Genomic DNA, 144,179 nt, shown 5'->3' with positions numbered 1-144,179 from the left:
ACTGAGGGAGGCCATACTGTGACTATAACAGAGACTCTTATATGCAAATTTCAGGAGCATGCTCAGATTGTAACACTGCTTTGAGTATTCTACCCAGAATGCTTTGTTTAAGTAAACTCCTCCACTAGAAGTATCAGGAGATTTCCCTATCTTGTCCCCTGCTGGTAAAGTCATTATGCAAATGAAGGGCACACACTAACTTCCAGCAGGTGGCAGCACTACTGAACAGCAGCTAACACACAGGTTTGGTTGATTTGAAAATAGCTTAGAAGGGTTGATAAGCAACAAGGAATTTTAACTGAGCATGTGCGAGATTTCAGAGCTGCAGTTGGCTGGGAAGATATAGGTAGGAGGAGCCAGTGAAATCCAAGATGGCTGCCTCAGCTAGAACTGCAGGGGAGATAGGGGAGATCTTGCAGAAGGAATAGTGAGCTGATCATTTACATTATACAAACAATTCTAACTGTTTTAAAAATCGGATTTCTTGAAATTTCACATAGTGTATTTAGTTAGTAAATGATTTTGGTCATGATTGGTGCCCTTTAAAGGAAAATGAATGTTAGATGGATTCATATTTCAACTTTTCAGAACTAAATGAGGACCCAAAAGTGTCAGCTCCCTATTTCACCCACTGTATCACTGATAGGTCTCCCACATGCGCTGCATAACCTGGATCTGATTAGCTCTATGATCAAGCTTCCCTGCTATATTCTGGCTGAACAGAGGAGGGCAGCATTTGCTTACGTGAATCCCAGAATTACAGATAAATTAGAAAAACAAAAAGGCTTTGTTATATTATAGTTTCCAGAATTTCTTTGAAACTCATAATGAAAAAAGTGCCAGAATTTAATCTTTGTATTCTTTCCAGCATCATCATTATCATTTCATAAGGGCTTTAGATCAAATAACTCCTGTATTGTTTCAGCCCATGAGGAATGCAGGCTGCCGGGGGTTAATGTGTGACTACTGAGTTATGAATACACTGACCAGTTTTGTAGTTTCCATTCTGATTCCCAGGCTGATATCAAAATAATAACCAGCCAGTAATTCCCAGAAACCCTGCCGCGACTGAGAAGGTAGTTTTGCTTCCCCTTGTCTCGGCGAGTGTGTCACATGCTCCCCGTGAACCCGTGACATTGAGTCTTATTATGAAAGAGCAGAGATCAAAGAGACAGGGGGAAAGGAAATCCCCCCCACCCCAGTAATTGTCTGTTATAATTAATATAGCAGAACATTAAACATTAAGAGAACAGCAAGGCACCATGACTGAGAAATGGATCCACTGAGATGCTGAATGAGATCTCCTACCCTCATTGTGCCACTGAAGTGATCTCCCCGCCCGCAATTATACTTTGTTTTATCTTATTTATTTTTGTTTTTACGTATTTTCTTATATTTTATTGTTCTGCAGCTTGAGATTTTGACTCCTATGTGGTTGGTTAGGTTCAGTTATCCTGGCAATCAAGCTGCAGACAATAAACAATATACTAATAAACTAAATTCTGCCACAGTCAGTCTGATTTTGGGTTGCTTGGATCAGTCACCCTGACAACTAGATTAAATTTTCCCTTTAAGGCAGGAAAAAGACAGAACCGGATCCCAAATAAAATTTAAAAGAACATGACATTTCACAAAGGTAATTTAAAGGAGAACTAAAGCTGAACTAAAGAAGTAGCTAGAAATGTTGTACATTATGTTTTGTGCTTCTGTACCAGCCCAAGGCAACCACAGCCCTTTAGCAGTAAAGATCTGTGTCTCCAAAAGATGCCCCAGTAGCTCCCCATCTTCTTTTCTGCTGATTCACTGCACATGCTCTGTGCTGCTGTCACTTACTGAGCTTAGGGACCCACTCACAATATACAGTACACATAGAATAGAAATGTCACAGTATAAGGCTGATTAGTAATTAATACAGATAATTACTACATGGCAGCACAGAAACCATTGCAACTAGCATCAGAATTGAATTATCAGCCCTGTAACATCAGCTTATATTACAGACCAACCTCATTTTCTGCTTGATAACGAGCCCTAAGCTTAGCTTCTCAACAGCTGCTCAGAGCCCACTGAGCATATGAGTGTCACAGACATTTTCCAAGATGGTGACCCCCTGTCTCCTGGATCATTGCTGCTATTGACAAGATGAAGTTTTAGGCTGGTGCAATAAGTTCAGTATATAAAATATGGCACATTCATTTTTACGGTTTAGTTTTCCTTTAAGGGAGAACTTCCCTTTTAACCAGTCAAAGAAAGCTATAGGGCTGCAACTCAAGGGCTGCAGAGTATTGAGCAGAATTCAGAGATGTTGGGTGGGGCAGAGTCTTGCATTGCTCTGAACATCAGGGTCAGAAGTTGGCTTTTTATCATGAATGGCAGCAGAAGCCAGTGTAGGGATTGGCAGAGTGCTTGGTGTATGAGCCTGTAGCTGAATTTATTATGAACTGGAGTGACAAGCCATAATACCCAAGAGCATGCAATTTAATGGCTGCAGTACTTTGATATATGTATTCCTGGTCAATCACTTTTACAAACACATTAACTTATTCCAGTTGACTTAAATGAATTGGCACTACCCCAGCGCCTGATATAATAAGGCTAAGAAACAACAGATAATAGAACTGGCCCAAGTAGTATTTGTACCCAAGACAATACTGATTGGCCCAGTGATCTGCCTATATGCACCCCACCTGCTCGCATTCCACATCCCCCTGGTGCTAAGTCACAATGGACTGACCCCCCCCCCCCGCAAGTTCAGCGTCCAAGAAGTACAGCATGTGAGGATAAGGGAAGGTTCAGATAGGAAAAAATGAACTCATCCCACATAATCCTGAAATGCATCCAAACCCACACACAGGGGTCATTGTTCCCAGGGAAGTGAAACTTGACAGTCAGTTTCATTGTGACGTCAGCTCCCCGTTAGTCCTCTTGAAAATCTTTCTAGATATAGATATTAAAAACAGTTAAAGGGGTTCAGGAAAGAGATGGAGTTGCCTCTAATGGGAAGGTAACTGTTTACTATGGGGCACCCATTGTGTCTTGGCACTTGTGTACAGTAACCTGCCAGCTGTACAATATTATACTATAATGTGTCACTGTACTAAAGAAATTAAATATATATGTGTTGGGTACTTCTTTGAATTTTGCTCTGCAGTTAAACTATCTGGTTGTTAGGGTCCCACTGTGCCTAGCAACCAGACAGACCGGTGGTTCGAACTCACAGGCAGGGGAAAAAAAAACGTCATTATCTTGGTATCATTCATTTTTATCTGTTTGTCAACACAGAATACTAAATTTCCTGCAAAATCTGTCAACACATTTGACGTCTATTCAGTATGGAACCGTTTATAATACTTTATTATTAACAGTTTGGAAAGAAATTCAGTCACTTATGTGTGTCTCATGTCTTCATTGAACTATTTTAATAGATAAATCCTTTTATGACGACATTTGCACATTTAATCAGAAAAAACATTTTCCTATTGGCCTAATGCACAGTGGGGCTCATTTATCAACACAGGGCAAATTTGCCCATGGGCAGTTACCTATAGCAACTAATCAGTGATTAGCTTTTAGCTGCAAGTAGAACAATGTATGCAGCAATCTGATTGGTTGCCATGGGTTACTGCCCATGGGCAAATTTGCCCAGTGCTGATAAATGACCCCCACAGTGTGTTCCTCCTCTGTTCATCAGATGCAGATTGTGGGACAAGGAAAATGGGGGTCTTATTTCCCCATTTTCTTTTTATTATACTCAGCATGCCATACAGTGTATGTCTAATATTGCTTGATAATGAGGCTTAATGGCATGCATGTACCTTTCTTGGGGACAACAGCAAAACCCCAATCTTACAATAATTTATCAAACAAGGGTTACAGAATAGAAATAGGACCGGGAGGGCCCTGTTCACAAGAACTTACAATCTGAATTTTTTGACTATACAAGGGCTGGAATTCTGATCATTGCTCCTTGTGGCGGCTATCAAATTGCAGCTCTCTTTTGTTGGTCCAATTCCTGTTAAAGTGATGTTTGCTAATTACTATGTGTGCATGATTTTAAGCATATTTTTTTTTACTCCAGACAGAAGAGCAAAAACACAAAGGGCTACAAACCCATCACTTCGTGCTCATTAAAAGAGCACAATAAACGTATGCAATCCAGCCCTGTCCTAACAAACTGCTTTTGGGCATGGAGTATTTATGGGCCCTATTGCAGCCTGTGCCACCACCTTAAGAGAGGAAAACCTCCCATATGAGACGTGAAGAATAAAAGTAGTAAGATCTACAACATAATATGAGTGGTCTGAAAATAGGATCTTCAGATGGTGCTTTACGATGCGTTTATGTGTTAATTCCAACTTGTTTACAGTCAAGACCGCATCATAATCATCCAAATTTAGATTGAACGCTCCAGGGGCAGGGACCTCCTTCTGCTTGCCTCTAGCACTTAATCTTGAATATAACTTTACTTTGTATTTATTTATTGCACTAAACCCTGTTTATTCTGTGAATATATTTTGCACTGTGTGTGCAATAGCAATATAACAATAAAATATACATAGAAAGGTTCAGTAACGAATGCAGAAAGTGCTCCATTCTCTCCTTGGTGACAGAAACCAACTTTCCCTTCTTCTTTCCCGAAACAGCTCATCTTATCATCTCTGTGAGATCATGTAAGGTAGAACCTGTACACCACCATCAGCCTGCCAAATTACAACTCACTCTCATTTAGGCTGAGTCACTACAGGGGAATTCCGTCTGTACTTTAACCTGCACACTTACTCTTTAATAAAGGATCAGATAAAGTAGAACTACATTGCCTGAGATTAACGCTCCATGGGGCATTTTAAAGGCAAATAACCCAATCTCATATATGCAGTTATCTGTAGATAAAAGCACAAAGGACATAGAAACATACATAGTAACATAGGTTGAAAAAAGTCACACTTACATCAAGCTCAGCCTTTTATGTCCATATAAAACCTGCCGAACTGCTAGGTGATCAAGAGGAAGACAAAAACCCGATTAAAGTCTCTCCAATATGCCTAAGGCTGGTGGGACATGGTAAGATTCGGGGGAGATTAGTCGGCCAGCAACAAATCTCCTCTTCTTCGGGCAAGTAATTTCCCCAATTGCCTTACCGCCGGCAAGAATTCAGTGGGATGTCATACATAGCACTTCATTTTCCGAAGTCGTCCGAAGTTGCCTCACGAGAAAACTTCGGGTGACTTTGGAAAACCGAAGCGTTAAGTATGCCATTGTGCCAGAGATTCACATTCTTGCCAGCGGGAAGGCATTTCGGGGAGAAGAGGAGACTTGTCGAGACCCGAAGAAGAGGAGATTTGTCGAGATTTGACTAATCTCCCCCGAATCTTACCTTGTCCCACCAGTCTAAGAGGGGGTAAACACCTTCTTGACTCCAAGATAGATCCAGTCCCTGGATCAACTTGCACTAAAAGCTGCTTTCAGTAATTTGTATGTTCCCTTTATATATTTTTACATTGCTAAAATAGAACTTCTTAAAGGCCATGTAAAGGCACAAAAATAAAATCCCATTTTTACTTTCTTTAATGAAAAAGAAACCTATGTCCAATATACTTTAATTAAAAAAATGTGTACTGTTTTTATAAGAAACCTGACTGTATGCAGTGAAATTCTCCTTTTGTTTACTGCTGTGGATAGGAATTGTCAGACGGTCCCTAACTGCTGAGCAGGGAAACAATCATACTTATGAACAGCAGGGGGAGCCCCCGTCTTACTTCCCGGCCATGCAGAACTCAAGCAGCTTTGTTTATGATGATCCCTAAGCAGCCCAGACCACACTGAGCATGTGCACAGTCTTAGTCTTGCAAAGATGTTTAACAAAGTTACAAGATGGTGACCCCCTGTAGCCAACTTTGAAAGCATAAATTATTTGTTTGATTAGGCTTGATTAGTTCATGTTTATATTTAGTATCCAAAATACAGCATTTCTAGCCTTATTCTATTTTAGACTTTACATGCCCTTTAAGCACCCCTTTTCCAATGTGAACCATCCCAGTCCCAGTCTTTCTTCATAACTCAGCCCTCCTTTATGCTTTACCCATTTAGTGGGCCTTCTTTAGGCTCTCTTTAATTTAATAATAAACCCTTTGAAACTTGGAAACCACAACTCTATGACATATTCCAGATTGGGCCTTACCAGTGCTCTGTAAAGGGGAAGAATGTTCCTCTCCTCCAGCAGATCTATACCCCTATTAATACAGCTCAAGACCTTGTTTTCAGTTGCAGCTGCTGATTGTCATTGCTTACTACAGCCAAGTTTGTTATCTACAAGGACCTCAGGTCCTTCCCCATTATGAATTTGCCTAGTGCAGTCCAATTAAAGGCATGTTATATTGTATAATAAATGGTAAATCTTTTTACCGGCCATGCCGGTAAAATACTGGCCAAGTGGCAACCCTAGATACACTGGATGCCCATTGACTTAATCTGCACAGTCGATCAGCGAAAGGAGAGCACTTCATGACACGACATGTTTCGGGCCATCACAGCCCTTTCTCAAGACACTTGAGAAAGGGCTGTGATGGCCCGAAACATGTCGTGTCTTGCAGTAAATAAATAAAGAAGTTTTAGCAGTAAATCTGCATCTGAAGTGCTCTCCTTTTGCTGAACGATTGTGCAGATTACCTTGGATGATTGGCACATCCACATGAAAGGATTGATGCATTCTACAAATTAAACAATATTGGGCTCAGCGCAGATCTCCACAGCTGTGCACATTGACTTAATGTGGCCCTCCATGGGTTTTTATGTACCTTCAGGCCTGCTTAAAAGAAAAATAGACTTGTATGACATTATCATTTTAATAAAATCTGGCACTCAGTTATGTGGCATGTTACGTAATCTGCCCACAGCAACCAGCATAGCTATTAATGTAAGAAGATACACATACGACTAAGATTGACAGTATGCACATATAGCAAGACCATTTTTCTGACCCCACCTTATAACCTGTTCTGAATCACTTTGCCAGATACTGGCCTATTATTTGATAATTGGACTAATATTATAGTGATGGCTTTGCCCCTATTCATGTTATTTTGGAATTTCCAACTTAACAGAAAAGATCCCCACTGTAAACTACCCAAATTTTTACTCCTTTTCTGCTCTGAGTAAATAATGCCCAAGGACTATGAGAAAACTTTAATGACTGTCCACATTTTTTGTCTTCTCTTTGACTTTATTTTTGGAAGTGCCACAAACCCAGCAGATCAGCCGTATATGAAATTAACGATGTCTGGTTAAGTAGCTTTAGAAGCTTTGAATCCCTACTCAAAGGATTACACTCTACGGGATCTTGGCACTACCGGGGCCATATAAAGCAGACATTACTATTTTTAATAAGTCACCAGGGACCGAAAACATCCTTGTATAGTTTAATAATCTGACCCACTGAATACCAGGCATGTGAAATTAGTATGGCACCTCCCATAGCAAGTTATGAAACCATCCTCTGTAATATCAGCACATCATGTGAGCCATGAAAGGCCTCCTTTAAGACTGAGCCTAGTGCAATAGCTGTCCTGCAGGAAGAGTCGCATTCTACAAGGAGTCGTTTGGGGCACCACAAAAGTTCAAACGGAACCATAAAACAAAAAACAAACCACGACAAACGTGTATAACAAGGTGAACAGTTGCAATGACTGGCAATATTGCTGGTTTAATGGCTGTATAAATAAATGACAGTACCAAGTAGCTACAGATATGGTTTCAGTTTATGTAACTGCGCCTTGTGATTAAGATCAGGTTTCCTTTTTTCATTGGTTATTGTTCTGAGGTTTGGGGCTGGTGGGGGCGTTGATGGCACACAATATTAACAATGAATTAGGGTTAAGGGCTATTCCACACGGGGAGATAGCGACGCGTTTGCGGTCGCGGCGACAAAGCGCCGCGACAGTCGCCGCGACCGGCGCAGGCGACAGTTTTGTATGGGCGCCTATGTAAAAACGCCTGTGCTAACCACACGAGGCGATGCGCTTTTCAACAGTCGCCTGAAAATGCCTCGCCAGGCTTTTTCAGGCGACTGTTGAAAAGCGCATCGCCTCGTGTGGTTAACACAGGCGTTTTTACATAGGCGCCCATACAAAACTGTCGCCTGCGCCGGTCGCGGCGACTGTCGCGGCGCTTTGTCGCCGCGACCGCAAACGCGTCGCTATCTCCCCGTGTGGACTAGCCCTTAGGGGAAGTAACCTATAGCAACCAATCAGAAGTTAGCTTTGATCAGTCTACCGCTGGTAGAATAATAAAAGTAAATCTGTGCAAATTTGCCCAATGTTAGTTAATATGTCCTTTAGTATATTAACGGGGTCGTTCACCTTTGAGATAACTTTTAGTATGATGTAGAGGGTGATATTCTGAGACAATTTGCAGTTGGTTTTAATTTTTTATTATATAAGGTTTTTTTGAATTATTTAGCTTTCTAAGCAGCAGCTGTTCAATTTGCATTTTAAGCAATCTGGTTGCTAGGGTCCTAATTCCCATAGCAGCCATGCACTGATTTGAATAAGAGACTGGAATATGAATAGGAGAGGGTTCAATAAAAAGATGAGTAATAAAAAGTAGCAGTAACAATACTTTTGCCTTACAGAGAATTTGTTATTTTTAGAAGGGGTCAGTGCCACCCATTTAAAAGCTGCAAAGAGTCAGAAGAAAAAAGCAAATAACTATAAAAAAATAAATAATGAAGACCAATAGAAAAGTTGCTTAAAATTGGGCATTCTATAACAAATGAAAAGTTAACTTAAAGGTGAACCATCCCTTTAATACAGGTATGGGACCTGTTTTACAGAATGTTCGGGTCCGGATAATGGATCTTTCTATAATTTGGATCTTCATGCCTGAAGTCTACTAGAAAATTATTTAAACATTAAATAAACCCAATAGGCTGTTTTTAAAGATTAACCTTTTACTTATTGCATTTATTTCTGCATGATGAAAGGCTGTTCCTGATATATGACTGTAAATGTCTCTGCCACCAGTGGTCAGCCTTCCTCCCAGTGTTTAGTTCTATGTGATCGCCTCTTGTCTTTTGCTCTCCTTGGGGCAGACTTACTAAAGTGTCTAATGCTAGTGACAATAACACTAGCTTTACCTCCCGCAGGGACATCATGATTTACTAACAGGCACAGTCGCCAATTCGCTAGCGAAAGAGACTGTCGCTAGAGGTCATTCGCAGTCTATTGCCAGGCGACTTTTCTTTCTAATGAACGGACGTTACTCCGCAATTCACTAAAATTCAGATTTTACTGAACGTTACCTCTTTCGCCAGAGTTGCCTTCGCCACCTCAGACCAGGCAATTTGCATTAAAGTAGCTAGAACTTCCTTAATCTTCTGCCACTTACATCATATCCTGTGTGCCGAAAATGCAACTATGTTCAAAAAACGCTGGTGACTTTTCGTTTTTTGAAGTGGGATTGCCTGCAAAAGTCCTAACAAACTTTTTTTGGGTAAATGGTTTCTCCAGACATATTCAAACATATTGAATATTAATTTTACAGTGGGCACAGGTTTAGGGCATTATATTAATTCTCGTCTTTATTAAGGTTCCCTGGACATGTGTTTTTGAAAGTGGAATTTGTAAGTATTTCCACCAACATTTAACATAAAGACGTCCATACAACTTTAAATTTCCCGCCGTATACAAATTGACCTAAGTGTAAGACCACTAGCGAATTTTCACTAGGCACAAATGAACGCTAGCGCATCTTAGCTATGAAATGCTCGCACCACCGAAGTACCGCTAGCGAAAAGTCACCAGGACAAAACCCTGCATATTAGTGAATTGGCGTAGTTTGAGCGCATTTGCGCCTGACGAAGTGTTGCGATGGGTTCGAAACGAACGCTGGCGAAAATTCACGCTTAATAAATCTGCCCCCTTATGTTTTCTTTCCACAAAGGGAAGGGAAAGACAAGAGTTATATGGCGATCTCTAACTTCACTCTTTGATAAATATACCCCTATAAAGATACCCCTATAGTCTTTACTGCAGGGCTTGGCGATAAATGGTGATTGGTGTAGCAGCCCCCAACTGAAGATGTTATGGCTTTGTAGCTGTTTAAATATAGGGTGAAAACAGTGACCATGAAATCCTGGGGCATAAAGTGGCCTTAAGGTGGCCATACACGGGCCGATAAAAGCTGCCGGCAGACCGCGTCGGCAGTTTATTGGCCCGTGCATGGGGCCCCCCGACGGGCTTCACCGATCGAGACGGATGGGATGAAAAATCCCATCGGATCGCGGCCGCATCTATTCGTTGATGCGGTCCCGCAATCTGACCGCCCATTAGGATCCAATCGTTGGGACCTAGGGCTCACGATCGGATCAGCCCGATATTGCCCACCTCAAGGTGGGCATATCGGGGAGAGATCCGCTCGTTTGGCAACATCGCCAAACGAGCGGATCTCTCAGTGTATGGCCACCTTTACATGCCCATAGTAACATAGTAAGTTAGGTTGAGAAAAGACGCATGTCCATCAAGTTCAACCTTTTAAGTCTATTTAACCTGCCTAACTGCCAGTTGATCCAGATGAAGGCAAAACAAAACCCATTTGAAGTCTCTCCAATTTGCCTCAGAGGGGCAAAGAAATTACTTCCTGACTCCAAAATGACAATCGGACCAGTCCCTGGATCATTTTGTTCTAAATCCAAACTTATCCAAACTGATAATATGCTAAATGCCCCTTCTCAGCAGGAGGATGAAGTGAGGAAGGGTTAATGGAGGGCTTACATGTATATGACATGCTTTAATCTCTGCTATAGGAATTGGCAAGGTTCTCTGAACATGAAATATCCAATGACACATAATCATAACTTCCCTTTCGGTCTCGCATTACTACTTACCGGGTGGAGCGACCCAAGCATTCTGGATAACAGGCCCCATACCTGTATGGAGGATGAAGTGTTCCAGTGTGACATGAGCCTCAGTTCTTCCTTTATTATACTCAGACCCCTTCTTTGGGCCTGAATGTAGAGAAGAATACTATTTGGCCACCTGAATGGATGGTCCAATTCAGTTGTACTATAGCCCGTTGTACAGAATGAGAGCCTATGGGTTGGAAGAATGTCTGAATATGGTCACCTTTATTCTTGGAAAGGCCACAGTGCCTAAACAATACCCAAGATAAGAAATACAAACACATGCTGCTTTCTTACTGATACAATGGATAACATATCCTTTACAGTAAGTTATAATGATAATAGAAAATGGAATACTTGTGCCCCTGAAGTGACGGTGCATAAAAGCAGGGGTATTTCCAGGCATAGCACAATGTTTGTTGGTTTGGGGTTTAATCTATACAATGATGTATGGGCTGATACAACTGGCTGATTTACTACTAAACCCCCTTTTGGTCTCTCATTTACTACTTACCGGGTGGAGTGATCAAAACTGTCCTCCACCATATTGTTTGGTTGGAAATGCTGCTTGGATATTTTAGTACAGGTATGGGATCAGTTATCTAGAAACCCATTATCCAGAAAGCTCCAAATTACAAAAAAGAGACTCCATTTTATCCAAATAATCTAAATTTTGAAAAATGATTTCCCTTTTCACTGTAATAATAAAACAGTAACTTGTACTTGATCATAATTAATAAATAATTAATCCTTATTGGCAGCAAAAGCAGCCATTAAGGTATGAAGGTCCAAATTATAGAAAGATCCAGAAGAAAGGTTCCAAGCATTCTGGATAACAGGCCCCATACCTGTAAATCCACACGACTCATGAAGGTTATCAGTGTGTTTAACAGCTTGTAGACATCAGGGCTCCATTTCCCAGACTTTTAGGTGACGGCTTGATTTGCGCCTACAGGAATTCGCCCTAAGAGTAGAAGGAGCAAAGGAAGAGTTAATGGAAGGCTTACATGTATATGACATGCTTTAATCTCTGCTATAGGAATTGGCAAGGTTCTCTGAACATGAAATATCCAATGACACATAATCATAACTTCCCTTTCGGTCTCGCATTACTACTTACCGGGTGGAGCGACCAGAACTGTCCTCCAGTGTTCTCTGTAAATATTATGTTACCTTTTATTGTCAGCTCCCTCTTCTGTTGTAATCTCAATTTAATAGCAGCACAGTGTTACTCAGGGCTACTCTACATCTTGTTCCATGCATTTGTCCAGGTTCCTTGAATAATTCATATGTATATGTCAGTATGCAGAATTGCACCATTGCTATGTGCCCAGCTTCCCCCCCCCCCAGTGTACAGTTCCTACGTATTACATATGTTAAACTAAAAATCTTTATAAGTGTGTCAGTGATTAATTTGCTCTCCAGTAGGATTGTTTTGCCTCCCATTAGGATTATATTTTAGTTGGGAACACGTACGGTACAATTTGATTTATTTATTTATCATTAACATGTATTTATATAACGCCAAAATATTGCGTAGCGCTGTAAAGTAAATGTGATTATACAACTAAATCACATGAATTCTGTACATAGAACATATGGTGTTACATACATCACAATCAATACCGGTACAAAAGGTGAGGAAGGCCCTATGCAGAAAGAGCTTACACTCCAAAGGGAAGGGAGTAATACACAAGGTGTGGGAGTGGGCAAGATCGAATTAAGTGGGTGAGAAATGTGGTACTGTATGTGGTGTTGCGTTTGGTAGTTAAGCAGAGTGAGGGTAGGCTTCTCGAAAGAAGTGCGTTTTAAGAGATTTCTTGAAAGCAGAAAAGTTGGGAGAAAGTCGGACAGACCGTGGGAGAGAGTTCCAGAGGAGGGGTGCAGCCCTTGCAAAGTCTTGAATGTGAGCATGTGAGGAGGTAATGAGAGAAGAGTTGAGTAGCAGGTCAGTAGAGGAGCGTAGTAAGCGGTTGGGTGAGAATATAGAGATGAGCTCAGAGATGTAGTAAAAATGCTACTGTTTCATTACTACAGAGAAAATGGAAAAAAAAAATTTAAAATGTGAATTATTTAAGTAACATGGAGTCTGTGGGAAACAGCCTTCCCATAATTCAGAGCTTTCTGGATAATAGGTTTCCAGATAATGGATCCCATACCTGTATTGTGTTCCTGTCAGAGGGCCTTGAAGTAAGAAGAGCAGGTCTTCCATTCCTAAACACTTTTATTGTACCCCTTAAAGGAAAAGTAAAGCTTAACAAATAAATAGGCTAGAAATGTTGCACATTGTATTTTGGGCTTCTGTACCAGCCCAAGGCAACCACAGCCCTTTAGCAGTAAAGATCTGTGTCTCCAAAGATGCCCCAGTAGCTCCCCATCTTCTTTTCTGCTGATTCACTGCACATGCTCTGGGCTTAGGGACAAACTAAAATATACTTTATACATAGAATATAAAAATCATGATACACGGCTCATTGGTAAATTCATTTAATTCAGATTCCCATTACAAGGCAGCTCAGAAACCAGTGCAATTAGCATCAGAATCTAATAATCAGTCCTGCAGCATCAGCTTCCATGATGATTTGTGATGACCCCTAAGATGAGTTTCTCTAGATCTACCCAGAGCGCACTGAGCATGTGCAGCGTCACTGACACTCCTAACAGAATCCAAGATGGTGACTCCCTGTGACAACTTTGAAGGCCTGAATCAATACTATCATCGAGATAATGAATCTTTAGGCTTGTGTGATGATTTCAGGATATAAAATACAGCATTTCTACCCATATTTGGTTTTTTTTGTGTTTGTGAATAATCTGTTGAATTATAAATAAAATAGCATTACAGGCGTTATAAGGTACATAGTGTATCTTGGTTAGGGCACGCAGTGTGTTTTTGCACATGTTCTGCGTGTTCACTATAAACTGATTACTTGTTTATCTTGTGGGTTCAGGAGGTTGTTTATGTATGCTTTTGTAATGTAGAAATAAACTTGATCAGTGTGACAGTGCTTAATTCCCTCTCCAGTACGATTGTTTTGCCTCTAATAAGGATTCATTATATCTTAGTTGGGATCACGTACAAGGTTCTGTTTAATTACAAAAGTGAAAATGAAAATAATTTTTTAAAAATGTGAATAATTTGCAACATGGAGTCTATGGGAGACGGCCTTCCCATAATTCAGAGCTTTCTGGATAATGGGTTTCCAGATAATGGATGCCATACCTGTATTGAAGTAAGAAGAGCAGGTCTTCCATTCCTAAACACTTTTATTGTACCCCTTAAAGGAAAACTAAAGCTTAACAAATACAGTAAATAGGCTAGAAATGTTGCACATTGTATTTTGGGCTTCTGTACCAGCCCAAGGCACCCACAACCCTTAAGCAGTAAAGATCTGTGTCTCCAAAGATGCCCCAGTAGCTCCCCATCTTCTTTTCTGCTGATACACTGCACATGCTCTGGGCTTAGGGAAAAACTAACATATACTTTATACATAGAATATAAAAATCATGATACACGGCTCATTGGTAAATTCATATAATTCAAATTCCCATTACATGGCCGCTCAAAAACCAGTGCAATTAGCATCAGAAGTTAAAGGGGTTGTTCACCATTGAGATAACATTAAGGGGCCGATTCACAAAGGGTCGAATATCGAGGGTTAATTAACCCTCGATATTCGACTGGGAATTAAAATCCTTCGACTTCGAATATCGAAGTGGAAGGATTTTAGTGCAAATAGTGCGATCGAATGATCGAAGGATTATTCCTTCGATCGAATCATAATAATTGTTCGATTCGAAGGATTTTAATCCAACGATCAAAGGAATATCCTTCGATCAAAATTTAGGAAAGCCTATGGGGACCTTCCCCATAGGCTAACATTGAGTTTGGTAGCTTTTAGATGGCGAACTAGGGGGTCGAAGTTTTTTCTTAAAGAGATAGTACTTCGACTATCGAATGGTCGAATAGTCGAACGATTTTTAGTTCGAATAGTTCGATTCGTAGTCGTAGTCGTAGGTCGTAGTAGCCCATTCGATGGTCGAAGTAGCCCAAAAAACACTTCGAAATTCGAAGTTTTTTTTACTTCGAATCCTTCACTCGAAGTTAGTGAATCGGCCCCTTAGTATGATGTAGACTGTGATATTCTGAGACAATGTGCAAATGGTTTTTGTTTTTTATTATTTGTGGTTTTGGAGTTATTTATCTTTTTATTTAGCAGTTCTCCAGTTTGCAATTTCAGCAATCTGGTTGCTAGGGTCCACACTACCCTAGCAACCATGCATTGATGTGAATAAGTGACTGGAATATGAATAGGCGTGGACCTGAATAGAAAGACAAGTAATAAAAAGTAACAATAACAATACATTTGTAGCCTTACAGAGAATTTGTTTTTAGATGGTGTCAGCGACCCCCCATTTGAAAGCTGGAAAGAGTCAGAAGAAGAAGAAGGCAAATAATTTAGAAACTATAAAAAATAAATAATGAAGACCAATTGAAAACCTGCTTAGAATTGGCCATTCTATAACATACTAAATGTTATGTGAACCACCCCTGAAGCATCAGCTTCCATGATGATTTGTGATGACCCCTAAGCTGAGTTTCTCAAGATCTGCCCAGAGCACACTGAGCATGTGCAGCGTCACTGACACTCCTAACAGAATCCAAGATGGCGACTCCCTGTGACAACTTTGAAGGCCTGAATCAATACTATCATCGAGATAATGAACCTTTTGGCTTGTGTGATGATTTCAGTATATAAAATACAGCATTTCTACCCATACTTATTTGTTTAGTGTTTGTGACTAGTCTGTTGAATGATTTATAATTATAAAATTGCATTATAGGCGTTATAAGGCACATCGTGTATCTTGGTCAGGGCATGCAGTGTGATTTTGCACATGTTCTGCGGGTTTACTATAAACCGACTATTTGTATTTCTTGTGGGTTCAGGAGGTTGTTTAGGTATGCTTTTGTAATGTAGAAATTGGTGTCTAATAAATGATAGAATGCACTAATTGGTTTAAGGCGTGTGCAACAAGAAGGCCTAGCCATCCCACAATTCATGCATGTTGATGCACCACTTGCACAAAACACTAGCGTTGGCCTGGGTATCCATTATTCCTCGTTGTTATGCTTTGCTTGTAACATGGAGTTCAAGTTGCAGGATGCCAGCGCACAGCTTCTCAAGCGCCAGAATGTTTTGTTGGGAATACAACAATAAATACACACATTCTTTTAGTATGATGTAGAGAGTGATATTCTGAGACAATTTGCAATTGGATTTCATTCTTAATTGTTTCGGGTTATTTGAAGTTATTTGCTTTTTATTCAGCAGCTCTCCAGTTTGCAATTTCTGTAATCTGGTTTCTACGGTCCAAATAACCCTAGCAACCATGCACTGATTTGAATAAGAGACTGGACTGGATAGAAAGCTGAGTAATAAAAAGTAGCAATAACAATAAGGGGCCGATTCACTAACTTCGAGTGAAGGATTCGAAGTAAAAAAACGTCAAATTTCGAGTTGTTTTTTGTGCTCCTCGACTATCGAATTGGCGTAAATTCGCCTGAATAGAATGATTTGAATAGATCGAGCGCAAAAACGCTGCGACTATTCGCCATTCGATAGTCGAAGTACTGGATCGAGCGCAAAAACGCTGCGACTATTGGCCCATTCGATAGTCGAAGTACTGTCCCTTTTAAAAATACTTCGACTGCCTACTTCGCCACCTAAAACCTACCGAATTGCTTTAAAAGCCTATAGGCTTGTTTTCCAAGTTTTTGATCGAATAAAAAGGCATTCAATCGAATGAAAATCCTTCGAGTGAATATTAGACCAAGCGTCTATTCGCCTGGCGAATATTCGCCAATTCGACTATTCACCAGTGCGTAAATTCGCCCGAATTGCCTATTCGATTCTATTCAATTCTATTCCCCAGTCGAATTTCGAGGGATTTAACCCCTCGAAATTCGACCCTTGATGAATTTGCCCCTAAATGTGTAGCCTTACAGAGCATTTGATTTTAGATGGGGTCAGCGGAAAAGAATCATGAGAAGGCAAATAATTCAAAAACTATAAAAAAAATAATGAAGACCAATTGAAAAGTTGCTTAGAATTGTCCGTTCTATGACATACTATGGGGCTGATTCACTAAGGGTCGAATATCGAGGGTTAATTAACCCTCGATATTCGACTAGGAATTAAAATCCTTCGACTTCGAATATCGAAGTCGAAGGATTTAGCGCAAATACTGCGATCGTACGATCGAAGGATTATTCCTTCGATCGAACGATTAAATCCTTCGAATCGAACGATTCGAAGGATTTTAATCCAACAATCGAAGGAATATCCTTTGATCAAAAAAACTTAGGAAAGCCTATGGGGACCTTCCCCATAGGCTAACATTGACTTCGGTAGCTTTTAGCTGCTGAACTAGGGGGTCGAAGTTTTTTTTAAAGAGACAGTACTTTGACTATCGAATGGACGAATAGTCGAACGATTTTTAGTTCGAATCCTTCGATTCGAAGTCGTAGTCGAAGGTCGAAGTAGCCCATTCGATGGTCGAAGTAGCCCAAAAAATACTTCGAAATTCGAAGTTTTTTACTTAGAATTCTTCACTCGAATTTAGTGAATCGGCCCCTATAAGTTAACTTAAAGGTGAACCAACCTTTTAAGGTAACACATATATACTTTGCTATTTCAGCTCTAGTTCCATGAGTAAAAAACGTTAATTTTACAATAATAAACCACATTGTTCCAGGAGTAAGTAGGAGAGAAAATAGGTATTAACCCCAAATATCACCTTAACTGGCCTTTAGGCGGGGCCCTCCACCTGACCCTCCACTTGATCTTCTGATCTTCTGTCATGTTTCCCCAGATACAGCTCCATTATATACCTAGACTGGATTTCATGTTGGCACAGAACGCACTCACAGGCAAACATAAAACAATAGTGAGGGCGTTGAGGTAATACAAGTATAAAAAAAACTGAATTCTACTTTTTCTTAAAATACATACAGTACGTACAGGTAACATTATCTACATAGAACTTGAGATAAGTGATTGTTTTTGAGTATTTAGAGACATTAGTTTCCGCAGGCATGTATATATATTCATCTCTGTAGTCATGCCCAAAACACTTTTATAGGATTTATATAAAGATATATGACCTCATTTACAATGAGTGCATACGGCGATATGTTTCCAAAGCACCCCAATGGAAACTCATAGATTATGGGGAAAATTTACTAAAGGGCGAAGTGACTAATACTGGCTAAAATCCGCCAGCGTGACGTCATTTCGGGACTTCACCGATTTAACGGGTTCAACTTTGCTAGCAAAGGTCATAGACTCTAGTGTTACTTCGCACTTAAACGCCAGGCGAATTTTCACTAAGATGTGCATTTTACTGAATGTTATCTCTTGCGCCAGACTTACCTCCACCAAGCGAAGTGCAATAGAGTAGATAGGACTTCCTCAAAATTTAGTTGAAAAATGCTGGCGTATTTTCCTTTTTTCAGGATGATAGGCTGCAAAAGTCTGTAAAAAATGTTTTGGGTACCCGGGCTCCCCCCCCCCCCCCCCCCGTTTTCCTACCTTCCAAACACTTTTTTCAGTTCAGTTGTTTTCAGATTGTTCCCCAGAAAGAAAGACTTTTTTCAATTACTTTCCATTATTTATTTTTTAAATCTAAGTTTAAAGTTTAATATTCGTGTCTCTGGTGTTTGAGTCTGACAGCTCAGTAATTCAGGTGCAGACTCTGAACTGTTACAATTTTGCTGCATTAGTTGATCCATTTCTCTGCAGCATCTCTGGAGTATTAGCAACTATTGTATCAATTCTAACAGCTGCCTTTAATGAAACCCATGGATTCTGCTCAGCAGGGACAAAGATAAGAAATATATCAACTAAATCTATCAATTTAGAACAGTTTACGGGGTCGGCGACCCCCCTCCCAGAGCTGCTTTAGAAGGTGAAAAATGACACTTTATAACAGTGACTCATAGAAAATAGCAAGTAACTGGAAAAAGTCATTATTTCTGGTGATCTTTCTGAAAACAACTAGTTGTTTGAAGGTGAACTACCCTTTCAAGCTTCCCTGGGGTGTGTAATATAATGTATTTGATGCAACATATACGTCCAATAAACTTCCCGCTGTATGCAAATCAGCCAACGCTAGCGCAACTTCAGTCTGCTTGCCGAATTAACACTAGCGCAACTTCGCCAGCGTTCAGTGCCCTGTACGCAACTTCGCATGTTAGTGAATTAGCGTTGTCTGAGCAAATTTTCGTCTGCCGAAGTGTTGCGCTGCCTGCGAAGCCGTCGCTGGTGAATTTTCGGCGCTTAGTAAATTTCCTCCAAAGCCTAGGTTACCTTCCAGACACCACTCACACTGGACCCGGCCATTAGTTGGTGGAGTTGTCTTACTCTTGTATGTTTCATCATCTACAGTTGTAACGTACTCATCAATCAGGAACCACAACAGAAGTCAGCTTGGGCACTGTTAAAATGGAGGAAGGCCTTTTTAAAGGAGAATTGGAGCCCAACATTCGTATCTTGCGTTGAAAAATGACGTAAGGACGCTCTGCGAATGAACCGAGCCCAGCGTCCGGAAAACGTGACGTTGCCTGAAGCACATGCCTGCGCCCCAGAAGCTGGGGGAGAGATGTGCCGGGAGGTAAGAGAACCGAGAAAGCTCCCGGCACGTCTTAAAACAGTGTTCTTGGGCGCCAGATATTCTTAAACATACTATTATGCTCTCTTGTGGTGATACTGCCCTCACACTGGACAATTAGGTCTTCTAAAGGACCAAACAGAACTCCTGTCCGAGTTTTTTCCTCACTGGGGCCTCGTGCGTCAGCTTCTAGGTCTATATTATCTCCTCTTCACCCTTTACTGAGGGAGTTACCTTGTCAATCCTGTGGATCCACGTCAGTCATTGTCCTACCCTTTCAGTTTAAGGCATGTTTTTGCTATTCCAGCTATATAGGTCCATGTAGATTTAGGCAGCAAATATCACCATTGGGGTTACCCTAAGCTCATCCACTAAAGGAAGCGCCTGACCTGTCGGTAGGTATCTTCCACTGCTTACTCTCTAATGCAGGAGTCCCCAACCTTTTTTTCTAGTATTTGCCTTCTTCAAAGGATTGCCCATCCTGTAGTCTAATCAAATGTAAAATAAGATAGGTCCATCTAGAATGAGTTGATTCCTAACTAATATGCTATCAGGTGGGTGGTCTGACAACAACATACCTCAAGAAACCACCTGGAGAGGAGCTTTTCCTTTTTAAAGAGGAACTGTTTGTACAGTTGTTATTGGTAAAAAGAACATCAAAAGAAATTAGCCACTTTTAACGGAAACAATAAGATTAAGATACCTGTTTAATTTGTCATCAGCCAATCAGAACCATTCCCCATTTTGGTCAGTGGGATAGTAGTATAACAATGGAGCTGGTTTTGCTGATTTTTGAAAGACAGAAAGGGAAAAGAAGAAAAGGAAGGGAGTATACAGGAAACTGGAGAGTCTTCAACAGTGAAAAAATTTTTTTTATTGACGCACTACATGTTTCGGACCCCTTAGGTCTTTCCTCTGGTGCAAGTTGCTTTTCTGCTTTTGCTAAAAAGAAATGTGTGGGTAACATGATCTTCACTGAACTTGAGATAAGTGATGGTGCAGCATGTGCTGTTGTGGGACACAATTTCCTTCTCTTCCCATCACTTGTCAGTGATTTGATGTATGATGTGTTTAATAGCAGAAAAAAATGATAATATATGTAGTGTGCAAAGTGCAACAAGGGTTGTCTCTAAGGCTCGTAAGTCATTTAGCACTTGGGCCCCATTGGAAAAGTAAATCTGCCCAGTTATCTGCACTGACTCATATCAATATATTAAAGTACATTAAAGGAGAAGGGAGGTATAATCACTGGGAAAAGTAAGGTGCTCCTTTTCTTTATCCCAAGGTACTATTCAGGGTGCTATTCACTAAGGGGCAGATTCACTAAGGGTCGAATTTCGAAGTTAAAAATACTTCGAAATTCGACCCTCGAATTGAAATCCTTCGACTTCGAATATCGAAGTCGAAGGATTTAGCGCTAATCCTGCGATCGATCGATCGAAGGATTTTTCGTTCGATCGAACGATTAAATCGTTCGAATCGAACGATTCGAACGATTTTAATTCAACGATCGAAGGAAAATCCTTCGATCAAAAAAAGATTAGCAAACCTATGGGGACCTTCCCCATAGGCTAACATTGACTTCGGTAGGTTTTACCTGCCGAAGTAGGGGGTCGAAGTTTTTTTTAAAGGGCAAGTACTTCGACTATCGAATGGTCGAATAGTCCAACGATTTTTCGTTCGATTCGTTCGATTTCGTTCGAATTCGAACGAATTTAACCAATTCGATGGTCGAAGTACCAAAAAAATACTTCGAAATTCGAAGTATTTTTCATTCGAATCCTTCACTCGAGCTTAGTGAATCGGCCCCCAAGTGTCACATGCACTGGACAGACATTTCATAAATATTTTTGCACCAGGGGTGCTTCGCCAATGAGGCGAGTTGAGGCTGTCGCCTCAGGCGGCAGCGCCCCACTAGGTACCAGGGGCAGCAAAAATGCTGCTCCTGGTATTTTAAGAGCGAATTTCCAGGGGAGGGGGGGCAGCAGCAACTGCTGCTGCCTCAGGTGGCGGAGGGGCCAGGATCGCCCCTGTTTTGCACTGCACATGTGCGCAACTATATTGATGGGGGACACCTGGAAGACAGAACAATATGGTGGCACTGCTCAGAGAGCACAGAACAGATTGTCAAAATCCTCTGAAGAAGTCAGCACATTCCCTATGCACCACACTATGTACCTACTGTATGTACCACACTATGTGGGACATTCACTAAGATTCGTAGTTGCACCAGGCGTAACTTCGCCGCACTTCACCAGTCGTAGTTTTCGCAAATTCACTAAAATCCGAAGTTGCACTCAGGGGTAGCGTAAGGTTGCGAAGTTGCGCTAGCGTTGATTCGCTAAGCGAAGCAAAGTTACGCTAGTTAATTTGCATACGGCACCAAATTCAAATTTCAATGGAGGAATACGTAGCAGCACTACAAATGCCTGGGAAACCTTCAAAACATCAAATAAAATTTTTATTTTGCCCTACACATGTGCCCCCTGTATAGTTAAGTTGCCATGAGTCAGGAAATGTAGGGGGGAAGGAGGGGAGCCCCAAAATTTTTTTCGATCTTTTTCAGCCTATCACCCATAATATAAAAAAAACGCCAGCGTTTTTTGGGACTTAGAATTTTTTTTTACTTTTTTTAAAGCAATCCCTATCTGCTCTATTGCGCTTCGCCTGGTCTGAGGTGGCGAAAGAAGTCTAGCGTAAAAGGTAGCGTTCAGAACAATGCACGCGTTAGTGAATTTGCGTAGTTACGTCCGTTGCGCAAATTCGCCAGGTGTAAGGGTGCAAAGTTACACTAGCAAAGTTACGCCAGCGTCCGTTAGTGAATTTGCGAAGTAGTGAAAATGCCCAACGCTAGCGAATTGACACTAGCGTAAGGCGCTTCAGCGCATAGTGATTTTGCCCCCATGTACCTACTGTATGTACCACACTATGGGGCCGATCCACTAAAGGTCGAAAAAGTGAGTGTTATTTATAGCATGCCTTAAAAATTATTATATCACTTCTTATATTTTTAGAATTAGCGATCGATTCGCTAAAAGTTCACTTGTCTCACTTAATCCATCTGATGTTGTTTAGTAACGCCTACTCCTGGGAGATGTTAAATGTCACAGTAATTATCACACTATTTTATGCTTTTATTGCTTAAGGGCCCTTACACACGGGCATTTTACCTGCGTTCCTCTGCGTATCGCTTTCTTCCATTCAGCCGCAGCGAGCGCAGGAGTAGACTCACTCAATTATTTTGAAGGTGGCTGTACTCACACAGACGCATGTAAGCGCAAAATGCAGGTTGGGACAAAGCATGTTGCATTTCACCTGCGTTCGGCACATATATGCTTCTGTGTGAGTACAGCTGTGTGAGTAAAAGCATTTACCACCTTCTCCCTTGTGTTATTTGGGCTTCTTTTTAAATTGTCCATTCTGTGTCTCCCAAGTTACCTCTCCCAAGATTTGATATACGGTATCTAAGATTGAGCAGTTGCTCAGGAAAGGGGTGGTTCACCTTTAAGTTAACGTTTGTTATAAAATGGCCAATTCTAGCAAATTTTCAGTTGGTCTTTATTATTTGTTTGTTATAGTTTTTGAATGATTTGCTTTCTTCTGATTCTTTTCAGCTTTTAAATGGGGGTCACTGACCCCATCTAAAAAGAGTCAAGAGTTGCAGGGCCTCACACCGTGAGTAAATGTATAACTCTGGTTAGTTTCTGGTATATCCACCATTGAAAAGAAGTCCTTGAATAAATAAGGGATTATTCAATATAGGAGCTGTTGGAGTATGGGGACGAATCTAAGGTATAAGCAGCTGCATTGGCATCCCAGAGTATCTTACACTAGTGCTACAGATATTCAGTCTGAACATACAGAATTCTTATTTTCTTATAAATCTTATAAATCTCTCTGCAGGCCAGGGGTAGGTATGTTGTTAATGCAGGTGATATGAACTCAGAATGACTCTTGGATCTGGTACATCCTAAACTAAGAGAGAAGGGAGTGCCAGGAAGGTGGTATAATCCTTAGCACAGGTATCTGCTGTCTGACTAAGGATGACAAGTCCTAACCCAAGGTTTCTAATACAATTAGTGCTCTTTATAAGGGGGATATAAAATAATGCCACTGAGTCTCCTATATTGGCTTTTGTCCATTCTGTAGCAAAATATATTCATGCAATGGGATTAGCAGGTACTAGGACTCATTTACAAAAATGCAGGTAACGTGCAAAGTGCAAAAAACAAGTGCAAAGAGCTGTGCCTTTCTCTGAAGACAGTACTGCTTGTATTTGGCCATGCTCTATTCAAAGAGAGAGGGCAGCATATGGTTTTGAGCTCAGATGGACACAAGGCTGTGTGAGTACTGATACTACTTACATATAGGGGCAGATTCACTAAGGGTCGAATTTCGAAGTTAAAAATACTTCGAAATTCGACCCTCGAATTGAAATCCTTCGACTTCGAATATCGAAGTTGAAGGATTTAGCGCTAATCCTGCGATCGATCGATCGAAGGATTTTTCGTTCGATCGAACGATTAAATCCTTCGAATTGAACGATTCGAACGATTTTAATCCAACGATCGAAGGAAAATCCTTCGATCAAAAAAAGGTTAGCAAACCTATGGGGACCTTCCCCATAGGCTAACATTGACTTCGGTAGGTTTTATCTGCCGAAGTAGGGGGTCGAAGTTTTTTTTAAAGGGAAAGTACTTTGACTATCGAATGGTCGAATAGTCGAACGATTTTTACTTCGATTCGTTCGATTTAGTTCGAATTCGAACGAATTTAACCAATTCGATGGTCGAAGTACCCAAAAAATACTTCGAAATTCGAATTTTTTTCATTCGAATCCTTCACTCGAAGTTAGTGAATCTGCCCCATAGTGATGGGTGAATTTGCCCCGCTTCGCTTCGACGAAAAATTCACGAATTTCCTGCAAAATTCACAAAACCGTGAAAAACTTGAGAAACACATTGAAGTCAATGGGCGTCAAAATTGTTTTGACATGCGTCAATTTTGATGCCTGCGACAATTGTTATACGCGCACATATTTTGGCCAAATGCATTAAAGTCAATGGGGTATATTTATCAAAGAGTGAAGTTAATAGTGAAATTCCGCCACTCTCCATTCATTTCTATGGGATTTTTATAGGCGTATTTATCAAAGGGTGAACTTTCACTTTCACCCATTGATAAATACGCCTTTCAAAATCCCATAGAAATGAATGGAGAGCTGCAGAATTTCACTCTAGTGGCGGAACTTCACTCTTTGATAAATTTACCCCAATCGGCTTCTGAATAATGTTTATGCGCACGACTATTTTGACGCATGGCCAAATATTTTTGCCACTGCAGATTTTTCACCGGCATATATTTTTGCCACAGTCTTGCATATTTATTTACTGAAATGTGCCGAGAATTTGAGCCTGGCGAATTTATTCGCCAATCATTACTTACTTATTCAAGCTATTCGAATCCAAACCCTCCTTACACTTCTGCACCTATTTGTTATGAAAATCGTGCACACATGCGCCTATTGACACAAGGGAACCCTTGAGCTACTACTTGACATTGTAGTAAATTTTGCGCACACCTCAGGGTAGGGTAGAAGGGCCAATCCACGCACCTTATCCTGGATTACCTGCGGAATATTCACCTAATCATGGAACCAAAACTCTATCAATTTGCGGGTACCTGACCCGATGCAGGTCTTTAAAAGGCATGTAAAGGCAAAAAAATAGTTTGCGGCAGTGGCTTGTCTTTTTGTCATCTGGCGCATCTCCATAACTAGGCCCACCAGTAGTTTTCCTGGTTTCCCAGTAAACCAGTCACACTCTGAATATAAGAAAAAAAGGGTTATATTTGGATATAGCCAAAAGTTTCTCCAATAAAGAACAAAAGGCCACAATGGTCAGGGCAAGAAACTGTTACAGAATTGTCACGTTATTGGTTTGGGAAGAATGCTGAAGTAGACCCTACGTGAGCCGAAAAAAGGGTTGCTGCCGTATTAACAGGGTAATATATATGTAATATATATCCAGTGTCCACCTGAGTACTTGTGGTTAGTTAAATACGTGCGTTGGTGGGACACTTCTACGGCACAACTGCTTTTTCTTGGAGCCAAACTGTATGTAACACTCATGCCTCCTGCACATATTGTACTTGTTCCAATGGCAACGCGGCGTACTTTCATTGATCACAAAACCACAGGGTGAAGAAATTTGAATTCACAGAAACAAATCCTATTGAAGGTTAATGTTTAATCCAAACAGCTGAAGTGCTAATGTTACAGTAACGCTGAGGAGGGTGGCGGTGACCAGTGAGTCAATTGAAGTGGTCGAATGCAGAAAGTATTATTTGCACAAGAACTTGATACCTAAATATTTTTTTGTAGTTAAAGCTGACACCGTCCTTAATAACAGTGTGCCTTTAGCTATAGCACGTCTCCAATTGAAGATGATGCCCTTTGTCCTTTGAAAGCCTTGGGCATTCAGAACAGGGCTGTATTTACCAACTTTTACCCAAGGGCCTGTCCCTAGGATGACAGTTTAAAGGGCAACTAAAGTCTAAAATAGAATAATGTTAGAAATGCTGTATTATGTATACTAAATATAAACATGAATTTACTGCACCACGAGCCTAATAAGACAAATGATTTATGCTTTCAAAGTTGGCGCAGGGGGCTGTCATCTTGTAACTTTGTTAGACATTTCTGCAATATCAAGACTCGCACATGCTCAGTGTGGTCTGGGCTTCAGTTGGGAGATTAAGCTTAGGGATCGTCATAAATTATCAAAACAGCACAAGTCAAATAATATCTGCCATAGAAGCCAATACAGCAAGACTGATTAATAATCATAATATAGAGACTGCACTGCGTCTCTGGATACAAATCTCTACAGGGAATCCAACATTGCTGCTCGAGTTCTGAGAAGTAAGGTGGGGGGGCTCCCCCTGCCATTTGAAAGTATGATCGTTTACCTGCACAGCAGTTAGGGACCGTCTGACAATTCCTATCCACAGCAGTAAAAGAAGGGGGAATTGCACTGCATACAGTCAGGTTTATGATAAAAACTGTAGACATCTTTTAATTAAAGTATATTGGAGATAGATTTCTTTTTCATTAAAGAAAGTAAAAATGGGATTTTATATTTTTGCCTTTACATGCCCTTTAAGGGTCAGGGCACACAGACAGATTGAGGGAGATTAGTCGCTCAGCGACAAATCTCCTCTTCTTCGGGGCGACTAATCTCCCCGAAATGCCTCCCCTGCCATCCCGCCGGCTAAAAAGTAAATTGCCGGCGGGATGGCACTCGGTGCGTTTCTCGGTGAGGTGAGGTTGTTAGAAGTAACCTGACGAGGAAACTTCGGGCTACTTTGGAAAACGAATCGCTCCGAGTGCCATCCTGCCGGCGATTTACATTCTAGCCAGCGGAAGGCAGTTCGGGCAGATTAGTCGCCCCACCCGCTGGGCGACTAATCTCCCCAAATCTGCCTGTGTGCCCTGACCCTTAGGGGAAGCAGCCTATATGGGGCAAAAATGTTTTTTATGGGGAAAATGCTAAAAACTTTTTGTCCCAGCCACATGCTGGATTCTTGTGTCTAAATCCGTTCCCCTCTCTTTCCCAATCTTTGTTGAGGTTTTACAGTGCAGGCTGGCTGCTGGTGTCGTCAGGCTGTGATTATGCAAGGCATCATGGCAATGTCTTGTCTGGAGTTGTGCTGGTACTGCCACATTGTATCAGCTGTGAATACAGGTATAACATCCATTATCTTGAAATCCAAATTACGGGATGGCCATCTTCCATAGACTCCATTGTAATGAAATAATTTTAGAATATTATTTCTTCTTCTCTGTAATAATAAACCAGTACCTTGTGCTTGATCCTAACTATGATATAATGAATTCTTATTTGAGGCAACAATCCTATTGAGTTTAATTAATATTACAGTAATTACAGTAAGACCCCGTTATCCGGAAAACCCTAGGTCCCGAGCACTCTGGATAACAGGTCCTATACATATACTGTCAAAACAGAAACCCAGAGGCTAGAAAAGGGCAGAGATTTTGCTTTCAATAGCAATTATTATTACAGATATGGGATTCGTTATCCGGAAAACGTTATCCAGTGACTTTTTGTTATGCCACTGCTAATTAATATTATTGGACAGGCCAGCTAATTAGAGGTATGTTAGAACAGAACATTTTGTACAACGGTATATATATATATATATATATATATATATATATATATATATATATATATAGTACTAATTCCAATCTAATCTATATTTCGTTGAAGCTGGATGCAGTCCTTTACTTACCTGCTTTACATCCAGGCTGCTTCTTCTCATTCTAAAATCAATGGGGCTGCAATGTGGAGGCAAGACTTCAGTGTCTGCGGCTATTAATGTGCTCCTGCTACATCAGGCTACTTTCAATGGCAACGCATCATCTCCATCGGTCAAGACAGGGTGTCATTATCGCGAAATTTACTGCACAATACAACTGCAAAATTGCAAAGTTGAATGGTTTAGTATTACATATTATTGAGCTTGGCATAATGATGTCATAGTAATGAGTACATTTATTTATATCCCATACAAAGAACATTTCTTACATAAAATGAAATAGTGTTCTGAATATTTCTATTTCACGTAGCGTTTTCTTTCCTTTCTTTTTTTTATTTTTTTTTTTTTACAAGGGGTTGAGTAGTAACATGGGAAATGTTTACCTTTGCCTTTTAAACCACAGCGACTGATATGATGATGAAACATTGTATTGGCTGTTACTGTATAGTTTTCAAATATTGACATTTTCAGCATTTGAAGATACAAAGGGGCCGATTCACTAAGGGTCGAATATCGAGGGTTAATTAACCCTCGATATTCGACTAGGAATTAAAATCCTTCAACTTCGAATATCGAAGTCGAAGGATTTAGCGCAGATAGTTCGATCGAACGATCAAAGGAATTATCCTTTGATCGTTCGATCGAACTATATTCGCTAAATCCTTCGACTTCGATATTCGAAGTCGAAGGATTTTAATTCCTAGTCGAATATCGATTCGAAGGATTTTAATCCAACGATCGAAGGAATATCCTTCGATCAAAAAAAGTTAGGCAAGCCTATGGGGACCTTCCCCATAGGCTAACATTGACTTTGGTAGCTTTTAGATGGCGAACTAGCGAGGTCAAAGTTTTTTCTTAAAGAGACAGTACTTCGACTATCGAATGGTCGAATAGTCGAACGATTTTTACTATGAATCCTTCGATTCGAAATCGTAGTCGTAGGTCGAAGTAGCCCATTCGATGGTCGAAGTAGCCCATAAAAAAACCTTCGAAATTCGAAGTTTTTTTACTTCGAATCCTTCACTCGAAGTTAGTGAATCGGCCCCTAAATGTATTCCTTTGCAGAACCCTATTACAGGTATAGGACCTGTTATCCAGAATGCTGAGTATCCAGGGTTTTCCGGATAATGGATCTTTCTGTAATTTGGATCTTCATACCTTAAGTCTACTAGAAAATCATGAAAACATTAAATAAACCCAATAGGCTGGTTTTGCTTCCAATAAGGATTAATTATATCTTAGTTGGGATCAAGCACAAGCTACTGTTTTATTATTACAGATAAAAAGGAAATCATTTTTAAAAATGTGGATTACTTGGTTAAAATGGAGTCTATGGGAGACAGCCTTTCCGTAATTCAGAGCTTTCTGGTTAATGGGTTTGCGGATAACAGATCCCACTTTGTACTGGAAAATAAATACTTCATGGCCAAAAGTATCCAGACATACCAAACTCATTCCCAAATCAAGGGGTAGTTATATTTACTTTTAGCAAGTTATAGAATGCAGGAGCTCACAAGAGAAGTTGTTTGAGGGCCCCACTCCAGGCCCCTGCCTCAACTCTAATTTACCCCGCCTACCCCCACCCCCCCGTCACACCGTGCTTGCGTGCATGTGCATATTGTGTTTTTACCGTTTATGTCGGCGGCAGGAAGATGTCTAGCGCAGGAAGCTGACTGAGGCGGCTCAATCAGACTACGATAAAATGGTCTTTGGGCTGGTCTTTTCATTTTTGTACAGTTTTTTCTGCCTCTTTCCAGCTAGGGTCACTGATGCCAACAGCCAAAAAAATTGCTCTTTGAGAATACACCTTTTTTAGTTATACAAATATGGGATCCGTTATCCAGAAACCCGGTATCCATAAAGCTCCAAATTACGGAATGTCTTTTTCCCATAGACTCCATTTTATCCAAATAATCCAAATTTTTTAAACTGATTTCCTTTTTCTCCGCAGTAATAAACAGTACCGTGTACTTGATCCAAACTAAGATATAATTAATCTTCATTGGAAGCAAAACCAACTATTGGGTTTATTTAATGCTTACATGATTTTTTCGTAGATTTAAAGCATGACGATCCAAATTACGGAAATATTAGTTATCCAGAAATCCCCAGGTCCCAAGCATTCTGGACAACAGGTCCTATACCTGTAGTTACTTTTTATTACTTATCTTTCTATTTAGTCCATCTCCCATTGATATTCCATTCTCCCATTCAAACCAGGCCAGGTTACTAGGCAAAAATGGACCCAGCAACCAGATAGTGGCTGAAATTCAAACTGGAGAGCTGCTGGACAACAAGCTATATCATTTGAAATCCATAATAAAATTAAGGCAGTTACAAATTGTATTTAAATATCACTTTGGGCATCATGCTAAACATTAATTTACAGGTGAACTACCCCTTTAACATAAAATTAGTCCTCCTCCCTATATAGGGTTAGCACCTGGCCAGTAACAATGATGCTTGTTATAAATAAGGGGAAAGATTAAATATAGGAAGGACTGTATTTATTCCATAAAAGGTGTAAACCCTATCCCTAGGTTATTTGCCTCTGCTCACAAAATAAAAACCCCACGCTCCCTAAATATAGTTCTTATGCTGATACACATGTAACATCTAAAGATAGAAGGGCTAACTGCCAGGATTGTGCTTTTATGGCAATGATGACTTAACTAAACTCCCAGAATTCTGTGGGTGAGTGAGCCAACACATGGCGTACCTCCCATAGAACACACAACTCACCAATCAAAACACTGCAAGTTTATATTTAGAATATTTTCGTATCAGTTCTTTGTTTTGAAAGAATACTTTTATTCTGGGGCAAGTACTCAGTGACCTGTGGTTCCCCAATTAGCAGATTACTTGTGGTGAGCTCCTGTATGTTTTGTTGCAGTAAGACAGTGTCATGGAATGTGGTTAATTCCAAGTCATACATTTCACAGTCACTTATGGTAAATATCAGAGCTGAGCAGAGTGGGCACTCGCACGCTATTGTGTAAGGATGAGGTGCAGTCGCCCCACTGGTTTTGCTTGATTGACTCCGTTGACGTAAATTGGATATCTGCCCAAGGAGCTAGAACTAAGCGTGACAAAGGAATTTTATACAAATAAGGTTCTTATCAGAGACCATATCATTTTGACTATTTACTTGATTAACGGAGCACTAAAGGTGGATATATACAGGCCGATAAAAGATTTCAAAACTTGACGGCAGCTTAAAATCAGCGAGATACCGACCGGGCTGGTTTGATTTTGCTGTCGGATCAAGGGGCGCATCTGTGCGTTGATGTCTAGTTACAATTGTGATCTGATCATTAGCCCAAGGCCCAAATGATCGGATCAAGCTGATATAGCCCACCTCAAGATGTATGGCTGCATTAAATCTTTGGTAAGATGATTTTGCCACCAATATCAGCCAATGATCAGATCATAATTGGAGCCTACGGAAACCCAGCAGTAGCATCAATGCGCCAATGCCGTCCTCATCCAAAGGAATTTTGAAAATGATGTGATTGATATCTGGCCAATTATCAAGCACATATAAAAATGGCCAGGGGCTCTGTACATAGACCATTAAGCTGATGGCTTGGTCTAGAGAATCCGAGCTTTGATTGGTTTTGCTTTATGTTGCTGAGTCTGCCATCTCTGTTTAGATTCTTTAAGTTCTGCTACACTCTGCACTGCATCACCACAGGGAACTAGATCTTACATTTCTAAGCTTAGGAGGTGTCCTTCTCACTTCTAAACTCACATGCCCCTTGTCCCTTGCTTGATACTGTTCCCGCTCCCTCTGCTGAATCTTTTAGCTGTTGGTTTGAGCAGTAAAGCGCCATGCCGGCCGGGCACCCTAGGGAACCCAGCCAGCCACCTTGCAGCTCCCACTCGTCCACATCCATGCACTCGTTTGAGTGCGCGCACACAAACTGATGACTCTACAGGGCGCAGGGACTAACTGTCACGTAGAGTACAAGGCCTGGACCAGGGGTAGGTGACAGAAAAGTTATGTGCCCGGCACCCCCCACCGCTACGCCCTAAGCACATGCCTCTTCTGCCTACCCCTAGTTCCAGCTCTGGGTGTGAGCACTGTATTAGCATCCCAGAGCAATTCCATTAAAGTAGGTGCACCTGAGTAACATAGCAGTGACCAGATTTGCCTGAGCATGCTGGGACAGATGCAATAGTTTACAAAAGGGGTGCAGATATTTGAATAGACCTGGGTCCTTCTAATAATGCCCCTACCTCTTCTGCCTACTCTTAGATCCCACCCCCTGACCTATACAATCCTGAAAACTGGATCACATGAGTCACAGAAGTCTACTCATCACTGCTTGTGTATACAATATTATAGGAAAATGTAATTACTGCAGGAGATGACAGCATCCCTTTTCCCCAGCATACATAGGGGTGTAGCAATAAACTTGATAAGATTGTTGACTTGATCATGATCCATTTTCTGCTATACAGACAGCTAGAATCATACGACCATAAGAAATCAGAAGGAAAGCTATTTCCTTCTTCAACTAGAAAAATTGCCTACATTTTTTAAAATGTATTTAAAGGGGTTGTTCGCCTTTACCTTAACTTTTATTATGATGTAGAGATTAATATTGTAAGAATTTGCAATTGGTTTTCCTTTTTTTTAGTTATCTAGCTTTTTATTCAGCAGCTCTCCAGTTTCCAACGTCTCCAAACTACCCTACCAACCATATATTTGAATAAGAGACTGGAATATGAATAGGAGAGAGACTGAACAGAAAGATGAGTAATAGAAAGTAGCAATAACAATCAATGTGTAGCCTTACAGAGCATTTGTTTTTTAGATGGGGTCAGTGACCCCCCATTTGAAAGCTGGAAAGAAGAAGGCAAGTAATTAAAAAACTATTAAAAAAATAAATAATTAATGAAGACCAGTTGAAAATTTGCTTATATCTGGATATTCTATAGCATATAGTTAACTTAAAGGTGAACCATTGTTATAAAATGAATTTTTTTAATGAGGTTGAACTATTTCATCTTTGATCAACGCCCCCAATTTGTAGTTTTTGGTAACAACATCATTCAGTCTTTAACATCCGCAATGCTCTGGCAACAAGTCAACACCCTAAATTGCCACCCACATATGGAAGACATTAGCGTCTTTGGCAACTACTACAGTATATGTCATTTTGGTTTCATGACTCACCCCTTGCTTTTCCCTTCCTGGACCTGTGGCAAATCAGCAAAGTGCCCTCTTTCATCTTTTGATCCCCATAAACAAGATTACTTGGCATGAAACCAGTCTTTATTGTCTGTGGGGAACCTCTACAGGTGCCAAGCCCATGACATGAAGCTCACATGATGATGAACTTGGGAATCATTAAAAAATGTACTAAGTCACAATTAGAGAATGCTTTCCAAAACACTAACAAGGATGTACCAAGGCACAAATACAAAATTCTCCTAAATAAAAAATTCCCCCAAGTGTGTACCCAATACTCCCTAATTCTGCCAAGCATGTACCAAGGCACAAATACAGAATTCTTAATACGGGTAGTGGGACTGGATAGGCAGGTGAAAGTCCTATGAAACGATTGATGACTCTAACTAACTAATGATGTCACTAACTCTAAACAGTGAAGTAAAGGGAAATTATATATGGGGAAGGGGAATATTTACTAAAGTGTGAGCTTTCTCCTCTGCAAAAATTCTCATCAATATGTCGACATTGACATTGCATATCTACTTAATATCCTACTTACGCCGCTGCAAGCTCAATTTGCCAGACTCTTGCTGGAATAAATTATCTGCATACGTTTACTGGTGTATTTTGCCCTTACTATTGTAGTTGGGAATATTAGCTAGAAAATTTACGAAATAAAGATATGTTGTGTGGGAAATGAGTATGGAGGATATGACGTAGATAATTAAATGCCAAAAGTAGCCTCTCCATCTTATTTTGGTGGTTTGCCAGTCTGGACCTAGTGAAAATACTATTGTCAAAAATATGCTTTCGCCTGGGGAAAATATGACAAAACGGCAAATTTTAATTTTTGCCAAAAATACTCCAACTGTTAACGTTTGTTTTTAATGAAATATGCCTGGACATCTATTAAGTAATTGTACTAAAAACTAAGAACCAATGGTATGCTAATATTGTCTGCTAGGAATGTTTTGTGCACATCAACATTTGGAGGCCCTCGGGTTTTTTGAACTTGGCGTTTTGCCTCATTTTAAGCAAACGTTATTAAAGGAGACGTATTGTGAGAAAACAAGAATGTGCCAGTGCATTATATTCATTCTGTGAGAGGGCACAGATTCAGTTAAAAACAAGAGGACAGAATGCCCAGTAGGGGCGAAGGGCCAATCACAGTATTAGTGAGCTCAGAGTTGCAGTACTAACGGGGAACTTTCAAGGAGAAGAAAAGTCTTTGTGCACTTGGGAATGCCTAAAATTTTAGGCACCCCAAGTGATTGTATTGACTTACCTGAAACCTGGGCCAGTGCTCCTATCAGCAGAAAACTGCACCGGCCCGGGGTTATACCAGTGAGCACCACAGAGCGATCCTCTTCCGACTTCATCTTTATTTGCGCGGCTGTGCATGTGCAGTAGAACGAAAAGCTGAACTTTTATGGGATACTGTCATGGGAAAAAAATATTTTTTTCAAAATGAATCAGTTAATAGTGCTGCTCCAGCAGAATTCTGCACTGAAATCCATTTCTCAAAAGAGCAAACAGAATTTTTTATATTCAATTTTGAAATTTGACATGGGGCTAGACATTTTGTAAATTTCCCAGCTGCCCCAAGTCATGTGACTTGTGCTCTGATAAACTTCAATCACTCTTTAATGCTGTACTGCAAGTTGGAGTGATATCACCCCCCTCCCTCCCGACAGCCAAACAAAAGAACAATGGGAAGGTAACCAGATAGCAGCTCCCTAACACAAGATAACAGCTGCCTGGTAGATCTAAGAATAGCACTTAATAGTAAAAACCCATGTCCCACTGAGACACATTCAGTTACATTGAGAAGTAAAAACAACAGCCTGCCAGAAAGCATTTCTCTCCTAAAGTGCAAGCACAAGTCACATGACCAGGGGCAGCTGGGAAATTGACAAAATGTCTAGCCCCATGTCAGATTTCAAAATTGAATATAAAAAAATCTGTTTGCTCTTTCGAGAAATGGATTTCAGTGCAGAATTCTGCTGGAGTAGCACTATTAACTGATTCATTTTGAAAAAATTTTTTTTTACCATAACAGTATCCCTTTAACTAAAAAGTTGACTATTTCGTTCAACTGCGCATGCGTTCAGAACTTCAGAAAAACAAAGATGCGTAGGTTTTGCCACAGGCAATTTCAATTATTGTAGGTGGAGGACCATTTTTATTGCCCACAGTAGCACCAATTTATCGCAGGCAATAAATCCCCCTGAGGGCCATTACTCTAATACAACCTTCCCCGTATATCGAAGTCGAAGGATTTACCGCAAATACTTCGATCAAACAATCAAAGGAAAAATCGTTCAATTGAACGATTAAATCCTTCGAATCGAACGATTCGAAGGATTTTAATCGATCAAACGATTTTCCTTCCATCAAAAAAAGCTTAGAAACCTTGTAATTGTAGGAGAAAAAAACTGAAAAAACAGGAAGAGAAACAACACTGAACAACAAAAGAGTATAGGGCTGCAAGTCCAAATATAAAATTCAGCATAATGAAATCAAATACAATTGTCAGCAACATTCCAATATGCATTCATTTCAAATATTCAATGGTTTTAACTATTTGTAAAAGTAATTGTTTTTAAAAGCAGCATCTCTCTGTACTTTGCAATTCTCTTCATTGCTGGTTTTGACTATATGTATCACTGAAGCAATCGTCAGCCCTCCTCAGTCAATTCCCACAATGCTTTGTATGATTTCTAAAGTAGAATAATAAAAAAAAATGTAAAATGACTTAAAGAGGATGGTGGCTTTTGGTGAGCTTATTATATCATTTTAACTATTAAACCACAGAAAAAAACAATAAGGATCTCTTGCTCTTCCCCACCAAAAATATGAGGAAGCCTGTGAATTCTTGCACATGTACAAACATGGATCACATTATTTCGCAGTTTGCACATTTTTCAGCACAACGGGACAGATTTGCTCATCACTAAGGGGCCGATTCACTAAGGGTCGAATATCGAGGGTTAATTAACCCTCGATATTCGACTGGGAATTAAAATCTTTCGACTTCGAATATCGAAGTCGAAGGATTTAGCGCAAATAGTACGATCGAAGGATTATTCCTTCGATGGAATGATTAAATCCTTCGAATCGAAGGATTTTAATCCAGCGATCGAAGGAATATCCTTCGATCAAAAAAACTTAGGAAAGCCTATGGGGACCTTCCCCATAGGCTATCATTGAGTTCAGTAGGTTTTAGATGGCGAACTAGGTGGTCGAAGTTTTTTTTAAAGAGACAGTACTTCGATTATCGAATGGTTGAATAGTCGAACGATTTTTAGTTTGAATCCTTCGATTCAAAGTCGAAGTCGTAGTCGAAGGTCGAAGTAGCCCATTCGATGGTCGAAGTAGCCCAAAAAACACTTCGAAATTCGAAGATAGTGAATCGGCCCCTATTAGTCATAATGCTGGTGCACAGTTAGGTGACTTGAACCTAACTGTGCACCAGCCCTATGCCTCCTGAGAAGTAAAAAGTAAAAGTATTTTAAAGAATTGGAAGATGTTATAAAAAGGAAAGGGTAATACAGGTTACAACAGGGAGAGTAATTTGGCACAGAGATGGAGGGAGGAGCTTTATGTTTGGGGTCTTTTGGGGAAATGTAATAAAAGTCAGTAATGGAAAAAATATTCGCAATGTGAAAAGTTATGACTTTGTGCGAACAAATTTTGCTTTGCGCGAATTTAATATAGCTTTTGCGAACCCGGAAACTGCTTAGCGACCACTTCCGACAGTTTGCGAATTTTATAGTTTGTGCCTGTGCGCAGTGAATGTAATAAAACTTCTTACTGAAAAGGTTGTTATGTTTGCTCCAAAAGATTACACTCCTTCCAGCCCCATTTAAAAGTGCGCAATTAAAATTCACAACTCAATAAAAGTTTTACGAAGAATATTACATTGCAAAATTTGAATTTTTATTCTTATTGGTGCGAATTGTTTTTCTCTTTGCGACTCTTATTCCATGCCCCCTTTGTCTCTTAAAATGTTCATGATTTTCAGAGGATAAAGGGAGGCAGAATTTTCCCATAATACAACTGATGTGCAGCAGAATGTCTAAACATAGAAATGAGTCTAAAAATAATATCTGTGACATATATTCTGGAAGTGCTGTGTATATATATAGACATTGGTTCTCATATGACAAAGAAAATAAATACTGATGACCTCCTGGATCTGCTAATTCTTGGCCATTCTTGTTCTGTTTTTCTGAATGACGTTAGAACCCGTGCAAATTACCAGGGGAAGAAACCTCAGGGGATCCATTTCATAGTGCTCTTATGGAATGCAACAGATTAATAATTTTTCCTTTATTGTGCCCTAATGGAAAGATGGGCAAGGTCCAGCTAATTAAGTAGATGGTAAGGTAAGGGGCAGCAACATATTTCCTCTTTTATCTGCATATAAAGATATTCACCTGCGTAAGAGAGTGGGTGAAACAAGTCAGAATGAAGTAAAAAGGACATAGTTAAAGGAACAGTAACACCAAAAAATGAAAGCGTATTAATGGAATGACAATTTAATGTATGACAATAAGGGGCAAATTTATCAAGGGTCGAATTTCAAAGTAATGGTAGTTTTTTTGAACTCCCATAACTTCGAAATTCGAATAAAAAAAGACCAACTGAAATTTATTAAAAAAAATAGGGTGAATAGGCTCTATTCGAATTTTTGAAAGTCCACCAATTGACTCCAAATAGGTTCTAGGAGGTCTCCCGTAGGCTACAACAGCAATTCGGCAGGTTTTAGATGGCGAATGGTTGAAATCAAAGTTTTAAAGTGTACATGATAAATTTCTATACTCGAATTTTCGATTTTTTTTTCGAATTTGGACTATTGCTTAATTGAATTACTTTGAATTTTTACTTCGACCCTTGATAAATCTGCCCCTAAATGTTGCCCTGCGCTGGTAAAATAGGTGTGTTTACTTCAGTAAGACTACTATAGTTTATATAAACAAGCTACTGTGTAGCCATGGGGGCAGCCATTTAAGCACAAGATACACAGTAGATAACAGCAGGACTGGACTGGGAGTCAAAATAGGCCCTGCCATTCCAAGTACACAGAGGCCCAAACAGCCCATTTACCAGCCCAAATAGCCCCCTACCAGCCCACTATATGGTAACTTTCTATGGAACCATACAGCAGCCCCTCATGCATTTGCCAGAACACACAGATTGCAAGTTCGGGCCTGGATAACGGATACATTCTGAAGAATCCCAGTGTATACAAACAAGCTTTTCTTTTATCTGCTGCATATCCTGTGCCTTTTCTCCTTTTTCAGCTTTTTACGGCTGCCCCCATGGCTACACATCAGTTTTAAGAGTGCAGGGCAACAGTACATTATATTGTCATTACTCCAAAACACTTCCATTTTTTGGTATTCATGTTCCTTTAAATAATATCACTAGTTTTCTTTTTAACAAAAACATATTTTCTGTAGATTTATAGGCTCCTTGTGACAGTGCGAATGTACTGTTCCAGGTTCAGTAAAGTGGTGTTTAATACAAGAAAGAATATTCTGGGTATTGATAGGATCAGAGAGTGCTGGTATCAGTCAATGCTTACGGGCTCATTACCTTCTAGAACTGATCAGGCAAATGTACTTTGATGTAATTGGGCTTCGGTACACAGGGAAATAATTTCGAGTCAGTACAATGAAGAATCTGACATTAGTCATTCCTACTACATCAAACCATTATTTTAGCTTGTTTTTTTTGGAAGCCAGGTCTATTTTGTGATATCTACAAACTCAACCTAAGGGGTATGTCCTACAAGTTCATGCAGCATTACAAATAGCAAGAGAAACCCGCAAGTTAAAGGTGGTTCCCCCAGGGTTGGAGAAAACTGGGCCCCAAATTAAGAGGGGGAATTATAAAAATTGGGTATGATATTGGTCCTCGTCAGTCCAATAAGCTGCCAACTTGGTCTGAAGGGACAGCAGCTTTTATCGGCCCATGTACAGCCCCCTTTAGAAGATAAGGAATAAAGGTCACCTTTGAAAGACTCCTCATTTGTTGAAGTCTATTTATTATTTAGATGAACAGCTAGGGGCAAATTCATCAAGGGTCGAATATCGAGGGTTAATTAACCCTCGATATTTGACTGGGGAATGAAAATCCTTCGACTTCGAATATCGAAGGATTTTGCGCAAATACTTTGATCGAACGAAAGATTTTAATCCAACGATCGAAGGAATATCCTTCGACCAAAAAAAGTTAGGCAAGCCCATGGGGACCTTCCCCATAGGCTAACATTGAGCTTGGTAGCTTTTAGGTGGGGGTCGAAGTTTTTTCTTAAAGAGACAGTACTTCGACTATCGAATGGTCGAATAGTCGAACGATTTTTAGTTAGAATCCTTCGATTCGAAGTCGAAGGTCGAAGTAGCCCATTCGATGGTCGAAGTAGCCAAAAAAAACACTTCGAAATTCGACGTTTTTTTTCTTCTATTCCTTCACTCGAACTTAATGAAAGGGCCCACTAGTGTTTAATTATTGCTGCTATGCTCAGGATCTTCATTTTGGGGATAGCAGTACAAGTTCTTTTATGTTTTCCCTATATCTGTAACCTTGTTATGAGCTAAAGGGGCCCTGACCAATAGTTGGACCTTCAAGCGGGAACTGACCTGAAAAAGTCTGACAGTTGCACTAGGTGGCGACACTGGGCCAAGAGGACTAGATACTCTTCAGTACTGGAGACCTGAGCCAGGAGATGTACGTCACTGTGACAGTAACAACAGCAATGTTGCAGAGCATACTTTCTAGAACAATACTTTTAAGCATACTATAGAACAGGGGTCCCCAACCTTTTTTTACCCGTGAGCCACATTCATATGTAAAAAGAGTTGGAGAGCAACACAAGCATAAAATAGTCCCTTGGAGTGCCAAATAAGGGCTGTGATTGGCTATTTGGTTGCCCCTATGTGGACTGGCAGCCTACTTGGTACTATACTTAGTTTTTATGCAATTAAAACTTGCTTCCAAGCCTGGAATTCAAAAATAAGCATCTGCTCTGAGGACACAGAGAGCAACATCCAAGGGGTTGGAGAGCAACATGTTGCTCGCGAGCTACTGGTTGGGGATCACTGCTATAGAAAGTCCTATTCTTACCAACTTTTTAATTAGCATTCATTTTTAAAATTATATATCGTTCTTTGGATTATTTGCCTTTGTCTTCTGCCTCCTTCCAGCTTTCAAATGGGGGTCATTGACCCTGGCAACAATGGGAGGTTACTATGTTATTGCTCCTGTTTATTCCTTATGTTTCTGTTCAGTTCTTCTCCTATTCATCTTCCAGTCTCTCATTCAAACCACTGCTTGGTTGCTAAGGTACACTGGACCCCAACCTGAGAGCTGCTGAAATTCCAAACTGCAAAGCTGTTAAACAAAAACCTAAACAATTTTAAAAAAGAAAATGAAGTCCAACTGCAAAGTCTCTAAGAATATTACAGTCTACATCATACGTAAAGGAACAGTAACACCAAAAGATTTAAGTGTTTTAAAGTAATGAAAATATCATGTAGTGTTGCCCGGCACTGGTAAAACTGATCTTTTTTCTTCAGAAACACTACTATAGTTCATATAAACAAGCTGCTGTGGAGCAATGCCGGAAATTGAAAAATGGCTATATGGCACAGGTTAACTAATGGATAACAGATAACACCATTAGACAGACAGAGCTTATCTGCTATCTGCTGTGTAACCTGAGCCTTTTCTCCTTTGAATGGCTGCCCCCATTGCTACACAGCAGCTTATTTATATAAACAATAGTAGCCGTTTTACCAGTGCAGGTCAACACTGCATTATATTTTCATTATTTTAAAACACTTTTATTTTTTGATGTTACTGTTCCTTTAAGGTGAACTAGTCCTTTAAAGAGGCCAGGGGTTTTTATTTTAGTTTCTTTTATTTGGTTTGAAATGCCTGCTTTGGTAGGCAGTGATTTTCCTTCATACACTCTGAGAATGACTGCGTATCAGTTAGTCTGTTACAATATACACTTTGCCTCATAAAGAATCTAGAGGGAAGTCTGTCTGGACTTCGGTTTTCTCAGGCAGAGGATGTTGGTAGACCGCAGACGTGTCATGTGCTTTTATTTTTAAAAGCTCTTAGAGAAGACTCAGCATAATGTACTTTCCAGACAGCAGTCTAAATGCAAAATACAAAGCAAGGCAAATAGAATACCAGGTAACTGATCCTTAATGTGGACCTGTCACCCAGACATAAAAAACTGTATAATAAAAATCAAATATTGCCTGCAGCTATGCTATGCCTTAGGCATAGAGGCGGGGCAGGCAATAAATTTCACTTTCCATTCAGCACTTACTAGATGTCACTGCTCTCCCCACATTCCCCCTCTCTCACCAGCACATGGGGATGGACATCAGGTCCCCCATTCTGGTGCACAAACAAGATTCTGAGATGATACAAGGCTTGTCTTAATAACAGTGTCCACAAAATGGCTCCTGCCTGCTTGTTATAATTATGAATTCCCAGACGGAAGGAAACAAGATTCAAATGATTTATACAGTTTAATTAAAATTTATTTTGCTTGAGTAACATTATAAAATAGGATTTGGAATTATTTTTTCAGGGGTGACAGGTCCCCTTTAATGAACATTTTCATTTCTAGGTTTGTTTTTTTCCTGTGAGTGCAGCAGTCTGGTATTTTCTTATTTTGGAAATCACTCAAACCACCTAGCAGTGCTAGATGCACAGTAAAGTGTAAGAGGGAACAAATTGCCTTTGGGTAGTCTTCTATGTAGCTCCTCCATCTGCTCCTCATGAATAGACCACTGTTGAGTGAAAGCTATACTGCATTCATGGAGCATTGCAGTTTTTGAATGCAAAGACTTGCCCCAATCCATGTCCATGTTTTGCACATTGCACCCTGCCCTGCACGTATTAACTCAATCTCTGGGTCTCACGGTAGATAAATGGTCTGAATGAGATTATTTTGAATGAGCTCCATAAATTGAATCATGAGGATGCCCAAGGATAGGCCTGTGGATAACATAAAGCAGCAGACCAATAGATTTTACAGCTTTGTGGCAATCCTAAATAAGTAGAGAATGGTAGAGAATGGTAATGAGTTGGCTGACAAAGGCTTTAGTGAGGGATGGAAAATACACACAGTACGAGTCTCTGAAATGAAAAGGCTTGCTACATGTTGTCATAGAGTGACTAAGGAAATGTTTAAAAAGGTGATTTTTCCATTTAAGTTCTCCATAGAGGGACATGTAAGCTCCAGAAAAAGTGTTGTTAACTGAGAATGGTTTCTCTGTTCAAAGACCTTAGTTGTCAGGTCCTGGAAGCTGGAGTATCCTGGAAGGAACAAGCAGGCCAGTTACTCCACTCCATTCCGTAAATCCAGCTTGCATATTGGAGCTCAATTTCCATATAAAGGCTGTCCTGTGGAAAAGTATCAATTCTAGTGGGACTATTAGGAAGTTCTCTCAGAGCAGAAAGGTTACCTGTCTGTGTAAGGAATTCCCAGGGGGACTGGAGGTGCTGCCTGCAACTGCAAGACCAAGAGGGAGCCCGTGACAGAGTCTGAGTAAGACATTGAGGAAAAGCCAGGAGACTGAGCAATGCTCCAAAGAAGATCGTGAGTACGGTGGTGACCCAAACTTATGTTTTGGCTAGTAGTCTACAGGTGCCCAGTGGGCAGGATTTATTTTTATGTAACATTGCTAACATTTCCTATTAGAAACCAGTGAACATATTCCCTCTTCTCTGAGCCTTTCCAACTGTGGCAGGTTCTGTCACCCCCATCAGATCATTATATTTCTACACACTTATTATAGTAAGTATTATATTGCAAAATAGGACATAGAATAAGCATTTGATGCCAATTAAACTAAAGTGTAGTCGATGGCCCCCAGCACTTGGAAAAGCCCACAGTGCGGTAGAAGTCTAGATTAAGGTTTCTTGAAAAATTTGGCAGTAACACCTTAACAACGTTATTCGGAATCCTGTTGAATTTTTGTAGTTTTGAGCCAATGAGATCCGATGTGACCGAATTGAAAGCTGTATTGTCCAGGAAGTAACTGCGAGTACAGTAGTCCAAGCTTTATTGTACTTCAGTTCTTGATGAACCAAGACATTGACAGTGGAGCAGTTATAATCAGGGACCTTATCCAAAGAGGACATGGTCCTGCCAAACAAACAAGGCCTCTTGAATCTGAGTGATTTGGTGCAGCCGAGAAAGCTACTGCCTGTGCCTTACTATTTCCCTCCTCTTTCTGTCAGGTCTAAGGGCAATGGCATTAACACAGATGGTAAAACATCCAAAGATACAGTTTTATTGATGCCAGTGTGAATTATTAGTGGTAAAACATTAGAATCACTAAAAACGAATAAGGTAGAAATATTGTATTTCATATACTGAGCTTTATGCACCAGCCTAAATGCTCAGTATCTCAATAGCAGTAATGATCCAGGCCTTCAAAGTTGTCACAGGGGGTCACCATCTTGGATTCTGTTATGAGTGCTACTGACACACACATGCTTATTGTGCTCTGAGCAGCTGCTAAGAAGCTACTGGTTATGGCAAATCATCAGGCAGATGATGAGGTTTACCTGTCACATAAGCGGCACTGGCCCGGGATTCTTACACCCCGTGGTTCTCACTGGAAGAAACCTGAGCTGGCGCAGTTTTCACATGTTAGGAGGTAAGTAAATGCGATCACTTGGGGGTGCCTAACTTTTGGCACACCAAGTATAACAGGACTTTCCTTCTCCTTTAACCACCGGAAAATGCATTAAAATGCATTGGGCAGAGCACAGCAAAATTATTATTTAAATTATTATCTATTTCCCATGAATTCTTGCAAGAATTTCACATATTGGGGTTAAAAATAACATTCTGTAAAGTCCAAAGCTATAATAAATTAGGACAGATTTTTAAACTTTTCCAACCCATTTTGTGAAAAACTAAAAGTTTTCAAATTATTTTACATATCTTGGGCACTGTATTTATTGCCAGCTATCACCCAGGTCATTGTATAGAAATCTGTGGGAATATTTTCTAAAAATGAATTTATGTTCCCAGTTTATTAAAAGTATTTTAACCTAATTGAAAATGAATAGTCCCCTGCTTGTGCTTTGTTTCCCAAAAACTTGAATGTTAATAGAGCAGCCCTAAAGCTGGCCATACATACATATATCCGCTCATTTGGCGAGGTCGCCATACAAGTGGATCTCTCTGGATATGCCCAGCTTAAGGTGGCGATATCAGACTGATCCGATCATGACTCCTCAATCCAATGGGATTTTTCACCCTGCCCTATCCACCCCATACACTGCCCAGTAAACTGCTGACTTAATCTGTCGGCAGTTTATATCTGCTCATGTATGGGGGCCTCAAATCTTGCAATCTGTTTCACAAGCAAATAATTAATACAGTAACAATTGTACCCTTGATTCAAATTACTGTAAAAATGCCCACAACTCGTTTGGGCACTTTTTGCCATTTACAGTTTTTTTTTTTTTAGCTTTCAAGGTATTAGCAGATTATGATGAATTTTCAGGCAACTAAACACGGTCCAAAATGTTAGAAAATCCCATTGGGAGGGAGAGTATCAGAGCATTAATGCGGCCCTCTCCTGGCAAATCTAATAATGATGAGTGGGTCAAAAGAACTCGACCCACACCCCAACCCGACCCCGCTCTATATATATAGACCCACCCTGCCTGTGATGTCACAAAAGGGGCAGGGGCAACACGAGGGTATAGAAAAGAATGCCACCGGCAAAAGGGGTGCTGAGGTCATCCCAAACCTGCTCAACACACGGGTATCTGGCCGGCCGGCACATCACTAAAGCCTGCATATGCGCCCATTATGATACGGTGGCTGGCACAGGGCAAATGGTCAGATCAACACAATTTGGCACATATCATAGTTGGCCAAATTAGGTAAAGATCTTCTCATTTGCCAACCAATCTTAACATTCACAGGCAGCTTTAAAGTGATACTGACACTAAAAAACTACTTTTTAAAATATGAAAGTATATAAAAAAGTTACATATAGTTCATGTTCATTGCTTTTTGTGCTTTTTGCTGAGAGGTTTGTTTTCGTAAGTAAGTGTTAGTTGAAGTTCCTAAACCTGACTGTTTTGCCAACCTGACTGTCCCATCTCAACCAGTTATTTTCCAACTGGCTTCTATCAGCTGCCATTATGATCCAACCGTTGGCCCTTGGGCCCAGACTGTAAAGGTGGCCATAGACGCAAAGATCTGCTCGTTTGGCAACATCGCCAAACGAGCGGATCTTTCCCCGATATGCCATTAACAAACATGGTTATATCGGGGGTAATCTGATTGTTCGGCCGTATGGCCAAACGATCTGATTACGATGTGCCATGGGCTCGGACGGGATCGGTCGGGTCAAAATCAAACCTGACCGATCGACCGATCTCCGCCGGACGAAAGATGTCGGCACATGCCACACACGATCCGAAAATCGTACGAATCCTCGATTGGTACGATAGGATCTGTGTGTCTATGGCCAGCTTCAATTACCAAATTGGCCAGATTTCCACTCAATTAGCAACCTTGTCAAATAAGAAGATCTTAGGGTCTGTCCCAGGCCCAGACTGTGGGTTCTGGCAAATGCGACGGGCTGCTGTATGGTTCCATAGAAAGATACCATATAGTGGGCAGTTTGGGCATCTATGTACTTGGAATGGCAGGGCCTATTTCGACTCCCAGTCCAGGCCTCTTGCCACACAGGTAGGTTCGGGGATATTAGTCACCGGGCAACGAATCTCTTCCTTGCGGCGACTAATCTCCCCGATCTTCCTCCCGTCGGCTAAAAAGTAAATTACCTGGGGGCAGGCCCGAAGTTTCCTTGTGAGGCAATTAGGCGAGACTTCGGAAAACAAAGCGTCCCGTGTGCCTGCCCCCAGGTTGATTTACATTTCAGCCGACGGAAGGCAGATCGGGGAGATTAGTCGCTGCAAATAAGAGATTTGTTGCCTGGCGACTAATCTCCCCGAATCTGCTCATGTGGCCAGACCCTCATGTGCACGGGCAGCTTTAGGCTAAGAAAACGCCAGCGAAATGCACTCGCAGCGCTTCGATTTCCGAAATCGCCTGAAGTTGCCAAGCATTTCGGAAATCGAAGCGCCGCAAGTGCATTGCGCTGGCGTTTTCTCATTCAAGCAGGTAGAAGGCAGTTCGGGGAGATTGTCGCCCCACAGAAGAGTCGCCAGGCGACTAAATCTCCCCCAATCTGCCCCTACCCTTAATGCAGTCTGCCCCCAGCAGTGGCTGTCACTATGATGGGCCAGTTAGCATTGGTGGCTAATGATCAGACCAGCCCTATTTAGCCAATTATGGGCAGCTGACTAGTCAGATGTAAGGTATGAGAATTACATGTTCTTCTCTAGGTGACAATCCCTCCAATAGTACTCTCAGTTACACAGCGGAGGAATTCCTCTATAATGTCTCATTTCCCTTGGCAGCAGCGGCAGGAGCAACATCACTGACAGCCCCACTGCTGTATAAATAAATGCGCCACTCAATGTGTTTGTATATACCTGTAGGGCCCACACACACACGCCCCAAAGGGAGTCACACACAATAAAGTGTAAGTTGAACTTCCGTCTCGGCTGCTTATTGAGTAACCTGTTCGCTTGTAGTGAGTCAGTCCGCCTATAAATCGCTCGGCAGCCCAGCGCTTGTGGCTCATTCGCGGACTGCAGGAGATACTACTTGCACAAACACGGGGGGGAGAAAAACTATAGTCCCCTGGATATGGACATGCTGCTTCCTGTGCTGCTCTTCACTGCCGGACTCACGCTCCCCCAGTCTGCAGGTAAGACTCGTCCGCTCACCCACCACCTCCTCTGCCTGCTCTCTACTTAGGGACTGTGGGCAAAGCGCAGAATGGCACGGGGGGGTTGCTTTTTTTTAATAAGTCCTAATGAATCCAAAAGAAGGAAAAGAGGGGTTTTTGGGGGTTGGAAAGCACCGACCTAATTTGGATCGCCTGAAAAAAGTTCTAAAAGTAAATTAGAATAGACAGACGTTTATCTGGTGCCAGTGCTGCTGCTGGAATTGGCTCCTGAATGGGAAATTCTAGGAAAGGATCATTGATATCGAATCAATGGAATTAACAGGAACTCTCTGGGCAGAATTCATTTTTTGTGTGTGTTGTGTGTGCTTCTGTAAATAGGCGACAAGTTCCAGTGTTTTAAACTTTTTTTCCCCCGGAGGATTAACTGAAATACAGCAGGGCATCCATTATTCGCAAACCCGTTATCCAGAAAGGAAGGCCGTCTCCAATATAATCCAAACATTCCCTTTTTCTCTGTAATAATAAAACAGTAGCTTGTACTTGATCCCAACTAAGATATAATTAATCATTATTGGAAGCAAAACCATTGGGTTTATTTAATGTTTATGTGATTTTCTAGTAGATTTAGGGCAGGACTCCACGGACGATTCCGCCGTGATCCGACGGGCTGCACAAAATCGCAGGCGGCACATCGGATGCGACGGAAATAAGGTAAGGAATTCTATTGTCATATCGTGTCGCATCGTTGATGCGGCGCAACGTGATTGTCGGATGCAGATGCTGCACGCTTCGTCTGCATCCGACAGCTGTGTCGAGTTGCATCAACAATGCGACACGATCCAACAGTAGCATTACTTACCTTATTTGCGTTTTTGCGCAGCGTCTCGGATCGCAGCGGAATCGTCCGTGGAGTCCTGCCCTAAAGGTATGAAGATCTAAATTCCGTAAAGATCTGTTATTCAGAAAAATCTAAGGTCCCGAGCATCCTGGATATCGTATCAGGGACCTCCTATCCAGTTGAGTTACAGACAGACTTGGGCATCCGTTTACTTAGGGGTGATAGACAGCGGTAATGACCTGGGGCGAAAAAATGGCATAAAAAGCACAAGAGCAGATTTACTAAAGTGTGAACACTTCTGTCATTGCACATTTTCTGGTGCACATATACATTATATGATCCCATCCACTCTACGTAAATTGTCTCATATTTCCAGAACTGTCGCAAAATATAGACAAAATTATCGCCAATTATGATGTGTGAAACAAAGTCAGTGGAGGAGATGTATAAAGTTTTTTTTAACATGACCAGAAAAAATTGCATTGGGGAAGACTGGTACATATAAATGTAGTATTAGTGAATGAATTAAGAATAATTAATTATATGTCAAAATAATTGATTCCTGATATTGCTTCATTGGCCATAAGTAATATTTAATAAAACATTAATAAATTGCTAATAAAAATGTCAATCATATTTTAAAAATAGAGTCTATGGGAGTTGGTCTTCCCGTAATTCTGAGTTTTCTGGTTTCCAGATAACGGATCCCATACCTGTATGAAGATCTCCAAATACTAAAAATAAATACAAATATTTTTTCTATAGAATTACAGAAAAGGTGCAGCAAAAAACCCCTACAGAACTCATGCGGATCTGACCGAAACTCATTTTATTTTTACATGGGAAGTGATGTGTTGCATGTTGACTTTGAAGGAAAGGAAAGACCTAAGGCTTTTAATTTCTTTGCTTTGTAGATGGAATCTAGGGAATTCTGCAGGACCTACACTTTTGCTACATCTTTGGAAAGTTCTTCCTAGTAAACACACTAGGGCTCATTGACTAAGTAGTTCAGAGTGCAAAAAAATGCAAATTTCTCAGCTGTGTTTTTAGACATGGACGGCCCTTGGGGCAGTCATCAATACATCACTTATTTATGCTGTTAAATGGGTCAATGGACACATATGCAAACAGAGCTCATCACAATACAAGTGTTAAATACAGTCATTGCGCCAGATGCACTAACAGAGCAACTGGCAAATGGACAGTAGGAATGATCCTTTACTGTAGCGGTGGTAAATGTGAGCAATAACGGCATTGCACATGAATTGGTGCAAAGTTGCACCATAAGCCCTACTATATGAGGAATGACCATACATAGTGGGCCAAGATATACAAGGACATCCATATTAAGCGTCAGACTGGGGGGCTGCTGTCTCGGGGCCCACCACACCCCCTGCTCCTGACACAAAGGCCCCTCTGGCCCACCTGCCTGAGCTGCGACCCCCTGTACCTAACTTCTTCCTCTTGCAGCTGCGTCGGGTGCAAGGGAGGGAGGTGTGAAGCCACGCCAAAGGCATCACAAAGGGGGTGGATCTGGACTGGCAGTGCCCATGAGAGCTGTTTTTTTTCCTGGTATCCCGCCAGCCCATTCCGACCCTGTCCATACTGTAGCCCCTCATATTGAAGCACAACTCCCAGCATCCCCCATTGTGGCTTAACAACAGCCGGAGGCTACAGATGACTTTCTATAGGTGTTATTGGATCCTAAGTCTGTGTTCTAATTAGAGCTGGAGAAACTGTCCTCTTGAGCTATTTGGCTGATTTCTAAACAGTAACATTCCCATGTACCCCTCCCTTTACCCTTAGGCCTTTGTTTCTGTGCCTTGTATTTAATTGCACAGTAGTCTTCCCGACTCCAAACCTACATGCCATATAATGTCTTCTGTAGATGGAACACATGTGAACAACATGGTAATAGTGACAAAACAAAAAAATTGGGGTCACTGTAAATGTAAAGCGATCCATACAGTTCCACTTAGTCATAATGCAACCCCCCAAAATTATTATCATTACTTACAACATATTTTTTAAGCATCTATTCTGCATATTCGCCTGATCACACTGCGTCTACTTTGGAGCCGTTAATCGCACAGCATTGCTAATCTCCAGTCTTGTACCTGCTTTTCAAGTTTTGTTTCAGATGAAACACAATGTGTATGCCACTTCACATAATTCCTAGGTAAAAGTTGAAAACCGTTTTATCTGGAGTATGTGTCAACACGGTGTCTAAACTAACTGTGAAAAGGTGCAGCTTGTAGGTAGCCTTTAATACCCTTTGCTTAATCTCCTCCGGCACAGGTGAAAAAAAAAATCAGAACATAACTTTGCATTGGTGGAATTGGGAATTGCTTGTGGCAAAACATTAGAATTGTGTAAGTGCTAGAAAAGATGTAGGTGAAGGTGATGTCTGACACTTACATACCAAGTCCCATTGCCTTAATCCAACATATCCATGAATAAAATAGAACCCAGGCATGTTGGTATAGTGACCTGGTAACCACCAAAGAGAGTCTAGTGTCACATGTTGCATTTCTTCCACCTGCGGCAAACAAGATCCATTGCCTCCCGCCCTGTCAGTGCACAAATATGGCGGATTTTGGCTCAGAAATAGGGATGGGTGAATTTTTTTCGCCTAGTTTTGCCGTGGAAACGACGGCCATAGACTCCAATTGGAGAAAAATTTGTTACGCGTCAAAAAAAAAAGTGTCGTCCATAGAAATGGCAAATTTTTGGCAAAGCGAAACAACAGATTCGCCCATCCCTACTCAAAAATACACACTTAAGCACTATCACTATAAGACTAGCCTTTTAACTCTTGAAATAGTAAGAAAACATATAAGGAAGTGAAAATTCCTCATTTATAAACGAAACAACCTTCTTGTGGGTTTGAAAGATGTGTGGGTCCTCATGTGACCTCTTTCAAAGCAGAACTGTCTATCTGTATGTCTGGAGAAATAACAACTCTTCAGCTTATGTATCATGTGCAAAACCGACTCAGGGGCTCCATACGCTTCATTATGTGATGTCATCATTGTGATATAATTCATCTGCAAGTGTGATACGGCAGATACTTGGCCCACTAAACATAGGATTTGAACAGTGTTGCTCTAGATCTCAGTTTCTTACCCGTAGGTCCTGCCTAGACATTGCTCACCACTATTCTTCAACATTAAAGGCAAAATCAAACCCCCTTTTCACATAAGCTCAGTTGGGAATTTGGAAAAAGGTGTATAAGCAGCATCTGAACTTGCAAAAATAAATATAACGTTTGTATTTTTCTTTTATATAGATATACTTTATATAGATATACTCGATTCCACAGATTGAGAGAAAATCATAAAGTCTGCCTGTGCTGCCAGGACAATTTATATGGGGGGCACAATACAACACCTTCATCACCTTTTTCTGTTGTTAAATGATAAATTCTGGGACTTGAAGTCCCTCTGCTTTCCATAGTGGGTGGTGCACAGATTCTCTGGAAAGTAAAGGGACTTCAAGTCCCGGAATTCATCACTTCACAAACAAACAAGGCCATGGAGGGTTTGTATGACTCTGGTCACTTGGGAAATGGTTTGAACTAATATATTTTTATTAGTACAAACCATTTCCCAAGTGACCCTAGGCCCATAACATAACCCAAACTGATCAAGCTAATGTCAAAAAGGGGGTATAGGCATTCTGGGAGATGTAGTCTAACAACATTTTGCTATAAAACAAAAGTCAAGCCTACTTACGCTTCTTTTAAGAGATTTGCTTTGCCACTGGACATAGTATCCAATATGATGCTGTACACGTCATATAATGTAATAAAGTGTGTGTATATATATATATATATTTGTCCAACCAGATCGCACTCCATGTATAAAATATAGCCTTTATTTAGCTTGTTAAAATGTAGCAAAAAAGTGACATTCTTAGTAACAAAAGCAGTAGCGTCATATGTAGCAAGACACTTATCTTTAGGAAGTCCAATATAAACGCTCAGTTTGGCCACACTCACGCGACGTTTCGGGAAGCATCAGTTCCCTTTCTCAAGCGTATTTTTCGTGTAGCAGCGTGTAGGACTCCATTGCACAAATCTTTCGCTTCCTTGTCAGGCGGAGCTTGCGTGGTAAGTAACTGTGATGACGCGTCCTCACAAGGGGGACGGATCTGCACGTCAGTAACCACACAACTCCACCCACCCGTTGCTATCCCAGATCCATAGTTACAACTGAGAAAGAGTATGCTAATATACTGTTAGACAGCAAATTATATGGGCGTTTTTCACTATACTAGATGGTCATAATCTCTTAAGAACATCAGAATATTAATATAAATGAGGAGTTACAGAATTATTCGCCAGGAATTGAAAAAATAGAAAAAAATGAAAAAATTGAAAAAAAATTGAAAAAAAATAATAAAAAAATAGAAAAAATACAAAAACATTCAAAACAATTCAACAAAATATATACAAAAAATATATACAAAAAAATAGAAAAAATCAAGAAAAATATGCAAGCAGATATTAAACAGATTACGAAAAGATCTTGGGGTCCAAGGAAAGAAGGCATGTACAGATGTAGGGGTTGCGCCCAGTGTCGCTATGTACTTGTGGGTCCTGAGTTTGACCATCCCCATAGGGATCAGAAGTATCAGATTAGGGGTTACAACACATGCGATACCAATTTTGCCGTATACATGCTGGTTTGTCCGTGTGGGCTGGTCTATGTTGGGGAAACCACCCAAAAGGTTAAGGATAGGTTTTCCCAGCATAGATCAACTATACATACGGGCAACAGGTCACTGCCAGTTTCCAGACACTGTCTGGAACATGGACATACATCTGATGATTTGAAATTTAGGGTTATCCAACACGTTCCACCTCTGAAGAGAGGAGGGGATTGTGCCTTAGCACTAAAAAGAGCAGAAGTCAAATGGATTGATAGGTTGGGCACACTTAGTCCACAAGGTCTAAATCGTGACTTTGATTTGCATCTTTTTTTGTAATTACCATTTCTATAAGCAGATATGCCTCTTGCAATTGATTTGTGCAAGTATTACTCTGCGTATCTTTTCGTAATCTGTTTAATATCTGCTTGCATATTTTTCTTGATTTTTTCTATTTTTTTGTATATATTTTTTGTATATATTTTGTTGAATTGTTTTGAATGTTTTTGTATTTTTTCTATTTTTTTATTATTTTTTTTTAAATTTTTTCTATTTTTTCTATTTTTTCAATTCCTGGCGAATAATTCTGTAACTCCTCATTTATATTAATATTCTGATGTGTTTAAGAGATTATGACCATCTAGTATAGCGAAAAACGCCCATATAATTTGCTGTCTAACAGTATATTAGCATACTCTTTCTCAGTTGTAACTATGGATCTGGGATAGCAACGGGTGGGTGGAGTTGTGTGGTTACTGACGTGCAGATCCGTCCCCCTTGTGAGGACGCGTCATCACAGTTACTTACCACGCAAGCTCCGCCTGACAAGGAAGCGAACGATTTGTGCAATGGAGTCCTACACGCTGCTACACGAAAAATACGCTTGAGAAAGGGAACTGATGCTTCCCGAAACGTCGCGTGAGTGTGGCCAAACTGAGCGTTTATATTGGACTTCCTAAAGATAAGTGTCTTGCTACATATGACGCTACTGCTTTTGTTACTAAGAATGTCACTTTTTTGCTACATTTTAACAAGCTAAATAAAGGCTATATTTTTTACATGGAGTGCGATCTGGTTGGACAAATATAGTATGAGAAGCGGAATTACTCACCGCCATTGAGATCAGCACCCTATACTCCAGTATTGACAAAGAACCCTGTGATTAGTGCATCACAATTGTTGGAATTGTATGTATATATATATATATATATATATATATATATATATATATATATATATATATATATATATATATATATATATATATACATACACACAAACTTTCAGGCAACCGCACTCTAATCCGGATTTAAAGCGTATTTGTGGGTGCAGGTTCAAAGTAGTTGTACTTAATTTGTCACACAGAACCGCACTCTAAAGTCTTTTTTAGTGAATCAAATCACCTCCTTTATTAGCATGTTTGTCCAACGTTTCGGCCCCCCTTGGGGCCTTTTTCAAGGATGAAAAATAAATAAAAATAAATAAATAAATATATATATATATATATATATATGTATATGTATGTGTATATATATATATATATATATATATATATATATATATATATATATATATATATATATATATATATATATATACACATACACATCTCGTAGGCTCCCTTATATCTAAATATTTAAAAATGATTTCCTTTTTCTCTGTAATAATAAAACAGTATTGATCCAAACTAAGATATAATTAATAAATATTGGAAGCAAAACCAGCCTATTGGGTTTATTAGGGGGCTGATTTATCAAGTGTCGAATTTCGAAGTAATGGGAGTTTTTTTGAACTCCCATAACTTCAAAATTCGAATAAAGAAGACCAATGGAAATTTATTAAAAATTTTAACTTTGGGTGAATAGGCAATCGTTCGAATCGAAGTTTTAGGGCATTCAAATCGAAGGATTTGCCCCAAAAAACTTTGATTTTTCAAAGTCCACCAAATGACCAGATAGGTTCTAGGAGATCTGTTTCTTTCATACATGAGGAAATACAAATATAGTGGGTCTTTTAGAGCCGTAGAAAAAATGTATTGTACTTTCCAAGAATTCCTATACTCTGTCCATGGTTTTTAACTTGTTTGCCTAAATTGACTTACACCTAAAGCAATGCCGGCGCTTTCCGAGTTAATTTTAATTCTTTAATTAGTAAGAAATTTGCTCATTGCCAAAAAATGACCAAAAAGGGAAGTTTTTAAACACTTCACTCTTATCAAATCATGTGTGTGGCAACATCTGGTTTCATGACATGTTCTTCTTAAATGATGATTACACATTGTGATAATGACTCGTATATCCCTCGCTTCTCATATTCAAATGGAGATATTGAACTGTTGTCAGAATACAAGGTGTTTACTCCTGCATGAAAACAATGGGAAATACTGTGTAAACTAGAGTTGTTTTTATTGCCTGGGGGAATCTATTTCCTGGTCTTGATGTGACTAGTTCTATTTATTTATTTATTTTAAAAAACAACAGCAGCTCTATCTTGCTTTATGGCAGGGAAGCAAAATATATTCCCAGGATCAGTGGAGCCACTGTCCCACAAAACAGGATGCATTGCCTTTTATCTGAAAGGCTCATAAACATTTGCTACACTTTCAGTAAATAGCAATTAAAGAACAAGGAAGGGCTATTTTACTGGGTGGTGAGAACCTGTAGTGAAATGGATGGATCCTGGCATTGGCAGACTGAGTATGAGGAGCCAGTCACTTGCAGAATTACTGCAAAAAGTTAATAGTCAAGTGATAAGGGCTTTGCCCGAGACATGTTGTGAAATAAAACTTTTTGCAGTAAATCTGAAAGTGCCTGCCTCTACTTCACTTATACCAATATATTTGCCTTTTATGGACAAAGGCAGGGCAGAAAGCATGTAAAAGGCAACACTTGGAACCAGTTATTTATACAGAGTATGAGGGTTGATCTGGGTTCTCATAGATACCTCATAGATATACTTAATTATAATTTGCCTTCAGAATTGTACTATGCTAATTGCTCTTCTCTCTAATTTCCAGCCTCTTTCAAGTTAACATTTGAACCATATTATGAAGTTGTATTCCCAAAGAAGATTCATACTCAGCACAAGAGGGATGTTCAGGTATGTCCCCTGCCTGCTGCTGATGTTTCCTTATTCTCATACAGCATTTACAGTGTAATAAAAATCACAATGTTTTCAATAGGTCTGGTAATTTCATTTCAGACAGCTGAATAGTTATTGCTACTTGCTGTGGCTTTTCTATCATACGTCTTGATTGTGTATAAGTTGAGAAGACACTTAGGGGCCTATTTATCATGCTGTTCAAAAAGTGGAGTGAAGCATTGCCAGATCTTTGCTTTTGTTTTCTAACTGTTGAAATCTGATTGCTGATTGGTTGCTTTGGGCAACAACAATGGTAATGCTTCACTTCACTTTTTACACAGCATGATAAATAGGCCCCATAGAATTGACTATTTTTCACGTTATTAAAGGAGGTTCACTAAGCTCAGATATAGTCATATTATGTCTAGTATTTACCACACATGTCACGCTTTGTGCCTTTGTTAACATAATAATACATGTGATTTACTATGGAACCATTGTTGTCATGTTTTGTGTTCTCAAAGGAGGTATGTTGAAGTTGTAGTTCTGCAAATTCATTGTTGCAACTATACCTTCCTAAAAGTAATACCAATAGATTTATATCTGATGGAAATATATGTTTATTAAAGTGTTGTTTCCCAAAAAAACAACATAAGTGTTAGTGTATAATTATTGTGTGTTTTTTAAAGCTCATTTGTTGTCCTACGGTGTGCATTAACACCATGCAACATAGAATAACCCATTAGAAATAGCTAATCCACATATTTATTAGTTCTTAGTAGACCTGCTGACTGAGTATGCGCATGGCATTAATCTAGAAGGGAATTTGTTTTCGGTGCTTATAGCAAAGTAAATTATTACATCACTTGGTAAAACAATAAGGGGCACATTTACTATTGGAATATCGAAGTCAAAGGATTTACCGCATTTCCTGCGATCGAACGATCGAAGGAAAAAACGTTCGATCGAACAATTAAATCCTTCGAATCGAACGATTCGAAGGATTTTAATCCATCGATCGAACGATTTTCCTTCGATCCAAAAAAGATAGGAAAGCCTATGGGGACCTTCCCCATAGGCTAACATTGGTGCTCTGTAGGTTTTAGGTGGCGAAGTAGGTGTTCGAAGTTTTTTTTAAAGAGACAGTACTTCGACTATCGAATGATCGAATAGTCGAACGATTTTTAGTTCTAATCATTCGATTCGAAGTCGTAGTCGAAGGTCGAAGTAGCCAATTCGATGGTCGAAGTAGCCAAAAAAATACTTTGAAATTCGAAGTATTTTTTATTCTAATCCTTCACTCGAGCTAAGTAAATGTGCCCCTTAGGGGTATATTTATCAAAGAGTGAAGTTAATAGTGAAGTTCCGCCACTTCCCATTCATTTCTATGGGGTTTTTAAAGGCGTACAGTATTTATCAAAGGGCGAAATTTCACTTTCACCCATTGATAAATACGTCTTTCAAAATCCCATAGAAATGAATGGAGAGCTGCGGAATTTCACTCTAGTGGCGGAACTTCACTCTTTGATAAATTTACCCCATAGTCTTTACCATAAACAATGAGGACCACATAAACTTTAGAAAGTTTTCCTAGGGCCGAGATTGGGTTTAAAGAAGAAGGAAAAGTAGAGTCACTGGGGGTGCCAATATATTAAGGGAATACGGAGCCTCCATTCAATTTATTTTTCCCAAAGGACATTGCCTTGAGCGTCAGTTTACTGGGCAGCTAATGTTGCAAGTGGGAAGAGTTTGGATATTTTGGTAAATTTGGTAAACTTCAAATCAAATCTCATCCTGATGCACTTATGGGCTGTAGCATTCAGCAATCACAGTGTCGCTGCTTGAATGAAAATTTCTTAACAGTGCCAGATCTGGCATTTTTTAGCCAAAATTGTTTACATGTCCCATTAGCCTCAAGTTTGCTCCCCTGAGTTGGACGGGGCTTGTGCGGAATTACATCTTGGGAAACTTGGCACCAATGGCATAGCTTGGCACCAATGTTAGCCTATGGGCTAATTAAATGATAAACATGTCAAACTTACTGCCCACTGCAGATAAGAGAAAACACACCCAAACACGCCGTTCAAAGTCTTCCCTCATATGACTTGTACACAACAGCAAATTGTTGATTATACAGAATAATGCTTTAAATCATATAAAACCAATGGCACGCCATGCTTTTCCTGGGTTCACTCTCTTCAGCTTTTTGCTGTAAATGTACAGACAGGCGCTTTCATTGTGTTTCAGTTCCTCTTGAACCATCTTCAAGAGGAACTGAAACGTGTTAATGTGGGGGAATGGGAAAACTTAAATAAATTCACTTTGTTGGGCCATGCATGGGGCCATATTCATGGCCTACCCAAACAATAAGCAATTGTAGCTCCACCAGATATTATTTGGGCTGGCTAAGGTCATTTGGAGCAAGGGCCACTTTGAATTATGTGTCTCTCTTACTTTTTAAATATTCACTGAAGGGCACAATCAGCCCTGCTAATTTAATCAGGAGCAATAAACTGTTCTACAGTAAGGGGCCGATTCACTAAGGGTCGAATATCGAGGGTTAATTAACCCTCGATATTCGACTAGGAATTAAAATCCTTCGACTTCGAATATCGAAGTCGAAGGATTTAGCGCAGATAGTTCGATGGAACGATCGAAGGATAATTCCTTCGGTCGAACAATAAAATCCTTCGAATCGAACGATTCGAAGGATTTTAATCCAACGATCGAAGGAATATCCTTCAATCAAAAAAAGTTAGGCAAGCCTATGGGAACCTTCCCCATAGGCTAACATTGACTTCGGTACCTTTTAGATGGCGAACTAGGGGGGTCAAAGTTTTTTTTAAAGAGACAGTACTTCGACTATTGAATGGTTGAATAGTCAAACGATTTTTACTACGAATCCTTTGATTCGAAGTCATAGTCGAAGTAGCCCATTCGATGGTCGAAGTAGCCCAAAAAAACTTCGAAATTCAAAGTTTTTTTTACCTTCGAATCCTTCACTCGAAGTTAGTGAATCGGCCCCTATATCTTTGGTTTTATTTATTTTTTTACTTTTATTTAGGGAACAGTTGACTTCATGAACTATTGTTTTATGTTATCCCAGGGCAAGTATCCTGATGTGGTGCAGTATGGTCTACACATAGGAGGGAAGCATCTGGTCTTACACCTGGAGAAGAATGAGTAATATGTTTGTGTTTGTCTCGTACAGTTCTTATCATTCAATGTACTTCCGTTTCATTTGCTATTCCGGTGCAAAGGTATTGTAATACTCCTTAAAATACAACATTCTTTTATCAGGAGTTGATTCTACTGCATTGAAAACTATTGCTAGGTAAAATGAGGGCATGTTACAGCACTGGCTATGGCTGTAGAAAAAAAAACAGGTTTTTCCAATATACTGTAGCTCCTAATTCGACAAAGCCGTAGTGTTTCATTTAAAAGGGAACACAACCATGGTTTTTAAATATATTTGCAAATGTGATTGCTATTACCTGGCTGTTTATATTCTCTGCACTGCTTGTTCTGATACCAGCTGATTCACAGAGCTGGGGCCATACACAGGGAGATCCGCTCGTTTGGCAATGTTGTCAAACGAGCGGATCTCTTCCCAATTTGCCTACATTGAAGTGGGCGATATCGGATCAGAATGGAGGCCAAACGGGCGGTCGGATCGTGGGACCGCATCACTGAAAAGATGTGGCCTTGATCCGACAGGATTTTTTACCCTGTCCGATCGTCACCTGACCGACTTTCGCCCGGATATCAATCAGGAAAGCCCGTTGGAGGGCTCTACACACGTGACGATGGTCTGTCGGCAGCTTTTATCGGCTGTGTATGGGGGCCTTAAGGGCTTCTCTTATATTGTTTCAAGAGTTAGAACCAGAGACCAGAAAGGGGTAAAAAATATTGCTCTCTATATCAATGCCATTTCCAAATATGTTTAAATAGACATTTTCAGTGGTTTTAATGTACAGTATATCGGAAAGTTGCTTACAATTAGATTTCATTCATTGTGCAAAAAAAATAAAGGTGTGGACAGCTCCTTTAAAGGGGGTTGTTCACCTTCCAAACACTTTTTTTTCAGTTCAACTGTTTTCACCAGAAACATTAGACTTTTTTCATTTACTTTCCATTTTTTATTTTTTACAGTTTTTCCAAATCTAAGTTTAGAGTTTAATGCTTGTGTCTATGGTGTTTGAGTCTGCGAGCTCAATAATTCAGGTGCAGCTTCTGAACTGTTACAATATTACAACATTTAGTTGATACATTTCTCAGCAGCTTCTCTGGAGCTTTAGCGACGTTTGTATCAATTCTAACAGCTGCCTTTAATACCCCCCAAAAAAAACATTTTTTTGGGGTATAACTGGCAGTACATGAAACTTGCAACACTTCCTATCCAGAGAAAGTCAATGCAAAACACCCTACAATGAGTAATAATAATTAAAAATGCTTATACAACACCCCTTGATCCATATCCCTAAGGATTTGCTTTCCACTGCACCAGAGGCTGCCATGTTTCTTGTGTTCATGTTTCAAGATGTCAACCTCTAAACATCTGAACTTGGGTTATTTTTTGCACATTGGGTACTAGAAATGAAATCTGCTGTTGAATGATGAATATTACTGTTGTGTGTGTGTGCGTGAGATATTGTCAGTATAAAGCCTCTAACAAGTTCTATGTAAAAGGATTATTTGACTTTTTGTGATGACCTCATGCCAGTGATAAATAAGCCATCGGCAAACAGCCGGCACATAAAAAGCTGTTTGATCAGGCAGCCCAAAAGGCTAAGCCGTTGTATGCACAGGGCATTTAGTGTTGACTGTCATGGTTGAATGTGGCACAGACAAATTATCCAACGTGAACTTTGCCATGCTTTGTAGAGATACAGTATTAACAAGATGCCCACATCATTAGAGAGGGTGCAATGGTGCAATCTGTGAGTCCCCACTTGCCTCGCAATTTGGCCAGTTGATCATTAGTGTAACTATATCATATACACTGTATTACTTTCCAAAATAGAAAATCATGCCAATCAGACATCTCATCTACTAATGACTTGGCTCATCATCAGTCAGTTGACTGGCCATGGTTCCCCTAATCAATCTACTCGATTAGCTGAGGTCAGGTTAAAGGAACATTAACACCAAAATATGAAAGTGTTTTAAAGTAATGGAAAAATAATGTACTGTTGCCCTGCACTGGTAAGACTGATGTGTTTGCTTCAGAAACACTACTATATAATGAGCAGATTTTCTTTTTGTTGTCGCACGATGCCATACAAGTCTATGGGCATCATTTCTGCGGCGAAACATGGCAAAAAAATGTGCCCATCCCTACTCGGCACAGATTCTTCCAGAGGAGTTCCACGCATCCATCTTCCGGCTCCTCCGTAAGATGACTGAGAGATCGCAATTTCTGTGTAATTCTGCGCATGCGCAGTTGTCGCAAACCAGCAAACTGCTCCAACTGCACATGCCAATCTCCCAGTCAGCTTACAGAGGAGCCAGAAGATGGATGCATGCAACTCCGCTGGAAGAATCTGTGCCGAGTAGGGATGGGCACATTTTTTTGCCATGTTTCGCCGCAGAAATGACGCCCATAGACTTGTATGGCATCGTGCGACAACAAAAAAAAAATGTTTTTTTTTTCCCCACAGGTTGAATTCTCCTTTAAAACACTTTCATTTTTTGATGTTACTGTTCCTTTAAATGCATTGTTGCCAACTTAAGGTGGCCATACACGGTCCGATAAAAGCTGCCGACAGACCGTGTCAGCAGCTTATTGGCCTGTGTATGGGGCCCCCCGACGGGCTTCACAGATCGAGATCCGGACGAAAGTCGGGCAGATCTCGATCGGATGGGACGAAAAATCCCGTCGGATCGCGGCCGCATCTATACGCCCATTACTATTCGTTAGGATCCAATCGTTGGACCCTAGGGCCCAAGATCGGATCAGCCCGATATGTGCATATCGGGGAGAGATCCGCTTGTACTCAGGTTTCTATTCTTGCCCTCTCCTTTTTATATTCCAGTCTCTTATTCAAATCAATGCATGGTTGCTAGGGTAATTTAAACCATGGCAACTAGACTGCTTTAAATACAGACCAGAGAACTGCTGAATAATAAGCTAAATAATCCAAAACCACAAATGAATAAAAAATTAAGACCAATTGCAAATTGTCTCAGACTATTACTACGTCATACTAAAAGTTGAGTTAAAAGTGAACAACCCCTTTAATGGGCACAACTGTGAGTTCAGCAGCTGAAAAACACTGGCAGAGGATACACCCAGTCTGCCATAGACCTTATAGACAGAAAAAGTGTAAAATGTGGTTTTGGAAAGATGGAGGCTGTCCTCTTCTAGGAGACAACAGATTATTTTGCACATGCAATACATCACTCAAAGAAATACTATGTACTGTTACTGTAGTTCATCCATTTATTGGCCATTCTGATTTTCATAAAACCGTAAAACCGCGCTCTACCCAAATTATAAATGAAATAATATACTATGGGAGTTATTTACTAAAACTCGAATTTATTTCATCTTTTTATTAAACAAAGCTCGACCAAACTCCCATCCACGATTTTATCTTATTTATCAATAAAACAACTTCGAAAAGTCTGGTCGTGAAAAGACTCTAGAATTGTACACATTTTTCGGATTTGACGCCTAAATTGCTCGATTTTTTTTCAGGTTGTCGTCTGACAAACCTGAATTTTTCACATTCTCGGATGAAATCGAGAGCAGATTATGAAAAATTGTAAAAGGCACATCTGCCATTGACTTCTACATGACCTTAGCAGGTATGAGATGGCGGATTTTCGGATTCTGAGTTTTAGCAGCTTCGGGGTAAAATAAATCTCAAAAAAATTAAAATTAAAGTTATTGAGTCAGCCTATGATTAAGGGGTGTTCCCGAAATGGGTTAGGCGTCCTATGCACTCCAGCTACTTAATTTTTTAATGTCTAATAAATACAATTTTTTACTCCAAGAGGCGGTGTGCCACTCTATTTTTCTTCTGAATATTAGTAATTAATAAATAACCCCCTAAATGTAATTTAGCCAACTGTGGTAGTCAGCTGAGGATTCTGGGAGTTATAGTCCACACCAGCTGGGAACCTGAATTAAACTGCAGCTGCATATGATTCTATGTAGGATACCTGATGTCCCCCTAATACACAGCTGGTCAGGGAGCCCTGTTTCCCATATGTAGGAAGCTATACAGACACTAAAGGTGGCCATACACGGAAAGATCCGCTCGTTTGGCAATGCCGCCAAACGAGCAGATCTCTCCCCGATATGCCCACCTTGATCGGTCGGATCGCATCAACGTACAGATGCGGCCACGATCCGACAGAATTTTTAGTCCCGTCCGATCGACATCTGGCCGACTCTCTGCCAGATATCGATCGGGGAAGCCCGTCGGAGGGTCCCATACACTCGGTCAGTCGGCAGCTTTTATCGGCCCGTTTGTGGCCACCATTACACTCAGGATCACTGTAGGAGGTACATTGCTGAGGCTACACACTAACAGGGAATAAAGTCCAGCTTTATAGTACATTACAGTGAGACAGTTTGTTTTGTTAGTGCCACTCAGAGCCCTGGCACACACAATACTATTTTCAATGATGGCCCTGCATTAAAACCCATTATCTGCTACTTTGTTTCCGGCATTGGCTCTGGCCTTTGTGGGCTACAATTAGGGCCGAATCCACATATTTACTTCTCTAATTAATGTTTTATTTTACAAAGTCCTAATAAGGATGATATGTTGGATGCTGCTTTCCTGTTGTTCAGATCCCATTTGCTGACAGAGAAAATGTGCCCTGTGACATTCCCTTTAGAGAAACAGTTTGCCTAAAGCCATAAATCTTGGATATATAACAAAATGATGTGTTGGGCAAATGATTTTTGTTTTTTGCTCACTAGAGCTTACAACATTCTTGTTTGTTTCCTGCAGAGACCTGCTGTCTGCAAATTACACTGAGACTTACTACCTGGCGGATGGGACACCAGTAACAACCAGCCCTAAAATCCAGGTAAAGGGTGGGGTAAAGGGGCTACACTGAGTGTAGAGAACCTGCATTTCTTATATACCACTAAAATATACACATGGCAATTAAATATTCTGCACGACATAACTATAGAAGAATCAGACTCTGCGATTGCGGGGGCGCGGGGCACTTACTAATAAGCAGTTTCAATATATGTGCATGTAAATTATTCTATTATTTAAACTATATAATCTATTCCCAAAGTTTAGGGAATAGCAACTTCTAGTTACACCACTGGCACAGGCACCAGCTAAGCCCTCCTTAATGAGCCAGTACTACAAAAATGCCAGTCTCACAGTTTAGAACATAAACATACTGCTGATTATCTGCTGAACAAAGAACTTATTTTTAATCATGATTTTTACCTTTTGCAGTATCACTGCTATTATCAAGGAAATGTGAAGAATGATAATGGGTCGCTGGCGAGTATTAGCACATGCAGTGGGTTAAGGTAAGATGGTGCTAGTTTTGCCTACTGGCTGATTCATTTATTCACTGGAGAGAATTAATTGGGAAATTATATTTTATACAAACAACAAAGTGTCACCCCAGGAATTCTGGGTCCTTGGGTTGACATCGACTTGCAGTCAGAATAAATTTAAATTAAAATAGGATATGTAGGCTATGTATGTGTTTATACAATTTGCTTTACAGCAAACACATTTCTTCATGTATACAAAGTAGGGATGCACCAAATCCAGGATTTGGTTTCGGATTCAGCTTTTTTCAGCAGGATTCAGATTTGGACGAATCCTTGTGCCCGGCCGAACCAAATCCAAATCCTAATTTACATATGCAAATACTCTATGATGGTAGGCCTATGATTGGTTTGTACTAGGGGCCTGTGCTATGCACCATATATATGGACTTATGCCATTCTTTACTTACCAGTCCACAGATTTCCAGGCTGTAGAGACAAAACAGAGAAAGTATAGTGGCAATGCAGGGGGAGGGGTACACAATCTGCAGACACATTGAACTAACTGCCTCCAGCCTTCCAGTAATATCCGGGGTTCCCTTCTCTCTAAAACAGTCATGCCTTCAGTAAGCCCAGCCCAACCCTACCCATACGCCTGGATGTATTTATACTTACTGACATAATCACACCCCCTCAGCCATAAGACAATTTGTACCCCTGATTTTTCCCCAATGTAACCATGTGCTAAACATTTCTGTTCAATGCCTAACACTGTTTATTTCCATACGGGGAGGCAATTTGGAACAAGTTGTGCAGCACAGAAGCGATTAACTTAACGCCTCTCCCCTCTCGTCTAATTATAGATAATTGCCTTAATGGCAGGAGCATTTCCCAGTCCTCACCCGTTGTTTTAATAATATTTAACTGTTGTTTATTGTTCTGCTAACACATTAATGTGCAATTGATCCCTGTGTAAATTCCAGTGTTTACCCTTGCACAACCTAGCTGCTATACTCCGCATGAAGCATGTCTTCTGTCATAGCCTTCAGCTGTATTCTATACCAAAATGATGGAAAGCTTATTGTATGTGCAAGTTAATCAAAGGAGAAACACTGTCCCACAGAATGAAGCTGAGTGTGTTTCATGCAACTAGCTCAGACTTGCTGCAAAAAGAAATGGTTTCCTTAGGGCTTCAATAGTAAATTTAATAACAGGCACAGAATTCTTTCTAGGCTTGATAACCCAGGATAATCAATCCAATTTTGCTTCAACTGGCCAGTTAACGCTAGCTGGTTGCTATGGATTATAGAATTGGATCATACTTTAAGACCTGTCCAACCAAAATCTGGCAGAAAATTTGGACAAATATCAATCACGCATTTTTGATGTTCCCATCTGTGTGAAGACTACATCACCTTATTGATGCAGTCCTCTCCTGACGTCTGCATTTACCTTTGTTATGACTCAATTATTAACTTATGACCTAAAGATTGGATTGGCCTATCACCCAGCTCAAGGTGGCCTTATCGGGGAATGGTCGAGGTGGGCAAACAACTAGATCTTCAGGTTTATTACCTGTTTAAGTCAGAAAAGAGTACTGTGATGTAGTAAGAGATAGAATTAGAGGTGAATTCGAGGGAATTTTCGAAATTCTAAATTCAAAGTAATTTTTTTGGATAATTCGACAATCGAATAGGATACTACGGGGCACATTTACTTAGTTTGAGTGAAAGAATAAGATAAAAAAAACTTTGAATTTCAAATGATTTTTTTTGGCTACTTCGACCATTGAATTGGCTACTTCGACCTTCGGCTACGACTTCGAATCGAACGATTCGAACTAAAAATTGTTCGACTATTCGACCATTCGATAGTCGAAGTACTGTCTCTTTAAAAAAAACTTCGACCCCCTACTGCGGCAAGTAAAACCCACCGAGGTGCAATGTTAGCCTATAGGGAAGGTCCCCATAGGCTTTCTAACAATTTTCTGGTCGAAGAAAAATTGTTCGATCGATGGATTAAAATCCTTCGAATCATTCGATCGAACGAATTGCGGTAAATCCTTCGACTTCGATATTTGAAGTCGAAGGATTTAACTTTGACTGTCGAATATCGAGGGTTAATTAACCCTCAATATTCGACCCTAGGTAAATGTGCCCCTACGACTTCGAATTTATTTCGACTTCGTTTCGAAGTAAAAATCGTTTGACTATTCCACTATTCGATAATCGAAGTACTGTCTCTTTGACTTCAATACTTCGCCAAATTAAACCTGCCGAAGTGCTATGTTAGCCTATGGGGACCTTCTACAGCGTTTTTCTACGGTTTCGAAGTAAAAATCGTTCGATCGTACGATAAAATCGTTCGAATCGTACGATTTGAAGGATTTAATCGTTTGATCGTTGGATTTTACTTCGACAGGAGAATAGCCAAATTCGATGAAAAACAGTTCGAATTTGATATTCAAATTCTAAGTATTTTAATTTGATGGTCGAATTTCGAAGTATTTTTAACTTCGAAATTCAACCCTTGATAAATCTGCCCCTTAATGTATCCTTCCCAAAGTAACTTTTTGGGGACACACCGCAGCAAGGGGTAAATAAAAGCAAGAATTGCAAGAATTGCCCAGGTTATACACATACCTCTCTGCCAGACGAAACAAATACAGTAAGATGTTTCTTCATTTGGCCATCAGTGGGGAATGACGCAAATTTTGCTCTATTCATAGTGGGCTCATCCAAACCGAAGGCCAAATGTATCTAATTGAGCCTCTAAATGAAACAGACAACGAGGCACATGCTGTGTATGAGGCCCAGATGGAGATACCCAAAACTTGTGGAGTGGACAATACAACGTATAAAGAGGAAATTGTGGTAAAGAAATCTCGTTCCAGCACCTCTGCTGAGGTAAGGCATTCATCTAACTTTGATCTTGTGGGGGGGTTATAAGGGGGTACTCTGCTTTGTATTAGTAAGCATTCTATTGATTAATCTAATGGGACACGAGTGATAGAAACAATGACATACATTACAGATTATAAGAGATATAAGGTTCTTTGCAGATGTTCCCGGGTCCTCATATATAAAGCTAAATGCACCCTGTTGGATTGTTTTAGTGCAATGTACTTGGGATGATGGGTTTTTTATGGCAGGAGCATTGATAGTGGCAGATTTATAGATAAGTATTGAATAATTCATATGTACCGCGTCACTACTTTGGAGAAAGCGTCCAGAGAAAACACATATTTATACACATGATATTGTAAGAGCGCAGCACTCCATAAACATTTCTCACTGCCACACACAAGTAACAACTCCCAGTTATGCACTGCCAATGTTAAATGCAAAATACTTTTGACATGGAAAAACATGCAAAAAATTATTCTTATTATTTGCATATTTGACTGTAAAGGGTAAATAACCCAGAGACAATGTCGTATGCGCAATAATCCATGCTGAGTTTGGTTTTCATTGCCCATGTTTCTCTATAACTAAATAAAAATATTGTACGCAACCTAAAATTGTCTGTTTAGTTAATTATATTAATGTTGGGGGAATTTTTTATTTTTTTTGTAAAGATATAGCCACCTAGCTTGTTGCCTGTGGAATTATCCACAATCTCTGGTCCGTATGATAATCACTATTTAAAATCTGGGAAGATATAAATATTAAATCATACAACATATACATTCTATTTGCTCTCTTATCTCTTCCACTATTCTTGTGTTAGGATCACTTTGCATTTCCTCCCATTAGACTAAAAATTAGGCACATGTTGCATTTCTTCCTCTAGCACATGCTCCTTCCCTGCTGCTCTGCTCTCAGTTGTACCTGCACCCAAATACATTGCCTTTAATCGGGTGCAGACAGACTCTGCGGATTTCATTGTGAAATGTAAAATCTTGCGTTTCCGCACTTAAATCTGCCACGTCTGCATGCGCCAGAGTCAAGGTCAATGTATTTGGGCACAGGCTGAATTGAGAGAAGAGCAGCAGTGGAGGAGCAATCGGATTCTTGGCCCTCTTAAATCTGCAGGCCAAGATCTGCATTATCTGGCAAAAGCCTTAGCCTTAAGCTGGCCATAGATGTTGAGATTTTTAAAAGATCAGATCCTCATCGTGAGACCACGATTTTCTGGGAACGATCGTACGAATTGACCATCAACTAAAACGACCAATTTGCCAGGAAAACAAAGGGGAGCTGCCTGCTTGGCCCTGCAAACATAGATAGATTGTACTGGGACCGACACAGGATTAAAACATATTAGAGCTCTGTGCTGACCCATTGGGCGAGGAAAGCATTGGTTGAAGGGCAAACATAGAGAGATTGCACTGGGACCGATAAAGATTTTTTGACCTGGCCGATCAATTTCCTGACAGATGTCGGCCGAAAAATCGTAAGATGTACGATCGTTCGAATCCCACTAACCGCACGATAATTTCGAAGGATTGGTCGGACTTCCGTAAAATTGGTCGTTCGGCAAGAAGAATCGTCGCGTCTATGGGGAGCTTTACAGTGGTGTGTTAAAAGGGAAACAAAGATTTCAAACCACTGGCTCTTTTTTTAGGATAGACTGAAGCTGTACTCCTAGCCATTGATTAGAACAGGGGTCCCAAACTTTTCTAACCATGAGCCACATTTAAATGTAAAAAGTTGGGGAACAACACAAGCATGCCAAATAAGGGCTGTGCTTTGCTTTTAGTAGCCCCTATGTGAACTGGCAGCCTAAAGGAGAATCTGTTTGGCAGTACACCTGGTTTTTATACAACCAAAACTTGCCTCCAAGCCTGGAATTCAAAAATAAGCACCTGCTTTGAGGCCACTGAGAGCAACATCCAATGGGTTAGTTGCTCACAAGCCACTAGTTGGGGATCACAGGATTAAAACATAGAGCTCTGTGCTGACCCATTGGACGAGGAAAGCATTGGTTGAAGGGATTGTAACACCTCCCCAAAATATATCTGGCCAGATAAGCTGCTGACTTGTTCCGAATAGTAGGGACAACATGCATGTACAGTAACTGTCACGTGTGAGTTTCTATTATTACCTGACAGTAAAGGTAATGACCATACAGGTGTGTCGCACAAGGAACTATCCAGTGGCAATTCTGTATTATTATTTTTTTGTATCTTTGCTGGTTTTTCAGGTATATGTAACGATGACAAAATGTGGACAGGTCACGTTGTCAACATTGTTCACGCTTATATCTTAAGGAGCTACAATCTCAGCCATAAAGTGTGACAGAACTGTCCTGCATTTCTCTGTGGATTCATTTTATTTTTTTGGAGATGTTTTCTCATATATCAATTTTTTTTTTCTTTACTTCCAAAGCAACAGCAAATTCTGAAGGCTCAGAAGTACATCCGCTTGTATGTTGTTGCAGATAATTCAATGGTGAGTAAAACTGTACAGATTTGAGCAGATGTTGGCCAGATGTAAAACACAATCCAGCCTGTACCCCCCCACAGAGATTAACTGGGCTGTTGTGAGTTGCTGACATAGCACTTATGCAGATATGTTTTTGGTTTAAGCCCCCTTTTTGTGGTAAATTGATATGTAGGTCATCCAACTACAGTTTTGGTGATGTCAAGAACAACAAATGCCCCAGGTTGCTCCCATACACTTACAGGACAATTAGGGGCCAATCAGCAATCTGTGGAGTCTGGCAAATGCCAGAGAGACTGTTGTAAGATGCCATAGACAGTCACTATTTATTGGGCTGGTGGTGGGGCTGTTTGGGCCCCTGTGTTCTTGAAATTCCAGCGCATATTCTGAGTACCAGGCCTGGGGGACCATAGCCACCATTGAATAAACTCTGCCTTATTATGTAACGTACCTTGTGGTCTGGTAGTATAGATTACGAGGCCAGTTTGGGGGTTTCCAGCCTCCTGATATATCAGAACAGATTTCCCTCCTTTAGGGCAATGGTACATTTATTGTTTGTCTGCCATTTGTTCCAGCTAGAGAAGAAACTCCCAGTACTTTCCATCAACAGGCAGTTTCAGTTCTTGTCAATGACAGGTGGCACAGAATGCTATAATGCATTGTTAATATGCTGGTGGAGAATGCAATGTGTAGTCTTACCCTTGGGGTAAAAGGACGTGACTGTTTTGGGCACTTCTTTCGTTTTTTTCAATAGCTAGGTGCTGGTCTGAGCGGCAGTTACTTGTCTCCTGTTGAAGGCAAACATCTAATTAGTTGCTATGTGTTACTAGACCAACTTAGCAATTGAAGGCCCAAAGCTAACCAGATGTTTGTGAGATGTTTGCTTGAAGCCTGTGTAAATAGTAACTCTTTCCTCTTGATAAGGTGGATGCCAAACAGGCTACTACTTGGACCTTTTTTTTGGTCATTATTCCTTTGCCCAAAAAGGTGCATGGCTTACTAGAAAGTGGGTGGGAGCCGATCTGGATGTAAGTGGCAATTGGCAGGCCTAAAACACCCTGTTTATCAGAATAGAAATGTTGCAAGGTATGGTAGTCATGCCCAATGTTCCATCTGATTCCTACTCGGCTATATGTGCAAAAAAATTCTATTGTGTGCACATTTTAAACTTATTCCCATAGTTTTTATGGTCAGAAGTAATACAAAATCATTTATCATTAATCAAAATCATTTGCTCATGCTTTTCTGCCTCATGTGGTTCAATCTTGTTCTCTTATTCGTTTTAGTTTGTTAAATACAACCGCAGTATCCCTGAAGTGAAGACGAGAATCTTTGAGATAATAAATTATGTCAATGTGGTGAGTGCGCCCCCAGAAATGTCTCATTCTAGCACATTCAAGGTGTTTTATTTTGCTTTTTTGTGCTTTGCCCATGAACAAACCATATACCAGTAATACCTGTGCGGCTCTGCATTCAACCCTTGGTACAGTATATAACATATACATTTATGGGACCTATTATCCAGAATGCTCGGGACCTGGGGCTTTCCGGATAACGGGTCTTTCTTTAATTTGGATCTTCACTCCTTAACACTACTAGAAAATCATGTAAACATTAAATAAATCCAATAGGCTGGTTTTGCTTCCAATAAGGATTGATTATATCTTAGTTTGGATCAAGTACAAGCTACTGTTTTATTATAACAGAGCAAAAGGAAATCATTTTTAAAAATATGGATCATTTGATTATAATGGAGTCTATGGGAGATGGTCTTTCTGTAATTCGGAACTTTCTGGATAATGGGTTTCCGGATAACGGATCCCATACCTGTACGATATTGATGGTTTATATAAATGTAGATAAAAATAAATCGTGACACTCCTGACTTACACTAATATACAATGCGCACACACACACGCACCCTTTGTTAATAGGTGTGGAGTATGGCTTGCTCCACTATATCCGGTACAAAACGCTATATTTATAATGATCACACCAGACATATAACTCTCTTGCCTGGGTGCAACTCATAACTCCCATGACCTACAGCTCCACTGGACAGGGAAGGCATTTTTAAGCGCAATGTAAATATTTGTAAATGTCCTTTAAGTGCACTATTGCTATAAAGTGGACCAACGCTGTAGTTTGTTAGGCTAGATGTGCTAATAGAATTTTGGTGAGCACCATCTTAAAATTAAAATATAAATATACCACAGCTAATTTTACTAAACGTAATTTCTTCCGAGGTCAAATAATGGGCACCATATATGGAGTTTGTGGTTCTTTTGCCCTTGCATCTGTCTGTGAAAGGCCACAATTGATGGTGGTTTAGACACTCCCTTAGATCATAGTCCTCTAGGAGTTGTGTGTGCATCAACCACCATGCAGAATAGTCTTGATTTGGGGGCAGTGCAAATACCCTTGCCAATTAGATGCGGTAGAAGCAACAATGTTGCAGCACTCCTTGCTGCAAAGGAGAAAAGTGGTTTATTTAGGTCACACTTGCAGGTAACATTTTGGGCTTTTTATTGCCCTTTATTAAGGCTCATTATAAGGAGCCTCAGCTTAGTCACACTGTAGGGATAGCCATAATGATTGGTCACATAGCAGACGAGTTATCATGAGTATGTCCTGTAATAAAACTCTCATGAGAGTGTTACACCAGAAGTCTCCCATAGGAATACTGCTAAGTGATGTGATTTTTTTTTTTTTTTTTTTTTACACAGGTGTATAAGGCCATAAATACCTTTGTCGCTCTTATCGGGATAGAGGTTTGGAATGTGACTGATCAGTTTAAAGTGGTGACGTCAGCCGGTCAGAATCTGGGTGGTTTCTCAGAGTGGAGGAAGAACGTCCTTCTGCGCAGGAATCCGAACGACAACGCTCAGTTTCTGACGTGAGTGAAGACGTAGGAATTGCTTGTTTGCTTATGTAACATTATAAAATGGATAACAAATCTCAAACATTGAAATATTAATCACCAAGGAGGCCCATAAGCACACAAGGCAAAAGGGTGCTGTGCGTAGATGTTTTCTGCTGTATTTATAGGTTTGTTACTAACTTCAGTCAGTTGCAGATCCACTGCACAAAACAGATGCCCTTTGTATATAGAAATAAACCTATAAATACAACGCAGAAGCATCTATGCACAGCAGCCTCTTGCCTTGTGTGTCAGGAAAGTGTGCCACTGCATGCAATAAGTGACAGCATTTGCACACACAATGAAAACTCTGCAGCTTGAGTACTAAATATTTACATGGGAGTTAATTTGGGCTTGTATTAGTAGCATTAGCCAGCACTGGGCCCCCAGGGGTCTAATGTGCAGTTATTCTTACCTGCCCCCCCCCTGCACTCTGCTCCATGCCCACCTGTGTCCTCTGCTCCCTGTCCAGGAGCTCCACAAAGTGGCTGGAGGGATTTAATTACTTCTTTAATTTCTCAACTAGAGAGGAAGCAGACCCTGTGGTTCTGTGCCCCCCTTCCTCTATTGTTACGCCAGTGATTATTAAATCACAAGATTAGGCGTTGTACTCATATCAGATATGGCCAACAAGATATAGGGTGCTTAACCCACTTACAGGCTTCTGTACATAGAGTAAGTATCCTAGAGGGGGTCATTTAGGTTGCCCATGGGCCATAATTGCTAGAGCCTTAAGGAGAGCACAAATGCAGCCTTTACTACTCATTTAACAAGCACCTGCTCCTGGGTGAGCCGTGCTCTGCTCCTTATGTCGCATTGAAATCTAGAGAGAGGTGCAGCCGAGACATGTCTTTAAGGAAGGTGCTCCTCCTGCTACTGCCTAAGTTGTGCATGTGAATGACACTCATAGTAGAGGGGGGCACGCTTATATGCAGTGCTGCAAATTTCACTGGAACTGGTTGCATGGAAATACTGCAGCAAACACGGCCGTTTGCTCTGATTGCTTTCACTTTACTCTGCCTGCTCCTGCTGTCTCTAAATCAGCACTACTTTAGTCTTAGTTTTCAACAAAGATTAATCTTGTCACCTGCTTGTTATGAAATCTGTATCACTTCTAGGGGTCGAATTTCGCATTTATGTGAATTTTTATTAGAAACGTTATCTAATTTAAGAAAAAAAACTCAAACGTCTAGAATTCAAATGAATGTTAGGAAGGCTAAAAATAATACAAATAATGGAAGCACCTACCACCTAACTAAGAAACAGAGGTGGTGTGCAGGGTCAATGAAATAATCAGTGAAAAGGAAAAAGATTCATTGACAAAGCTAGGGCATACCGAGGGAAATGTGTGTCAGGTGCAATCTCTTCAATTTTAGATTCACTAGGCAGGGCAGAAATTTGCAAAAATGGGGCAATCAACAGTTGGAAGGGTATCGTGCTGGTAGTGGGAGGACTGTGTAGATAGTGTGTAGATAGATAGTCGTATAGGCTTCAAGGTGTCACTACCATTTATTACCAGGACACAATGGTGCAATTAGTGGTTTTGCATATGCAGCACCAAAGTGCATAGCAACCGACAAGGCAAGCTGCTAACCATATACCCCAAAGCGAGTTCACTCAACGACACTACCTGTGTTAGTTTTAAAAATACTCTGGACATACTCATTTTAGAGTGACAATAAAAGCTACGTTTTAATGGTTCCATAGAGGAACACGTGCAATTTGGGTGGGTGGTGCAGACATTATGGGTTATTTTTTTCCTTTTCAGGAAGGCTATTAACATCTTCAAATGGGTCAATGGACCTCTGCCATCGACTTGTAAATGAATTTGGCCGGTTTCAGGTGGCGAATATTCGAATTAGAACTGTTTTCATGGTCAAGATGTGATAAATCTCACATTCAAATTTACATTCGAGTTGGTGCTTTTAAATTCGAATTTGTGAGTTTTGACACACAAAAAAAATTGAGAATTTGCCATTCGAACCTTAAAAAATCTGCCCCCTAAAGTCCGCCATCATTAGGCTGATGCCACACTGTTTAGACGCATAAATAACAGACGCTGCTCGCCTGCAACTCCCACTCATATGCACTGCTGGTCATTTGCAAAGAAGGGTAACCATACCTAGTTGCATTTTTTCTAGAAATAACTTTTATTATGTTTGCTCTACTGAAAGACAAGTTTTTTTTCCCAGAAATACAGATTTTGATGGCCCTACAGTTGGACTTGCATTTGTGGGCACCATGTGCAGTGATACCTATTCTATTGGAGTCATTCAGGTAAGGTTCTTTGGTCCTATGCTGGGAAGGCTAAAGGTACGTGGCCAGATCTCCAGTCGATTAGACTTTTTCGAAGATTAACCGGACACTTAAAACCACAGAACCATTTGTATGGCTATGGAACAAATTGCAGATTGCTGCTACCAGGCTGATCTAGACGTTCACCTAGATTCACCTGCCCAGTGAAAAAACAGCTGATTTCTCTGGTTTTGATTCTATAGCTGTCCAAAAAAACTAATTCTTATTTAATGTCAGTGTTTTCCCTTATTGTTAAGTGGTAAGTTTATAGCAATGGTACTGTTCCTTTAAGGTACAAGTATTGTCAAATATTATTTAGGAGGGTGTGAAGCCCAAGTCAACGGACATTTCTGAAATCCATATATTGTCTCATAGCTCACCCCCTGCATCTCCTTGTCCACCAGCCCCTTCCTTTCATCATTTGTTCAAGTAAACAGTGTACAGGTATAGGATCTGTTATCCGGAAACCTGTTATCTGCAAAGCTCCGAATTATGGGCAGGCCATCTCCCATAGACTTCATTATAATCAAATAATTCACATTTTTGAATATGATTTCCCTTTTCTCTGTAATAATAAAACAGTAGCTTGTGCTTGATCCCAGCTAATAATTGATCCTTATTGGAGGCAAAACAGTTCTATTGGGTTTAAATAATATGTAAATTACTTTTAACTAGACTTAAGGTACGGAGATACAAATTACGGAAAGATCCGTTATCTGGGAAACCCCAGGTCCCGCTCATTCTGGATAACAGGTCCCATACCTGTATTTCTCTGATCTCAGACAATGAAAACATACACTGAAGCACATACTTCTATATATATTTATACACACATTTCACATACCGCCCCATTTTTTCAGCCTCACCTTTTGTGCTACCTCCTGTGTGTCAACCCCCTACAAGTTTCATTCATGCTCTGCCTTCTCTTCAAAGGATCACGGCAAAGCTTCCATTTCCGTCGGTGCCACAGTTGCTCATGAGATGGGACACAACTTGGGAATGAACCATGATACCAGCTCTTGTATTTGCAATGGCAGTTCCTGCATTATGGCTCCAGCCCTCAGGTGCGTCCCATTCATATTCACAGCATTGGACTTATATATAGTCCAATTATATATAGACCATAATAGAGTTTAGATATATAGATATATAATAGAGTTATGCCTTCCATTGACATGATCTTACTATACCTCTCCCCTTGTATTTCTCACACCTTCTCTAATATCCGCTCTTTCCTTGTCTCCGTACAGTTATAACACCCCTCGCTTGTTCAGTAGCTGCAGTTTACAAAACTACCAGGATTTTCTCCTTAGCAAAATGCCACAGTGTATTCTGGTTGTGGCGCGGAAAGAAGATATTGTAGCACCGGCGGTGTGCGGGAATAAGTTCACGGAGATTGGGGAGGATTGCGACTGCGGCACGGTGGAGGTAATGGCCCTCGATAATCATCTATGTTACTTAATAGAGGTCAATGCTTCCCACCACACAGCTTGCTTTAGCCAAGTTCAAACCCTTAAGCCTCCTTTTATAGTAACAGTAGCCACTATGATACTGTTAAGCCAACGTATAAGAATTATAGCCCACCTGGGGGGGGGGTCACTTTTACAAACCAATTTTTACATTTATCCCACAAGATCCTTTTCCTCTAAACTGCTTAATTCATTTTTCCTTTTTTGGGGGGATACATTGCAAATAAATGACTCCTTTGCTGAACATTCTACTGTTTAACTACCTTACAGGAATGCACCAATCTGTGCTGTGACGCCGCCACTTGCAAACTCAAGCCAACTGCAAAGTGCGCCGAGGGTGAATGCTGTGACAACTGTCAGGTGAGCATGTGGAACTTTCTGCAATCGGCTCTGAGCCCTTAAAGGATAACTAAAGTCTAATTCAAAGAAGTAGCTAGAAATGTTGTACATTATTAACCACAGCCCTTTAGCAGTAAAGATCTGTGTCTCCAAAGATGCCCCAGTAGCTCCATATCTTCTTTTCTGCTGATTCACTGCACATGCTCTGTGCTGCTGTCACTTACTGAGCTTAGGGACCCACACACAATATACAGTACACATAGAATACAAATGCCACAATATAAGGCTGATTAGTAATTAATACAGATAATTACTACATGGCAGCACAGAAACCAGTGCAACTAACATCACAATTTAATAATCAGCCCTGTAGCATCAGCTTATATTACAGACCAACCTCAATTTCTGGTTGATAATTAGCGACGAGCCCTAAGCTTAGCTTCTCAACAGCTGCTCAGAGCCCACTGAGCATGTGAGTGTCACAGACAATTTCCAAGATGGTGACCCCCTGTGACAAGTTTGAAGTCCTGGATCATTGCTGCTATTGACAAGCTGAAACTTTAGGCTGGTGCAATAAGTGAAGAATATAAAATATGACATTTTTAGCCATATTCATTTTAGGGTTTAGTTCTCCTTTATTGCACTGTGTAGCTTTCAACCATCAGACCACAGTACTATGGCAAAGATAATACCAATGAGGCAGGCATTCTACATGTACCTTTCTTATATAGTGCAGAACTGAGTTACTGCGGTAGAAATACAATGAGCCTACAAATCTCTTAAAGGGGTGGTTCACCTTTGCAATAACTTTAATATGTTATAAAAATTACTAATTCTAAGCAATTTCTCAATTGCTTGTTTTTTTTTTTTTTTATAGTTTTTGATTGATTGGCCTTTTTTCTTCTGACTCTTTCCAGCTTTCAAATGGGGGTCACTGACCCCATCTAAAACAAATTCTCTTTAAGGTCACAAATGAATTGTTATTGCTACTTTTTATTATTCCTCTTCTGTTCAGTCCCTCACCTATCCATACTACAGTCTTATTCAAATCAATGCATGGTTGCTGGAGTATACTTAAATAATTTTTCAAAGCATGCTTGTAAGTAAAAAACGTTTAGTTTATTACATCAATATTAAAAAACATTAAAGAAACCCCTTATAGCGCCTAACGCGTTTCATGCTTACCTAGCACTTAGTCATAGGCAATGTCTATGGCGCTATAAGGGGTTTCTTTAATGTTTTTTAATATCGATGTAATAAACTAAACTTTTTTACGTACAAGCATGCTTTGGAAAATGATTTAAGTATATATGGTTGTACCTCTGTTTGGCCACTGGAGGACTCCAGCATGCTACCATAGTGTTTACTAGACTCTACTCCCAAGTTGATTTATATGGTTGCTAGAGTAACTTGAACAAAGTCCCCCCCTCCCTATTAGATAAAGAAACCTGGAGATGTGTGCAGAGCCGCCAAGGATGACTGTGACCTGGCAGATTTGTGTGACGGGATGTCCCCTGTGTGTCCCTCCGACCGATTCCGTGTCAATGGCTTCCCCTGCAAGAATGGGCAGGGCTACTGCTTTAATGGGATGTGTCCAACCCACCAGAGCCAGTGCACAACACTGTGGGGTGCAAGTAAGTGGCAAGAACCCTCATTTATAAATATATATTTATAACTATTTTTTTTTTATCTGCTCAGTAAATTGTGAATCTGTGGCATTTAAAATACCCTCTCTCTTCACTCTTCATTCATAAATATGATTGCAACTTCCTATATAGGTCTTAAAGGAGAACTTAACCCCATTAAAAATCCCTACCCTCCAGAGTCCACCCTCCCTGCTCCCCCCCGCAGAGGTGTTCACAAAAGTAAATGCCTCTAAGCTGGTAATTACCCCTCCTGTAAGGTAATTAGGTGGGGACGGGCAGCCAGCCCACCGTGCCAATTTTTTTTGAGGGTGCTGCCGACTACAGCCGGCTGCGCCGGAAGATGGTGGCCGTGAGCTCCACTGCGCTAACTCTGCAATTAGCGGCTTAGGGGCATTTACTTGTGTGAACACATGTGCGGGGGAAGCAGGGGGGGGACTATGAAAGGTATGGGGTAGGGGTTTAGCAGGGGGGTTTAGTTCTCCTTTAAATGGAGAAAAAAAGCTTGTATGTATGTATGCCTTTACATATAATATTTAGAATGTAAAACTAGTGGGTTTGCTTCTTGAAATCTAATAATCAGCATATTTTAGTCCCATTGTAAAATATAAGGCTATAGAAGGCACCAAGGAGTCTCACAGCCACATAAAAGTAGGGATGCACCAAATCCAGAGTTCGGTTTGGGATTCAGCCAGAATTCGGCCTTTATCACCAGGATTCGGATTCGGCAGAATCCTTCTGCCCGGCCGAACGGAAGCCAAATCCTAATTTGCATAAGCAAATTAGGGGGAGGGAAATTGAGTAACTTTTTGTCACAAAACAAGGTAGTAAGAGATGTTTTCCTCTTCCCACCGCTAATTTGCATATGCAAATTAGGATTTAGATGCGGTTCGGTATTAGGCCGAATCTTTGACGAAGGATTCGGGGGTTCGGCTGAATCCAAAATAGTGGATTTGGTGCATCCCTTCATAAAAGTTTAAGCCTAAATGGTAAGGGTTTTTAAACAGGTCATGGAACTCTCAGGTGACTTTTGATATCCTCATATTTCCAATAGATGGATCATCTCATAATACTTAATGAGTTGTGTAGCATCTTATAAGGATGTATATTATTATATTATAAATCAATAAGCCTACAACATTGGGGGGCAAACATTGGAATCGGAATTGTCCGGCCTACTTTCAGTGTCGAACTGGCCAACCAGAGACTGTCTACTAGACCCAGATGCTTTACTGCCTGATATCACCTAAACGTATATAGTGAATAAAGTACACCCTCTTGTGAATTATAAGGATATTATAAGTTACCGAGGCCGAAGGCCAAGTGCTTTTATACAGGTCATGGAACTCTGAGATAACTTCTAATATCCTCATATTTTGCAACTGGGGGTACTTTATTTATTATAATACACAAGTTTCAGTGAGTCATGTGACAGAAATGACATCACAACTCACCGTTTATAACTGATGACATCAGAACTCACCGTTTATAAGGATATCATTTACAAGATATTCATGGCTTTTGTGTATTATATATATTTGCATTTTTGCTGTTAGAAATGGTGGTTCATTTAGGGAATATGTCTTCATGAATAAATTCCAGGCTTTAAGGTACTTGAGATCGGAGTGAAATAAAGACATTGGCATTGACCTCTCTCTCCCATGTCCAGCCAGACATTGTAGAAATTCTTATTTTGGGAAGTTTTACAGCTCACTGTAATTTATTAATGAATGTATTAGAAGGCTTTTTTGAGCAAGTAGGTAAAGAGAATGAAAGTACATGATTTACAGAACAGGTACTGGACAACTAACAAAAAAACCCATTAACTCTGTCTGATTCACAATACCTTGGGCATGTAGTGGCTTACTGCTGGTTGTGGCAAACCCTAAAGCATTCTCGCTGGCACCATCACTACACTCACTGCTACAGGCTGAAGCCCGTGCTGATATGCTGGGCTTTTCCAGTCTCCATGTAGCGTCAACAACGTAGGCCAATTTCGAAGACTTTCATTTAAAGGGAAAATCATTTTTCTAAACACAGGGCCCCTGTATTCTATAACCAACTCCCAAGAACAACCCTGCTATCCTGAACCTGAGCCCAAAATGCAGAGGGGTTCCTGACCCTGGCTGTCAGGCAGCAATTGCCCATCAGAAACATGTCTGCTTTCTGTGCTCATACTTCTGTTCAGTGATTGGACCTATGGACTGGAAGTGAAGTTAACAAATATGGTCGTTGCAAAACATTCCGCACAGCTCTGCCTCTTGGGATTAGGTAGGGGGCAAAGGGGAGTCTGGATTGCCGGAAAGGGGGCTGGTCTGGACTGGGATTGAAAATTGGCCCTGGCATTCCAAGTACACAGAGGCCCAATAAATAGTGAGTGTCTATGGCATCTCACAGCAGCCCCTCTGGCATTTGCCAAATCCACAGATTGCCAGTCCTGGGCCTAGGAAAGAGTCCTGTGCAGGAGCCCTGTCTATATAAGTAACTTTAATTCTTTGAGCATCATGAGAAGATCTCTCCTCTTCCTCTGTCATAAAGAGCAACACACAGATACCGTATGTGCCTTGAGATATTTGATATTTTGATTGCAAAACGACAGTGATCATTAAAATGACTGTTTGCTTTCACTTCCTAAATGTTTGTTCTCCAAAATCACACTGTTTTAATTATCCACTGTTCCTTTTAGGTTCTGTGGTGAGTGAAGACTCCTGCTTCAACGTGAACACAAGAGGAATTAACTACGGATATTGTACCAAGGCTGGGGCTACCTATATTCCCTGCAAAGCCAAGTATGTTCCCACTCACACCATTAAATGCATTGACACTAAGGGGTTTATTTATCAAATCCAAATTTTTCTGATTATTTTATTAAAAAAAGGCCGACCAAACTAGAATCCACGATTTTACTTTATTATTTATTAACAAAGCACTATTTAATCGAATCAGGGAAAAACTCCATAAAATCGAGTGAAAATCTGAAAATCGTACGATTTATTTTCCAGAATCACTTGCTTTTTCCCAAAAAGTCCAAAATATTTGGAATTTTGAGCTTATTTCAGCACAGGCCACAGAAACTTCTAAATAGGATAGGGACCTCTCCCATTGACTTATACACAACCTTGGCAGGTCTGAGATTGCTGATTTTCGGATTTGGACATCTTGCAGCCTCGGGTATAATAAATCTCGAAAAATTCGAAATGTTATTATGTTTTCAGCATTTGGACTTTATTAAATAACCCCCTAAATGTACCACTTGTTTTTGGTATGACACAGGAGGGCTCAGTTACTATCAGGCTAATGTGCTAGAACCAATATTTATCAAAGTCCGAATTTATCTCAATATTTTCTGAAAAAAACTCTGACCAAATCCGCACAGGCTTTTTGGGCTTATTTATTAATACACTTTCCCGAAAATTTTGTTTGCTGGAAAAAAATCAGAAAATATCTTGAAAAACCGATTTTCACAATTTTCAGGGTATTGCCAAAACCCAGCGCACATCAAAAAATCATTGGGACTTCTCCCATTGACCAATATGCAACCTCGAGAGGTCTGAGATGCCGGATTTTCTGATTCGGAATTTTCCCATCCTCGGGGTTTAATTAATTCTGAAAAATTTTGCGTGATTTTTGCATTCAGAGTTTAGTAAATAACCTCCTAAATGTACATTTTCAGTGGTTTTAATGCTATTTGTAGACATAAATGTTTTTGAAAGCAATATGCCTGGTTGTTTCTGCATTTCTGGCTCTGGGGAAAAACCATGTATTAGATTTTGCTGCAAACAGCTCAACCATGTTGTTTGGGAAGTGACCATTACAAGTAGAAACTCTGGGTGGAATTTATTCCGTTGTGTTGATTGCAGCATGTGTAATATTTACTTCAGAACTCATAGTAACCAATCAGATCAGAATGCGATTAACTGCAACTGACCAATCAGCATTAACTGCTGAATGGTTGCTGCAGGTTAGTAGTACGGGGTTAAATCACACTGTTTGGGGGACTTCCCTAGAAATACATTGTTGGTTACACATATACGCCTGGGCTAATTTGGTTTTGTTTGCAGGGATGTAAAATGCGGCGTGCTGTTCTGCTATGGAGGCAGCGCCCAACCCAGTGTTTATGCTTCCATTGCTGAGTTTTCCAAATGCAAAGCAGTCCTGGCTTCGGCTGGAATGGTGCAAAATGGTACAAAATGCGGAGATGGGATGGTGAGTAGAGGTAGATCAGAGCAGATATAAATGTCTGTGAAGAGTAAATTGCAGCGGACTTGGTAATACTGGTCCAGGGATGGGCATCCTCCAAATCAGGGCCACCATCAGAAATCATGGGGCCCTGTACAACAACATTTTCTGGGCCCCTTGGTCCCATCCAACCCAGCTCACAAGTCCCACCCACACCACAGTAAAAACAGTAAAAAGACCACACAGACAGAGCTAAAAATGGTAACCCCCCCCCCATAAGTTATAAAAAGCCATTGGTGGTCAGGACCCCATTATAAGTTAAAAAAAAAAAACATTGGTGGCCAGGGTCCCACATAAAAGTTTTAAAAAACAGAGATGGTCAGGGCCCCCCTATAAATTAAAAAAAACAAAAAAACAATGGCACCAGGGCCCCCCCTACAAGTTTAAAAAAAATCATTGGTGGCTGGGTCCCCTATAAAAAAAAAAATTGGTGCCAGGTCCCCCCATAAAAGCTTTTATAAAAACAAGTTTAAACATTGGTGGTCAGGGGCCCCTTAGAATATTTTTAAAAAACATTAGTGGCTAGTGGCCTATATAATATTAAATTAATACATTGGTGGCCTGGGGTTTAATACAATTTAAAAAAAAAAACACTTTGGTGTTCAGTGGAACTTACCTATGCTCCTTTCGTGGCTTTTGGGTCTTTTTGCGGCTTCAGGACTTCAACTTTGGGTCTTTTCGCGGCTTCGGCTCTGTTCTCGGTCTTCGACGCTTCAGGTCTTTTCGCGGCTTTGGGTCTTCCGGGCTTCAGGTTTTCTGAAGTTTGATCTTTGGCTCTTTGGGTCTACAGGACTTCAATGGTTTGACGCTGTGAATGGGGGCCCAGCTAATTTGAAATGTGAAGCACAGCCAGGCCTCCCTTTAGGCTTGGGCTCATAACAAACATACCCCCTGTTCCCCCTGATGGTGGCCCTGTTGTAGATACTCTTGTACTAGAAACTCTTATCAACCTCTAATGACATTCAGCAATATCTGTAGGGCTACAGGGACCAGTACTGATGTGTGTGTTGCCGCTATCTATTTCCCTGGTTCTCATTATTTCTCACTATTTCTCCTCTCAGGTCTGCAACAGTGGAAACTGCACCAGCATCGAAAGTGCCTACAGGTCAACCAATTGCTCGGACAAATGTTCGGGACATGCTGTGAGTTCATGGGGGTAAGGGTACACTGGCCCAAGCAACCAACCTTTTAAAGGAGAATTCAACCCTAAACTTAAAAAAACCTTACCCCCCTCCTCCCCCCATCCCAAGTGTTACCCCAGGCAAATGCCCCTAATGATTTACTTACCCCTTGGGGCAGATTCAGGCATCAGAGTTCACGGTTGCCATCTGCAGCCGCTTTGGTAATCTTTGTACTGAGACCGGCGCTTCGGCAATTTTCGTGAGTTTCGGCGCATGCATAGTTTTTGCGAAATTGCTCCAACTGTGCATGGGCCAATATGTCGGGTAGGGGAGTAGGTTTTTTTAACGTTAGGGTTGAATTCTCCTTTAAGTCATTCAGGTCTGCAATGTAGCACAAGCCGTGACTAACAATGTCTCATCCTCCGGCAGGTTTGTGACCACGAGATGCAGTGTCAGTGTGAAGAGGGATGGGCTCCTCCAACCTGTGGTGTCGCCTCACCAACAAGTAAGTCCTTTAAATGTAAATATGGGGAGGGAGTGGAATTTGCCAACCTTTCCTTCATGTGGAGAAGCTGCTAATGCAGTGATTAGAGGGGTCAGTCTGAAAGCTGCTTTCCACTGCCATATGTTCAATGTGATTTTAGTAAGGGATCACAAGCCACCTTGTCATAAAAGACAATTGGCTTCTTATGATTTATCCCCAAGCAGTGATATCCAGGGTGCTGACCCAGGTAGGGTTGCCATCTTTTCTTGAAAAAAATACTGGCCTATTTATTTATCTTTTTTTCCTATTAATAATATTGGGATCAACCATCAAAAATATGACCAGGCCGGTAAAATACTGGCCAGGTGGCAACCCTAGACCCAGGTGACCTGGCCTTACTCCTCAATGATGAAACAGGTACTGCGATATTGTGATAGTCTACTATGGGTCGCCTTTATGATGCTATTAGTCCCTTTGTACTATTTGCATGTTCTTGGGAACATCCTGACGGTGTACATCCCCACATCCCTTTATACCTTGCGTTAAAAACCAAAATAAGACCTTTGTACAGAGGCTTATAATAGTCAGAAACCTGACAGCATGACTTGGTCATTCAAAGCAAGAAATGGTGATGCCTACCTTTCTCTTACAGATATTGTTATTATCATCGTGGTGATCGTCATGGCTCTTACCCTTGTCATCGGAATTGTGTTTATGGCAAAATTCTGCAGTAGCAACGGAAAGAAGAGGAGGTAAAAGTCATTGGTTAATGTGTGTGGATACAGTGAGGAGTGGGACACACGTGGGCCTGGGGGTTTAATCACAGAAGAGCTTAGGTAACAGTGGATTGGTGAAATGCAGGAGTGTTGCTAAAGAAAACGGATAGGAGAAACTGCAGGGACACAGTATGCGTGTACTTAGCAGCTAACATGTTATAATGATATTAGCTTGTATAATAAGAGATAATGAGCTTTGTATACCTGCAACTGTTTTGGTTTTATCTGTGCACTTGTAATGGGAGTATATACCTTGCAAGAAGCAGGAAGTTAGAGGAGCTGAAACTGATCTGTTTGTCCTGTTTAGATATTATTTGAATAATTATCAAAAAATATGTTCAGCACAAGCCCTACTCATGTTGAACAAGATTGTATACTGTCCCTTTAAAGAAGAAGGAAAGTCTCTTTGCACGTGGGGGTGCCAAATGTTAGGCACCCCCAAGTGATTGTATTGACTTACCCGGGGTTATACCAGTGAGCACAACGGAGAGATCTTCCAGCTTCCTTTTTCTTTGCGCGGTTGCGCATGGGCAGTAGAACGAAAAGCTGAACTTTAACTAAAAAGTCGACTATTTCGTTCTACTGCGCATGCGTTTGCCCCGGGAAATTTGAAGAAAGAATACGACGGAAGTAGATCTCTCTGTGGTGCTCACTAGAAAAACCCCAGGCCGGTGCAGTTTTCTGCCAATAGGAGCACCGGCCCGGGGTTTCAGGTAAGTCAATACAATAACTTGGGGGTGCCTAACAGTTGGCACCACCATGTGCAAACAGACTTCCCTTCAACATGAGTAGTAGTGTTTTCCTGACCCGCATCCGACCCTAACACGCCCTGCAGCAACCTGCGACCACCCGCGCTTCTGGGGTCCTTTTATCGACCCACGTCGACCCGCCCTGCCGATGACATCACAATGACGACACGAGACTATAAAACCAGAAGATGGATGCCACCCGCGAGGAGCAGTGCAAGGTCGACCCGCACATCACTAATGAGTAGGGCTTGGGCTGAACATATTTTTTGACAATTATTCTAATAATATCTAGAGCTAAACAGGCCAAACAGATCAGTTTCAACTTCTCTAACTTCCTGGTTCTTGCAAGGTATAGATACTCCCTTTACGAGTGCACAGATAGAACCCCTGCATAATGGGCCGCTGTTTATCTGTAAGCCAAAATAGTTGCAGTTATACAGAGCTCATTATCTCTAATTATACAAGCCAATCACAGGAAGATAGAATGGGGGAATGTAATATGCTTGCGCCCGTTAGCAATCACGTTTGTCTGATTAAGACCTCTATGACTTCCTTGCAAAGTTTGCGGCCAAACTTCTTTTGCGAACCTTCACAGTGTATGTAATAAAATTTTGCAATCGCAAACATTTTTTGCGACAAAACAGTAAACGAAACTCCAGAGCAGTTGTTAAAGGTTCACAATGTGCAATTAAGATTCGCAATGTAATAAAAGCCTAACGTAGAATATTGCATTGCGACAGATGAATTTTTATTCGCAAAAAAATTTGCTCTTTGCAAATTTTATTACATTTACATTTTTGAAAGCAAAACAATTACTGCCTTATAATACAAAAGTATGTGAAACTGAATACAAAGAAAATTAAAAATAAATATATAAAATAATGCATTTTCAGTATAATGTCTATTCATATTGCTCGTTTTCAAAAAGGTGCGTTAGGTTTATACTGTCCCTTTAACATCTACATTTGGAAACTGTTCTTCATAATTTATGTTAATGTTATAATTGATGTTTGTAGTCATTTAATGCACTGTAGAGAGACCATTCTTTTGGGTTCCTATGAATAATTCGTTTTTTCCCACCAGTTCCAGCAGCTTTCCAGCAACTGTTGAAGGTTCAACAAATCCATCATTCCTTAATCGTCCACCAGCTCCAATGCAGCCTTTACCCCAAGTACCTAAAGCAGAGGTAAGTTGGCCCTACACCAAGAAACGTTCTGCTCATCCTGTTTTCTGCAGTCTGACCAGCAGAGAGCACTTACTCACCAGTAGTGATGGGTGAATTCCTGTGATTCGCGAAATCGCTGCGAAAATTTGCTGGTGTCCTTTTTTTTTTTTTTTTTTTTGCTGCAATTTCGCCAAAAACGGACGCCGTTTCGCAATTTTTTGCCATTTCACGAATTTCACACATCACACCATACAAGTCTACGGGCATCATTTTTGGAGGTGAAACAAGGCGAAATAATTCGCCCATCCCTAGTTGCAAGGAAGACTGCAGGCTTTCCAATCTTTATCCATGCAATATGCCCAAATGAAGCTGCACCTCCAACTGGTTTGGTTTAAAATGCGTCAGAGGGTTCTAGCCATATCTGTTGGAAGGGTGGCTTCATTCTGATGCCAGAAGTCTCCAGCAAATATCATCTTTTAAAAAAGCCACCTTAGCCCCTTATCCAATGCAGAACCGTTCATAGCGGGAGACACTTGGGGGCCCTTGCTTGAGAAAGGCCCAGAGGTTCCCAACAACTGTGATTCCTCTGTTTCTTCTACATACAATCAAGTTACTAGGAAACATTTTACCCAGCACATCTGCAGCAACAAAAACCACATTTCCTATGTTACATCAACAGTGGTGGGAAAAGCCGCCATAGTTGCATCTGAGTATTACAGAAGCCTAATCCTTTCCCACTACTGTTGTTGATGCATATGTGTGTTGTAAGTATTTTACGGTGGAGCAGTTGGAGCACTCTGGTGAGACTTTATTGCGTGATGGAGAAACTGGATGTTTGTTTGAATTCCTGTGTAAATACTAAATAAATTTGTGCGAAGCTGTAACTTCTTCTCTCAACTTCCCCCAAATCCTTTCAGTACTCTATAAAAATGCAGAACTTGGTGTTACATATATATATATATATATATATATATATATATATATATATATATACCTAGCATTACTTATTCTTATACCTATAACAGAAGCTGTAATTGTGTTGCCTTGATTTACTGTATTTAATGTAATGAGGCTTCTTCTGCAGTGTCCTATGATACATGGCTATTGTGAACCAGTCACACCACCTCCACCTCGATTAGGGCAAGGTTTTTAGAAAGCCCCTTATGTGCCTTAATGGGCTCTGTCTAAATTTTGTAGCAAATATATTGATTTTTTTTTTCCCACAAAGCAGTAACCAACTGCTAATGTTTCCATATGACTGAAGATTTTCATTCATCCAGGTCATGGTATACTAAGTAATTAAAAAAAAAAACAACTGGACTTGCTGAGTAATTATTGATGACGTTTCACTAATCATCCGAGCAGCATCTTCAGTTCAAATAATGTTAATGATAATGTTTCCCTACAGCCGACCACAGACAAGTCTTGGCCATCCAGCCGAGCTGGTTACCAGGCGCCTCAGTATTCAGTGGTAAGTAAAAACACGTTGCTGCATAATTTTTTGGGTAAGAGTAAGATATCCCTTTATTCAAGGCAGTGATTCTGAAATTATGGGGCTGGCCCCTCTTGGAGCAGGAGATTTGAATGGGGCTCAGCCTTAAAGGGCACCTATCACAGCCAAAATCAAACACATATTAACAATCTGACCACTACAAGCTAAACACGTTTAATCAAACTACATATATAGTTTTTTGAAAAAACTGCAGGTTTTAAAAAAATCCCTTACTTTGTCAAATGGGTTCTTTCACTGAGGGAGGCCATACTGAGACTATAACAGAGACTCTAATATGCAAATTTCAGGAGCATGCTCAGATTGTAACACTGCTTTGAGTATTCTACCCAGAATGCCTTGTTTAAGTAAACTCCTCCACTAGAAGTATCAGGAGATTTCCCTACCTTGTCCCCTGCTGGTAAAGTCATTATGCAAACGAAGGGCACACAGTAACTTCCAGCAGGTGGCAGCACTACTGAACAGCAGCTAACAGAGAGGTTTGGCTGATTTGAAAATAGCTTAGAAGGGTTTGATAAGCAACAAGGAATTTCAACTGAGCATGTGCGAGATTTCAGAGCTGCAGTTGGCTGGGAAGATATAGGTAGGAGGAGCCAGTGAAATCCAAGATGGCTGCCTCAGCTAGAACTGCAGGGGAGATAGGGGAGATCTTGCAGAAGATATAGTGAGCTGATCATTTACATTATACAAACAATTCTAACTAGTTTAAAAATCGGTTTTTCTTGATCTTTCACATAGTGTATTTACTTAGTAAATGATTTTGGTCATGATTGGTGCCCTTTAAGGATAGTTTGGGTAAGACTTCTAGATACTTCTGGAACCTAATGTTTTAATTGAGGATTTGGGGGATGAACTTTTATTAGCTATTCTGTATTCATTTAAGTTTAGCAATGTTTCCTGCACCTTTAACCTTGATATGCGGTAAGGAGGCCCTCAACAAGAGGTCCTCCTTGTTGAGGGCAGTCATGAGATACTGTATGCCCCAACTTTTACTGTAATTAGGCTTCTTCTGCAGTACCCCATCATGCATGGCTATTGTGAACCAGTCACAGCACCTTAACTTCAATTAGGGCAAAGTTTATAGAATGCCCCTTATGTGCCTGAATAGGCTTTGTCTAAATTGTGTAGCACATATATTGATTTTCCCCCCACAAAGCAGTAGCCTTATTTTTCAATTCAGCTAGAGTGGTATTTTGGGGGTGAACATTTATTAGCTATCCTGTATACATTAATGTTTAGCAATGTTTCCTGTACAGGTAGGGTTCCTGTTATCCAGGGGACCTGGGGTTTTCTGGATAACGGCTCTTTCCGTAATTTGGATCTTCACACTTTAAGTCTACTAGAAAATCTTGTTAATGGGGTTGTTCTCCTTCCAAACACAACTTCAGTTGAATTGTTTTCAGATTGTTCCCCAGAAATAAAGACTTTTTTCAATTACTTTCCATTATTTATTTTTTACTGTTTTTCCAAAATCAAAGTTTAAAGTTGAATGTTCGTGTCTCTGGTGTTTCAGTCTGGCAGCTCAGTAATTCAGGTGCAGACTCTAAACTGTTACAATTTTTTAGTTGATACATTTCTCAGCAGCATCTCTGGAGTATTAGCAACTATTGTATCAATTCTAACAGCTGCCTGTAATGAAACCCAGAGATTCTGCTCAGCAGGGACAAAGATAAGAAATGTATCAACTAAATGTATCAATTTAGATTAGTTTACAGGGTCGGCGACCCCCCTTCCCAAAGATGCTTTAGAAGGTGAAAAATTTCACTTTACACTTAAATATTAGAAAAATGGTAGAAAATAGAAAGTGATTGGAAAAATTTGTTATTTCTATCTGAAAACAACTAGTTGTTTGAAGGTGAACAAGCCCTTTAAATCGAATAAACCCAATAGGCTTGGTTTGCTTCCAATAAGGATTAATTATATCTTATTTTGGATCAAGTACAACGTACTGTGTTATTATTACAGAGAAAAGGGAAAATATTTTTAAAAATGTGGATCATTTGGATAAAATGGAGTCTGTGGGAGACAACCTTTCTGTAATTTGGACCTTTCTGGATAATGGGTTTCCGGATAATGTATCCCATTCCTATACCTTTAACCTTGTTATGAGGTAAGGAGGCCCTCAAAAAGGAATCAACATTCAGTGGGTACTTGAACCAAAAAAAGAAGCACTCCAACCATTTAGTCAAGGCTACAACTGCTGGCTTTCAGCATGCCATAAAGTGTATCACAAGTGACTGAAATGGCATGTGGAGATATTGTCCGAGCATAACAACAAGTCAAAATTAAACTCTGCCCCTTTTGCAAGGACAGGAAAAGGAGAGCAGCCCAGGAGCTGAAAGTAAAAAAGGCAACATGATCCATAGATTTCAGCAAAGACCTATTTGATGCAAATGTACTTCTGCGCTGCCAGGGAAAGGTATAATACTTTTTAATTTTTTTACAGACTAAAGCATCCCCTCAACCTGAACCAAAACTAAAGGTAAGATGTTACTGCTGTACACTTTATCCCAGCACTCAGTTACCAAATTGCACTGATCCGATTGATGATTCCATGGCCCAGTTAGGAGAATAACTTTAAAATTACAGTCCCACCTCCAGGTTACCCCTTTGGCTGGTAAATGAGTCATTTTCTAAAGACAGTTGGAAAGGGACGGCGATTAGGATGGGCTGACAATTTCAATCATTTTGAATGCTGTGTATTTATTTGTTTTTATTTTGGGTATTTCAGAAACCAACTGTCCCTCCACCCCCTGTACCTTCTGCTAAACCAGCTCTTCCTCCTGCTCCACCAAAGGTAAATCTATGCTCTTTTAAATGAAGTCTCAGAACCATGGAAACTGCTACACACTCATGTCCACCACGGCTGGCAGGTACCACAAGATCATATAGGACATTACAATGATAATTCAATGTGAGAAAGGGACTTGTGCCTCTACTCCAAACCTTACTTACTAACTTTTCTTCCCAGAAACAGAGCAACTTAAGTAAATACGGGCAGAAGATCATTACAATCAGTGCTGTGATTGGCTGTCGGCTTACCCCATATAGATGACCTGTCTGCTACAGCTTTATTCAATTGTTGCAGTTCTATTATAAAGTTCTGCAGTAGGAAATGCCTACTTGTACAAGGGCCCCTTAATAATTTTGCTGTGAGGCCCAAATGCCACCTTCTAACTGAATACTATACTGTAAGTGACGAGACCATTATTAACCCCGTCCTTTACCTGAACATAAAGTGGTTACAAGCAGGATACAGATTTTTCAGTGCCTTCTGCAAAAAGAACTGTATTTAGGAACTCAATAAAATCTCTTTGCAACCGGCACTTATATAAATAACCGCACACATATCTCATTTCAGTGGGTGTCGTTCTCTCATTATACAAAACGTGTTTAATACATCCTGTGCCATTAGAATTACAGAAGTGAAACAAGTTTATACCTATTAGTCATTTTATTATTATAACTGTCCTATTAAAGTGATGTAGGAGACTTCTACAATGTGATCACATTTTTATTTCAGGCACTGAAGCCGCCTGTGAGGCATTAAGGTGAATAATGGCGCAGAAGAGATTGTGGCTATTACCCCTGCGTGACTGCTGCTCAGCAATGTATTGGGCCCATGAAGAGTCAGCTTTCCCCTCTCTAAAGTCAAAAGTCTACTTTGGGGTCCTGGTACTGTGGTGTGAGCCTGACATTGAGAAGAGAGTTTGTTCTTTTCTGCTGTTCAGAGGCTTTTACTATTTGGTGTTGGGTAAGAATCTTTCCACCTAAGACGCTCAGAGCTTGACTGATCTGTACTTTATGTACGTCATTGTTGGGTGCAGTGATGCTGCTGTGGCCTCCTCCTCCTACGTGGCTGGATGGGGGGCAATAGCCCCCTTTTATCTTAAATTGTTTTACTCCTATGTATATATTTTAATTGATCATTGTATGATATACTGATTTTTTTATTTTAAAATTTTAATAAATTTACTTTACACAACTGAATAAATACACTTAGGGTAGTGGCGTGTTTTGACCGCAGAGAACGGAAGTGGTCAAAACACCCCATTCATCGGCCATGACATTAAATATTAATAGCGGTGACAGGGCATTTTGTTGGCCTTTAACCACCACTGTTTTCCATTGGATGGCAGCAGCAGACCATGAAAATGCACCAGCCACTCAGAATCCCAAGTGCACTGTCGTTAAAGAGGTTGTACACCTTTAAGTTAAATTTTAGGGAAAGATTTATATAGAGTCAAAGTGAAAATTCGAGGTAAAAAAATTAAAATTTCGAGCTATTTTTTGTGTACTTCGACTGGGGAATCGTCCAAATTCGATTCGAATTTGAAAAAAATACTGTCTCTTTAAAAATGCGACTTCGACCATTCGCCACCTAAAACCTGCCGAATTGCTGTTTTAGCCTATGGAGGACCTCCTAGAACCCATTTGGAGTCAATTGGTGAACTTTGAAAATTCAAAGTTTTTTTCTTTAAAAAAAAATTCTAATCAAATACAATCAAATACGATGTTACTTCGAAACTTATGTTTCGCAGTCGAACGAAAACGGCCTATTAACCCGCAAAAAATTCTATTTTTCTATTCTATTATTTTTATTTGAATTTCGAAGTTACAGGAGTTAAAAAAAACTCCCATTACTTCGAAGTTTGACCCGGGATAAATCTGCCCCTTAGTATGACGTAGAAAGTGACATTCTGAGCCAATCTGCAATTGATTTTCATTTTTTATTATTTGTGGTTTTTGAGTTATTTAGCTTTTTATTCAGCAGCTCTCCAGCAATTTCAGCGAACTGGTTCCTAGGGTCCGAAATACCCTAGCAACCATGCATTGATTTAAATAAGAGCCTGGGATATAAATAGAAGAGAACCTGAATAGAAAGACAAGTAATATAAAGCAGCAATAACAATACATTTGTAGCCTTACAGAGCTTTTGCTTCTTAGGTGGGGTCAGTGACCCCCATTTGAAATCTGGAAAGAGTCAGAAGAAGAAAGCAAATAAAGAACTATTAAAAATGAATAATGAAGACCAATTGGAAAGTTGCTTAGAATTGGCAATTCTAGAAAAGTTTAATTAAAGGTGAGCCACCCCTTAAAATCCAGTGCACATTGGGAGAAAATTGTCATGTTGTACATACATGTTGCTCAAGGTACTGCAGTACATTATGAGTCACTACATATCTGCCTCTTTATGTGCAAAAAAGAATTCTCAGGGCATTATGGGTATCTGCCATTTCTTATTGTCTCTTTATCTTTCCACCTTCTGTACTGTAAATACATGTGTAAATAGTGTATGTCAATAGAGGATAGTGTAGTAGGGAATGAGTAAGTGCTGGGGATTGTGGGGTGTGAGTGAGCTATTTATTGGTGAGTGCCATGTGATTAGTCCTTTGGTTGTCAGCCCACTAGTTACAATTTTAGAACCTGTTTGATTCCCTGTACATCCAGTGCCAACGTCTGCGGAAATCAGATTTCATTACAGATTTTTATTCCATATGCGCCTTTATGAAAAAGGCTTCTTTTACTGTTTTGTAAAACTTTGTATATTTTATACATTGCAACTTTCAATAAAATCGAATTTTATCAAGTTGGTCTGTGGAATATATTGAAAAGAGGGCAGGGAGCTGTGCGGTTACATGCGTATCTGAATTTATTTTTAACTGACTACCTAGGCCAGGGTTATCGAGGATATATATATATATATATATATATATATTATATATATATATATATATATATATATATATATATATATATATATATATATATATATATATATATATATATATATATATATAGAAACATGTTCAGTGTCAATGCAATAAGCAGTATAATGTTGAGGTTAACTTACCCAAACAAGCAGGGGATCCAGGTTTAGAAACCCTAGACCTTCAGCTCAGGAAGGCAATATAGCAGATAATAAATAGTGATGGGCTGGCACAAACTGGATCGCACTCCAAAAATAGATGTAGTAATAAAGTCTTTTATTAGAGCAAAAACATCAGAACAAAGGCCTTACACCTTTTGTGCCATGGGGGCACTTAGTCATAGGCTAGCCTATGACTAAGTGCCCCTATGGCACGAAACACGTAAGGCCTTTGTTCTGATGTTTTTGCTCTAATAAAAGACTTTATTACTACATCTATTTTTGGAGTGCGATCCAGTTTGTGCAAACCCATGCGGCCCCCCACCTACCGGCTGTGTTTTGTGTAAAATGTAAATGTAATCCCCTGTATTGTTCACACATGTAATCCCCCCTGCATTGTTCACACTTGTGGCACCTCTATTGTTCACACCCTTAAACCCTGTACTGTTCACACCTGAGACCCAGACTGAAACTGCCCACGTTGTTCACCTGTTCACACCTTATACAAAATGCTAATGGGGCACCAGCACTGTGTCACTGTATGTAGTACATCTTAGAGTGGTCCTGATAGGTTTCCCTGTCTCTTGCTCTGTTCTGCCTTCCATATGCTCCCTGTGTATGTCATACTCTGCATGTGTGTGTGTCATACTCTGCCTGTGTGTGCCCTGCTCTGCCTGCGTGTGCCCTGCTCTGCCTGTTTGTGACATACTCTGCCTGTGTGTGCCCTGCTTTGCTTGTGTGTGCCCTGCTCTTCCTGTGTGTGACAGACTCTGCCTGTGTGTGACATACTCTACCTGTGTGTGCCCTGCTCTGCTTGTGTGTGCCCTGCTCTGCCTGTGTGTGACATACTCTGCCTGTGTGTGCCCTGCTCTGCCTGTGTGTGACATACTCTGCCTGTGTGTGCCCTGCTCTGCCTGTGTGTAACATACTCTGCCTGTGTGTGCCCTGCTCTGCCTGTGTGTAACATACTCTGCCTGCGTGTGTCCTGCTCTGCCTGTGTGTGCCCTGCTCTGCCTATATGTGCCCTACTCTGCCTGTGGAACATAAGCCAGGTATTTGTTCTGTTAGCATTTGAAAATAAATAATTGTTAGGGGCCCCTAAAGTGTTTAATCATGTGCTGGGGGTGCTGTGTTATCCAAGGGGAAGAAGAGGCATATGGAATTAAGGGTATGTCTTAATACGACAACTTTTTTCACATATGAGTGCTAAGTGATATCCCTGCAGTGAGCACCAACCATTTGGTTTTTTGGTGTGCTACTACAATTAATGTGGACATGATCTTGTGGTAACTTGGGTGTGGTTTTAAGTGGGTGTGGTTTAAAAACAGGGGCCAAAAAAAATCGGCCGTCGGTAGCACAGAAGTTGGACAGCACTGACCTAGGCCTTCAAATGGGACATTCAGCTGATAAGAACCTGGAGAGATCATATCACAGCTGGCTGGCCAAAGCCAATGACCCCCAACTAATGCCATCAAACACCCTGAAACTGCTTAGGCACAAACTTCCTGAAAATCAAAACGGTGCATCTACCTACCCCATTGCTATAGTGCAATCACTGTCTATTCTACCATTCCTTGTTACCCTTCATACTGATTCTTTCTGCCCTTTGGATCCACTCAGATACAGGTATGGGACATGTTATCCAGAATGCTTGGGACCTGGGGTTTTTTGGATAAGGGATCCTTCCATAATTTGGATCTTCATATCTTAAGTCTACTAGAAAATCATGGAAGCATTAAATAAACCCAATAGGCTGGTTTTGCTTCCAATAAGGATCAATTATATCTTAGCTGGGATCAAGTACAAGGTACTGTTTTATTATTACAGAGAAAAAGAAAATCATTTTTAAAAATTTAGATTATTTGGATAAAATGGAGTCTATGGGAGACAGCATTTTCGGAGCTTTCTGAATAACGAGTTTCCAGATAACGAATCCCATGTACCTGGAAACCATGGGTGAGGCCTATACATAAAGTATCCCTATGCCCCTGACTTCTTCAAGTTTGTACAATAACTATTTCATTAGTTCAGGTGCCTCATTGGGTATAGAATATATACCAATTTATACTCCGATGCTCTGTGTGCAAGAGAGAGTCCTATCTGCTCCCTCCAGCCTTTATAGATTACATTTTTGGCTAACTAACTATATTAGAAACATGTTTTATTTTGCACAGCCTATCTATTTACCAAGTTTTTATTTTTACACTGAACCGTTCCTTTAAGCCAGATCATCTTCACCATGGTTTTTAGGAGTCCTTAATTAGGTTGCTGTGATGTCTAGTTCTGCCTCTTAAAGGATAATAATATTATTAAATGTCTGGAGTGATGGGGACTCTAAAACAATAATGGTGTTGGACCCAGTAATGGTTATGTACGCCACTGTAATGTAGCGCCTACACTGCAAGCAGTCACACTCCAAGAAACTGCACACAATATTCCAAAACATATGATCATGTGCTATTTGCCTTGTTTGAGGAATAAAAAAAAATCCTTGAAAGATCTCTCTGGCTTTGCATGTATTTGTTGCTTGTGGATCATATATCTTCCATATCTAAAGGAGAAAACAATATGGCGCTAACTGGTTTTCACTCAGGAATATATGACTGTGACTCTCTGTTCTTTTAGTCCTTCTTTACCCCTCACCACACATTCCTATGCCAGAATATAAACATATTAGAAGTCACAGTTCCTTACCCTATATATAAGCACTCAGTCTAATGGTTACATATCTCCTTGATGACTCCTTGTAGCCTAGTATCTCACAGTGTGGGGTGCATTAGCCATTGTATACACTGCATTACAGTAACTTTGTCTAGACCCATAATTGGATATTATTCTCTACTGACCACTATGGATACTCTGGTACAGTAGTGGAAGGGAAGGAAGTCTGTGATGTAGAAGAGGGCAACAATCTCTGCCCACAGATAAACTTCCTCTGTAGTATGAGCTAATTAATATTTTAGTCTTATTTCCTATGAACCGAGGTCCCACACGTTTTTGTTAAATCAACATGGATTAGTTTGGCACCTATCCCTGATTAAATTTAAATTTTTCTCACTGAACCCTGAAACCATTAAAGCTTTAATCACTATGCCATCCAAAAAATAAATAGTAAGCATGAACACTCCTATTGTCACAAGGCTCAAACCCAAACAGGCAGTTGTGACCTGAACACCCCTAACGCAATCCTATGGTGATCAGACTGAGGACAGCATTAATTCACAGATGTGGAACTTGACCTGATGGAATGACCAAACCTTCCTCATTGAGGCCCCATACACTGGCAGATAAGCTGCTGAATCAGCCTGAAGGGTCCAAATCAGCAGCTTAAATCTGCCCATATATGGCCACCTTCATCCAAAGCAATGAAGAAACCAGACTCTGGATGGACCGAGGGAAGTAGATGGTCTACTGCGGTCCTGATTGGTTGCTAGTTGCCATGTATGTTTCCATGTCCAATGTGATTTAGGAGGTGTGCTGAATTTATTTTAATATGGGGCACAGTAAATTTAACATGGTCTGTGTAAACAAAGGTCAAATATAAATGGTAGCGAAGGGAAGAGGCTAAGATATAGGGCATGGGGGAGAAAGAGAGGCAGAAGCCAATGAGAGGGATGGGGCAAATAGTGAACTGGGTATGGCAGAAGATGCCAAAAGGTAGGAGTCCAAAAGCAAAGGATGATGAGGATAATTATAATAATTTCTTGATGAGGGAGGTATGGCTGGAAACGATGCCACTGACTAATACATTGGATTTAAAGGAAGATGCTAATACATTTTAGGTTGTGGGTGTTAATGTGAGTATAATTCTGTATGCGGATGGACTGTATGATAGGCAGAAAATTTAGAACTTTACCAATATCTCTGATGTCACAGTGGTTCATTACACTATAAAAGTGCACACTTCCCCTTTGAATGGTAGAGCAACTTGACAACCCTGGTATGTAACACAAGTTTGTCATTCTGTGTTTCTTTCCAACCATCAGTAAAAGTTACAGTACAAAGTGGTTTGGCATCCTGACGTCCTGTTTACAGATCTTAAAAAGAATATGGCACAGACTGTGCTACTCACGGTGCTGCTCCTCAGCAGCCACATTCTAGGTGAGTACCAACACCCTGGATTATTGACTATTCATGTGGGAAACCAGCCTGGGAGCCACAATTACTTTAGAAATGACTCTAAATCCTAAACTAAATCTGCTTTTTAAGAACTGGTGCTTCCTGGTATATATACAAAAACAGCTGCAATTCAGGTACGATTTGTGAAATGATTTTTTTATTAAAATATATTGATGTGTTTATGTGTAGTACAATGATCACTTTCGTTGTCTGCAGGTGATGATAGTTATTTAGGAAGAAAAATGTGCCTAGACCTGGAGGCTAGGTGTTCTGCATTTGATTCAAAGCTGGCCATGGCCATATACCTAAGGACCCACGTGTTTGTGGCTGTATGTGCAATGAAATCCTATGACAGCTTGCAGTTGGTGGTTTTGCAGTTATTTAATATGTTCTGCCACTCTCCAGTTTAGAATTTAATCTGTTGACTCAGTCCCTCTGTCTCAAGTGACCAGGAATTGATTTGAAAGACAAACTGGGAGACTGAAAGGAGAGGGATTGAGTACAATGTTAAATAATAGTATAAAATGAATCTACCCAGATTAGATTGGACATTTGACATTGTGCCCGACTGTCTGGGCTTCTATAGTATCTCAGGGGAACAGACAACGTACCTTCATGGCCGGGGCAAAGTAAGTGAGAGGAGCCACATTTTCTTCTCACTTTGCCCAAAGGTGTGTATGAGCAAACCTCACAGTATCCAACTGTTCAATCAGAACGTTTGCACTGTGCATGATAGATAGATAGATAGATAGATAGATAGATAGATAGATCGATCAATAGGCTACCTTGACAATCTACCTAATATACCTACTAATTTAAGTCTTACATCCCTTTTAGTTGCACTTAGACTCTGCACTCTCTCCAGCTCATTTATATCCCTCTTAAGGACCGGAGTTAAGGACCAAAACTGCACTGCATACTCCAGATGTGGCCTCACCAGGGACCTATAAAGAGGCATAATTATGTTTTTCAAAAAATGCCCTTTTTTATGCAAGACAGAACTTTATTTGCTTTAATAGCCACAGAATGACACATTGGACAGTTTGTTATCTGCAAAAACCCCTAGATCCTTCTCATTTAAGGAAACTCCCAACACACTGCCATTCAGTATATAACTTGCATTTATATTATTTTTGCCAAAGTGCATAACCTGCATTTATCAACATTGAACCTCATTTTCCAGTTTGCTGCCCAGTTTTCCAACTTAGACAAATCCCTCCGCAGCCTCCCTGGCAGCATCCTGCATGGAACCTATAGTTTTGCATAATTTATTATCATCTGCAAAAATAGAAACAGTACTTAAAATTAGGGATAGGCGAATTTGACCTGTTTTGTTTCGCAAACGGGTCACCAGCCAATTGTCGCACATATAAGTCTATGGGCGTCCCTACTTTCAATGCCCACCTCCAGGTCATTAATAAACAAGTTGAAAAGCAAAGGGCCTAGTACAGAGCCCTGCGGTACTCCACTAACAACACTGGTCCAATTAGAAAATGTTCCATTTACCACCACTCTTTGTAGTCTATCTTTTAGCCAGTTCTCTATCCAGGTACAAATACTATGTCCCAGGCCAACATTCCTTAATTTAACCAGAAACCTTCTGTGTGGCACTGTATCAAATGCTTTAGCAAAGTCTAAGTAAATCACATCCACTGCCATCCCAGAATCGAGGTCTCTACTTACCTTCTCATAAAAAGAAATTAAGTTAGTCTGGCAAGATCTATTACGCATAAAACCATGCTGGCACAAACTCATAGTATTATGCTTTGCTATGAAGTCCAGTATCTTATCCTTTATTAACCCATCGAAAAGCTTTCCTACCCCTGATGTTAAACTAACTGGCCTGTAGTTTTGAGACTGAGAATGGGATGCCTTTTTGAGTCGAGGCACAAATTAATTAAAGAGGTCTGGCAATCACAGAGCTAAGCTCGCTAAGTACGCTGTGATGAATACCATCTGGCCCTGGATCTTTGTTTATCTTAACATGTTCTAGTCTCTTTTTAATTTCCTCATGTGTGAACCATGCATCATTAGTTGTATTACTGAGTTTGGACTATTAATAAGGAAACTTTCATTAACTGGCTCCTCATTTGTGTAGACAGATAAAAAATATGAGTTCAGAATCTGAGCTTTTTTTTTATTCTCATCAACCAGCTGACCCACCTCTGATATCAAAGGTCCCACCCTCCCTGCTTAATTTTTTCTACTATTAACATATTTAAAAAATAAATCCAAAAATAATTTTGGATTCTTTTTACTGCTTGCTGCAATATCCTTTTCCATATCGATTTTAGCTTGCCTGCTTTTTTGCATAATATATTGACGTATATTTATTAAGCAGCATTTTAAAGACTTCCCATTTTTGTTCTGTGTTTAACCCTGTGAAAAGCATTTCCCACTTAATATGTTGCAGAGATGCCCTTATACTGTCAAAGTTTGCACGTCTGAAATTTAGTGTTTTAGCTACTCCCTTATAGAATTGCTTCTGCAACAGAATCTCAAAGGAGACCATGATATGATCACTATTCACTAAATACTCACCCACACAAATGTTAGAGATGAGTTCAGTATTATTAGTTATTACAAGATCCAAAAGAAATAGATAGATGATAGATAGATAGATAGATGATAGATAGATAGATAGATAGATAGATGATAGATAGATAATAGATAGATAGATAGATAGATAGATAGATAGATAGATAGATAGATAGATGATAGATAGATAATAGATAGGTACAGATGATAGATAGATAGATAGATAGATAGATAGATAGATGATAGAAAGATAGATAGATAGATAGATAGATAGATAGATAGATAGATAGATAGATAGAGGATAGATAGATAGACATAAAGACTTAAATGTTTTGGAGTCTTCTCTTTCAAGGTTTTTATGGAAATAAAATTTAGGTGTTTCTGACTACATGTTGTTTAATTTATCAGCATTAACATGTTATATTGTAGAATGGATTTGTGAAAAGGACAAATATACCACTAGAATTGGTAACTGAATCAGGAGAAAACATTTTGCTGTTATTACATAAACCTTTTAATAAACAATCTGTTGAAGGGAAAGATAATCCATTCTATAGAGACACTTTTAGGGTATGGAAACTAATTCATAAACTTTATAAATCAGATTTCAGGATGACCCCTTATTTACTTTTGACAATAGATAAAAATTGTCCTAGTTCATGATTTCTGTCAATCTCAAATTTCCGTAAAAAGAAGGGAGTACGATTATTAACTGACATAATTTCTCAGAATACGGAGAAATTTTAAATTGGGAAGAATTTAGAACTAAATCCCATATTCCAGATAAGGAAAAAAAAATGCCTACAATTATCCCACTGGTTTAGGGATCTTAGTTTGAAGGAGACTCTAACATCTTATAATAACTATTTGGCTTCCTTTTTTAACAATTATATCCATTCTAATTTGGATATAAAAATCAGAATCATTCATACTAATTTATGGATTCCAAACCTCATCCAATGGAATCCACAGCAACAAAGTGGTCTAAATATCTTTAAAGAGAAATTACCACAGAGTCTTTGATTAATTCCGTCCATAGTTTTGATGAATTAATATCATCTGAAGTATGGAGGGAACAAAACTATAAATCTATAAATCTATATCTTTCCTATAAAGGTTTAATTTCTACTCGAAGAATAGCTATTTTCTCAATAAATTTCCCAATGTGATTTTTCCCTCTCCAGACTCTTTTCATTTACTTTGGGAATGTCCTATAATTAAAAGATTCTGGAAGGCTATTGAAAATCATTTACATACAAACTTACATTTACATATTACTTTGTCATCACACAATGCCCTTTTAGGTGAGACTAGTAATATCATTTTACTTTCAATGGTATGTAAAACTAACTACTGGAACTCTTCTCATTTTTCAAAGTATCTAAAATGAATACTAGCATCAGCTCGTAGAGTAATATTTAAAAATTAGATTCTTAGTTCTATTCCGACTCTGAATGATGTATTGAAATTGAAAGCTCTGTACACTAATGAATATATGAATTACAGGTTTTGACAACATACACGAATGCTTAAAGTTTGACACAAAATGGAAAATATTCTTTAAAAAAAATTCAATTCTATCCTATATTGTTCTATGGATAAGTAATTCCAATGTGATCTAGCCTTATCTTTGTTTTTGTCTTTGAATGTAATTTTTGCTTAATTTTGCTTTTTTTATTTATCTATTATATATATAGTTATTTTTATTATTCACAGATATATTTTGCAACTTATTTTAAAGTTAATATTTCTTATTTCTGTTTAATACTGTGTCTTCAACTGTATGAAGAAATCAAATAAAAAGAGTTGGAAAAAAAAGATAGATAGATAGATAGAGCGAGCAAAATGCATGGTAGATAGATCGATAGATAGAGAGATAATAGATATAGAGAGAGAGAGAGAGAGAGAGAGAGAGAGAGAGAGAGAGAGAGAGATAATAGATATAGATAGATAGATAGATAGATAGATAGATAGATAGATAGATAGATAGATAGATGATAGATAGATAGATAGATGATAGATAGATAGATAGATAGATAGATAGATGATAGATAGAGATAGATAGATAGATAGATAGATAGATAGATAGATAGATAGATAGATAGATAGATAGATAGATAGATAGATAGATAGATAGATGATAGATAGATAGATAGATAGATAGATAGATGATAGATAGATAGATAGATAGATAGATAGATAGATAGAGATAGATAGATAGATAGATAGATAGATAGATCTCCAGAGATACTCGTGTTGTGTATCTTGTTAAATTGGCATCATACAGAATATAATCACTCAGAGCCCAATACATTGGTGCATTAGACTGTGGCTACAGATTGTGTTATGCCTATTTGAAATTCTAAAAATGATCAATGCTTGAAGGATAACCAGATTAGGGTATGTATCTTTTAAAATATACTTTAATCAGTACATCTCCCTTCTTTGGAGAGTATTAAAAAGAAATAATGATCTGAAAATATAATAATCCCTTTCACAGATTGTTGTCAGGATTAAAGGTTTTTACTCGTGGGGTTTAACTGGGAACGGGGAATCTGATTAAATACTGTCTCCTACTCCCCCCAATTGCCCTGAAGAAGCAAAGTAGCATGCTTCTCTGGCTCATGTAGGGCTCTGCTGTCTGTGGATTATTTCTGTCTATAGAAAACCTGATCATTTCATGTACAAGTGCATTTCCCCTTTAAAATTTAAAATTAATACATACCACAAGATTCAGCCACAAATAAAGAAGGAAATCCGATTGTAACAACTCAGCACTGTTGATCCATACTGGAAAAGCAAAACAGTGATTCCAGCAAGTGCATCAATGCAAATAATGCTGGGAAATACATAATTTTATAGTAGCTGAGGCTGAAAAAGACACTGATTTTTGCCCAAGTAAATCGTTCCTGAATCAATACATTCATTAAAGGGATACTGTGATGTTTTTTTCCAAATGCATCAGTTAATAACTCCAGTCACTCTTTACTGCTGTACTGCAAGTTGGAGTGATATCAACCTCTCTCCCTTTCCCCCATCAGCCCATCATCAGAACAATGGGAAGGTAACCAGATAACAGCTGCCTGGTAGATCTAAGAACAGCACTCAATAGTAAAAATCCAAGTCCCACTGTGACTCATACGAGTAGGAGAAACAACAGCCTGCCAGAAACCAGTTCCATCCTAAAGTGCTGGCTCTTTCTGAAAAGCACGTGACCAGGCAAAATGACCTGAGATGTCGCCTACACACCAATATTACAATTATAAAAAAATACACTTGCTGGTTCAGGAATGACATTTTATATTGTAGAGTGAATTATTTGCAGTGTCATTTAGAAATAAAAACTACACCATAATAGGAATTCATGACAGTATTCCTATAATGTTTGTATAAAATGGCCCCTTAGAGGGAAATGTATGTATGTAAAAGCACACAGGACATTTTATACCATGTAATAGTGACTTCATAATATCAGTACAGGTATAGACTCTATCACCCAGAATGCTTGGGACCAGTGGTGTAATGGGTAAGGGATATTTCCATAATTTGGACCACCATACCTTAACTAATTTAAACATTGAATAAACCTAATTGGATTGTTTTGCCACCAGTATGGATTCATGCAGCTTAGTTACTGTCAAGTTACAGGCACGGGACCTGTTATCCAGAATGCTCGGGACCTGGGGTTTTCCGGATAAGCGATCTATCCCTTATGTGGATTTTTATACGTTAAGTGTACTTAAGTGTGCTTTTTAATGACACGGAAACCTGTGAATTGGAGGCCTCTGTTTTATGATTTACTAGGGACCTTAGTGTCACTTGCCATTTATCCTACCTTCCGTTTATTTAAGATACTCTCCAATGGCCCAATGGTAGTCCCTTCCACTGGCACGTAGCCCCATATGCTCTTCTTCTGCATCTGAAGAAGCAACACCAGAAGGGGATATCAGTCAACCTCATATTCATTCCTGACCAACCAGACGGGATTGACCATGGGGTCCTTAGAACATACAGCCTTGGAAGACCCTGGCACATGCCATTTCACTTGCTTTTTCTGTTTCTTGTGGCCCAGGAATAGGTTTATTATATGTGTACATATGCTGTGTATAAACTCCATAGCTCAGTATTATAAAGAAGGCTCTTCTGTGTAATATAAATGTGATACATAACCCCATGATCTGGGTCCCATGGGTTAAACAGAACTCTCCTACAGGAAAACAGAACTCCCACATGTCCAAATAAGTGCAGTAAATTTGCTAAACCCTAGTGTGAATTTCTTCCTTCTACTTTTTGTAAAAATGCAAATGGCATTATCACATGGGCCCTGCCCCTGCTCATCAGCCACAGACATTGGGAAATTGTGGTAAGGATGTCAGTGGTCACATCGCCCACATACAAACAGGGTCATTCAGGACTGAAATACAGATTTAGGTTATTTTTATACAGGCTGCTACTATATATATTTATGTATGTTTCTATAGATAGATATTTTATGAAATTAAATAACAAAATGAACTTTACTCATATATTTCAGTTACAACTTTAATATATGTGTGAAGCATAGCACTATGTCCCTTTAATTTTTCTAACCCGGTAAAATTAAGGAACAAAATAAAAATGTATTTCTGCATTGTATGTGTTGGAAGGAAACACAAGTGCCATTTACTGGATTTAGCAACAACCAGCAACATCAATTAAGAAGAAAGTATGTGATATAGTTGTTACCTATCAATTACTGAGCAACGATTCTGTTCTCTATTCTGTCAAGTATTATGGCTAATGGCCTTTGTGTCCATGAATATTACAATAGCTAGTGGGCTCTCTGTCCTGTCTCTATATCAGAATTATGATGACTAGTGGGTTCAGTGTCCCATCTCTCTATGAGTATCATGATGGCTAGTGGGTTCTGTCCCATTTCTCTTTTAGTATTATAGCTAGTGTTCTGTCTCTCTATGTGTATTTTGATGGCTAGTGGCTCTGTGTTCCCTTTCTCTACGGGTATTACGATGGTTAGTGAGCTCTTTGTCCCGTTTCTCTATGAGAATTATGATGGTTAGTGAGTTCTATGTCCCGTTTCTCTATGAGTATTATGATGGTTAGTGAGCTCTATGTCCTGTATCTCTACGAGTATTACGATGGTTAGTGAGCTCTATGTCCCGTTTCTCTATGAGAATTATGATGGTTAGTGAACTCTATGTCCCATTTCTCTATGAGTATTACGATGGTTAGTGAGCTCTATGTCCTGTTTATCTATGAGTATTACAATGGTTAGTGAGCTCAATGTCCCGTTTCTCTATGAGTATTATGATGGTTAGTGAACTCTATGTCCCATTTCTCCATAAGTATTATGATGGTTAGTGAGCTCTATGTCCTGTCTCTCTGTGAGTATTATTATGGTTAGTGAGCTCTATGTCCTGTATCTCTATGAGTATTACGATGTTTAGTGAGCTCTATGTCCCGTATCTCTATGAGTATTACGATGGTTATAGAGCTCTATGTCCCATTTCTCTATGAGTATTACGATGCTTAGTGAGCTCAATGTCCCGTTTCTCTATGAGTATTATGATGGTTAGTGAGCTCTATGTCCCGTCTCTCTATGAATATTATTCAAGCCAATAATGGTATTTTCTCTTCCAGCATTTGATCGGATACCCCCTGGGCAGAAATATGAAGTGGTCTTTCCCAGAAAACTTCACTTTCAGCACAAAAGAGACACCCAGGTACCTTTCATCCAGATTCTAAAGTAACATAACAACATAGTAACATAAAGTAACATAACAAAGTGTGTAACTCCTGCCATGTTAATGTATTGAATAGCTTCCAAGTGTACAGAATGATGATGTCATAGGAAGGTATCAAGACTTGTTATGTTGTTTTTTTACTCTCTGTTTCTGCTTCTATTCTCTCTTATTCCCCAGAGCAAATATCCAAGCACAGTACATTATGAGGTACAGCTGGAAGAAGAACCGCTGGTGTTGAAGCTGGAGAAGACAGAGTAAGTTTCTTATAAGTGCAAAGCATTTAAACGTGTATCTGTGTTTTTGTTTCGGAACAGAGATGGTCAAACAGGTATCAGATACAGAAGGGGTAATTTACAAATGCAGTTGCAAGTGCAGTTGTGCTAAAATGGAAACAAATGTTGCATTTATTGGTGGCACAATTTAATGGGATGGGTCACCTTAAAGTAAACTTTTAGTATGTTATATAATGGCCAATTCTAAGCAACTTTTCAATTGGTTTTTATTATTTCTTTTTTTTATAGTTTTTTTAATTATTTCCAAATGTATTGTTAATGCAAATTTTTTTCATCCAGGTCATGAAATACAGTATCTAGTAGAATTAAGTCCAGAGCAACTGGTCTTTTCTGAGTCCAGAAGCCACTTGGATTTGTGTTGAAAAGTTTTCAAGAAAACCCAAAAAGTCCAGTTGCTTAACACCAGCTGTCCCCAATTGTTTTTATCAGTGAGCAACATTCAGATGTAAAAAGTGTTGGAGAACAAGACAAGCATGACAAATGTTCCTGGGTTGTACCAAATAAGGGCTGTGATTGGCCATTTGGTAGCCTGCAGGAGGTTCTGTTTGGCAATACACTGGGTTTTTATGCAAACAAAACTTGTCTCCAAGCCTAGAATTCAAAAATAAGCAGCTGCTTTGATGGTTAGTTATGCTTTCTTTGCAAAGTAGAACAGCTGCAAATAGCAGAATTTGGCATATTTGCCCATAGGCAGAGTTTCCAAGACTCCCAGGAGGCACAGGCTGGGGGATAGAATATTAGGGAGATTGAGTGTCTGTTCTATGTACTTCCCTCCAAAACTCTCTTGAAGCATCTTTGATGCCTTTCTTATTGATGCCCAATCAATGAGAATGGGCCGATCCCCTCCCGTGTCTTCTTTCTTCAAATTTCCCGGTGCAAACGTATGCGCAGTTGAATGAAATAGAAAACTTTTTAGTGCAGTTTTCTGCTGATAGGAGCACCGGCCCGGGGTTTCAGGTAAGTCATTACCATCATACAATCACTTGGGGGTGCCTAACATTTGGCACCCCTAAGTGCAGGATGCCTTTCCTTCTTCTTTAAAGCAAAATTCTGGGTGCTATGGCTAACTGTGGAGTAACATTTAAATCTGGCTTGTACATTCCCCCAACTTCAAGCATTTGACGCTACATTTGCACTTGTAGTGTAGTCAGGCTAAATTTGACTGACTTTTTAATGCTTCCTCAAACATATCACTTGCCTACCTGCAATGATGGTGTGTGTAAATGCAGTGCAGAGGCTCCAAGAACCCAATCAACGGTTTTAATGTATCTAATGGAAAGCAATTTTCTCATTGGGTTCTCATTGGTGTAGAGTTACATTTAATGTTTCACACTTTAAATACTGTTTCATTTGATCCTGCAGAGATCTTATATCAGAAGATTACGCAGAGACTCAATACATGCCAGATGGGACACCTAAGGAAACCAGGCCAGAAATCCAGGTATTATGGGTCCATCTCAGAGGGAGTCTTGGAAAAGAGGTCTATGGGTGTTGGCCTCAACATGCCTCTTACATTTTTGCTCACATTGCTTATACTTTGTCCCCTCCAGGATCACTGCTATTATCAGGGAGGTGTGGGGAATGACAGCAGCTCATTAATCAGCATTAGCACATGCAATGGATTAAGGTGAGATGGGAGCAAATGATAACAGATCAAAGTAAACGCACAAGTTGTTTTTCAATTGAAGTTGTGTGTTGAAGAAATTGAGCTCCATTCATGTGTGAAGATGATAGCCTACATATATGTGCTTGCAGTGGGATTATCCAAACACAAGGCCGCAGGTACTTGATTGAACCACTGAAGCTGACCGACAGCGAGGAGCATGCAGTGTTTCCCTACCAGGCTCAGGAGTCTACTCCAATGACTTGTGGGGTGACCAATACCACCTACATGGAAGGCAATTTCAGCAAGACGTCTCTTGCCACCAGCAATGAGGAGGTAAGACGCTGGGTTTTCTTAGAATGCAGAGAATGTGTGAATATGGCGCTGAATTAGACATGTGGCACTATAATAAGGGGAATAGCTCTTTCAGCCCATTAAGTGGAATACTGACCTGTCTAGCCCCTAGGGGTATGGCTGCAAGAACCTGTTTTGTTTAAAATCTCTTAATCGGGTGCATGATTCCTCTTCCTGTGTATGAAAGTCAAGTGCTATGTAGGTGTATTTTTAGGGGCAGATTTATCAAGGGTCAAATTGAAAATTTGAATTTTCAAATTATTATTATTATTATTAATTTAGTGTAATTTGACCAGGCAATAGTCCAAATTCGATTTAAGTTTAAAAAAAAAATTAGAAATTCTGAAATGTATCATGTACTGTCCCTTTAAGAATTCAAATTTGACTATTCACCATATAAATCTTGACTTGGTGTTTTTGCCTATGGGGTACCTCCTACAATCAATTTGGAGTCATTTGGTGGACTTTTGAAAAAAAAAAAAAAAACATATTATGTTACATTTGACATTAAATAAAGATGGTATATTGGCCTGAACTTTTTTTAGTGTAGAGGACCTAATTTGCAGCTCGCATTATAAATTCTTAATTATCCTAAATGAGCACCATTTTTACGAGAGCCTCATGGGCTTTAGACCTACAAATAGTATCCAGTCAAATGCATTCTCTGGCTCCAATTAATAGACACTGTGTCCCTTGAGGTAGCAAAGCATACTGGAGGACCTTCTGGAATACCATAGGGGTACTCAGTATAGAATAAAGGACATTATTAGATCAAAGGGTAATTCAAGCACCAGGCCATAAACAGCAGTTCACCTTAAATGGGACACAGCAGCAGTGGGCACAAGAGCCAGGTGAATCATGCAGAAGGCTGAAGTTATTCCCATCCCTAAATAACATTGAGATGCATACAGTGCAGAGTGCCTATACCATTAGGGGAATGAATAGAGAAACACTGTCACACCGTTGAGCCCATATAAATGCATCATTTTGTTTGTTTGCTACAATATGGCTGACTCTGGCATTTACCCTTGTTTTATTCAGAAAGTGGAATTTTTAAGATCAAAGAAATACATCCAGCTGTACATGGTAGCAGATAACGCTATGGTAAGTATCCGATGTCCAAGCCAGGAATTCAAAAATAAGCATCTGCTTTGAGGACCCAGAGAGCAACATCCAAGGGGTTGGAGAGCAACGTGTTGTTGACAAACTACTGGTTGGGGATCACTGGACTCACAATTCCAGGTTGCTGCTCTACACTAGTAAAAGCCACACACAACTCAGGATTATCCTCTACTCCGAGTCTACACACTTGATTCCCTCCACTGGGGGATTATGTTGAGGTGCAACCCTCCTGCTCCCCTCGGTGGAACCTCATATTCTACTAACCACCTGGTCTATCTCTTATTCTACCAAACTTACCACTAGCACTCCCCCTTCTTCCAATGCCCTTCTATCTATCCATGATCTTCTTGTTTTCTGACAGCTCACTTGTTTAAAGGAGAAGAAAAGGCATATTTAATTGGTGGTGCCAAAAGCTAGGCACCCCCAAGTGACTATATATACTTACGTCACACCCCGGCCGGTGCTCCTATCAGGAGAAAACGTCACCGGTCCGGGGGCTCTTCCAGCGAGCACCACGGAGCAATAGGCTTCCTTTTTCTTCAAATTTCCTGGGGCAGACTCATGCACAGTAGCTGAAATAGCCGACTTCTTCATTAAGGTTTGACTTTTTGCTCTACTGTGTGCACACACCCGTGTGAAGCCGATTGCTCTGTGATACTTGCTGGAAGAACCCCCGGCTGGTGCAGTTTTCTGCTGATAGGAGCACCGGCCCGGGGTGTGAAGTAAGTATATACAATCACTTGAGGGTTCCTAACTTCTGGCACCCCCAAGTAAAGAGCACCTTTCCTTCTCCTGATGGCTCCAACCTCCTCTATGAGCAGAGACCAATAGACTAAATATGACTTCCCCCTACCATTTTTAACACTAGGGGGAACACCTGACATCTCTACACCAATGGGAATCCCCTAACCAGTTATTCCTCCACCTGGATGGCACTACACCTATTCCCTGAATCTCATGTCTGACTAGTAACCAATGACACCTAGTTGACTATTGCTAGTCATTTTCCAGTCTGTCACTCAAACCACTGTCTGGTTACTAGAGTAAACACTAGCAATATTACTGATTAGAATTATACTGTATCTACCCAGTGGGGAAATACATACTGTAGGTCACATTTCCCCTTAAAGTAAGAGCTCTGATCATCTATAACTGTTCTTTCTTGCAGTTCAAAAAATATAACCGCCGTATTGAAAACGTTAAAGAAAGGATATTCGAAATTGTTAATTTTGTCAATGTGGTGAGTAGTTCATATAGAAATATAATGCTGAATTACTGCTTTACAATGCTTAATTAATAGGGTCTGAAATTCTGAACTTCTTTAAGACAAATTTTACATTTTTTGCCGAAAATTCTATAACCCATAAAAAACCCAGCATTTTTTCAAATACAAGTTTTCTGAACCTGAATTTATGAGATTTATCAATTTAAAAAACGTTTTACCCTTTATAAAAGTGTAATGTTACTGAATAAACAGTTTCTACATTTTTATCCATCATTTGTGACGTCTCATGCCCAAAGTCAAGAGTTGACTGCTATGTATCTTGGGCAATGAAGTCAACCAAATACTTCACAATGATCAATCAAGACAATCAAGCTCCCACCTACACAATATTGAACACTGGAAATTGGTTCTGCCCGGTTCGGGCGGGCACAAACATTCAGCCGAATCCGAAACCTGCTGAAAAAGGCCGAATCCTGAACTGAATACTGGATTCGGTGCATCCCTAGTTGTATAGTATAAAAAGGATATATATAAATATTCTACATAAAATTTACCAATAGGATTAGCAATTCCAAAATGACTGGTCTGCCTTTCTCCTTACTTCCACACAGGTGTACAAGCAAATGAATATTTTTGTGGCTCTGAAGGGGATCGAAGTCTGGGACAGAAATGATAAATTTACGGTGGTCAGCTCTGCTAAACAGAATCTGAGACAGTTCTCTAAATGGAGGACAGATAACCTTCTGCCTAGGAAGGCACATGACAACGCTCAGTTCATCACGTAAGACATTTAATGGCCCTTTGTCGAGATTCTCCTACCAGCATGTCTGGCTCTTATTCTTACTATACATTGTGGACTAATGTTGGCTCATTCAGTTATGTAAACTGGTAGACCCACCGTCCATGAGCCAAAAATAACCAATTTCCAGTGTTCAATATTGTGTAAATGGGAGCTTGATTGTCTTATTTGCCCATTATGAAGTATTTGGTTGACTTCATTGCCCAAGATACTGTTAAGGTGGCCTTTGAAGCAGTCAACTCTTGACTTTGGGCATGAGATGTGCAATGTGACCAGTTGCATCCACCACATGTAAAATTAGCGATATATCCACTTGTTCATCAATCACACCAAACACTTAGATTACATTTCTTGTGTGTAGCATGATACATATCTCTTCTGAGTCAATATGCTTGTCACTCGCATGTACTGTAGGTGACATCTACTTCTCTTGTAGGGACACTGACTTTAATAGTGCTACGCTGGGTATGGCGTATGTTGGTACGATGTGCAGTTCCACACATTCTACTGGAGTTAATCAGGTAAGCCACTATCATCTGGAGAAATGTGATACCACCAGGTGCAGAGTTTGATGCAGATCTAGCATCTCACAGCAGCCAATCAGATTTATAACTTCCAGGCCTATAACTCTGTTCTTGCATGTCAGCTCTTGTCTATCCTTCATCTCTTACTCCATGTGCTCTCTCTTAAAGTCTCCTGTAATTCAACTTCATTCTCTTTCTGGCTGCACTTTGTAATCTCTTTCTTTCTCTCTCTGTTACTCTTCCTTCTTCTCTAACTTCTCTTATTGTAAGGGTAACTGGCGTTCCGGTGGTGCGGCCACAGTGCTCCCTGTGGGGACGCCAAAATGCACGTGCATCCCATATTCTCCGGTGCCAGTGCATGCCATCATTGTGCGAGGACCGAAATTCAAATATTTAAAGGGCCCTTGACTTACTACTCATTGCCCAACATAGGTCTATTTTCATAGCTCCTGGGTGCTATTTCGTCTTACCTGTTCCTGATCCTGCATGTCCCTGTCAATAGAGCTTCCTGTTCCCCCAGCTTCTCCAATTCAGTCTCTCCCTGTATTTGGTTGGAGGGGTCAGCACCTCTCCCAATTAGTACAATAAGGTTTAGCCAAACACTTAGGCAGGTGTAGCGGGGAAATCCCCTGCAATTTTATTAGTCAAGTGATGTAACGTTTCAGGGGCGTACCCCTTTGTCAGACATGCAGATTCACACTTAGTGACATGTTTTAAACCTAGGTAATTAACATATGCACCCTTCAATTACAACTTTAATTATAACAGCCTTCATTAACCTGTTAACCACTTGCCTGTCCCTGACCGTTCCTAGTTTGCTGCCTGCCCTGACCATTTATTGACTACTCTCTTGGATCACGATTTTGTACTTTGCTATTGTTGTGTTTTACCTGGCCTGTGACCTCAAATACTCTCTTGTCTCCTGATTTGGTGCTGCTCTGCCATTTTGGTATTGACCGGGCTTGTCCCACAACCACATTCATTGTATCCCATTCCTCCTGGTAACGTTTGCCTCCCGTGTCTGCCCAGAACTCTCCCCTTGGTCCTCTCGCTTTAAGAATTGGTGGCATCTGAGTAGCGGAGGGCTCCTCCCAAAGTGAAAGCAGAAGTGTGAACTGAGGCTGTGACCTTGGGGTTTGTTCTGGGTTTGGGATTCCTTATGTAACACTCATGTTTCTCTTTATTCCCCTACAGGATCACAGCAGACAGTCTATTGCTGTAGGAGCCGTTGTAGCACATGAGATGGGACACAATCTGGGAATTAATCACGATGAATCTCACTGTACTTGCTCATCTGGGCCCTGTATCATGAAACCTTCTCTCAGGTGCCTTCATAAATCTCATATAAAAGTCTCTCTGACTCTAATTATTTCCTCTCTGAGAATATTGTCATAAAACTTGAGATGCACTGAATCCATAACTTTTGGATTCAGCCAAATACCAAATACTCCGCTAAAGAGAAGTCTCAGAAACTGAGCAGTAGACAAAATCTGGGATGTTAGAAGTTGTAGATTAATGATATGTGTCTGCATTTACCCTTGATCTCCCCTACATCCAGCCAAAATGCTAAACATTTCCCCAATTTTTATTATCTGCTACTTTGCCTCCTCCCAGGTTTCATGTTTTTGTCTCACTCCTTCTTCATACAGTTTAAACACCCCACATGAGTTCAGTCTGTGCAGTCACCAGAACTACCAGGATTTTATTTTGAAAAAAATGCCAATGTGTATGAAGGATATGCCCCAGAAAACAGAGATCCAGACTCCTCCTTTGTGTGGGAATAAATTCACTGAGTTGGGCGAGGAATGTGATTGTGGAACAGTTGAGGTAAATAATTGATCAAGCACAGCCTACTCATTAAGTAGTACCATGTTCTCTACTTTATACAATGTCCCTGAGTAAATCTCCTCCAAGTGACACAGAGGAGAATCTGTTCTAGAACCTCCCAGGGGGGAATTGTAACTGAAATCACATTGTTTACATAAAATAAACTACTTACATTACTAACAAGGTTCCAGAGTTGCCTGAATTAATCCTTTGCCATAACTGTATTTTATAATATAGGTGCCCTTAATAATGTTAGGGTAACATCCCAGAGGTGTCTGTGCAACTTCCAAACAGGACTGTGAGCATGTCACGATCCCAGTTCTAAGGGAGCTGTGCTAATGTCAAAATCCCACTTAAAAGTGAGCAAGGCAAATATAAGGACCACACATCAAAAGGTGCTCAGGGGAGTTAGGACCCCACTTTAAAGGGAGCTGTGCCAATGGCTGCATAATTGTCAAGGTTCCAACCTAGACTGACTCTGATGCTAATGTAAGGATCCCATCCCAAGGGGAGCTAGATACATGTTAGGGCACCACATAAGAAGTGTGTCGCCAGTGGAGTAACTAGATGTTACTGGGCCCCACAGCAAATTAATTTTGGGGCCCCCAACATATCCAGAGATGGTGCTGTTTTACCAATATATGTTGAAATCGCTCTTTGTTTGGGCCTCATGGGGCCCCTTACACCTCCTGGGCCCCCCTGCAGCCGCAGGACCTGCTTCCTCTGTAGTTACGCCCTTGTGTGTCGCACAATAGGGGCTTTAAGGCGACATATAGCATATTTTGAAATCAACCTCCTTCTCGTCTACCCATGGCAGATAAGCACTGCGTATCTTGACAGCGCTATATAAATAAATGATGATGATGATGATATGGCAGCTAATATACCTCTATACACCGTCATGCAACAAGAATTGTCTTTGAATTGCAGGAATGCACTAATCCATGCTGTGATGCTTTCACCTGCAAACTGAAGCCTGGGTCTCAGTGCACTGAAGGGCAATGCTGTGAGAAATGTCAGGTAGGGGTGTGATCTTTCATGTATTATCTGTTTGTCATCGGCAGTTAGTCATGACAAGCAGCACAGGGCCAGTTCATTTGCTGCAGAATGCTTGTATGCATTCCGTAATGCTATAGAAAATGGTCTGTACTTGAACTTGATTTGCATCAGAACTTATTAGATAATTGTTGTTTCAGCCCCATTTTGAGGTCCAGCTTTTAGGCAGGGCCACCCTTATCTTTATAATTGGAAGAAAACATTATGGTTCAGTTTGGTTATGCTTTGGGATTATCTCATGCTGGACGTCTGTGAAGATTCTCATTCATCCAGGTCATGGTATATCTGTAGAAATAAATCAAATCAACTGGACTTGCTGTGTTTTTCTTGAAGTCGTTTCACTAGTCATCCAATTGGCTTTCTCAATTCAGAATGACTTGTAATTAAGATCTTTCTGAATAAATACCCCGGAATCAGCATAATCTGTTTATCATAATCACCAAGGATGTCATGAAGTTGGGTGTTGATTGTATGAGCATGATTGAAGCTTTGAGGTGTTATTAAACCTTCCAGGGAGAGCTGCCAAAACATGTGTATGGCAGACAATAGAACACAGCAAGTCCAGTTGATATGACTTATTTCTACAGATATCTCATGCTGAAGATTCTCAGAAATGCCTCTTGCAACCAGCAGTTGCCCTGTCACCTCTAAGGTGCAGCCAGTCACATAGTAGTAAAACCATGTCAAGGACAAATTGCAAACATTTCTGTCTTTGGGCAGTGGATGAAAGCAGGGATGGTGTGCAGAGCCAGCAAAGGCGATTGTGACCTAAAAGAAATGTGCGATGGACAGTCTGCTGAATGTCCCTCTGACCGCTTCCGAGTCAATGGTTTCCCCTGTAGGAATGGAGAAGGATACTGCTATAATGGAACATGTCCAACTCTGCAGGGCCAGTGCTCTGAACTCTGGGGACAAGGTAGGTGACCGACCATTAATAACTATTGCCTGTTTTAGGAACACTGCCTTCGGCTAAGTAAATTACCTATTCAGCCTTTCGAGTAGATAATATTAAGGCCCATTTACAAACACGGTATAATGTGCAAGATTCGGACACTTATTGCCCTGCTTTCATACCCACAATATAGCCTATTCACCCAGAACTCCAGAGTACCGGAAAAACCATTTTTATTTAGTATTGTTATTACTATTACTCTTTGTACTTTTAAGGTTCAGTTGTTGCAGACGACTCATGCTTTAATTACAACCTGAGGGGCCTGATCTATGCATACTGCCAGGATTCCAGGGGCAACAATGTCCCATGTAAGCCAAGGTAGGTAGAAGCTGTATAGTGGGATGTGGACAGTGTCGTTTCAGATGATCGGGCTTTGCTGGATTATATTCTTTAAACATTTAAACATATTTCCGTGTGTACAATAAAAAAAAATCATATAGGGCTAGAGGACGGGATTCCATTTTGTGTGGAATTTATAGCCACGTGCCCAGTGCCCAGGTATAAAACGTCCTAGGGGTCATTTAGGAAATGCTACAGGCCTCTGGGCTCCATTGTAGAGTACAAAGATGTGCCTGCATTGGGCAGGGCTCTATCCAATAGATGGAGTGGCATTTAGGGTGTGGAAGGAGGTCTGTCCTTACCTCCTGCCCTTGAGCAAAGAATATGTAACTAGCGCCACTTATTCCTGTTTAGCCACAGATAATGACATAAGGATGGTTTGGTTGTTTTTTCTCTTCCTGCCTTCAGCCTGCAAATAAACAAGATATTGTTTGTGCAAGATATTGTGCCTGTGGCATAATGGAAGACAATTGGACAATAATACCATTTTTTCTACAGGGATGTCAAGTGTGGAGTGTTACACTGCTCTGGAGGCTCCTCTAGTCCCATTTCAGGTGTTCCTTACACTATCAGAGCATGCAAAACTACATCGAGTCCAACATTATTAGCCGAGAATGGGACAAAGTGTGGCGAGAACATGGTGAGTTCGCAAAAACACATGCGAATTGAGTCATAACATAATAAAGCCTATGTAATAAACTGGGGTTATTTTTTGGTTTAACATAGCAAATTAGGGGTTGAGTAATCAAAGTTGAATCCAATATTTAGCTTATTCTTAAAAGGGTTGTTCACCTTTCAAACACTTTTTTCAGTTCAATTGTTTTCAGAAATAAAGACTTTTTTCAAATACTTTCCATTATTTATTTTCTACCGTTTTTTTCAAAATCTAAGTGTAAAGTTGAACGTTCGTGTCTCTGGTGTTTGAGTCTGGCAGCTCAGTAATTCAGGTGCAGACTCTAAACTGTTATAATTTTGCAACATTTAGGGGCAAATTTACTTAAGGTTGAATATCGAGGGTTAATTAACCCTCGATATTCGACTGTCGAAGTTAAATCCTTCGACTTCAAATATCGAACTCGAAGGATTTAGCGCTATTCGTTCGATCGAACGATTAAATCCTTTGAATCGTTAGATTCTAAGGATTTTAATCCATTGATCGAACGATTTTTGTTCGACCAAAAAAAACTTAGAAAGCCTATGGGGACCTTCCCCATGGCTAACATTGACTTCGGTAGCTTTTAGGTGGCGAACTAGGGGGTCGGGGTTTTTTCTTAAAGAGACAGTACTTCGACTATCGAATGGTCAAATAGTCGAACGATTTTTAGTTTGAAACGTTCGATTCGAAGTCGAAGTCGTAGTCGAAGGTCGAAGTAGCCCATTCGATGGTCGAAGTAGCCAAAAAAAAATTGAAATTTGAAGTTTTTTTCTCTCTATTCCTTCACTCGAGCTAAGTAAATGGGCCCCCTAGTTGATACATTTCTCAGCAGCATCTCTGGAGTATTAGCAACTATTGTATCAATTCTAACAGCTGCCTTTAATGAAACTCAGGCATTCTGCTCAGCAGGGACAAAGATAAGAAATGTATCAACTAAATGTATCAATTTAGAACAGTTTACAGGGTCGGCGACCCCCCCCTCCCAGAGCTGCTTTAGAAGGTGAAACATGACACTTTATAACTGAATATTAGCAAAACACAAATAGAAAATAGAAAGTAATTGGAAAAATGTATTTCGGGTGAACTATCTGAAAACAACTAGGTGTTTGAAGGTGAACAACCCCTATACCCAAAATGGGGTTTCTCCAGCAGGTGGACAATTTTTAAACGTTTACCAATATATAGCTCCTCTTTTCACTGACTTTTTTCCGACAGGTCAGCTATCGAGAGCCATTGTTTGAATCTAAATCTTTCCATCGTTCCAAATCCCTCAGTAGTTTCCAAGAGTTTCGATGCTTTGCCATTAAAGTGTATATGAGCCCTATGCAATTTCTCAGCCATTTTATGTGCAAGAAAATAAATAAATGATAAATACCCCAGAAGAAAAAAAAACATGAGAATGAGAAAACACTATTTTTCTTGTGATTACAATTGTTCCTCAGAAGCTATTCATTATCGCAGTACATATTATACACACAGGTAAAATGTATTTCCAACATGGTTCTAGGTAAGCAGTCTCAGCCTGGTTATTGGGAATCGCGTAGCAGTAATATTTGGGCACATTAGTGAAATGATCTACCTTTTGGTCTATACTGCTGCCTGTGTGCTGAAGGTGTTAGTAATAGACACTTACTAGTAGTGATCGGCGAATTTATTCGCCAGGCGCGAATTCGCGGCGAATTTGCACGATTCGCGCCGAGCGAATAAATTCGCGAAACGCCCGGCGTAGAAAAAACGGGCGCCGGCGTCAAAAACGGGCGCCGGCGTCAAAAACGAGACGCCGGCGCCGTTTCGCGAATTTTTCGCCGTTTCGCAAATTCGCCCATCACTACTTACTAGTCTGTAGTGACGCACCGCTCTCATATACTTCTTTAGGGCTAAAGGTGTCAAGAGACATACTGACGTGCCAGTACAGTAAACTAAAGAAGTCTTTGAGAGCAGCGCGTCACTACGTGCCAGTACGTACCTGTTAACGTGGAGCGCTCACCTCACTGATACACACTTCTTGTAGTGTCAGGTGCTGGACTGGAGGACCCACTCCTGTCGCTGGGTCATAACAATATGTAAAAAGGAACCAGCAGCACTCTGTGTTTAAGATGCAAAAGTGCACCAAAAATGTATTAAGCCCACATCATACAATTAGGCAACGTTTCGGGCCCACCTGGCCCTTTATCAAGCTTAACACCTTCAGCTCACAGGCAGCAGTATAGACCAAGTGGCAGATCATTTCACTAATGTGCCCAAATATTACTGCTACGTATATGCGATTCCTTGTTTAAATGATGTTAATGGTTCAAAGAATGTCAGGCGGAATGGTCGGCCCCCACATATTTTCACCTCACCAAATCTGGCCCTCGTTGCAAAAAAGCCCTCTACTTAATACATTTTTTTATACTTTGCTATAAACTTCAAGTTCATGGTTGTACTGCCTATTGTGGCCAATCTCTCACACCCTACCCTGCTGCCGAAAAAGCAGGAAAATAATATTTTAATTTCAAAATCTTAAAATTTTTATCATTGTCCCTCCAGGTCTGCTTCAGAGGAAAATGTACAAACATTGAAAGAGCTTTTGGGACATCAGACTGTGCCTCCAAATGTCCAAAACATGCGGTAAGATCAGTGGCCTGATACATGATACACTGTGATAACCCGTCACAGTCTTACCTGTAAAAAAACTCATGTTACTGGCTTAATAACTACAAAATGTTCAGGGCCACAGAGAGATTTTCTGGATATCGTTTCCTTTCGATATTCATAGTCAAAGTGGTCAATCACAGCCCTTAATTGGTGTAAACAGAACCTACACCCAAACTTAATAAACCTGTTTATAACCCACAACCATCCTAGCTTTCAATATTTTGTTATTTTATTGGCAAACTCAAGCCTAATCAACCAATGAAAAAGCTGGACTGCAGATATGTCAACTAACTATCATTAGGGTGATTATGATCCACTACTTTTGAGACTTTATTTGATGTTCCAATTTTAAGGGAAAGGGAATTAGCTTTTTAATATCCAGTACTGGAGCAACATTACCCTAATGAATTAGTTGATGCCTGGGCCTGAGTTTGTTTCAAGGTGATCTATATACTGTCTTATCAAAGCCCCAAACAATGCAAATCACTCCCAAATAAAACTTTTTTAAAACAGAGATTTATAGAAATGGTCTTCTTGTATTTTAGAGCTTTTAGATAATAAAACCCATATATTTTTGGCCACATCATTTTGTGCAGGAATCCCCAACCTTTTTTACCCATGAGCCACATTCAATTGTAAAAAAGAGTTGAAGAGCAACACAAGCATAAAAAAAGTTCCTGGGGCTACCAATAATGGACTGGGGTTGACCACTGTTCACCCCTATGTGGACTGGCAGCCTATAGGAGTCTCTGTTTGGCAGGACACCTTGTTTTTATACCTCCAAAACTTGCCTTCAAGCAAGAAATCAAAAATAAGCACCTGCTTTAAGGTCACTGGGAGCAACATCCAAGGGGTTAGTGAGCAACATTTTGCTCAAGAGCCTTTGGTTGGGGACCACTGATTTTATGTATAGCATATTATTACATAATTGATTGCTTGTAAGATGTAATAACACCATGAACCTTTATTACCCACAGTCAACCTACTCATCGTTAGTGCTCCATTCTTTAATTACACTCCCTGGCCCATTCTCCATTACACCAACTCTGACCCAGCTGTTTGGCACCCCTTCCCCCTCAAATTCAGCATTCCTTGCGGTTGCATAGGTGGAGCTCCCCTAAAACCTTTAAGCCAAGAGTCATATTCTTTCTGTACATAGTCTAAACCCACATCTTTGTAAGATTATGAATTTGATAAAAGTACAAATGATGTACAGTTATAGGAAACAGTCTAATCTGGCTCTCTTTGGGTTTGCTCCATATTGTACATTAATGGTTTCCACTTGTTCTCCTCCAGGTCTGCGACCATGAGAATCAGTGTCAGTGTGAGGAAGGCTGGGCTCTCCCAGACTGTGGAACATACACCTCAACCAGTAAGTTGACTGGGAGAAAAAACAAAATGCATAAAACTCCCAATACCCCAACTGCCTTCATCTGTCCATAGGTTGTATGGTCCAACAAGAGTTTGATGGCTACACAGTAGACATCTCTGACAAAAATATGAGGTTACCTCATAACTTTATATAATGTAGTTTCCATAAAAAAGGACCTTGCCTGGCCAAGGACTTTAAGGTTAGAATGACAAGTGGTCTTTCTGCTCTACGTGATGAGCAACTGACATGAACAGGGGTCTCATAATTTTGTTTAAAAGTTCTAAACCAGAAACATGTTGAAAATGAATTGCTCTAATGTTCCCCTGTCTCTTTGCAGATACGATCCTTGTTGTGGTGGTTGTTGTGGTGGCCGTTCTCTGTGTGATCATTATTTTCGTCCTGTTTGTCATATGGTCCAAATGGTCCTCACGCCGAAAACAGAGGTAAAAGAAAAAATATACGGGAGACTGGAAGAGAAGGGTTAGACAGGAGGCAGGGCAAGAAAAATTAATGGTTGTATAAAATAAGGAGAAATGGGAAGAAGGTGGGCCATGTGAAAATGACTTTAAGGATCAGTAACAGTGTTTGAAAGTAATAAAAATATAATGCAGTGTTGCCCTGCACTGGTAAAACTGGTATTTGCTTCAGAAACACTACTATAGTTTATATAAATAAGCTGCTGTGTAGCAATGGGGGCAGCCATTCAGAGGAGAAAAGGCTCAGGTTACACAGCAGAAAGCAGAAACTCTGTAGAATATAATGTTATGTATTATCCACTATTTATCCTGTGCCATATAGCCTTTTTTCAATTTCCGCCATTGCTACACAGCAGCTTGTTTATATGAACTATAGTAGTGTTTCTGAAGTAGACACATCAGTTTTACCAGTGCAGGGCAACGCTACATTATATTTTCATTACTTTAGTACACTTTTATTTTTTAATGTTACTGTTCCTTTAAATAAGAAGGCACTAGACTTTACTGTAAGTAGGGTTACAGTAAACAGCCCTTGTTTAAAGCAAAGTGTGATAACTGTATGAGGCCAACAAACGGGAGAAGGCGTACATTAGATGTGGAGAGATAGGATGATGTATAATAATACAGATATTTCTTGTCCTACAACTCAGGTCTTCTAATACTGTAATCACTGGTGCTGTAAATCCTGCATTCAATATTGGAGAGAAACCATGGGGACCCACCGGCTCAAGTGCAGCCACACCACAGGTAAGTGTTGCCTGATCAAGGCCAATCACATTTAAGAACCCTGCCATTAAGTATAGCCTTTATTATATTACAAAGCTTACAGTCTATAAGGGAGAGAAGAAATACAGAAACGGAGAGGGGATTTTTTTTGCTACTGTTGAGGTTTTTATTTCATATGTGTATTTAAAACCTATACTATGACAAATAATATCCCAACATTTTGAAAGCTTGTGTATCTATGACTATAACTGGATAAGGGAGCAAGCACATGGACGGATTCGGGGTGCTTCAATTTCCGAAGTCGCCTTGTGAGGCAACTTCAAGCAACTTCGGAAATCAAAGTGCCGCGAGTGCATTGACGCTGGCGTTTTGTCATTATAGCAGGTGACAGGCACGGGGAAGGCAGTTCGGGGAGATTTGCGTTGATTTGACTTAATGGTAACGGATGTTATTTGTCAACCTGTCTCTTCTTCGGCCCATAGCTTGATTCCAGAGTTCCTCGCACTCCACCAAAACCTCCAGCACAGTCTCAAAAACCTTTGGTCTCACATGTAAGTCTCAACAATAATATGCACTTATAATATAATTCTAGTTTTTAACCCTGTCACATAATTATATAGACTCAGTTAGTAAGTACTTCTAGTGCATTAGATATTTGCTGCAAAAGCCTGTAACTTTTCTAATGAACAAAGACAGCCCCCTGTATGTAATAAAAGCCGCTAAGTTTGCCCAGGAGCAGTAACCCAGAGCAACCAATAAGATGTTGGCTTTTAAGCAGGTGACCATTAAATGCTACCCTCTGATTGGTTGCTATGGGTTACTGCTCCTGGGCAAACTTAGTGATTTTATTACATAACTCCCATGAAGCCAAAAGAACTTTCCTCCGATTAAATAATGTTAAAAATACCATCCTTTTTAGGAAATTTTACTTAGGCTGTATTAGGTATTTCCTGTTTGTGAGAGTAATAATGTCTGTCAGTATATAAATATATATATAGTGTCGTAACTAGAGTGCACCGGGCCCCCCTGCAAAAAATCTTCAGAAGAGCCCAGCACACTCCGATCCCCATCCTCCTGGCCACTCCCAGACTCTGCCCACTTCCAGCCCGTATCCCTCCCACTCCCCTCCCACTTCCCACCTGGACTCCGCCCACTATGTACCCCATGCACTCTGCCTCCCAGCTGCAGGTAAGAGAGCGGCTGGGAAAGGGCGGAGTTCTCATTAGCTATAGAGGAAGCAGTCCCCCAATTTCCCGGGCCCTCCTGTGACTGCGGGGTCTGCTCCTCTATAGCTATGCCACATGATATATATGTGTTATATAAATAAGGAATATAAGCTCATACAGGTCATGTAGATGGCATGGATATGTCTTTATTCAGTCATTGAATGGAAAGATATAAGGAAAAAGAGAGAGAGCTTCTTTAGTGTAGATAGTGCTACACATGATTTAGGCTTCAGACCAATGCCACCAACTTCAATTTAGAACCCAGTAAATGTCCTTCTTAGATATTTTGACCAGTTTTCTGACTTATCCTCACTCAAGTTTGAATCTTGTATCTGTCTAAGTTACTATCTTCTTCTTCACAGCCACCAACAGACAGATCCTGGCCTCCAACCCAAGTGGGCTATCCATTGGTAAGTATGACATCGTTATCCGGTATATAAACAAGTATGTCCTCAGCTCAGGAACGACTGCATACCTCCCTAGTGTCCCTGTTTAGCTGTGACAGTCTCAGGGCTCAAAAAGTGGAAGTGTGTGGACCTTGCTGGTGTTACTAAGGTGTAGCCTGGGTGAATATGTTGTGTCTTAAGTTCATGGTTTTGTTGGGAGGGGGTTAGGATACTTCATTAGCACTTCTGAAACAAGCAGTATTGCCGGGATAGGTTAAATAAGGGCAAGATCTAGACAACCCAACTAATGTCAATAGCATTCTTTCCACATAAAGCTTACATTCCATATAAAGTTGAATTCAATGGATTTTAGTTCATAGAGTTTAATTTTGGCCAGTGGGTGCATCTGAATCTTCTGAACTAATTTTCTAGACTAATTCAAAACTACTAATGTAATCTCTAAAATGGCACAAATTTGCTGTCTGAAAGGACAATACAGATAGCAGTCAAAGAATGTCCCAACTTTAAAAGTGTACATTGGCTGTGAGATAGCAGGTATAGTAGGGAGAGATGGTGTCTATAGTAACAGTGAGATAATAGTCTCTGGGAAGGGACTGTGGCTGTGGGATAGCAGGTATAGTAGGGAGAGATGGTCTCATAAGTAAAATTTGTAGATGCTCCAAACCTGTCTAATTTTCTAGGCTAATTCAAAACTACTAATGTAAACTCTAAAACTGCACAAATTTGCTGTCTGAAAGAAAAGTAAATATTTCTGGGAATCCGTGTTTATTATCTTCGTACGTATGGTTATACATGTTTGTTTTTTTCAGAGAACCATGAATGTTCCACCACCATATCCTACCAACAAGCCACGATACCCTCCAGCCAAATCCCAGGTATGCAATCAGTAATGTGAGATCTACTAAGAGATGGTTTAGGGCTGGTTTTAGGACAATACAGAGAGCAGTCAAAAAATGTCCCAACTTTGCCCAACTTTAAAAGTATACATTGGCTGTGGGTATAGTAGGTTGAGATGGTGTCTATAGTAACAGTGGGGTAATAGTCTCTGGGAAGGGAGTGTGACTGTGGGATAGCAGGTATAGTAGGGAGAGATGGTGTCTATAGTAACAGTGGGGTAATAGTCTCTGGGAAGGGAGTGTGACTGTGGGATAGCAGGTATAGTAGGGAGAGATGGTGTCTATAGTAACAGTGGGATAATAGTCTCTGGGAAGGTACTGTGACTGTGGGATAGCAGGTATAGTAGGGAGAGATAGTGTCTATAGTAACAGTGGGATAATAGTCTCTGGGAAGGTACTGTGACTGTGGGATAGCAGGTATAGTAGGGAGAGATGGTGCCTATAGTAACAGTGGATAATAGTCTCTGGGAAGGGAGTGTGACTGTGGGATAGCAGGTATAGTAGGGAGAGATTGTGCCTATAGTAACAGTGGATAATAGTCTCTGGGAAGGGACTGTGGCTGTGAAGTAGCAGGTATAGTAGGGAGAGATGGTGCCTATAGTAACAGTAGGCTAATAGTCTCTGGGAAGGGAGTGTGGCTGTGGAATAGCAGGTATAGTAGGGAGAGATGGTGCCTATAGTAACAGTGGAATAATAGTCTCTGGGAAGGGAGTGTGGCTGTGGAATAGCAGGTATAGTAGGGAGAGATGGTGCCTATAGTAACAGTGGGATAATAGTCTCTGGGAAGGGAGTGTGACTGTGGGATAGCAGGTATAGTAGGGAGAGATGGTGCCTATAGTAACAGTGGGATAATAGTCTCTGGGAAGGGAGTGTGACTGTGGGATAGCAGGTATAGTAGGTAGAGATGGTGCCTATAGTAACAGTGGGATAATAGTCTCTGGGAAGGGAGTGTGACTGTGGGATAGCAGGTATAGTAGGGAGAGATGGTGTCTATAGTAACAGTGGGGTAATAGTCTCTGGGAAGGGAGTGTGACTGTGGGATAGCAGGTATAGTAGGGAGAGATGGTGTCTATAGTAACAGTGGGGTAATAGTCTCTGGGAAGGGAGTGTGACTGTGGGATAGCAGGTATAGTAGGGAGAGATGGTGTCTATAGTAACAGTGGGATAATAGTCTCTGGGAAGGTACTGTGACTGTGGGATAGCAGGTATAGTAGGGAGAGATGGTGCCTATAGTAACAGTGGATAATAGTCTCTGGGAAGGGAGTGTGACTGTGGGATAGCAGGTATAGTAGGGAGAGATTGTGCCTATAGTAACAGTGGATAATAGTCTCTGGGAAGGGACTGTGGCTGTGAAGTAGCAGGTATAGTAGGGAGAGATGGTGCCTATAGTAACAGTAGGCTAATAGTCTCTGGGAAGGGAGTGTGGCTGTGGAATAGCAGGTATAGTAGGGAGAGATGGTGCCTATAGTAACAGTGGAATAATAGTCTCTGGGAAGGGAGTGTGGCTGTGGAATAGCAGGTATAGTAGGGAGAGATGGTGCCTATAGTAACAGTGGGATAATAGTCTCTGGGAAGGGAGTGTGACTGTGGGATAGCAGGTATAGTAGGGAGAGATGGTGCCTATAGTAACAGTGGGATAATAGTCTCTGGGAAGGGAGTGTGACTGTGGGATAGCAGGTATAGTAGGTAGAGATGTTGCCTATAGTAACAGTGGGATAATAGTCTCTGGGAAGGGAGTGTGACTGTGGGATAGCAGGTATAGTAGGGAGAGATGGTGCCTAAAGTAACAGAGGGATAATAGTCTCTGGGAAGGGACTGTGGCTGTGAAGTAGCAGGTGTAGTTGGGAGAGATAAATGCCTATTGTGGCAGTAGTAGGTTTGTGTAAAGAAGGTAAAGTAGGCATAGTGGCAATAGTAGCTGTGGAATGGGACAAAACTGTGGTTTTGCCATTGTTGGTATAGTAGGATAAGTTGTGCATTTAATAGAGTGATAGAAGGTATAATATGGTGATATAATGCTTAGTGTAGCATTAAGGGGATAGAATCTTGGAATGGGATCTGACTATGAGATACCAGTTGTAGAAAACTACAGGGTCGGCCTTTGGAAGTCGTGGCTGCCAGGATGTCCTTGGTGTCGCACCTCGTGGTCTCCCAGTGCTCCAGTCCAATGCTGCAACACCATCCTGCACCCACTAAGGCCGAATTATGAGGGCAGGGGGAGGTTTGCTGGAAACAAAATAAGAAACACAGGTTGAATAGTCCTACGTTATATAACTCACTGCAAACTTTAGCACAAATGAGATAAAACCAAGTCACTGATAACAATTACTTGCTTCCTATATGCTAATTCGCCAAAATATATTTTCTCATTTTAGGCATTTCAGAGACCCGTCAATGCTCCACCACCTTTACCCACAACCAAACCAGTGTTTCCCAGTGTCCCACCTCAGGTACGCCACTCAGGGACATGAATATGGAGCGGCATGTTGATTCTTTCTTAAACACTTCCAAACATCAACCAGACCAATACTTGCTCATCCTTCCTCTGTTTTAGACTCTATAGTAGACATCTCTGACCCATGGAGAAAGTATTACTGGCTAATACTCTCTCCCTCTCCAGACAGCTGTCCCTACTCTACACATTTCCAGAATGGCCAAAAAAGCTGCATAAAAAGTCTATGAATCTTGTCCCATGCAGTTCATCTCCTAACACACATGGGAAAAGACTAATAGTCACAAAGACATATACTGTAGCACACAGACACAATGTTGGGCCTCATTTAGTAGCTGGAAAAATTTACCCCTGTATATTATGAGTTATGAGTTTGTTGTTCACACTGGTGAAAGGAGAAAGGGAAAGACAAATTCATGCCTCCCAACATTTGAGTCCTGGGACAATTTAGGAATTGCCTTTAGTCTGCCCCTCTTTGAGGTTCATGAATCAGAACTGCTCCACTGGAAATGGGACATTTTAAGACATTCATTGTATTTCCAAGATGTTGCCCTGTGTGTGGCCAGCTTAGTATTGAGACACAGCATGAATCCTACCTTTATTTAATGATATGGCCCTTTTGGTACAAAACTGAACTACATACCATGTTCAGAATGCCAGAATCCTCTACTATTAGCAAGTGCCTGAGATATGTTATTTGTTTCAATTCACATGACATGGACTCATGAAGCTTCTACATTCTGTTATTTAGGCATGGAAGCCCAACTACAGGAATTAACATGAACCCACTGGGAGACAAAGAAGGGCGTCTAACTTAAAGGGGACTATTATATTGAACAGCGATGGACTCCAATGGAAGACCAATGGAAGTGATGTTTCAGCCATTAGTGGACATGCTTTAGGGCAGGGATCCCCAACCTTTTGAACCCGTGAGCAACATTCAGAAGTAAAAGGAGTTGGGGAGCAACACTAGCATGAAAAATGTTCTTGGGGTACCAAATAAGTGGTGTGATTGGCCATTTAGTAGCCCCTATGTGGATTGTCACCCTACATTGAGGTTCTGTTTGGCAGTACATCTGGTTTTTATACAACCAAAACTTGCCTCCAAGCTAGGAACAAAAAAATTAGTACCTGCTTTGAGGCCACTGGGAGCAACATCCAAGGGGATGGAGAGCAACATGTTGCTCACGAGCTACTGGTTGGGGACCACTGCTTTAGGGCATTACTAGCAGCCTCCCCCCCCCAGTACATATATTGTGATCTAATCCCCCTGCTGGTGATTAAGATCCAGTCTGTCACCTCATACTGTATTTTGACATTGGCTCCTGCCTCTAGATCTCTTCTTCTGGGCCCATCATACTATTCCTATCCAGCTTCTACTTAATCCAGTGGAAGATAAAAGACCATTTACCCTCACGCAATAGAACAAACATATTTTAGTTATTTAATATGATTAGTGTTGTTTTATTGAAATGTACTTTATACTTGTATTTATAATATATTCCACAAAATGCTCTGCTGCACATCTAATTTACATCAGTATATGTGCACCTAAATTTGAAGGTTTATTTGAAAGCAAGTCTCCTTTTTACCTAATGAATTATTTGTTCCTTGAGATATTGGGATTTATTAACCTTGAAGAGTTACCTATTATCGTGCAGGTATCCCATCACATTGTGTGACAATTACTGAGCGTTTTCACTAATATAATGGAAATGACAGTCCATAGCTACCAATCAGCAATTAGCTTGAGCAGCTTTGTGCTATTAGAACAATCAAAGTGCCTGATTGGCTGATTTGAGACTAATAAATGAGCCTGCTTAATTAATTCTGCACCTGTTGAGCATCACTATGTTTTTTTACCAGAATGCCAACTACTCTTTGCTATCATCAAGCTGAAGCTTAGCAGGTGCATTTTGTGCATACATCCCTTAATAAAGTTACTTATTTATTACAGTCATTAATAGCCTTAAATGAAAAGTTATCTACCATCACCCAGTTAGTGGTATATATATAATATATATATATATATATATATATATATTTCCTGTCCTTCCGCATGGCAGTGGGCACTAATGGGTTAACTCCCTCGCACAGCGGAAGTACAGGAACCAATAAACCTAATTCCCAACCCCCTTACCCCATCTCTTTTTTCCTGTCCTCGCATCAGGAAGGATTCCCCTGTGCCGGTGCGGTTTCTCTCTGCCTCACCGAAGCGACCGGTTCACATATAGCCGGTGGAGCCTGGTAGCTGGGCTCTTAGAACGCGGTAAGACGCGGTGTGTGCAGTAAGGCGTTCTGAGCGCAATAAGTCGGATCCCGCGGTAAGACGCTGGGGCTTGACGATGATGTCATCTCAAGGCGCCCTTAGCTCTTAAAGGGCCCATTACCTGTTGTACAGCAGGTTTTGTATGCAGTACATGCAGCAGGAGCCGCTTGCTAGTTGGGAGAGCCTGAATGTAAGCGGTGTTGCAGGCCTACCTGTTGGGGACCTATGTGAACTGTACAGCTACTTATGTTTACTCCTCTTTTTTCAGAGCATGAGTTCTAGGAGCCGGAGATCCCGGTCATCCTCTAGGGGGTAAGTGTATCAGAGAGATGTATGGTGACTCCTATGTGATGGTAACAGACTCATTTCTCTGTAGGTCACCTAGGAGGAGGAGTCATCATTCAAGGAAGGCGGTGGAAAAAGAGTGTTCAGTATGTGATAATCCAGCGATGCATAACAAAAAAGTATGCCTAATGTGCTGGGAATCTATGTCTGGCAAGAGAGCAGATGATCAGTGGAGTGCTATGAGAGACTGGTTTAAAGAGTCTATGGCCAAATCCCTGGAGGACCTAGTGGGAACTGTGACAGCTAATGTGATACAGAAAGTGGGTCCCAGTGCCCCAGTAATGGGGAAAGAGAGCCGTGATCCTAAGATGTCTGCGGAGTGTGAAGCACGTCAGCAGGGGGCAGCGAGGTGTAGCCTTTCAGCTACTTCAGAGGAGGAAGAGGAGCTAATTGTATTGGATGAAGATTCCTCGTTTGATTTGGATCTAGTTGAACCTCTAATAAAAGCTGTCCGGAAAGTATTGGAATTAGAAGGCACTGAACAAGAGAAAAAGCAGGACAGAATGTTTAAATCATCAGGAAAGAAAGATTTGGTATTTCCAGTCCACGATGTACTAAAAGATATTATTAAGGAAGAGTGGGCAGTACCAGATAAAAAGTACTCAGAACCTAGACACATGAAGAAGATGTACCCGTATGCGGAGGGGGATGTGAGTCGGTGGACCAACCCCCCAAAGTGGATGCTGCAATCACAAGGGTGGCTCGTAAGACCACATTACCAGTGGATGAGGGGGTTTCTTTGAAAGATCCTGTAGAAAGGAGACAGGATACAGTGTTAAGGAAGGCCTATTCGGTTTCGGGGCTACTCTGCAAGCCAGCGGTAGCAGTCACGTGTGTGGCGAAGGCATCCAAGATCTGGCTGCAAGAGATAGAAACTGAGCTGCAGCTGGCTGGAGACAAAGACAAGGTGGGTCACCTAGTTGATGATATAAAGGTGGCTATTGATTTCATCACGGATGCATCATTGGAGGTGCTGAAATTGGCAGCCAGAAATATGGGGTATGCAGTGGCAGCTAGGAGGATGCTGTGGCTAAAACATTGGCAAGCAGATACCCCTTCCAAGTTCAATCTGTGTGCGCTCCCTTTCGAGGGGGAGTTGCTGTTTGGGCCAAAACTCGACAGTATTATTTCTAAGGCTTCGGCAGGTAAGAGCTCCTTTTTGCCGCAAGAAAGGCGTATGAGACGTCAGCCAGTCCGTGCAGGCTGGGTGGACAGAATGCCGTTTAAGGAGGCTAAGACCTATAGGCCTGGAAGGCAATTTGATAGGCAGCCCTTTTGGAGAAATCGCGTGCAAAATCAGCTCAAAAAAGAGTTCAAGCAGGGAAAGCCTAAATCGTTCTGACGGTGTTCAGGCCCAGCTGCCGCCAGTAGGGGGAAGACTACTTCAATTCCAGGCAGTCTGGGGAAAAACTACGATGGACAGTTGGGTCCAGGAGGTGGTATCCTTAGGTTACCACTTGGAGTTTTCAAAAAAGCCAAACAGAAGCATGTTTGTGGAATCAAAGGTTCCGAAAACTCCGGAAGCTCATCGAGCAATGAATCACATTTTATTAGAGCTGTTGGAAAAGGAAGTAATTTCAGCAGTGCCGGAAAACCACAAGGGACAAGGTGTCTATTCTCCAATCTTCCTCAGGAAAAAGGCGTCGGGGGAGTTCCGAGCTATCTTAGATCTCAGAGCATTAAATTCATTCCTGAAAGTAAAGTCGTTCAAAATGGAGACATTGAGTATTATTTCGCAGAACCTACGGATAAACGATTGGCTAGCAAAGATAGATTTGCGAGATGCATATCTTCATGTCCCTATTTTCTTAAGTCACCAGAGATTCCTCAGGTTCTCGGTAAGAGGGGAGCATTTTCAATACCGAGCACTTCCCTTTGGGCTAGCGTCTTCACCGAGAACCTTTTCAAAAGTTCTGGCTCCAATCATAGCCGCCCTACGCCTGCAGGGCATTCAGATCTTCACCTATTTGGACGACCTGTTGATAAAGGCCTCAAACGAACAACTTCTGAACCAGCAGGTCCAGCTGACCATTACGGTTCTAGAGGAACATGGATGGTTAATAAATTTCCAAAAGTCACAACTGGTCCCGTCACAACGGATGGAGTTCCTGGGGGTTCTAGTGGATACCAAGCAGTCGCGACTATATCTTCCCCCAGGCAAAGTGGAAGACATTATTCGAAGAGTGCAGAATGTTATCATGTTCCCTTATACCACGGCTCTGATCTGTCAAGAGGTAATAGGGAAACTGGTAGCTACGAAGGATGCCGTCAGGTGGGCAATGATTCATCTTCGACAGCTTCAGTTCGAGTTTCTTCAACAGTGGAAAAGAGTTACTCAGTCTCAAATCATTATTCTTTCACGACAAACAGTGAAGAGTCTGGAGTGGTGGCTAAATCCATTCAATCTTTCTCAAGGCAAGCCAATAGATTGCTCATCGTGGCAGATGGTCACGACGGATGCCAGCAGCCTTGGATGGGGGGCTCATACGGCATGTATGTCAGCACAAGGCATATGGCCACCGGAAGCAGTAACGTGGTCCTCGAACTTAAGGGAACTGAAAGCGGTGTTGCAGGCGCTAGTGAGCTTCAAAAGTCAGCTCAAAGGGACAGCAGTCCTCATTCAGTCAGACAACATAACGACGGTGAAATATATAAAGAAACAAGGAGGGACTCACAGCTGGAAATTGTTGAGTCTGACTTTGGAGATTTTCGAATGGGCAGAGAACAATCTCCTCGACTTGTCAGCAACTTATATCCCTGGTCGTCAGAATATTCTGGCAGATCTGTTGAGTCGGAGGACACTCCACCCAGGGGAGTGGGAGTTGTCACAGGGGAGTTTCCAGACGTTAGTGAATCGTTGGGGCCTCCCTCAGATAGACCTCATGGCTACATCCAGGAACAGGAAGGTGAGACTGTTCTGCTCTTGGTGCCCGGAGAGGCAAGCATTGTGTCAGGATGCTTTCAGTCTGAAGTGGATGTTCAAACTGGCATACATTTTTCCGCCGATCCCGATCATATCAAGGGTATTGAACAAAATTCAGAAAGACAAAGCGACAGTTATAGCAGTATTGCCATGGTGGCCGAGAAGGCCTTGGTTTGCCCGGTTGTGGGAAATGGCATTGGACAATCCAGTCAAACTACCATATCATCAGGGTTCGCTATGCCAAGGCAAAATATGCCACCCAAACCCACAAAAATGGGCTTTGACGGGGTGGCTTTTGAGCGGAAAGAGCTGACAGAGCTAGGGCTCGCAGAAATGGCTATTGACACACTGTTGGCAGCTAGAAAGCCATCAACAGAGAATACCTACCATAGGATTTGGGAGAGATTCAGGGAGTGGTGTACATTGTCAGGAGATTCATTTACATCACCAACCGAGTCGGCAGTAGTAAATTTTCTGCAGTCAGGCTTAGAGAAGAATCTCAGCTTGGCTACCCTGAAAGTACAAGTGTCAGCCTTGTCAGCATTGACGAAAGTCAAATGGGCGGAGTATCCATTAGTGACCCGCTTTATTCAAGGAGTCAAACATCTGAAACCGCAAGTGAGACCAATCTTGCCATCATGGGATTTGAATTTGGTTCTTCAGTCTCTCATGACGGAACCATTTGAGCCTCTGGAGTCAATTAGCTTGGACCTCCTGTCAATGAAGACTGCTTTCTTGATAGCGGTAACGTCAGCACGGAGAGTGGGGGAGATACAAGCATTGCTGAGGAAAGAACCATATCTGAAGATGTTACATGATAAAGTAACGTTAAGGCTACCAGAGAAATTTCTCCCGAAAGTGGTTTCCTCCTTTCATGCTAGTAAGGAGATTGTGTTGCCGGTTTTCTTCCCTAACCCCTCTACGGAAGAAGAAGTAAATTGGCATAAGCTGGATTTGGTGAGGTGTTTGTCAGTATACTTGCGAAGAACCGAGGCATTCAAGAGGTGTGATAGTCTCTTTTTGCTATTTAAAGGATCTTCTATGGGCCATCAAGCTTCTAAGCGTGTGATTGCAAGCTGGATAAAAGCTTGTATTAAGAAGGCGTATTTACTCAAAGCTATGCAGGCTCCCCATGTTAAGGCTCACTCCACTAGAGCGGTGGCTGCGTCCTGGGCGTTCGAGGCTCATACTACGCCGGAAGAAATTTGCAGTGCAGCCGCATGGTCCTCTATATCTACTTTTGTTCGTTGTTATAAGCTTGATGTTTGTTCCGAAAACAAATCTGGTTTCGGGCATAAAGTCCTCTCTTCAGTTCAATTTAATAAATGATTTTCCCGCCAAAGTCTGTACTGCTTAGTTAATTCCCATTAGTGCCTACTGCCATGCGGAAGGACAGGAAAATGGAAAATTCTATCATACTTACCGTAATTTTCCTTTCCTGGACTGAAGCATGGCAGTGGGCACGGCCCACCCCTTCAGTACCTGAGCTCGGACAGGGAAAGAGATGGGGTAAGGGGGTTGGGAATTAGGTTTATTGGTTCCTGTACTTCCGCTGTGCGAGGGAGTTAACCCATTAGTGCCCACTGCCATGCTTCAGTCCAGGAAAGGAAAATTACGGTAAGTATGATAGAATTTTCCATTATATATATATATATATATATATATATATATTATATATATATATATATATATATATATATATATATATATATATATATTCTATATTTTTTTTTCATATAGGGATGTGATTATTTTGGCTTACTATAAAAGATATTATGACTAAATGATTACTGTATCAGATTTTAAATAAATGTTTTCTTATGATTTGCTCAAAATTCATTTATTTTCGTAACGCTTCCACGTTGCTAATCAATCCAAGAATCAGGTGGCTCTCCGGATAAAATTAAGGTAATTTATTGCAACTGGTGAAAGGTCTGACATGGACTAGACGGTGGAGCTTAATAAAGGAACACATTGCGAGGGGGTGAGTCTTGAGCGGTCTTTGCCATTGACTTTCAAGGCTTCCATGTAGCTATTTAATTTTCTCATTATTATTTAAGGCTGCACTGGCTTTTACAATACAAAATCTAACCGTATCTTTGATTAATCCATAACTTCTGCACAGTATATTTTTATTGACAATGTGTTACATGCAGCACAAGAAGGGTTAAGAAATTAATGAAAATATCATGTAGTGTTGCCCTGCACTGGTAAAACCGATGTGTTTGTTTCAGAACCACTACTATAGTTCATATAAATAAGCTGCTGTGTAGCAATGGCGGAAATTGAAAAAAGGCTATATGGCACAGTCGCCCAGCGACAAATCTTCTCTATGCAGGTGACTAATCTCGCCAAAATGCCTTCCAGAGAGCAAGAATACAAATCACCGGCGGGGTGGCATACAAATAGTTTTAGATTTACCCATGGGGCAACTTCGGACGACTTCGGAAATCCAAAGAGGTTTGTATGCCACCCCGCCGGTGATTCATATTCTTGCCAGTGGGAAGGTATTTCAAAGAGATTTGTTGCCGGCATAAAGAAGATTTGTCGCTGGGCGACTAATCTCCCCCGTCTGCCACCACCCTAATTAGTGGATAACAGATAACACCATTATTATCATTAGAACAGCTAATAACAAAGCACTTTTGTGATGTTTTTCTATTGTGACAATGTTGGCATTTTTGGCATCTCTTTGCTATTAACTCTTAAGCAATTAAAAAGGCAGAACCAAGTGTTGCTTGACAAGGGAAGTTGCTATGAGATATAGGCATGCCACACTTGATGCAATTGAACCAAAGCAAACTTTTATTAGCAGCTTCTCAAAGGTTCACAAAGCCAGACGGAGTCACAGATAACCAAGAAGTTATTAGTTGAGTTACTAAAACACACTTCCAAGGAGCTCCTCGCATGATCCCTCCGTCTCACACTCACACAGCATGACTCCCTGAAGCCTCCAGGACCCCTGTCATGTAGTAGGTCACAGGTAGCTTGCTGTTAGCCATTACAGGAGTCCTCCTCTCCCAACAATTCTTACCCCTTCCTCTTTGCATTGTCTATATACATTGCCCAATCTTCCTTCAAACCACCGGCCACAATGGTCACTAGGCTGCCATTAACCTAGTCCCTACACAGTTTAGTCCCTAACTAGCGCACAGAACTGTGACTCCTGATTGTGTATCCTGGTTCTCGTGACCCCTCTGGTTCCTTGTTCCTGATTCCCAGTCCTGTTCCAGTTTCTGGCCTTGTTCCAGCACTCCTGTTTCCCTCCGTGCCTACACTTGGATTCCCAGGTTCTGATTCCTCGCCTGTCCCTCAACTTGTATGCCACCAGCTTTTAACCTTTTGGCCTGCCTGGATTGTGTCTCTGCCTGCTGATTCCTACTATTCAAGTCTGTACATTCTTTGTGTGCACCATTACTTGTGTCATCACTTCTCTGAGTTCATTAAAGTTTTCCTTCATTTTTTATCATGGTTTTGGACCTCAGTACTGCTGTAAATGTCCACACTCCGGTTATTCAGCCCTTAGGCTCCCAACTTCCTGATACTCCATGGCATCTCCCCGGGGAAGATACAACATAATGTCGCATTCCTACGTTTGTTTTATGGTGTAAAGTGACTGTTGTGTTTATGCATTGCTTGTATATAAATCTGTTTTTTAATATAAAACAGCAGGTACTTGAACCCATTGTTTTGAGCATCAACCACAGTTTTTGAACATACTCTTACTGAAATGGTAAAGTCCATCTTAGTCACCATGGATCTGTCCCTGAATTGGACCATATTATCTGCTTTGGAGGGTCTGACGTTTAGTAATTAAATTTTTTGTTTACATAAAGGCCCCTTCTTATATATAGGGCTACAGTTGTATGTAAACATGGTTTTAAATACTCACCCTACTATAGATCCAGGAAAGTAACCTACATTGAACTCTAGGCAGAGACTACTGAAGTTCTAGGTTGGTTTAGCCTTACCAAAAATATATCAACTGTTATATCATGATATAAGCCGCCATTATACGTTCTCCATTGGAAAGCTTTCTATTGGTAGCCTCCTTTAAAAAAGAATAAATTTTCTCCATGAATTAACTCATTATTTAAACCAACCTTTCCTACAGGTTGATAACATCAGTCAAGGCCAGTTCCACAGTCTCCTTGCTGTGGAACTGGCCTAACATATAGTTACTTAACACCCTGGGTAACATATAGTTACTTAACACCCTGGGTCCTTTGTACCCACATTTTTATCAGTTCAAGGTCCAAGTTGAGGAATATGAAACACCCCAGTGGTGTAATTAGATATTACTGGACCCCACAGCAAATCATTTTTCAGACCCCCAAAATGTCTAGAGGTTGACTTGTTTTACCAATATTTATTGAAATTGTATATGAATTAGGGCCTCATGGGGCCCCTATACCGCTGCAGGGTCTGCTTTCTCTGTAGTTACACCCCTGGAACACCCACAAAGATCTTATTCCTAATATTGACTCAGTGAACTAAAGTCAAGGAACTCACATCATTTACCTTCTGTGGAGAAATGAACCAGAAGATGGTACAAAAAGAACAAATTTTTTGTGCATTGCGATATAGTTTATTAAATCTATTTCTAATTGCTTATATAACCATTTAACTCTATCAGGGGTAGCTTCATTTCAAGACTCCGTTCTAGACGATGTCTGTGATGGTGAAATATTCTGTAGGCACGACCTCCTGGGGTGCGTCACTTGTACCTTCAAAAGAAAATGTAGTTAAGTAAGGAAAACCTTAGCTTGTATTATCCCTAAATTTGATCTTCCTGTGTGTAAGAAATAGCTATTCCAGCCTAGTGCTTGGTCTAGACAAGTGGATAGTGCTATAGCTGAACAGAGTTCCAAATATTTATGGTGCATAGAAATTGCTGTGAGTCAGAAGTGACATCACCAGTGCTGCATAAAAAATTCAGAAGTCAGATATGACATCACTAGTGACATCACTAGAGTTACCTTTACATTGGACACTTCCTGGCAAGAAACAGATCAGATATGGGCATCAGAAAAATAATTGGTTGCTGTTGGGAATCTAGGACATGTATCTTTTCAGTCTTCAACTACAATTCCCAGTTTTCTTAGTCCTGACCAATGGCCCCCCTTTAAAGAACTTACAATTCAGGGTGCGGATATTCAGTAATACAATATAAGAATTACATAGTGTATGAGTTGATGTGCAGGGCCCTGGAATGCATTGGAAGATGTTTGAATGAATTAAAAGCTATAAAATGAACAACCATCTTCAGTTGGATCTCATGAAAGATACCGCAGAACTATGTAAAACAGAACCACACAAAATATATTGTTGATAGAAATTGATTGTAACTTACTGATAGCATTACTTGCCACAGCTACATCACAGTTGGGTGGGGCCCATCCTTTCAGACACTGACAATTAAGTTCATGGTCACAAACCTAAAAAAACCAAATTACTGTCATCAGCCGATATAATGATCATTAGCAAACAATCTACTGTATATGGGAACTTGTTGCTAGAATGTAATAAAGAATAAAAACTTTTATAAGGAAAAAATATTGCCAGTGCAAACATACATTTATTATTCATGGATGACCCTAGTGCAGCCAGAGCATAAATGACCAATCATAAATTGAATATATATACTGAATTCTAGCCAATGGCAAGGGAGAAGCATGTGACAATCAGTCTGGTTGCCTCTCTCGCCCACATTCTTCTGTCCCTTTATTAATGGTACAAAGACTTACCGCATTTTTTGGACATTTGCTGTCACACCCAGTTGAGCCATAAGCAGTTCCAGTGGTTACACACTGGAAGTTGGAACAGACCTGGAAAGGCAATAAAGAAAAGAATAAGTCCTGGAATCCAAAGAACCACATTACAAGCTACATCCAGCTCTCTATCTACATGGAAGCTTGATACAAAGGGGCAAATTCACTATGCGCCGAAGCACCTAACGCTAGCGTCAATTCGCTAGCGTTGGTCATTTTCGTTACTTCGCAAATTCGAACGCTGTCGTAAATTCGCTAGTATTACTTCGCTCCCTTACGCCTGGCGAATTTGCACAACGGATGTAACTACGCAAATTCACTAACGCGCGCATTGTACTTAACGCTACCTTTTACACTAGACTTCCTTCGCCACCTCAGACCAGGCGAAGCGCAATAGAGTAGATAGGGATTGCTTCAAAAAAAGTTCAGATTTTTTCCAAGTCCCAAAAAACGCCTGCGTTTTTTCTATATTATGGGTGATAGGCTGAAAAAGATTGAAATTTTTCTTGGGGCTCCCCTCCTTCCCCCCTACATTTCCTAACTCATGGCAACTTAACTATACAGTGGGCACATGTGTAGGGCAAAAAAAACATTTTATTTGATGTTTTGAAGGTTTCCCAGGCATTTGTAGTGATTGTACGTATTCCTCCATTGAAATTTGAATTTGGCGCCGTATGCAAATTAACCATCGCTACCGTAACTTCGCTTCGCTTAGCGAATCAATGCTAGCGCAAGTTCGCAACCTTACGCGCAACTTCGGATTTTAGTGAATTTGCTTCGACTTAGAATCGAAGGATTCGAACTAAAAATCGTTCGACTATTCGATAGTCGAAGTACTGTCTCTTTAAGAAAAAACTTCGACCCCCTAGTTCGCCATCTAAAAGCTACCGAAGTCAATGTTAGCCTATGGGGAAGGTCCCCATAGGCTTTCTTAAGTTTTTTTGGTCGAAGGATAATCCTTCGATCGTTGGATTAAAATCCTTCGAATCGTTTACGCTAAAATCCGATATTCGAAGTCGAAGGATTTTAATTCCCAGTCGAATATCGAGGGTTAATTAACCCTCGATATTCGACCCTTGGTGAATCGGCCCCTAAGTCTACTATAATAAGATTATAAAGGCGTCAAAATGGGCACCGGCGTCAAAGTTGATGCCGATGCCCATTAAAGTCAATGGTCATCCGTTAAGCGTCGTGGGCGTCTAAATTGTCACGGCATATCTAATCGCCGGCGGTGAAAGGTGCAAATTAGCGCCTGGCGAATAAATTCGCCCATCACTAGTTGCCAAGAAACCCACTGAAATTCCTGACTGGAGAGCTGCGGAACACAAAGCTAAATTATTTTAAAAATTCACTGAAATGAAACAGTGAAGACCAATTGCAGCTTGTCTCAGAATATCAATCTCTACATCATAGTCATATTTAAATTGAAGGTGATCAACCCCTTTAATGATCACTGTCCACACAGAGTCTTATACTGGGACATAAGGGCACTCACCTTCCCATCACCACACTTTGCTCCTCTTGGTACCATTCCTTCAGGGACCAGCAAAACTTTGCACGCAGTTGTGTTAAAATAAAACCCATAAATCTGAGGAGTAGTGGTGCCATTCATACAGAAGAGAACTCCACACATGATATCCCTAAATGAAAATGTCAGGTTAACATCACACAGGTATCTTAAACTACTTGCGTGCTGGAAAAATCTGCTGCCAGGCTGTGCCAGCTCTGTGCATGTGCAGTATCTGTAATGGGCAGAACCAATCCGATGGCAAAGGTAAAAGGGCATCAAGAATCAGTCCTGCCTAGGGCACTAGTAGGCTTACTTTCAGCTCTAAAGGAGGTTGTACTATTCTTTTTTAATATAGTTTCAATTATTGAATTTTTAAAAAAAGGGTCCCAAAAAACGCACTCTGTGAATAGTATCTCAAGTCATTAAATTTTATTGTTATGAACTCCCAAGTTATTCAAAAAATCCATTATCCATTTAACCTCATCAATTAGTAACATTTGTATATAGCTGAATTCATATGCAAATTAAATCAAACTTAATCAAATACATTTTATCAAAATAAATTAAATTAACCATATTGTTCATTAAATTTATGAACCATTAAGTCCAATTTCTGTTAAGATTCCTAAGAAATGGAAGTGGGAGATTAGGTCTCAAAAGAGCCTTTAGCAGCCAAACTGTCTCTTAAAGTGTCAAATAATATCCGTAGAGACTCACCAAATATGTCTCTAATGTGTATTCCATTAACGGGGGTTAGTGCGCAGCCGCCTACATATTTATATATTTGTAGAGTTTCAATTTTTATACGTTTTCAATGAGTCATGTCTCCATTGATTGGGTCATTATTATGGCTCTAGGCCCCAGCAAATGGGCTGATAGTGGGAGATATACACAGAAACAAATAGCAGCAAACGTGAACAGTTAATAATAATAATAATAATAATAATAATAATAATAATGAGTTCCAGAATACTAAATAGATGTGGGTATCAACTAGGAGATTGACAGTGCCCGGGGCCCTGAAATGAAGTTGTCACCATTTATTTAGACAGCACAGTGTGATACTCACTCAGGTGCACAAGGGAAATAGGTGGTCTCATTGCGCTTGCAGTATCCATTTTGAACACCTTTGGTATTCTTTAGGAAGCAGCTACTTACACTTACTGATGCATCTAAATAGAAAGGAAAGTCATGTCACTCCAGAGGCGGATCAACCAGGTAAAGGTAAATAATTCTAAATTGTTGGAGAGGACATGGCAGGGCTAAGACCCACAGCTAAACTTGATACCCACCTGCTCAATTAGTGAATTAAAAACTTTCTACCAGAAACCCGACCGTTCTGCTGATATTGCAAAGGTACCCGACCTGCCGCAGGTCTCTACTGTGTGTCAAGCAGTTATTGTGGCACTGGCATTCAGTTTAGATCACATTACTGTGCCCACCTGACAATCATGTATCTTGGCCTAATGGGCTGTAGTAGCAGGTACCTGGACAACTGCATTAGTGGAGGTAGAGCCTGTTCATCTGCTGCCTCCAGAATACACAAGCAGCAACATTTGTGTTTTGGGTGTTCACCAGGTCAGTGGAATGAGGTATAGTCATTACCAGGGGAATAAGGAGAGTAAGATTGAAACTTTCAATCTCTTAAACTGAGGTCATGCATTTTACTGTGAGCAGCAGTGTTTGAGCAGTGACTTCACTATTTGCCATCACTGGGACTATTCTCAATGCACATTCTGAAAGTGGTTTGAGCTCAGAGCTGGGGTATAAGTGAGCAAGAAAAGCCTGAATGATATCCTACAAGGCCTCCACTGATATCACAAGAATGAGGTGCTCAGCTCTGTAATGCCCTAATTGCTACTTTATAAGTAACCATCAGCCCAATCCTACTTTATTCTGGCAATAATAACAATCAACTAAACATCAGCCACCCAATTTGATTCAATTTGATTAGATTTTATTTTATGAGGTCAAGGAAAGTATGAAAATGTCAGGCCATTATTGCCAAACAATTAAAACCAGTAGCACCCGATCAGATACAGTATAAGCTCCTGTCCTTCTAATTGTACCAACCAACCCACTGAAAGGGAATTCCTGACTGGTTGCTCAAGGTTTCTGCACAGGTGCAAACTTTAATTTGTATTAGTAAATGAGGGCCTCACAATACTCACCTGGACCCCAGATTGCATTGCACTGTCTCAACATCGTTGGACAACTTCCATTCAAGCAGTAGCCCAGGCCGTTCATGCAGGGGAAGCCGTTGACTCGGAAGCGGTCAGATGTGCAGAAAGAAGATACGCCGTTGCACAAGTCATCGAGATCACAATCACCCCTGCTAGCTCTGCACACATGCCCAGCTGCCTTGAGCTGTTGTGAGGAACAATGAGAAAATACATGCCCCATGTGTGAATGTGTATCCTGGGACCGAGACTCATTTTTGTATCACTCGCCCATGACATCTTATTGCCTCTTGTGATTCCCCTGAGGGTTGTAATTATGCCAGACAGACACTGGGATTGAGAAAACAACCACCTGAGCACACGCTATAGACCGATGAACAACTTATATTACATTTAGGATGAATCAGGATCAAGCACTAACCTGACAGTTATCACAGCATTCTCCCTCTGCACACTGAGCACCAGGCTTCAATTTGCAGGTGGCAGCGTCACAACATTTATTTGCACATTCCTATAAGACAAAGCAGACAGGTGAGACGGCTGATTATAAAGTGACTTTTAGTGAATCTAGCCCATTATCATGACAAAAAAAGTCTTGGTGCTCCCCTTGATCGATGGCTCTGATACGCTGGAGTCATACTGTTTAGATCTTAAGAAAGAATTTACTTTACAATTTACTAATCTATGGATGTTCTAGATTTTGACTTTTGAGGTTAACTGTCAAATTTCGGACAGGGTTTGTGGTTGGATTCTGACAATTGTGAAGCCTCTTTTGAGGTGGGATCATGACATGAGAACATCGCCTTTTAGGGTGGAATGGTGAGTAAAGGCACTTCAGGAGTGGGATTCTAACATTAATACAGCCCCTAAAGGGGGGATCTTCAACCTCAGCACAGACCTGGCCTCTAAGGTGGATTCTAACAATAATGCAGCCCTTCTAGGGTGGAATTCCAACATTAGAACAGCTCCTCTACTAAGGGAATGTATCATTAGTACAGCACCTCTAGGGAGGGATTCTAATGTTAGCACAACCCTTTTAAGGTGGGTTTTAGACTTCAGCACAGTCCCTTAATGGAAGGATTCTAACATTAGCACAGCCCCTCTAGTAAGGGAACGTAACATTAGCACAGTCCCTCTAGTAAGGGAATGTTACATTAGCATAGTCCCTCTAGGGTGGGATTCTAACATTAGCACAGCCCCTCTAGTAAGGGAACGTAACATTAGCACAGTCCCTCTAGTAAGGGAATGTTACATTAGCATAGTCCCTCTAGGGTGGGATTCTAACATTAGCACAGCCCCTCTAGTAAGGGAATGTAACCTTTATACAGCACCTCTAGGGAGGGATTCTAATGTTAGTACAGCCCCTTTTAAGGTGGGTTTAAGACTTCAGCATAGTCCCTTAACGGAAGGATTCTAACACCAGCACAGCCACACTAAGGAGGGATTCTAAAATTAGCCGAGGCTTCTTCATTAGCAGAGCTCATGTAGGGTAGATTTCTGACATCTGCCCACCATATCTAGGGTGGCACAGCCCCTTTAGTGTTGGTTTCTGAGAGTGTGCCCGGCCCCTGCACAAAAAAATCTTTGGTGGGCCCACCCAACACCCACCTGCCCGGTTGCTTCCATTACAGAACATAGAACAAGAGCGGCTGGGGAGAAGAGATTTCTTTGAACTATCGATGAAGCAGACCCTGCAGTCCAGGACCCCCTGTTCTCCTGGCCCCCGACCATGAGGTCTGCTTCATCTATAGTTACACTGCTGGTTTCTGACATCTTCCCAGCCCCTATAGAGTGTTATACTTTGTGGCTGAGTTTGCGGTGGTGAAGGTGGTGGGTGGAGAGGAAACCCTTTTTCATGGACAAAGGGAAAGACTTTGCCAGGGTAGGTTTGGAAATTATGGACAGAGGAAGGACTCCGATAG

General features: G+C 40.5%; 2 protein-coding genes and 1 long non-coding RNA gene across 5 annotated transcripts; 2 read left to right on the top strand and 1 right to left on the bottom strand.

Annotated features, from left to right (window-relative positions):
• Positions 1-46,718: 46,718 nt before the first annotated feature.
• Positions 46,719-92,077, top strand: adam28.1.L (ADAM metallopeptidase domain 28, gene 1 L homeolog). Of its 3 annotated transcripts, XM_018253479.2 has the most exons (24): positions 46,719-46,927; positions 55,414-55,496; positions 58,585-58,661; positions 63,446-63,524; positions 63,914-63,990; positions 66,686-66,863; positions 69,288-69,350; positions 70,628-70,699; positions 72,068-72,237; positions 74,454-74,538; positions 75,490-75,620; positions 75,807-75,984; positions 76,296-76,385; positions 77,803-77,998; positions 80,694-80,796; positions 82,069-82,213; positions 83,308-83,388; positions 83,797-83,872; positions 84,504-84,603; positions 86,460-86,562; positions 87,950-88,012; positions 90,498-90,533; positions 90,783-90,848; positions 91,575-92,077. In XM_018253479.2, exons 1-24 carry the CDS (start codon positions 46,867-46,869, stop codon positions 91,599-91,601), a joined length of 2,340 nt encoding a protein of 779 aa, XP_018108968.1. In that variant the 5' UTR covers positions 46,719-46,866; the 3' UTR covers positions 91,602-92,077. The 3 variants fall into 3 exon arrangements, 2 of the variants coding, with proteins under 2 accessions (XP_018108968.1, XP_041442937.1); XM_041587003.1 differs by lacking the exons at positions 46,719-46,927; positions 55,414-55,496; positions 58,585-58,661 and adding an exon at positions 61,684-62,288; XR_001934928.2 differs by lacking the exons at positions 87,950-88,012; positions 90,498-90,533; positions 90,783-90,848; positions 91,575-92,077 and having other exon boundaries at positions 83,308-83,402.
• Positions 92,078-97,498: 5,421 nt separating this feature from the next.
• Positions 97,499-127,454, top strand: adam28.2.L (ADAM metallopeptidase domain 28, gene 2 L homeolog). Its single transcript, XM_041585590.1, has 25 exons — positions 97,499-97,636; positions 97,913-98,021; positions 106,215-106,297; positions 106,496-106,572; positions 107,974-108,052; positions 108,162-108,238; positions 108,367-108,550; positions 109,610-109,672; positions 110,859-110,930; positions 111,527-111,696; positions 112,151-112,235; positions 113,433-113,563; positions 113,888-114,065; positions 114,996-115,085; positions 115,842-116,037; positions 116,289-116,391; positions 116,911-117,052; positions 119,597-119,677; positions 121,001-121,076; positions 121,414-121,519; positions 122,203-122,299; positions 122,761-122,829; positions 123,867-123,914; positions 124,721-124,786; positions 127,183-127,454. Exons 1-25 carry the CDS (start codon positions 97,499-97,501, stop codon positions 127,276-127,278), a joined length of 2,616 nt encoding a protein of 871 aa, XP_041441524.1. The 3' UTR covers positions 127,279-127,454.
• Positions 127,455-137,403: 9,949 nt separating this feature from the next.
• LOC121401584 lies at positions 137,404-138,626 on the bottom strand. The gene is made up of 3 exons (XR_005966379.1): positions 138,544-138,626; positions 138,150-138,234; positions 137,404-137,523 (listed from the first exon to the last, which is right to left on the bottom strand). It is a non-coding gene; the product is annotated as an uncharacterized LOC121401584 (long non-coding RNA).
• Positions 138,627-144,179: the final 5,553 nt, after the last annotated feature.

This window comes from Xenopus laevis, chromosome 3L (genome assembly GCF_017654675.1).
Source record: "Xenopus laevis strain J_2021 chromosome 3L, Xenopus_laevis_v10.1, whole genome shotgun sequence".
Classification (NCBI taxonomy): Eukaryota; Metazoa; Chordata; class Amphibia; order Anura; family Pipidae; genus Xenopus; species Xenopus laevis.
Note: the sequence above shows the minus strand (reverse complement) of the source record. Positions and strands in the feature narration are given on the sequence as shown.

Bases quoted from the DNA above. Each gene is read 5' to 3' on its own strand.
- adam28.1.L (XM_018253479.2), top strand. From the start codon at position 46,867: ATGGACATGCTGCTTCCTGTGCTGCTCTTCACTGCCGGACTCACGCTC. The intron at 74,539-75,489 runs GTAAGGTTCTTT...TTCTCTTCAAAG, and splicing joins ATTCTATTGGAGTCATTCAG to GATCACGGCAAAGCTTCCAT. The intron at 75,621-75,806 runs GTGCGTCCCATT...GTCTCCGTACAG, and splicing joins ATTATGGCTCCAGCCCTCAG to TTATAACACCCCTCGCTTGT.
- adam28.2.L (XM_041585590.1), top strand. From the start codon at position 97,499: ATGGGGGAGAAAGAGAGGCAGAAGCCAATGAGAGGGATGGGGCAAATA. The intron at 108,239-108,366 runs GTGAGATGGGAG...ATGTGCTTGCAG, and splicing joins AGCACATGCAATGGATTAAG to TGGGATTATCCAAACACAAG. The intron at 124,787-127,182 runs GTATGCAATCAG...TTCTCATTTTAG, and splicing joins ACCCTCCAGCCAAATCCCAG to GCATTTCAGAGACCCGTCAA.